The sequence below is a fragment of the Pollicipes pollicipes genome, unplaced genomic scaffold (genome assembly GCF_011947565.3).
Source record: "Pollicipes pollicipes isolate AB1234 unplaced genomic scaffold, Ppol_2.1 Scaffold_4740;HRSCAF=5597_pilon_pilon_pilon, whole genome shotgun sequence".
NCBI lineage: Eukaryota > Metazoa > Arthropoda > Thecostraca > Pollicipedomorpha > Pollicipedidae > Pollicipes > Pollicipes pollicipes.
Window position 1 is genome coordinate 13872045 of NW_023596545.1, and position 117840 is coordinate 13989884.

Consider the following 117840-nt stretch of genomic DNA (forward strand, 5'->3'; position numbering starts at 1 on the left):
GTCCCCGCTTCTTGGCCTCCTGCTGGTGATCGCCGATCGGCCCCGCTGCTGGACGCCCTGGCTGGTGGCGCCGAGCGGCCCGCTGCTGGGACGCCTGGCTGGTGAGCGTCCGGGCCGCGCTCCACTGGCTCCGGGACCCCACTGGCGTGTGACCATCTGCTCCGGCTCGCTGAGGTGCGGGCCGTCCTGGTGGTCCCGGCAGGTAAGCACATGCTGGACGCCAACGCCGAGATGGAGGAGATGGACCGGCTGCCGGAGAACGAGTTCGAGCTGGACCTGGACGAGCAGACGCGCCTGACAGAGGCCAGCCAGGCCAGGTCAGGCCAGCTGGGCCAGTCGGTTCGTTAGCTGATGCTGTGTAAAGGATTCGTACCGATTTCAGCTATTGTAGCACAGCAATGCCGTGTGGCCGGTGTAGTGGCATGCTCATTAGGTCTGGTTCTATTGCGTGATGAATGGGTCTCAGGTCTTCGTGGTACTTCATGTGGTACATCCGGGAGAATGTAAAGGTTCTCTTTGGCATGCTTGTAACGAAGTTGCTGACGACTTTTCAGGGTGGAGGAGGCCCGATCTTCGATAATAGACCAGATGCTCGCAACATGTACGTCAGGGACCAGATCAAGAAGCAGTGCTGGGACGCCATGGACGTCAAGGGCAATCCGTGCAGGTGGGTGTAATCACCATGAACTATATGTGGTTGTTACATTTGTTAGTTTTCGTCGTTTCAGCTCACGAAACGTGAGCCTCCTATGACACAGCGAATGCATTGCACACATGCGAAAAGTGTGGTGCGAACAGCGTGCTAATGTGTAGAATAAAATTGTTGGAACTAAAACGGAAAACTCAGCATTACCACGCAACATGCACTACTTTATCGAAAGTAGCCATACTAATTGACCTTTGTCATTATCCTACTATATGCATGCCAGCAGCAGACCGTTGAGCTGGTAAGCGTAGTCAGACGGCAGATTGATGGACGAGTGCGCGCTACGGTAGCCTGTTCGTGTTGACATGCTCTGCGCTCAGGGCCTGATGCTGAACCTGGATGTGTCAAACTACCCGCTGCTGGCGCGCTCGGACCAGCTGCGCGCCGTGCTGGACGCGCTGCAGGAGCGCCGCCAGCTGGAGGTGGCTGAGCGGCAGCTGCAGCAGGAGCTGCTGGAGCCGGCGCCGCCGCCGCCGCCGCCGCCGGCCGCGCCCGTCTCGGCGCCGTCCTCCCTGCACAGGTCAGCACGGCGGTCGGGCCGCGGCCGCCGGCCGCCGCCGTCAGCAGGTGGCGGACCGGTGCGGCCGCATCGGTCACGCCCAGGCTGATTGCTGTGTGGGCCAGACGAGGAGGCCTGACCGATGGCGGTATCTGCCACGGACGCGGCCGCACCCCGGCTGGCTCTGTTCGCCGGAGTAGTCGGCACCGCTTGCCTCCATTGGTCAGCTCGTTAGGGGCCTCAGTCTTGGCCGCGTGCGCCGCGGTCGTAGATGCGATTGACGCGGCGTCGTTCCAGCCCCCGCGCGTGCTTCTTCCGGGTTGGAATGGAGATGGCGTCGTTACGTGTCCGCAGGGATGATCGCGAGGCCTGGAGACAATCTTGACTGCCGCATCCCAGCTACGTAGAGCTTAATCTACGTCTGTTCGAGTGGCGTGAGCTGATCGTCTGACATGGGAACAAACATGTGTTGTGCATTTCTTTGCGAGACTGAAGAATGCGCTTCATTTGGACAGTAGATATGTCCAGACCTGGACTTTTTGTTTTATCGCAAAGTGATCTTCCAAGTCGAACTGTATCTTCTTCGCTGACATTTGTTGGCTCCACAAGTCAAGTCTGCGTGTGCACACGGTTTCTGACGTCTTGAGATGCGTGGTCGAAGCGAGAGGCGATTATTCGTTATGCCTCGCGACTCCACTGGTCTCTGTTGGTGCGGTATCTACCACGAGAGGGCAAACATGCGCATTTCTCCCATTCGGAGTTAAAGTACAGATTGCATGTCACGCTTGGCCTCAAATGTAATGATCGAGAACGGATTTTCGACTCCTTGCGATAGCCAGCAACATAGACTCGAGATTGATACGCATTTATGTCTCGAGAATCTACTGAGCCTAGCACACGGAATGCCACCATTTCCGACAAAAACAGAACGTTCAGTTTTTTTTTCTAATTCAAGGAATTTTATTGACAAGCTGGAACTAGCCTCCTCTTATTGAGCTGCGGGCAAATGCGTCATCGCGTCAGTCATAGCCAAACACGTTCAGGTTTTCAACCCAGGACTTTCCTCAGCCGAGAGTCTCCAGCTGAAAGATTTGTGTTAATGGTAAATGACATGGTTATTTCACCAGCAAAATGTTCAAGTTTAAGTGCTCTCACGTTACAAAATGCAGTTTGTTATTAGTTCATGAGAATCGATGCGTTCTGTGGAAATATTAGTGCCAGACGGATGCTTTTTGCCTCGCAAAGCTATTGTAACTAGAGACGCAACTTCCTAACGGTCATCCTGCCACATGTGACACGGCAATAAGCCACAGAACCTTGCAGGCCAGACTTGGCGGGCCTTGGCGTGTAAAATGTCCAGAACTGGAACAGTGCATTTTGGGCTTGTGTTCAAATTTTGAAACCTTGCAATAGTCAAAGATGAAATCTATGCACAATGAAATGCTCTAAGTGATTTTTGTCGTGCCACGTCTAACGATGTTTGTAATCGGGGCTCTATGTCACGGAAAACCCATGTCATACGCCGCGCCAGACAAACAGATAGAAAATGCAACTTTCGTGCAAACATCTGGCGGAAAGGTTAGCACACATAATTACCAAAACGATCACATTTTAAAAGTCAGAGCTCTTATGCTGAGGTATCGACCTTCCATATCATGGGTACCGGTTAAACGACGTTATAGAGCTGACATTTGCAATATTTGTATTATCAATACTCAGTCGAGTGTTCTGAGTCTGTTTCATACGGGCTGAAATGTGATGGAGGTAGTTGGGTGTGTCGCAGGCGCGATGATTGTTAAAACTTACTGGTGACATCAAAAAGTTACATTGGAGTTTAAATGAGAATCGCATTGACTCGCATTACAAGTAAGTTAGTGTATTTGTTAGACTCCAATCTCGAAAATGGTTCCTTTGATCAAAATGGCCTCGTTGCAGTGAGACGTGCCCCTGATTGCCAAACTCCGGTGTGCTGTGCTCTGGTTTGTGACCATTTTAAAACAGGTACATCGTGCTCCGTCAGTTTACGGAATTCTGCATTCTAATGTAGATCTCATTTCGTGGCGTGGCAGGCTTCCAGTTGCATTGCAGCGTGACAAATCGTGTTTTACTGTATCGCGCCAAGGTCATTTCCTCGCCATCCTCAAGACCCGATGCGCTTAGCAGAATTTTCCTACAGGTAATGGTTCCTTGCACGACTGTCTTGCTACTCATTCTGCCTAATGCAAAGGACATGACGGAAATGAGCCTTACTTTGTCGGTGAATCGTGATCTTCGCGAGTAATGATCAAAGTCGCGCAGACACTAATGGCGTTTTCTAATTCAAGGTTTAAGCTCAGACGCGACTGGATTTCAATGTTGACGATTTCACACAGACTGAAATCACGCGACTGGACTTCAATGTTACCTGGCCGCTGGTGACCATGGCCGCTGGCGATGTTACTACTGACAGCGTGCCGGCTGCGTGGTCCAGTGGCTGCTGGCGGAGCCGCGACTTGCCACACGGTGATGCGATCGCTTGACAGCCGACCACACCTGCAAAAGATCTACATCACCTTATAACACTTCGGAAATCGCTGGATCACGCTATGACTGTTTCATAACGTCCTCAAGTCGAAAGATGACGTCAGTCTGCATTCGGCAATTCGGGACTTGCCGCATCGCGATGTGACGGTTTGAAACGACCGGTGACTGCTTCGGGATTGAAGCCCAGCATGTCTGTGTCTGCATTTTGTCGTGCCTACAATGCAGTGCATTATACACTCGATAACAGAAACTCCGAAGTCGTATTTTTGTTACCGTTACTGTTACTTCTGTCACCAATTTTCAACGCGCAGGGAACAAATTAATGTAAACTGATGATATAAATGAACATTGCTCGAAAATTGTCGCAGTTTGATTTATAATTGTTGGAGAGCGATGGAAAATTAATTAGGATTAATCGAAGCACAATACGGACCCAAGTCCGAAGAATGCTCCGTGGTTGTTTTTTCCATCACATTTAAGAACGTGCTACTGACAAAAGCAAAATGTGCGGGACTTTTAACGCCTTACTAGAAACTTATTATGTTAAATTGAATACTTTACGTTTAACTAACCTTAAAGCCTTAACTCGTACCCTTCTCGGACATGAGACTCCTTGGGGACAATACTAGGGTGTCCGTTACTTTCCTCGGTTGCGGTTATTTCAAGTTATTCACTGACAACCTATCGCTCGTTGTCGGAGATGGTCTCTTTGGAGTATTTATCGCGAGCCTACGCGTCGCTAACGAACTTGATGATCTGGAAGGACTCTACGTGCGACGTCTGAGCCATTTCCGTCCACTTGCTGTTGTAATCGACCATCATATGGCGAAACGTGCCTTTGCCACTTTTGCCACTTTTCAGTCGTGAAACGCCACAAAACGCCACTTTTCAGTCGTAGTCACCACCACAGGTGGAGCTTTGTTTACCTGGAGAGGTCCTGGCCGTCTTAATGTTTGTCACCTCCCCTCCCCCATGTTTGACCCAAATAAACGGAAGTAATACCGAAGGATGTCCTCATGAACTGGTGCTTCTCGTTATCACGTGGCCGGGTATTGCTGTGAGCTTTCACGCTTCCGCGAACGGCGGTTATCAGAGCGTACACTTGACCGGTGCAGGTGGCCGCCGTTTCGTTAGCATGAGCCGCGTGTACGTACGGTGAGCGTACCATCTGAAGGAACGCGCCGGTGCCTTCCAGCTGGGTGGCCCGGCACGCAGCGGTCGCCGCCGAGCGGGCCGCTCACGCTCAGGTCTGGCTGGAGCTGGACAGGCCGGTGCACCGAGAGATTCGCCGCCGCCTCTGAAGGAGCCGGCTGATCACATCAGGCCGTGCGTTGTCGCCGACGTCTTCTGCGCTGACGAATTGCTCTGTGCTCACAGTGCGCCACTGGAGGAATTAGCTAATGTCTCGGCCAGTGTATCTCCCTCGTCGACTCTTGCCGCATCGAATGTCCTCTGTCAGTGGGGGCTGTTTATCTCTGTCCGTTGTCCCAACCGCAGCGGACCGTTCGGCCGGCGCCCAGCACGGCGGTTGGATGAGCAGCGCTAGTCGCTGTGCGCGCGCGGGATGAGCGCGCCCCCGTGCCGGTCGTGTTCGCTGACGGCGGGCGAGTAAGAGTGACCTGTTCCTGAAGTCAGTGCCCCCCGCCCATCTGGCAGGCAGTCGACCGCGTCGGTGGATGTCGACCAGGTGACGCCGGTCGCCGAGGACGAGCCGGAGAACGAGGACGAGGACGAGAACGAGGGACGAAGATGAGGAGCAGCAGGAGACGACCCACCACGGGTTAGCCTCAGTCACCAGCTGGGCCGTCAACAACCCCTGGCTCGCTCTCGCAGTTCGACATCACCACTCGCAGCAACGCGTGGAGCAGATCTACATGCTGCGGGTGACACTGGCGTTCCGTCGGTTCTCATAACGGCTGGTGGGCCTCTTAACAGCATGAGTTTCAATCTGTCACTCTCAGTCAGCGAGGAGGAATATGTGCCTCACCACAATCTCACGCAGACCATGTTTGGTGTTTACGGTTTGTCTGATACTTAAGTCATGGCCTAGCCACATTAGTAATTTCTGTTGGTGTCCTGGGCGTGTCCAAGAGTTTCATTGTTCTTCTGACGCGATTTGATTGCTATTCGGTTGTAGGCCTTATCCATCGCCCCGCACTTTCGTTGTCACGTTCGCTATGCCTTCTGTGACCATAAGTACCGAACTTTCTCCGGACCAGGAGGTTATTACCAACAGCAAGAGAAGTTCAACGAAGCCGGTTCGAGGCACGTACAAGTCCTATAGTGTGTGGCGCGAATGGTACACCGCATCACCGGCGTGGGCCGCAGCGGCTGCAGCACATCTACTCGGAGCTGGACATGAGCGAGCAGCCCTGGCTGCCGCAGTGGTCGGACGCCGAACAGCCCGAGAGACCCTGCTCACGTGCGGGATGACGAGGTCAGACATGTGGCGTGCTGCAGACGTGGCGTGCGGCCGCCGCGGCAGTCGTGCGCGCGTCAGACGTGGCGTGTGGCAGACGTGGTGTCAGACGCGTGGCCTGTGGCGGACTTGGAGCGTGTGGCACAGAGGCTGGGCGGACAGCCACCAGTGTGTTAAACGTCAGCTGACGAGCCGGGAGGTGCGCGCCACCTGCCAGCTGACTACCGATGCCAGCTGCCGCCGCGCATAGCAGGTCTAGCCCTGCGTGGCATGATCACGTGCAGAACGACGACGGAGTCGTGCCTTACCGCGTGTGTTTGTGTGACTGTTTGCCGTGTGGTGCTTGGTGTGACTGTTGCCGTGTGTGTTTGTGTGACTGTTGCCGTGTGTGCGCGTCAGGTGACGGTGGTAGGCGGTACCTGACGCCGGCCCGAGCGGAAGCGGCTCGAGGCCCAGGCTTGCCGAGGAGGAACGACGACGGAGTCGTACCTGTCGCGTATATGCGTGACTGTTGCCGTGTGTGCGTCAGGTGGACGGTGGAGCGGTACCTGACGCCGGCCCGAGCGGGCGCGGGCTCGAGGCCCAGGCCGCCGAGGAGGAGCGACGACGGAGTCGTACCTGTCGCGTGTTTGTGTGGCTGTTGCTGTGTGTGCGTCAGGTGACGGTGGAGCGGTACCTGACGCCGGCCGAGCGGGCGCGGCTCGAGCCCAGGCCCGCCGAGGAGGAGCGACGACGGAGTCGTACCTGTCGCGTGTTTGTGTGACTGTTGCCGTGTGTTGCGCATCAGGTGACGGTGGAGCGGTACCTGACGCCGGCCCGAGCGGGCGCGGCTCGAGGCCCAGGCCGCCGAGGAGGAGCGACGACGGAGTCGTACCTGTCGCGTATATGCGTGACTGTTGGCGTGGTGTGCGTCAGGTGACGGTGGAGCGGTACCTGACGCTGGCCGAGCGGGCGCGGCTAGAGGCCCCAGGCCGCCGAGGAGGAGCGGACGACGGGAGTCCGTGCCTGTCGCATGTATGCGTGACTGTCGCCGTGTGTGCGTCAGGTGACGGTGGAGCGGTTACCTGACGCCGGCCGAGCGGGAGCGGCTCGAGGCCCAGGCGGCGAGGAGGAGCGACGCCGCCGCGAGCGCGAGGGCTAACGACTTCCGGGAGCGCGCCATCATGCAGATGATGAACGGCGTGCTGGAGGTCCGCTGGGAGGACACGCTCAAGGTGGACGTGCCCCGGCCGGCGTTCATGGTGAGTCGTCGTCGAGGCGCGCGGTCACCGCACGCATCATAATCAGCGATTATCGGCCTGCTAAGTATTTGAGGAAGTGGCGATTAATTGCGAAGCATAGAACCGCTTCGGCTAGTTGAGGTTTTCGACGGCGCCGGCGACGGTTGTGCTCCTCTTCGCCACCGGAACGTATTGTGACACAAGTCCCAGAAAGGTGTGTTTTGCTTGTGAAAGTTTGTCATGCCTTTTGATGGGTGCACCTCAAGGAGAGTGACATCGGCTGGTGGCTTTGGTTTATGCACGAACCCAGGTAAGTTCAGTGCAGACAGATAAGGCTTTATGGCAAGGTATGATACAGGAATTTGATTAACCGATGATGACCAACTAACGCCTCTGCATGGCTTATCACGCTTAGCGAGCACCTATTCAGCACGTTTACTGAGCCAATGTGGTGGGGCCCACGCATTTCCACAGCGTCCATCTGTGCGTTCAGATGGCGCCGCGTCTGTCGAATGGGTTGGGGTGGGCCCACACAGCGTCCATCTGTGTGTCCAGATGGCGCCGCGTCTCTTGAGTATGGTTGGGCCCACACAGTGTCCATCAGTGTGTTCAGAGGGCGCCGCGTCTGTCGAGTGAGATGGGGGACCGTGCCAGCGGCGAGCCTGGTCCCCGTGTGCTGGCGGCGCGGAGCCCGGCTGTGACCCGGCGGCGTCGCGGCCGCCGCAGGACGAAAAGGAGCCGGACGACTGGACCGAAGACGAGGTCAAGGAGGCCGCCGAGTACGAGCGCAGGGCGGCCGAGTTGGAGGTGGAGCGCGACAAGTACCGCAAACTGCTGGAGCAGGAGCTCAAAAAGATGCTGGTCACCCTGCAGGTAGGCCGCTGGGGCATGGCTCACGGTCAGGGGGCGACAGATGCGAGTCCCAGCTGGCATCGGCCCGGGATGTCACGCAGAGTAGCAGCCTCTCGGCACTACTGGGCTGTGTGTCAGCTGCGAAGCTGATACACGGCTCGCAGTGCTCCTTCGAAGCAGAAGGAGAGCCTTTTTTGTTTAATAAGTATCCTTGTCCTATCATTTACCCCCCGCCCGCCCTCCCCCCTCCCCTTCAGGGAGTTTGCATTCACAAGTGTTTTACTAGAACTACGGCGTCACAGCGTAGACATTTACTCCGGCCGTCTATTAAGCATTGCGTAACCGTGAAAAAAGTCGAGCCTTGTGTGTTTTGCCAGAAGTATCGGTGTCATGACGTTCAAAAGTAGTGGAACTGGGATTTTAAGCATATCGTGCGCGCGGAAATTTTATGAGCAGTAAGTACGCAGCACACTAGATGTTTTAGAAGCTGAGCTGAGGGTTTCGCCACCGCCGGTAGACGACTTCATTTATATCTATTGCATGTTGATAACGTGGAAATGGGTGAATATTTTCACGCCACCCCGCGCCATATCGTCATCTTGCTGGTTTCCCTGTCTTGTCCGTGATATTTATACGTCATTATTTCCCGGGGGCCCTTCCGCCGTGTGTGATGTATGTCACGCTGGGTGCTGCGCTGGGCCGGTCGTCGGCCAGGCGCGGCCCAGTGCGTCGGCCGACGGCCGCAGCGGCGGGGCCAACGCCGCCGCCTGACGAGGCGGTCGCCGGGTGGCGTCATTAGCCGACCGCCGTGTCCGGGGGGCGGGTCCCGGCGGCCCGGCATCCGGCCTCGGCGCTGGCAACGGCCCTGCTCACGGCCGCAGCTCACCGACGCGGCACGGCCGGGCCGGGCCGCGCTGCCGAGAACACGGGCAGACGTGGGCCGGCTGGGGAGCTGAGACAGGCATCACACAGTGCTGTTGGCTGGAGGTGGGATCGACGTGGTATATCGGGGTGGAGGTGGGACTGACTCGGATATGGGGGAGGACGTTGAGGTCAGACCGGCCTAGTTCGTCAGCGTAGGGACTGGGATTGATCCAGCTGTCGGGCGCTCAGGAGTCGGTGGACCAGTAGGGACTGGGACTGATCTAGCTGTCGGGCGCTCAGGAGACGGTGGACCAGTAGGGACTGGGACTGATCTAGCTGTCAGGTGCTCAGGGAAACGGTGGGACCAGTAGGGACCGGGACTGATCTAGCTGTCGGTCGCACAGGAGACTGTGGACCAGTAGGGACTGGGACTGATCTAGCTGTCAGGTGCTCAGGAAACGGTGGACCAGTAGGGGACCGGGACTGATCTAGCTGTCGGTCGCACAGGAGACTGTGGACCAGTAGGGACTGGGACTGATCTAGCTGTCAGGTGCTCAGGAAACGGTGGACCAGAAGGGACTGGGACTGATCTAGCTGTCAGGTGCTCAGGAAACGGTGGAACCAGTAGGGACCGGGACTGATCTAGCTGTCGGTCGCACAGGAGACTGTGGACCAGTAGGGGACCTGGACTGATCTAGCTGTCAGGTGCTCAGGAAACGGTGGACCAGAAGGACTGGGACTGATCTAGCTGTCAGGTGCTCAGGAAACGGTGGACCAGTAGGGACCGGGACTGATCTAGCTGTCGGTCGCACGGGAGACTGTGGACCAGTAGGGACTGGGGACTGATCTAGCTGTCAGGTGCTCAGGAAACGGTGGGACCAGTAGGGACCGGGACTGATCTAGCTGTCGGTCGCACAGGAGACTGTGGACCAGTAGGGACTGGGACTGATCTAGCTGTCAGGTGCTCAGGAAACGGTGGACCAGTAGGGACCGGGACTGATCTAGCTGTCGGTCGCACAGGAGACTGTGGACAAGTAGGGACTGTGGACTGATCTAGCTGTCAGGTGCTCAGGAAACGGTGGACCAGTAGGGACCGGGACTGATCTAGCTGTCGGTCGCACCGGAGACGGTGGACCAGTAGGGACTGGGACTGATCTAGTTGTCGGTCGCACAGGAGACTGTGGACCAGTAGGGACTGGGACTGATCTAGCTGTCGGTCGTACCGGAGACGGTGGACCAGTAGGGACTGGGACTGATCTAGTTGTCGGTCGCACAGGAAACTGTGGACCAATAGGGACTGGGACTGATCTAGCTGTCCGTCGCACAGGAGACTGTGGACCAGTAGGGACTGGGACTGATCTAGCTGTCGGTTGCACCGGAGACGGTGGACCAGTAGGTGGACTGGGACTGATCTAGCTGTCAGGTGCTCAGGAGACGGTGGACCAGTAGGGACTGGGACTGATCTAGCTGTCGGTCGCACCGGAGACGGTGGACCAGCAGGGACTGGGACTGATCTAGCTGTCGGTCGCACAGGAGACTGTGGACCAGTAGGGACTGGGACTGATCTAGCTGTCGGTTGCACCGGAGACGGTGGACCAGTAGGGACTGGGACTGATCTAGCTGTCAGGTGCTCAGGAGACGGTGGACCAGTAGGGACTGGGACTGATCTAGCTGTCGGTCGCACCGGAGCCGGTGGACCAGAAGGGGACTGGGACTGATCTAGTTGTCGGTCGCACAGGAAACTGTGGACCAATAGGGACTGGGACTGATCCAGCTGTCGGTCGCATAGGAGACGGTGGACCAGTAGGGACTGGGACTGATCCAGCTGTCGGTCGCACAGGAGACGGTGGACCAGTAGGGACTGGGACTGATCTAGCTGTCGGTCGCCAGAGACGGTGGACCAGTAGGGACTGGGACTGATCTAGCTGTCGGTCGCACAGGAGACTGTGGACCAGTAGGGACCGGGACTGATCTAGCTGTCGGTCGCTCAGGAGACGGTGGACCAGTAGGGACTGGGACTGATCCAGCTGTCGGTCGCACAGGAGACGGTGGACCAGTAGGGACTGGGACTGATCCAGCTGTCGGTCGCACAGGAGACGGTGGACCAGTAGGGACTGGGACTGATCTAGCTGTCGGTCGCCAGGAACGGTGGACCAGTAGGGACTGGGACTGATCTAGCTGTCGGTCGCACAGGAGACGGTGGACCAGTAGGGACTGGGGACTGATCTAGCTGTCGGTCGCACAGGAACGGTGGACCAGTAGGGACTGGGACTGATCTAGCTGTCGGTCGCACAGGACGGTGGACCAGTAGGGACTGGGACTGATCTAGCTGTCGGTCGCACAGGAGACGGTGGACCAGAAGGACTGGGACTAATCTAGCTTTCGGGCGCCTCAGGAAGACGGTGGACCCAGAAGGGACTGGGACTGATCTAGCTGTCGGTCGCACAGGAGACGGTGGACCGGTTTGACGACAGTCTGAATCAGCTGTTCACGCTTAAGGTACAGACGGAACACGCTATCTACCAGGAGGAGCTGAAGGTCAGCAGACTGATCCGGGATGTGGCCAGCGAAGATGACCGCCAGAAAACGGGAGAGAGACCGAGCTCTGGTGAGCGCCGGCAGCGACAGTCATGCAGCACCTGGTTGGATGCTGGCTGTGTGCGTGGGCGACTTGATTGAACGAGATGCCTGTATGGGATGGCTTTCTACAGCTCGTTCAATAGGATTTTGTATTTTCTTTGGTGAAATATGTTTTATCCGGTCGCCAACTTGATTTTAGAGCCATGGTATTGGGATATGAATACGGAGCGTATGAAAAGTACAATGCTCAGCAGGACCTAAGCGTTCAAATGTACTGCATTGGCGCAAGCAGGGGGAGGGGCACAGGGAACGTCCCCTCTTAGGTTCCGAAGGGTCCTTCGGTCCCTTGGGGACCTACGATTAAGGGCTCGAAAGGCGCATGTCAGAATTAGTTTTCACTTCCGTAAGGCACGGTCTAAGGGCTTGGTCATGTTAATGCGAATTGTTTACCCATTTCGAGCTACAATCTTCTGTAAAATGAAGATCGTCGGCCATTTTGTCATGCAGTCGCTTAACACATGATTTCTTCGGTTCAAATTGCTTAGAATTCTGGCAGAACTTATTTTGCGGTAGCGTCTGGCGTCTATTCCAGTCATGAACAGATAAAAAGGAATGATACGAAATGCCCTCACTAAACATGGACCCATATCTGTCGATCTTATTTCGTTTTGGGGATCTTTCATTATCAGGGAGCCCTTTATCAACCCTGTGCCCCTCCCCCCCCCAAGGCTCTGGCCGCGCGCCTGCTGTACTCCACGGAGTCTCGTGGGGGCAGTGCTCTTTGGCGGTTCGGACGAGTTAGCGTGCAGTGGACGTTCCGGCTCCCACTCTGTCCTTACTGACTGTCTTTAGCTTAGTCGCGTGGCAACCAGTGATGTGGTGTGACACGGAAGCAGAGATCAGTGAGCAGGATGGACAATTGTGTTACACTTTGAGCCAAGTAACAGGATATATTTTTCCGCTTCTTGTCTCAGGTTAATGGCTGCCAAGTTACTTGACACCGCACGGCGCGCCAATTAGCGTTATTTACTGTATGACGCCTGTCTCGCCGTCATTCAAACATTCGGTTTGACTATAAGAGATACGCTGGCTCATCGTGACCCGTCGGCTGCCTACCGAGTAACGTCTAAACTACAGCTTGTGTCGGCAGCCGCCAGATGGATATGACGCAGCAGCGCAAGATCGGCCTGCAGGCGGCCAACGCCGACCTGCGCCGGGCGCTGGAGGCGGCGCGCGCCGCCCAGGAGCCGCTGATGCAGCAGGACCGGCTGATGGAGCGCGGCTTCCGGCGCGAGTTTGCCGACGTGCCGTCCAACGTGGTGGACGCCCTGTTCCGTTACTTCAGGTGACGTGCGCCCGGCGCGGCGCGGGGCACTGGTGGTGGGGGTTAGGTGGCCGGCCCCGCCGCGGGCGGGGTGGTGCGCAGGCTGTGTTTCGACTCCAGCTCCAGTATCACTGGCTGACCTCAGCTTAGCCGCGTGGTAGCCAGTGGCGTATCGTGGCACGGAAGCGGAAATTGGTGCAAGCGGAATGGAGAAACTGTGACGACTAAGTCGACTATGCCCGTCAAACACACCGGCTGCATTTTCACGTAGCGGGCGCGATCCGGGCCTTAAGGAGGGATGTGTCGCACACATATCTGGCCGTGTGTCTGACTAGCCCCCCCCCCCCCCTCCCCCACCGCCCCTCGGCGGCGCTGGCCGTAAGCCCGGCCGCACCGAAGCTGCCTGCTCGCCGAAGCACGTGTGCATGTGTGTGTGTGTGGGCCCGGCAGACGGCGTCCGCCGTGTCTGCGCCGCCACATGGGGCCGGGCGGCCGCCGCTTCACGCTGGCGGAGGACGGCGTGATCGAGGTGGACAAGCGGCACCACGGCCGGCGCCGCTCCCGCAGCCGCAACCGCAGCCGTCACGGAAGCCGCTCGCCCGTACGTGCAGAGTGCTCCCGTCCTCCGGTCAGCCAGCGGGGCGGGCGACGTCACTCGTTATCTGGAATGACTTGGTGTCACTCGGCGTGGGCAGCTGGCATGTGATACAAACTTGTTTGTTTTGTTTTATGTGACGGCCAGTTCGTGTCTCCCGGTGTGTGACACAAACTGGCCGTCACGTATATCATTCTGCAATGTTCTGTGGGTTCGTCCCCACTCCTTCACTGCTGTTCCTCCGTTGCTGTTTTCTTGCATGAGGTGCTCCGTCTGTCCGCGCGTCCGGCATCCGCCCTGTCTGCGCGCCGGGCTTGCAGTCAGCGTGCACGCGTGCGTCAGGCGGCGGGCTCCAACCGGGAGAGCGTGTCGCGCGAGCCGACCGATCCAGAGCATGCCCGCCGCACCACCCTGGCCGTGCCTGGCGCCTACCGCGGCTACGTCTCCTCCATGCACGGCGGTGCACCCTACCAGGCCAACGTGAAAACCGTGCCCGGCAAGGTAACCCGTCCTCGTCCTTTGCCACCCGCCCCGCTTCCGCCTCTGCGACCGGCTGGCCACGAGTCAGACCTGATACTCTCAGAACTCTGTGCGGCTGAGCCAACTGGCCGTGATGGCGTTTACGGTCGCGCCTCAGCCAGGCAAGGCTGAGCGGCCACCGAGCGCTCGTCCGTACTTATTTAGCGTGTGGATGTTGCGCGCGATGACGCCGCCGTTCCCTGTTGAAACGTTTGCAGCCGAGGACTGTAGCGCCTAAACCCGTGTGTCTGTTGGCCTCTGCCATATCAGAGGTGTCAGTGTACTGTTTGTCATGACTAACGCCGCATCTGCTTCATGATACGCGTTGCAACAGCGGGCGATTCTGGAGGCGATGAAGGAGCTGGACGACGACGCGCAGCGCTCGGAGGATATCGAAGTGCCGCTCTGGCTCAAGATGTGCCAGCTGCGGCTGGCTAAAGTGCTGATGGAGTTCAAGGTACGGCCGTCGGCGGCGGGCTGGGGGGAACACGTGTGCGGCCGCGGCCGGGCGCCCGGTGGATGACCCTGCGGTGTGGGAGCCCAAGAGATCCGTGGGAAGGGAGGGGGGTGCGGGTGAGCCCCTTCGGCCGTCCGGCGCACGCGTCCGCTGTCACCTGGCTGTGTAGGCTAGAGAGCAGGGCTGGCGCCAACCACACACCCCGCGCAGGTGCTGCGCTGCAATGCCGAGGTGGCCGCCCTGGTGGACTCGATCGAGAAGCGGTGTCATCTCGAGGAAGCGCTCACCATCCGCTCGCAGGCGCTCATCTCGGAGCTGGCCGAACTGCGCGAACGGCGGCTGCGGCAGCTGCACGACCACGAGGTACCTGCCCCTTTGTCTGTCTCGTGTCATGTCGTGTTTTGTCGTAGAGCAGTAATGGCACGTGTAAGTCTGCAGTAGGAGGGATGCGTGTAAGTGATGACAATAGGTTTGTGCAACAGAAGTGAATATGACGTGTAAGGGTTTTGTAGCATAAGTTTTGTCACGTAGCAGGTATGCTGTGGGAGTATTTACAGTAAAAGCAATGTCGTAGCTTATCCGTAGGGATGAATTTTTGTTGTAGCACTGATGTTGAACCTTGAAAAATCATACTTTGGAATTCTCAACAAGATGTAAGATTGGTCGTTTGGTTGATCCTTGCCAGGCTTCAGATCAGACCGATGGCGACCTGGGACGTTTGTGGTCTAGGCCGTGCCAGGCTTGGTGGCTTTTACGGTATGTGCCGTGCCTCAGAGTCAGTGGATAATCTGATGGGGCCGACGCGGCGTGATGACTTGGTGACGTCCGTTGTCGGTGCCGTGCCTCAGCGTCAGCTGATAATCTGTAGCCGACGCGGCGTGGTGACTTGGTGACTTCCGTGGTCGGTGTCGTGCCTCAGAGTCAGTTGATAATCTGTAGCCGACGCGGCGTGGTAACTTGGTGACTTCCGTGGTCGTCGCCGCGCTTCAGATCCAGCTGGTGGTGAAGCAGGGCCAGGTGGAGATAGACCTGGGCGACTTCTGTCCCGACTTCACGGGCTCGGCGCTGATCCACCGCTCGCGGGTGGAGCTGCTCAACAAACAGATCCTGGTACGGCTCGCTGACCGCCGCCGGGTGTAAATGACTGGTGCCGCGTCACGGCTAACACGGGCACCGTTGGTCCCCACTGGAGACGTGGTGAGGGAGCCAACGTCTCTTGAAATGCGTGGAACGCTGAATGGCTCTCGCACTTTCTGGGACTCGACCTGTCCAGTCTCGTATTATGTAATCATTACGCTTCACATGTTTTGCGAACTTGGACAGGATTCTAGATGTGTTCATTCTGCATAACAATTCAGCATTCTTGGAGTTGAAATGAATTGTCGAACGGCCGTATGACTATCGGTCCATTCGAGAGTGCATCAGATGTGTCGACTGGCGTGGCGTGCTGCGGCAGGGCATCGGCGGCAAGAAGCTGGAGGTGATGCGGGACGCGCTGCGGTTCCGGCGCGGCATCGTCATGCAGCGCTGGGAGTACGAGCGCTGCCGCATGACGCTGGAGGACCTGGTGCAGACACTGCGCGACATCGACTTCATGAAGGTGCGCTGTTGGGGCCGCCGCCGGGGGCGTCCGGCTGCCCCGCAGAGTGTCAGGACGTTGGCCGGGGATAGTCATGGCCGCCGGGGGCGTCCGGCTGCCCCGCAGGGTGTCAGAGTGCTGGCCAGGGATAGCCATGGCCGCCGGGGCGCTGTGGTGGCGTTCGGCTGCCCCGCAGGGTGTCGGAGTGCTGGCCAGGGATAGTCATGGCCGCCGGGGGCGCTGTGGTGGCGTTCGGCTGCCCCGCAGGGTGTCAGCGTGTTGGCCAGGGATGGCCATGGTCGCCGGGGCGCTGTGATGGTGTCCGGCTGCCCCGCAGGGTGTCGGAGTGCTGGCCAGGGATAGCCATGGCCGCCGGGGCGCTGTGGTGGCGTTCGGCTGCACCACAGGATGTCAGAGTGTTGGCTAGGGATGGCCGTGGCCGCCGGGGCCGCTGTGTTGGCGTCCGGCTGCCCTGCAAGTGTCAGAGTGCTGGCCAGGGATAGCCATGGCCGGCGGTGGGGCTGCAGGCACCGAGCAGCGTCGGCTGGTGGTGAAACACTGGCGACACTCTGGTTTTTAACGCAGGCCCCGCGCAAGCCCTGGGTCAAGCGGACTTACCATCATTTGTTGGTGATCGCTACTGTAGTGCCCACTCAGTGTTGCCCAATAGTAACTATTCACTTAAGCTGTTGGTTTGGTGCATTAAGAACCGATTTCGTTGTCATCTGTGACCACTGGCTGTTATTGAACCTCTCTTTCCTTTTCTTCTCTGCTCTGCTGGCTGTATTTGAACCATTGGACTCCATCGCGACAGTGTTGTGTCGGGGTCGTCAGTTGATTTCACACCTGATGACTGTTGGCTGTGCAAATCTTCATGGGAGTGGAGAGGTCGGCTGTGAGGTGCGCGGTTGTAACGGGAGTGGATAGGTTGGCTGTGAGGTGCGTGGCTGTAACGGGAGTGGAGAGGTTGGCTGGGAGGGGTGTGGTTGTAACGGGAGTGGATAGGTTGGCTGTGAGGTGTGTGGCTGTAACGGGAGCGAGGGGTCGGCTGTGAGGTGCGAGGCTGTAACGGGAGTGGAGAGGTCGACTGTGAGGTGCGTGGCTGTAACGGGAGTGGAGGGGTCGGCTGTGAGGTGCGTGAATGTAACGGGAGTGAGGAGGTCGGCTGGGAGGTGCGTGGCTGTAACGGGAGTGGAGAGATCGGCTGGGAGGTGCGTGGCTGTAACGGGAGTGGAGAGGTCGTCTGTGAGGTGCGTGGCTGTAACGGGAGTGGAGAGATCGGCTGTGAGGTGCGTGGCTGTAACGGGAGTGGAGAGGTCGACTGTGAGGTGGCGAGGCTGTAACGGGAGTGGAGAGGTCGACTGTGAGGTGCGTGGCTGTAACGGGAGTGAAGAGATCGGCTAGGAGGTGCGAGGCTGTAACGGGAGTGGAGAGGTCGTCTGTGAGGTGCGTGGCTGTAACGGGAGTGGAGGGGTCGGCTGTGAGGTGCGTGGCTGTAACGGGAGTGAAGAGATCGGCTAGGAGGTGCGAGGCTGTAACGGGAGTGGAGAGGTCGACTGTGAGGTGCGTGGCTGTAACGGGAGTGAAGAGATCGGCTAGGAGGTGCGAGGCTGTAACGGGAGTGGAGAGGGTCGGCTGTGAGGTGCGTGGCTGTAACGGGAGTGGAGAAGATCGGCTGGGAGGTGCGTGGCTGTAACGGGAGTGGAGAGGTCGACTGTGAGGTGCGTGGCTGTAACGGGAGTAGAGAGATCGGCTGTGTGAGGTGCGTGGCTGTAACGGAATTGGAGGGGGTCGGCTGTGAGGGTGCGTGGATGTAGCGGGGCGCAGTAGCCCTCAGTCCCTAATCTGCACTGTCTGCCGGACGCTGCCTCACGCCTGGCGGGGTGTCTGCCGGCCAACAGGTGACCAGGGCCATCCAGCAGTATCTGTCGGAGGGCGGCGACACCACGGAGAAAAAGATCGCCCGTCTAGAGCGACGGCTGGACATCCTGTACCAGGTCCGGGTCCCGCTGCCGCTGGTCCCGTCCGCGGCCTTCACGCGCTCTTGACACCTCATGACGCGACACTTTCAATGTGTCATCGCAGGGGGCGTTTTTATATGAATTTAAATATGACTGGAGCGTAGAAACGCTTCTGTAAGGCGCGAGTTCGAGTGTGGTTGCTACATCGCTGACATTATCCGCTACACCGGTTACCGCCACATCCACAACGGTCAGTTTTGCCCGCAACACTACCACCACGATCGCGGTGGTCGGCATCGCCCGGTACACTAATTACCACCACGGCCACGGAGATCAGTATTACCCGCTACACCAGTTGCCAACACACCCAGCGCGTGCGTACTGTGCACAGTGACTGTGCCAGATGGGGTACGGCCGGTGAGCCTGAGCACGCTGCCGTGACTGTTCTGTGACGCGCCGGCTGGCGGCGTGGCAGGAGGCGGCGCGCCAGCGGGAGGAGGACGCCGACGTCACAGAGTACCTGGAGCGGCTGCTGCGCATCAAGCGGGCCGACAACCAGCGGCTGGCGCTCGAGGCGCGCGAGCTCAACGTCGACGTGTCCGAGCGCGAGCTGCTCTATGACATCCGCTGCAACCATCAGCGGGCGTGGCAGGCGCGCCAGAGGTGGGTCCGGCTGCGGCCGCGGTGGTGTGGTCCGCCCGGGAAGTCGTCCCGCCCCGGCCCGGCCACCCGGCCCGCCATGGGCAGTCGTCCACCGGCGGCAGACAGCTGTCGCCGGGCGGCATTGGAAGCCGTCCGCCGGCTGAAACGCGCTGTGCTGACGGGCTTTCTGGACTCGGTGCATACGAACTCAACAGTGGGAGATCGAACTTGAAAGCGTGATATCACGAGTCCACGACGCTGTAACTGCAGCTGCCCCGGTGCGTGCTGGGAGCCTGCGTGCAGTGGTGTGATTGTGTGCTGCGATATGCGCCTGGTCGACAGTACGATTGTGACGGTGTCTGGTCTGTGCCGTACGTACGGTAAAGGGGCGACTCGTCCGCAGGCTGGACAACCTGCGCAAGATCCGGGACCTGTGCGACATCGCCGGCTTCCAGCAGCGCTACATGACCATGCTGCACAGTGAACTGCAGAGGATGTACAGCAAGACGTTCCCCATGCTGCACGCCATCAACTGAACTGGATCATCCTTCGTCTTGCAGACGTGTGTCACGTGTGCAGAACATTTAAAGTTGCATTATCTTTCTGTCTTTGTTTGCATTCTGCTTGATGTTATGTGGGCGTTTTTAATCATGATTCAATCAGTAACAGGCGTTGTACTTCCCGTGGCTTGTCGACAGGTCAGTGGCATGTGTGTTTGTAAGTGTCCAAATTGTATAGCCTTAAAGGATGATATAGAGACAAAGATATCGACAGTCTGATATTGTTCGTAGATCATTCATGTAGCGAATGTGTAAGCATGTTTTTATTTGGGTGTGTTAGATAATGATGCAACGCGCATGCTGCTCCAAAATTACCGTCTTTAGTGGGGTGCATGTGCTGATCAAATAAATTACTGGAGATTTCCTGAGCGTTGACACGCAGCCGTGTGCGTCTGCGGGTACCCTGCGTCAGCTGGTGGATGAGTGGAAACAGATGGGATTGGACCCAGGACCGGGACACCGGGAAAATGGACCCAGGACCGGAACACCCGGGCCGCCGATTCTCAAAGCTTGTGGTGTGCTGGTCTCATCCACTGACCCAGCAGTGCAGTGCTTGTGACAGGGCTGCCCTGCCTGCCAGTCTCAGCGGGATCTGATAGAGGTGGTCGGTAGCAGGGGACGCTCAAATCTCCGGCAACTGTTGGAGCTGGAGGGTGGGAACCGAGTGTTCACGAGGAGTGGTTGTTGAGTGTGAACCATTAATCACAGAGACTGGAGGTGGTCAGGCGCTGGTAGTCAGTGGGACAGACATTGTCAGTGGCCGCTCTCGCCTGGCGTTGTGTGAAAGCGCACGCTGATAGGTGGATTCATCATATTTCAGTTACAGGGTGCGCGGCTCATGGCCACCACCCATCGGTTAGAACCGAAATTGCTGGGAAGAGACGACGGTATAAACACGATGCTCCCGTTGGAAACCGGCGGGCGGACGAATGCCACCGCTCTGCTTCACCGCACGCACCTATAGAGGGCAGCACAGGATCAGTGAAGGATTGGAGCACTGGTGGACTGTGTCCACAACCCCGATCAGGATGGCTAGACCACTTACAATATCGTTAGCCTAACTGCAGAGGGCTCTCATACCGGTGTTACAGGCTATCATGCATCATTTTACGATTGCTCACGCCTGCTTTCTGTAACTAATGCTCGCAGCCCGGGCGTCCAGTTGGTCGTCACTGTCGACTATAAGGTTTGCACTGCTCTGCATGACCCAGTCAGTGCTGGATCACTGTCATCAGCTGTTTACACCGCGTACTTAATGGCCGTGAGGTGAGGGGACAGTTAGGATGCGTGTGGTGTCAGTGGAAAGTCCTTGGCCGCTCAGTAAGCTCCTGTGCTCTGCAGTCGGTCAGGTCAGGTTGGCTGATGGTGGGCATGCCTTGACGTCCGTGTCTGTCCCATCTGTCGCTGCACACTGCCTTAACGTATGTGCCCGTCCCATCTGCCGCTGCGCACTGCCCTGACGTTTGCATATCTTCCATCTACCGCTGCACGCTGCCCTAACGTCTGTGCCGTCCGATCTGCCGCTGCACACTGACATTACGTCTGTGTCCGTCACATCTGCCGATGCACACTGCCCTTACGTCCGTATCCGTCCCCTCTGCCGCTGCACACTGCCCTGACGTCTGCATACCTTTCATCTGCCGCTGCACACCGCATTAACGTCTGTGTCTGTCCCATCTGCCGCTGCACACTGGTCTGACGTCCGTGTTTGTCCCATCAGCCGCTGCACACTGCCCTTACGTCTGTGCCCGTCACATCTGTCGCTGCACACTGCCCTAACTTCTGTGGCCGTCCCATCTGCCTCTGCACACTGCCCTGACGTCTGCATATCTTCCATCTGCCGCTGCACACTGCCCTAACGTCTGCATGTCTTCCATCTGCCGCTGCACACTGCATTAACGTATGTGCCCATCCGATCTGCCGCTGCACACTGCCCTAACGCCTGTTCCCGTCCCATCTGCCGCTACACAATGCCGTGGGTTACCGCAGCTCGTACACGGTTTTGTTCAGCATCTGTTTTTATTGTTGGCCGACTTTCGCAGCGTGGAATATCATTAAAAGTAAGTTATGTCTTTGTTTACTTCTGTATTGGTTGAGCAAATAACGAGTGCCGAAGGTCAAACAACCGCGCGAGGAACAATCACGCCGAGATACCTGCGCTGAGCCACAGTACACAATTGATAACTCTGAAATGCTACACCAGTAAATCCTCTCTAAAGCGACATTAAGACCAGAAGGGAGACGGGCTCTGGCAGCACCACGTCTCTGGTACGATTGCTATTCGACTAATCGACATACATATGACCTGAGAATCGCACTCGCACGCCACGTTTGTGACGCCTAGCTTTACCAGCGGCGGCCTTGCCCCCCTCAATGTCCGCAGCCCGCACGTCACGCCTCAAACTAAGCAGCCCAGGGTCTGCGAGTGGCTGAGACCCATCGGCGACGGCCGCTCTGCGCCTCTTGCGCCTCTCTCTCTCTCTCTCTCTCCTCTCTCTCCTCTCTCTCTCTCTTCTCCTCCTCTGCGAGTGGCTGAGACCCATCGGCGACGGCCGCTCTGCGCCTCTTGCGCCTCTCTCTCTCTCTCTCTCTCTCTCTCTCTCTCTCTCTCTCTCTCTCTCTCTCCTCTCTCTCTCTCTCTCTCTCTCTCTCTCTCTCTCTCTCTCTCTCTCTCCTCTATCTCTCTCTCTCTCTCTCTCTCTCTCTCTCTCTCTCTCTCTCTCTCTCTCTCTCTCTCTCTCTCTCTCTCTCTCTCTCTCTCTCTCCTCTCTCTCTCTCCCTCTCTCTCTCTCTCTCTCTCTCTCTCTCTCTCTCTCTCTCTACCTCTCTCTCACACACACCCTCTCTCCCGATGTTGGTCGCTGTGCGTTGCCGCCCGGTCAGCAGGCGACCGGCGTGACGGCGCTAGCGCGAACAGCGTGGGTAGGCCCGACAGTCGCCAGCCATTGCGCCCTCCGCCACCGCCTTCAGCTTCGCCATTAGGTCCCCCTCGTCCTCCGAGCTGTCCGAGAACCAGGCCACGCCCGCGCTGGGGGCACAAGATTGGGTCAGATTCAGACCAGGGCTGACCCAGGCCACGTCCACGCTGGGGGTACGAGATGGGGCCAGACACAGACCAGGGCTGACCCAGATCAGCGTCACGTTGGGCACTACGCGGTGGCCATGCACACTAAAACCAGAGTAGTCCATGCCGACATACTATTTCAACATTATGCCGGAACGGACCGCCATTTTATACACCATTCATTCTTCACTGAGACAGCTAGCCAGCACTCAAGTAGCGTCGGCCTTCAGCGTGTCGTCGCGGAAGATGCGGTGGCGTGCGCGCTGCCGGGGCCTTGTGTCCCTGCTCACCCCAACATTGACTGGAGCGGCTGCCAGCTGGACGACTGCCCCATACGACAGAGTTGCCAGCGGAGGCAGCCATCCTGCTGAGGATACAGGGCGGCCTCCACCGTCCGGACGATGTCCAGGATGCCACCGTCAGCCGGGTCTGCCGGATGGCCGGCCAGGCTGCGCCCAAGCAGCTCCTGCCAGCCGACACCGTCCTGGTGCACGGTAGGGGCACAGGTCAGGTCAACACCTTCTGTTACTGGCTCAGGACGGGCCCGTCACCCTCGGCCGTGGGAGCATAACGGGTCAGCCATCCTCTGCCAAGAGGCAGGACAAGGAGGCACTACGAAAGGGCCATACAGCAAGGTCATCTATGGCTACGTGGACGTGATCTATGGAAGACATGCATGTTTGTTAAATGCAGCGTCTGAAGCGGCTATAATGCCCGTCGATCCACACCCAGCCAGATTATTGCATGCCATCATAGAACGGCCCACTTGCAGAACTGCAAAGTACATATGATGTTAAGTTTTAGTAGTAAGTTTAGTGCAAGTACATAAGTTTTAGTTGGAAATAGCGCGGAGTTTGTTAGTAGCTATTAGATATTTCCATGCACGCTCATCAGTCAAGTAAGTGTCAATGTCATCCAACAATGACCGCGACAAAGGTCAGTCAAAGGAAAGGGACTCTCATCTCCGCATGGCGCGCATGCTACTTACGCTTGATACGGCATTGAGGGTCGAAATGGCGATATAGCCAAAGAGGAGAGCCACGCCAATAAGGATGCCAATGAACTGTAGCACCGTGTCGAGGGACAGAAAGCGAGGGTAGTGAGGGCTGGGGGCGGGGGCGTCTTCTAACGCCGCTTGTACTGGCCCGCCGCTGAGTTCCCTGGAACAATCTGCAGATGAGCCAGAGCCTGTTAGACATTCCCTGCATGGACGTATGAGGAGAAGGCAGACAGTAGCCACCTCACGAACTGGACACGGGGGGGGGAGGGGAGGGGGGGGGGCAGGGAGAAGGAGGGCGTAGGCTCGCTTCGAAAAGATCGTAGGTCACTTTTTAAAAGTATGACAGGACAAAATAAATCAATTTAACTTGAATGAGCTTCCTTGGAATGTGAGTGGCCATGGTCTCTTTCCGCTTCCCTCCGGGTTGGAGCTCAGATATTTTCATGGAGGGAAACCATAAACGTTACCCACCTTATTTTCCAGACACCCTTCCGTGAATTTCAGCCACTAGCCCGCTGACATATCCTAAATCACGTGATCATACCTGCGTTTGCATTTCGTCTGGATGCGTCTCACACAAGACACGCCCACCTTTGACTCTGGGCGGTGTTACTCGGAGTGCCCTTGAACTGTGTGCAATAGTTCGGAGGTGCGACAGCTTGCAAAACAGCGGATGGGCGTTTGTTTCTTAGTGACGTTTCTTTAGGGACGCATCGCAGCTTCCAAAATATGGTCCATAACGATTTTGTCCTCTAGTTTTGGGTCAAAAACGTTTCATTTTTGGAGAAAAAGATGCTACTATTTGACCCGCAGCACCTCAATGTCCTGGGCACTGCATGTGCCTACAAAAAGCCGCCCCAGGAAGCTGCGGAAGGGCAGCTACTTTGAGAAGCTGTTGGGTTCATCCTAGAAGTGCCAGCCACTGGGGGCTGAAGAAAACACTTCACTGAGTGGTGTGAGGGAAATGCTCTAAGACTTCGAAATTTGGAATGGCTCGTCCTGCTTGATATCAAACAACGCTGGGCAGACAGGGGTGGATCCGGAGATAGGGACTGGTTGCGATGCATCTCTCCCTCCCTCCCCGCCTGGGCCACTCATGGGGTTTAGGTAAAATGTCATGGTGAAGAGACACCATTAATGCATTCATTCCGGAACCATATAGCTTCTATTTTTGATAGACACAAAATTAAAGGAGCGCCACAAAGGGTGCCAAATCTTTATTTTTGAGGCAATGAATTTCAGGGGCACCACAATATTCGCGCCGTGCCGATTTGGCGAAGTCCTGGAACGTCCCATTTAGCAAAGAAGCATGCAACCATCATTTCGGGACACCACGGCCTTTATTTTCAGGAGGTACTCAACTCCAGAGATCCTCACAGATAGGCCCAAACCATCAGTTTCAGGGGACATCAAACTCCAGGGTCACAGCAATGCTGCGCCTCCCATTCTAAAGAGGTTTTGAATCAGCTCGTCCTTCACCGCTCGGCGAGTCATCAAAACCTTCGTTTTTCGGCACCATAACATCTGTTTTCCACCTCGTAATTCCAGACAACCAGTTCCAGTAGACGTCACAGAGGGTCCCAAACCTTCATTTTCAAGAGGCAGTATATTACAGGAGAACGTGCAATGTTGGAACCGCTCCACTGACAAATTCCCAGATCAAAGCGCTCGCCATAGAGGCACCAAAACCCTCATTTGGAGGCGATATGACGTTTATTTTCTAGGGACACCAAGAACGCGGGCCACTAAAACCTCCCTGAAACCTTCACTTTCAAGGTCACCACAACCGTGTGTTGTACCCTGATGAAATTATGTATTGCCACTTCAGTGAAGAAATACAAAAGCCATCAATTCAGAGCGTCGTAGCATTTGTTTTCAAGAATTACCCAATTCCAGAATGCACCATCAAGGGTTACAAAATGCTCATTACCAAAAGACAACAAATTCCAAGGGACGGGCACCGCAACACAGCCATTTTAAAGGAAATCACTTACGGAGAGAAAATCTGGACCAGCTGAATTCCACGCGACTTGGAACCAGTATCTACGTATTTCGGCGACCTTGTCTTTGTGCCGACAGTTTCTCGCATCTTTTCTTCTCCAGTGTCGTGTGTGCTTTTCTTTTTTAGCAGCAAATGACCTTTGTTATAGCCACGTTTAGACCCTGGACTGCGGAGCGAAGTAGTCACAATATGAGGGGAACAGCACCTCTATCCCAGCTCCTTGTCAAAACGAGACTCTTATATAACTTACCTTCCGCGAATATATACGTTTGCTGATGCGTCTGTCTGTCTGTCGAATTTGCTTGTAGAACCGTACGCGGGTTAAACAAAGGGCATTATGGGCCTGTAATTTGCACTGTATGCGCGTGCGAGCGTGAGGACTGCACCTGCGTGCTGACAGCTCAGTACGGAGATTGATGAGCGTCTTTTGCTGGCGGGAAGGTCCGTGTATTTACTACACAAAGTTACCATCAATTAGATACGTGGTGAATCAGGTTGAGAGGTATTTAACCCGTCGGACAGGCATTCATCCTGTTGCGCAAGCAACGATGAATCTTGGGATCCCTCAGTAGGACGCCGAATGTTGTGAACGGCACCACTGCACGAAATGTTGGATCGTAGATCGAGGACGATTGTGGAGGTTATTTGTATAGATAAGCTATCAAACGCTATCTGACACTATCGAAGGTGTCGGATCAGTGAGTATGCGACAAACAATTGTAAATAAGACTGGAGCTTTGGCGGCAACGAAGCATTGCGGCAGTGGCGAGATCGTCAGAAATACAATGACATAGAGGTAAAATGACTGACTTTAAATGTCCGACATGCAAAAGACGGCGCGGTTGGATAAGCAATCGAGAACCAATCACAACCTGCTGTATGGGCTTTGCGCGGACCCAGTTGCACACCGTAGTACAAAAAGGTGAGCTCGTTTTATGATCTATGTATTCCAGTTTTGCCATTCCGCGCTACGTGTCTCTGAGTATTCCAAATATTTTGTAAATACATCCTTCATTTGCTCTGGCCGTTCTGCAATTCAGCAATCACAACTGAATCTGCAGCTGAATTGAGATGCGCCTTGCGATTGCATGACGTACATTTGGAGCCATCCGCAAACAATCGGAGTGACACGACTACGCTGGCCTATATCACCGATGGGAAAATGTGCAAGGGACGTCTACAGCGTCATGTGGGCAAATATGCGTGCCCAACAAGATCCAAACACCGACAAGTTGTCCGTGCTTAACGTAGGTAGATAAATAAAGCCCGGCATGGGTGATGCATCGCATGGACCTGATGGACTGCACCAAAAACGACTGTCCGACATCGTATCACACGACTGTCAAAGGGAATCAGCACAGGCGGTGAAGGTGAAGGAGGGGAGACATGGGGGCTACCCCATTGTTTACTCCGCCCTCCCTCTTCTCCACCCTATCCACAAAAATCGCAGCAGCAAGTGTTGAGTGAGTACCGTAAGAGTCCTCGGCTACATCTCAGATCCACACAATCTACAAATATTGGCGGGGGGGGGGGGGGCGGAGCTTAACATTGGGGAATGAACGACCCCAAAAGAGATGCAAAGTTCCATCTCTGCCCCACGTCCCTGTTGCTCCTACTCTTTTGTAGGGCCGTTGCCTGCAGTTGTGAGTGGTGGAGAAGAGAGTTGACCAATCTTTAAGGAAGGGCTTTTGGCTGGGGACGGCCAGTCGGCCGGTGTGAGGACGGCTGCCAGTTTGGGCGACTTTGGCTAGGGACGGCCAGCCGGCCGGTGTGAGTACGATCGCCAGTTGGAGCCACTCGCGCCCCAGCCCTGACCGGCAGATCAGCTCCACGACTTAAGAGTGGCGCTGATGGTGAAAAACCTCATCAGCTCATTGGGAGGATGCGTGGTGACGTGTGTTGGCGACGGAAGCCAGCACGGGGCACGCTCTGCAGGGCGTGCTCTGCAGTAGAGTCGGCCCGCGGCTGCTGCCGTCCGCCTGCCAGCGGCGGCGCCAGGCGACCAGCCGTCGGAGCGGGCCGCGCGGTGGCGCTGTCCGCTAGGCACGCTCTGCAGGGCACGCTCTGCAGTAGAGTCGGCCCGCGGCTGCTGCCGGCTGCCTGCCAGCGGCGGCGCCAGGCGGCCAGCCGCCGGAGCGAGCCGCGCAGTGGCGCCGTCCGCTCGGCGCCCGCGGCCTGCTCGCGGCGGCCAGCCGGGCGGCAACAGCGCAGGACAGTCGGTCGTAACGGTGTCGAGCACCGGCACGCGAGCAAACGGCGAGGTCAACGACCGCCACGCGACGGAAGCAAGTCGTTACGTCATCGTTGGCCGTTCAAACGGTGGGAATCCGAGACACCGATTGGAAATATTGGAAATACCGGTCGGATCGATTTGAAGACGGAGGACATGTGGACGGGCTGACCATCACCAATGATAACGCGAGCAAAAGAAAAGCGTACTCGCTTGAGGTTGACTTGCACCAGACGACATGCAGCATTCGACTGTGTGGCTGTCGTGCACATGCACCGATCACATAAACACACCCAGATGTACACACGCGTGTTGGTACACTTAAACAATGCATCCTGTCACCGCGCCATAGCACAGCCCCGCGTAGCCGAAGGTTCGCCGTGGGGTAGGACACACACGGTCAGCGGTCATTTTTCTCCTGGTCATCTGGCGATGAAGCCGTACCAGTTTGTGGCGAAGATTTTGTGGTGTGGTGGATTCGAAGTTCAAAATGACAAGCTCTGTGTGGAATGGAGAATGTTGTCTACAAAAACAACATAGACGGCACATCAGAGATACAGCTAGAGTTCTGCATATCAGGTAGCTGCGTGTTCAAGGATTCCCACATTAAACTCATTAGAAGAAATAATTATGATAAATACTGAGCTTGGATTATAGAAAACATAGCCGTGGCTCCAGTAATGGTATCATTGTCTGCCTGTAGCCGGCACAGATGATTGTTTACCTACACGGATGGAAAGCTTCATGGCGCTTCAAAAACTAAGAGCCCAACTGAATCACAGTTCTTCACCGAACCGAATCACATAATGTTTTCATGGGAAAGTTCGTTTTTAACCCAAGCTGTCAAGAGTGTAACCTAGAAACGATGAGAACGTGAGAACGAGCGGTTTCCGGTGAGAGCTGGTGCATTGGTTACTCGTGCCGCTGCTGTATTTGGTGACCGGGGCGATCGCAGCCGGCGTCGTCTGACCAGGTCAGATCGCTAGTGGCACACGCCCCGACCCAGCCAGCCGGCGTCGCCTGGCCAGGTCAGATCACTAGTGGCACACGCCCCGACCCAGCCAGCCGGCGTCGCCTGACCAGGTCAGATCGCTAGTGGCACACGCCCCGACCCAGCCAGCCGGCGTCGCCCGACCGTCGCCCGACCCAGCCAGCCGGCGTCGCCTGACCAGGTCAGATCGCTAGTGGCACACGCCCCGACCCAGCCAGCCGAGTCGACGTCTCGACGAGCCGGTTCGGATCGGCTCACTCACAGAGGAGACGGTTCAGATCGGCTCACTCACAGAGGAGACGGCTCAGATCGGCTCACTCACAGAGGAGACGGCTCAAATCAGGTCAAACACAGAGGAGACGGTTCAGATCGGCTCACTCACAGAGGAGACGGCTCAAATCAGGTCAAACACAGAGGAGATGGTTGGTTCAGATCGGCTTAGCCACAGAGGAGACGGTTCAGATCGGCTCACTCACAGAGGAGGGAACTCAGATCGGGTCACTCACGGAGGAGACGGCTCAGATCGCGCCACTCACAGAGGAGACGGATCAAATCACGCCACTCACAGAGGAAACGGATCAAATCACGCCACTCACAGAGGAGACGGCTCTAATCGGGTCACTCACGGCGGAGACGGCCCAGATCGGGTTGCTAACAAAGGAGGCGGCTGAGATCGGGTAGCTCACAGACGAGACGGCTCAAATTAGGCCACTCACAGAGGAGACCGCCGCTGTGGCCACCAACGCCGCCGTGACGAAGAGGACGGCCCCGGCCAGCGCGGCAGCCACGCCGTCCGAGCCGCCCTGCACGCGCTCCCAGAGCGGCGCGTCCGCGCCGACGCCGCTGCAACACGCGGCGGCCTGGGTCAGCTGGAGCTCTTGCAGCGCCAGCCACCGCCGCGGCGCCACCACTCTGTCGTCGGTCACACCGCTGGCAGGGGCAGGTCACGTGACCGTCCGACACTGGCAGGTCTGTGGAGTCTGTCCGTTGCTTTGTCTGCTGTTTGGTCCGTTTCAGCGTTGTGTTGTAATGGCCTCGGAACATCCCTGTTTTCTCCGCCCTTTCCATTGGCAAGCGTCCGGGCATTCAGTCGTAACCCGGGACCTGACTTATTGTTTGATAACCATGTTTCGGCGTCCATCGTCCATGTCTGTCCATGTCATCTTCAGTCTGTTAGTGTTGACTTGTGCGCTGCATGCACCGTCTTTCGTCCACGTAGCTATGCACACTTCATTTGATCGATGTCTCCTTTGACATTGGGATCACTAGCTGGTCTGCCGGTCTTGTCGATTATTGTGCTAGATGAGTTTGTAGATGCCGCTGGTCATGAAGCGTAGGATGGTATGGTATTTGTCGGTTTGTTGTTTGTTTTGTCTACTGTCTGTTCACGTTGTCAATGTTGCCAGTGGTCAGTTAGTGGTCAATAATAATCCTCAGTGAAGTCAACATTACTCTGAATAATGCGTCACGTTCGTACATGCGTTAACAACAGGCGGTAACTTTCGGAGCACGAATTACAAAAGCTCAGAATGCTGGATCGTTACTGAGTTGATCATTCATTGTGGTTACACCAGAAATACTCGACTTTTGGACTGGCCAGAGAGCTGTGCTCCAAATGCCTCCAATTACTATTTGGTGCATGCAAGTTCGATACGGCGGAACAAGGAGCAGTCAAAAGAACCACATCTTAACGGTTAAACCTCGAGTTTAAAGATCCTGGTTTACATAGCAGTGTCAGCAGTTTGATAGACCTGATCCGCTGTAGGGATTGATTGATCGCGCACTGGCAGCTCTGTTTCGCTGGCTGTGTTCAGCGGCTAACACCGTCTCGTGTACATTGGCGCGGCGTCACCTGCCGCCGTGTCTTGACTGAGTGGAGGCAGCACACTCTGGGATCACGGCGACGTGTCCCATTTAGTCTGGATACCATTACTTACCCTAGCAGACCCCGGTGCTCCAGCCAGTCTTCAAGGATTCTGGCACTCACCGCTGCATGGTGTTCAAAACTCACTCTAGTAGATCACGGTGTTCCAGCCAGTCGCCAGCAGATCTCGGCACTCACCGCTGCATGGTGTCCAATACCCACACCGGGGCTTATGGAAACCTCACTAGTGCATTCCACCACCCACGCAAGCCGGCCGCGATGGTCTTCATGCCCAGGAGATACTCACGCTGATGCAGTCAGCAGTTCCCCATGTTCAGCCAGTGTGCCAATGGCCACGCCAGAGGGCCCTTATTTTGATCAGGTCCTAGCACTCACATGGCTTTTAATGTTATGCTGTTGGGATTGGGCCTCGGTGCTTACGGCAGCGGGCCACGGTATTTACGGCAGTGGGTCTCGGTACTCACAGCGGCGGTTCTCGGCACTCACAGCACCGGGTCTCCTACTACAGCAGGGGGTCTCGGTACTCACGACAGCGGGTCTCGGTACCCAGTGCAGCGGGTGCCCGTACTCACAGCAGCGGGTCTCGGTACTCACGACAGCGGGTCTCGGTACCCAGTGCAGCGGATGTTCGTATTCACAGCAGTGGGTCTCGGTACTCGCAACACCGGGTCTCCGTACTCACAGCAGGGGGTCTTGGTACTCACGACAGCGGGTCTCGGTACCCAGTGCAGCGGGCGTTCGTACTCACAGCAGTGGGTCTCGGTACTCGCGGCACCGGGTCTCCGTACTCACAGCAGGGGTCTCGGTACTCACGACAGCGGGTCTCGGTACCCAGTGCAGCGGGTGTCCGTACTCACAGCAGGGGGTCTCGGTACTCGCAGCACCGGGTCGCGGTATACATCAGCGGGTCTCGGTACTCACGGCAGCGGGTCTCGGTAGGCGCAGCGGGTGTCCGTACTCACAGCAGCGGGTCTCGGTACTCACGTCAGCGGGTCCCCGTATGAGCCGGGGCGCCGATCCAGCTCTGACAGCGGGCCCGGCTGCATCTGCACGCCATTGACATCGGGCGGCGGCAGGTTAACCAGGCCAGAATGCACCACGCGGATGTCGTACGGGAAGTCGTCGCGCAGGTGCGGCGGCACGAAGGGCTCCGGCTCGGCAGGGGCCTGCGGCGGCTCGGCGGCGGCGCTGTGTCCGACCGCCGATGGCTCCCCGCGCCGTCGCTCCAGCCGGCTCGGCGGCTCCATGTAGTCGGACCAGAAGGTCCAGTTCAGGTGGCGTGCCGCTCTCCCGGCCGGTGATCCATCCACCCTCGTCAACTCTGCCGTCGGCCACCCCTGAGCGGGAGGCATGGGGCCGTCCGCGTCCACGGCGGAGTCAGAAACAGAGTCCTCAGTCTCCTCTGCTGTCGCGCCCGCAACTGGATCTTCACCTTCCTCCACAACCGAGTCAGCGGCGGAGCTCTCGACCTGCCCCGAGGGGACACTGGCGGCCCTCGAGTGTTCGGCCAGGGCCGCCGCCTGCTGCCGGAGCTGCTGTACGTAGGTCTTGGCCGAGGCGGCTGCGCAGCGGTGCAGCGTGGCCACGCTGTTGTCACCGCGCCACATGTTCGCGCATCCGAGCATTCTGTACCTGGGGGTAGCAGCCATAGAGTGATGCGTGCACAGCGTGGGGTGAGCGAGGCGAGCGAGTGCGAGCGAGCTGTGACGGTGGTGCGGTCTGAGACAGCAGCGGCCGAGGGCGGCGCCGGTCGACCTGCTCAGGCGGGCCTGGAAGGACGGCCGACGCCGCGCTCCGTTGACTGATGACGTCACGGCGCTGCGCCGACTCCCGGGCACGTGACTGATGTGACGGGTGCCCCGCCGGCGTGGGAGGCGGCCGTCGGCACCGTTGGGGCCCACCTGGCTGGGCGCTCCTCACGTCAGAGGCTGCCTCGTCAGGTGAAGCGGTCGCCTGTAACGGCAGCGGTCTCGACGCTCACCGCGCCGCGCTGGTCGGCCGGCACCCAGACCAGGCAGTGGAGGGGGCGGGGGTCGTGATGCACCCGTGCTGACGGGGGTGACGTGCGGCGGTGCAGAGCTTGCCCCGTGCTGACATGCCCATCCCTTGGAAATGTCACGCCATGCGCACGATGAAAGGGTCTCGGTTTTGGCATGACGCACAAGGGGACGGGGTTTGAAGGTACACTAAGAGGTTGTCCTATGCAGACGGCCAACTTAATGGATGCGTCAGTTTCATGCGCTCAAGCACAAAGTCAAGCCGTGCTGCAAGTTCTCTCCTCCATCACGAAATCGAAAATGTATGGTGTTAGCTTTCGTAGACCATGAAATATGTGAATTACTGCACAAGTTCCGCAACGTGTGGGCGCAGATTTGCGTTGTAGCCTTAGAATAAGCACACTCCGGATACCTCACAAAGGTATGCTGAGTTACAAACTAACAATGAAATACCGACACATAACTATCGGTTACCCAGACAAAAAAGCCTTCAATACCAATGGATGGAGCTATTGGTGTCACGTTGTAACAGCATCTAAGCGGCTATAAAGCACCAATAAAACAGGTGAATGTTTTCCATACACAAGATCATTGTCAATAACGACGGCGGATTTCCAACAATGACACCATTCATCTGACAATGGTGGCGATACGGTGTTTGTACTGGAACAATACAGAATTTAGTCTGTCTTCGCCTCGTTGGGTCAAACTATAAATGTGCTTCGACACACCTACGAAGGACCAAGCCTTACACAGAATGCATCTGCGCCAGTCATTCCCTCCTAGCAGTCGTAAAGACAGCCCGTACACTTACTGTTTATGTTAAAGGCGGCCGCTTGCAGGAATCGGCTGCATGAGATACACTATCTGGTATCAAGCCTGAACAGCTGATAGACAGAATACAATATAATACAACCTCCAGACATTACAATCAGCATGCCAGGACGAAACGGATGATCGACAGATCTGCCAGACAATGAGTTTAATGTTACCGAGCGAGGCGAGCATGTGAATCATTCGATGTTGTTGGGTAGTCGTGGATGTTATTCCCCAACCGCTTCGGCTCTCCGTACGGTGTGCTTTCTTGCACCCCAAATGAGAGTTACAATAGGCATGCTATGTGGTGAGGAAAGGTTTGCTGTGGGCACCCATGGCAACAACGTCCAGTTATTTCAAGGTTTTCACACATGACGACAATATATCCACGCCGTGAGTGACATGCACTTTGTCGTAATGCCACTTATAGATGTACTTGAGTCCCGAAAAAAATTGGTAGATCTTAAATGATGCTAATCCAAAGTTTCAAAAGGGCCTTGAACGGCTGAATTCATACTTATATATATATATATATATATATATATATATATATATATATATATATATATATATATATATAAGTATGAATTCAGCCGTTCCCATATATATATATATATATATATATATATATATATATATGGGCTTCATGGTTCACAGCCCGAGATCCAAACTCCAAGATTAAGCTCCTATCTGGGGTCTGCCTGCAGTTCCATTTTATTTGATAAGGAAGCTGTGGCCAACATTAAATTAGACAGCCTTCCGAACACAATAAAGCTGGGCAGAGGGTAACCAGATGCTGATAGTCCAGTCGCAGGAGGTTGCGCAGTAATTTCTCAAGTTCGGTATAGATACCAGACACCAGGTAATCCAGCAAACAGTTCGCGCTGACCTGACGTCTCGTTTCAGACATTACCCTCGTATCCCTCCTCCCCGAGTCCACTACAGTAATTGGAGTAAAATGACTGGGACTTACCGCTTGATGACCGCTTCGGCGAAATCCAGCACCGGGTACTGTGGCGTCTGCTTCTCAGTGGTCCCCTGGCGTTGGCGCCTGCGCGGCGGCCGACGGGGCCGCACTGGCGCCGTCACTTCCTCCAGCTGCTCCTCCCCGCCCTCCGCGTGCTCGGCGTGCTCGGCGTGCTCGGCGTGCTCGCCGTGGCGTCGCAGCACGCCGCCGCCGCCGACTGAGTATCGACGCACATCCCGTTCGTTTGGCGCGCTGTACGCGCTGACCAGGGTCGAACCCGTGCTCTCCAAGTCCTGCGGCAGGCCAGCCGCGTACCGGTAGACGAGATGTGCCGGCGGCTGGGGCGCGTGCCTCGCCCCCCACGGTCCACTCGAGGCGGCCGCCAGGCCAGCCAGCAGCGCGAGCAGGATGGCAGGCCTCATTCTGGGGACGTGGCCGAACCGCTGCGTTGTCGAAGGGCGACTGCCGGACTGGGCAGCGCCGACCGCGGCCGAGGCGCGCCGCGACACGCTCCGCTGGCCGGCGCCCGGGGCCCGGTCCTGTCAGCGCGCCGCTGACCGCCGCTGACCGCCGCTCCCCGTTGCTGTGTCGCCGTGTGGCGGCGGCGTTCAGCGGCGCCGCTGCCACCGTCGCCGACGCTGTCGGAGAGGCGGGTGCGCGAGCTGCGTAGGGACGCCGGAGAGGCACTGCGTGGATCATCTGACGTCGGGGATGGATGCTGGGTGGGATGGCGGAATGGTGGGGTCGCTCGAAGTCGGAGAAGAGCACTCTGGATGTGGAGGATCGGGCGGTAGGGTCAGCCCATCTCAAGGGAGGGGCTTTAGAGAGGACAGGTAATGTCATGAGGTCACCCGAGGTCAGGGTGTGGTCAACCGGATGAAGGAGTGGTGCGATCATTTGAAGTCGGAAAGGGCAATGAAACGGGAAAAGCGATGAAATGTTAGCTGAAATCCGGCAAGGCTCATCAGGTGTCAAATTAGACAGGCGTGTATATCGCAGCTCAGCAGAGCTATATGGCGCTTTGATAATCTCAAATCATGGTTGTGTCACATCCTCCAAATGCGGAGCACGCAGCTAAGATCATCACAGCTTAGTCAGAGATCGCAAGTCTTTTGTGACGTCATGACGCGTTGCTGGAGGACACCCAAAACCGACAAAGCGTCATGCATTGTCTTTGTAAAATATAGACTGCAGCTATGACTAGTCAGCACATACGTGCCAGCTCATACCTATACCTCCCCCTCAGGAACATGGATACCAATGTCTAAAATCGGTTGGTGGGTTCGAGCCGATGAAGTTGATCTAACCTACAACTAACATTTCTCCCTGAATCGCTGTTACTTCAGTGTGGGTTACTGACGTTAAAAAACTTGTTTAATATTCGGTCGATTCCAAAACCTTTCATGCTGGGGAATGACTCCGTTTGAAGCCGACGAAGCCGTGACCTGGCATGTAGGGATGAAAGGCTATACATACTTTGTGTACACTGTTAGGATGTCCCTTTATAAAAATCAGGCTAAAATACACCACATTCTGAACGGACATGGAGCTGCCTGAAAGGGCATGGAAGGCTGGCTGGTGACTGCACAGACACCGGAGAGATCGTTAGAAAACGTAGCGCTACCAACGCTTTGCACGTGTTGGGAGCTGCACAGGCACGAAAGGCTTTGATCTCTTGGGGTTTTGGCGCTACGGGTCGGGGTCTGCATGCTAACAATAACTGACCTTCAGCATACCAAGAGATTGTGGTTCAGAACTTGATCACTAAAGCATTCAGCTGCCTCCCATTGGCCTGGTCACCAGTGGTCTGCTGCTCGTTAACCTGACCTTCAGTGACCGGCTGCTCACTGACCTGGTCACCATTGAGATGTTGCTTATTTACCTGGTCTTTAGTGGCTTGCTGCTCATTGATCTGGTCTCAGCGACCTGCCGCTAACTGACCGGTCACCAGTGGCCTGCCGTCTCACCGGTCCTGGTCACCAGTAGCCTGCCGCTCACCGGCCCTGGTCGTCAGAGACCTGCTGCTCACCGGGCCCGGTGACGTGAGACCTGCCGCTCACCGGGCCTGGTCACTAGTGGCCCGCCGGTAACTGGGCCGGTCACCAGTAGCCTGCCGCTTATCGGCCTGGTCACCAGTACCTGCCGCTCACCGGCCCCTGGTCATCAGTGACCTGCCGCTCACCGGGTCCGGTCACCAGTGACCTGCGGCTCACCGAGCCTGGTCACCATTGATCTGTCGCGCATTGACCTGGTCGCCAGTGACCTGCTGCCCATTGACCGTGGTCGCCAGTGACCTGCTGCTCACCGGGCCCGGTCACCAGTGACCTGCGGCTCACCGAGTCTGGTCACCATTGATCTGTTGTTCATTGACCGTGGTCGCCAGTGACCTGCTTCCCACTGACCGTGGTCGCCAGTAACCTGCTGCTCACCGGGCCTGGTTCCCGCCGCCAGTAGCCGCGGGGCCCATCGCGCCGCCACTGACCGCCGTTAGCTGCCGCAATGGCGTGCTCCATCTCGCCGGCGAGCCGTGCTGCTCGGGCTGGGAGCGGCCGCACCTGGCCCGCTTTGTGCCCGGCGCCTGCCGGCCGGCCGCGTCGCAGGCGAGATGACGCTAATGTGTTTGTGCTCGCGCCCGGCCGCCGCGCGCCGCCGCGTCAGCAGCCGATGAGACTCCGCATACAGGCCGCCGGTCGGCCGACGAGGGGGGAGAGGAGCGGGGGGGGGGGGCATGACGGGAACCAATCGCATCAAATGGCTGGATGGCGAGGGGTGGCGGTGAGCGAAATGTTAGATCACTGCTTATAGAAGGGACAATGAGCATAAGTCTTATGGTATGTCAAAATGGAGCAAATCTTAGTGAAAGAGTGGGATTTTGTAAAATGTAGCCCACAAGGCGCATCATGCCAGATGAATCCAGCATATTTTCGAAATTTTCTAGAACGCATGCTCAATGTGCAACAATGCGAAGGCTTTTAGATCAAACAAATGACACTTATTGCCGGATTAAAATATTTCAAGCAGTGATTTCCCGTAATACTTTGAACGCACAAAATGTCAATGCTCGATGTCCTAAAATTACACTGTAACTGAATCTGCACTGACGTTTTTCTTGTCCACTCTCATCTGCAGTCATCAGTCACATCTAGGGATAATCACCTCACAGGTGAGCATATGCGCAACAGCCGACGACTACAGTTTCAGGACCCTGACGTCAATCTCTGGCATTTCATGAGACCAGTGCTCCGTCGGAATTTATTCGGAAGCGCTAGCCCTATGTTACATGAACCGGTGCCTTTCGACTCCGATGACATGGGGAGGGCCAGTGTTGACAGAGGCTGCCGGTAGCGTAGTGGTTAACGCGTCCGCGTTTATCACTGCATGTCTGGGAAACCAGAGGCACGGGGCTCGACTCACCGCGGTGCCCGCCCTTCCTGCCAAGGTGAGAGGCCGGTGACGCCGTACATCCTCAGCAGCTGAATGCTTCGTAGAGCCTCAGTGACAACAACATGCCGCCAATGTATATATATATATATATATATATATATATATATATATATATATATATATACAACAATGGTATAAAGGCTTGGAGAAGCGTCTCTCCTACCACCACCACCCACTGATTTTGAATTTTTGCCACTACATTGTAAGTCCTTGCTGATATCTGTAACTTCCCTGCGCCAAGTCCGTGTCATTTCACGGGGCGGGCAAGTGGAAAGCGACCGGTGCATGCACGCACAACTGGGCGCCGTAACGACCCACACGCTGGCCTCGAATAGCCGGGCGGTGGTCAAAGAAACCAGGGCGCACGCCGGAGAAACGCACCGAAGCGGTGTCCCCGGAACTCATGCACCAGCGGGCGACGGCGATCAGGCCGGGGTTTTTGTCGTCGGGGCGAGGGCGGGGATTGCCGGACTGGGGCACGGCCCGGCACTGGATCAAAAGGCGGCTGGGCGTTTGATGGCTGCGGGCCCCGGCCGACCGGAAGGCCGTCTGGGGGCCGTCCTCAGCCGCCGGGGAGGGCCCTGACGGCTGCCACACCCGAGGTCCGCCGGATAGGGCCCTGGCGGCTGCCACACCCTAGGTTAGCCGGGGAGGGCCCTGACGGCTGCCACACCCGAGGTCTACCAGAGAGGGCCCTGACGGCTGCCACACCGGGTCCGCCGGAGAGGGCCCTTGACGGCCGCCACCCCGAGGTCTGCCAGAGAGGGTCCTGACGGCTGCCACACCCGAGGTCTGCCAGAGAGGGCCCTGACGGCTGCCACACCCGAGGTCTGCCGGAGAGGGCCCTGACGGCCGCCACCCCCGAGGTCTGCCGGAGAGGGCCTGACGGCTGCCACACCCGAGGTCCGCCGGAGAGGGCCCTGACGGCTGCCACGCCCGAGGTCCGCCGGAGAGGGCCCTGACGGCTGCCACGCCCGAGGTGCGCCGGAGAGGGTCCTGACGGCGGCCACACCCCGAGGTCCGCCGGAGGAGGGTCCTGACGGCTGCCACACCCGAGGTCCGCCGGAAAGGGCCCCTGGCGGCTGCCACACCCGAGGTCCGAGGCCGCTGTCGGCGCTGACGCTGTTGGTGAGGACTGGCGGCTGTCCACTCTGAAGATGAAGGCTGCTCCTCGACGTTCGGATTCTGTATTTCGGCCGTGCTGAGAGCTGGACGAACAGCAACACGCTAAACAGACGAGCAGCAGCACACTAGACGCATCGTGTTTACATCACTACAACGTGAGCTGATCATATGACGATACGGCTGCATAGAAAAGTAGAGCAGTTCATTCTCAAAAGGCGGGTCTGACTGTTGCATACAAAGCATTCAACTGTTGACATGGGGGCAAATATTCAGCCAATTTCTTTCGTGGAATGCGCTATGGTGCTGCTATCACACTGAAAAATCTGGCGAGGATTACATGCCGCATTCAGTTCATGCTAAACAAATCACAAACATGAATGCATTCAGAGTCAAATGACCTTATCAAGAATTGTGCCACAATGAAACGTAATCTACATTTTGGTGCGAGCAAGCCAACAGTAAAACACATACAAGTGAACGCACGCATATTAAATATATAAGTCCGATACAATCTATCCAAGTTTGAAGCCCTTTCATGACATCTCCGTTGGCAGCATGCACTGCAATGGCTGTCCGGTGACGGCGCTAGGGCAGGCCGGACTTGTCCGGTCACGGCGCTAGGGCAGACCGGACGTATGCGGTGATGGTGTTAGGGCAGACCGCCGCGAGACAGACAAGGGAGCATGAGCAGACGGCGCTAGGGCGGGCCGGACCCATGAGGTCATTGCGCCAGGGCGGGCCGGGCCCATCAGGTCACTGCGCTAGGGCAGGCCGGACCCATCAGGTCATTGCGCTATGGCGGGTCGGAGACATCAGGTCATTGCGCTAGGGCGGGCAGGACCCATCAGGTCATTGCGCTGTGGCGGACCGAACCCATCAGGTCATTGCGCTAGGGCGGGCCGGATCTGTTGCTGACGCCGTTAGAGGTTTTATGTCCCTAACCATCACAGACTGAGACAGAGGCCGGTTCTCATGTGGCGCGAGTTTACGCAGACATAGGCCGGTTCCCATGTGGTGCGAGTTGACGCAGACATAGGCCGGTTCCCATGTGGTGCGAGTTGACGCAGACAGAGGCCGGTTCTCATGTGGTGCGAGTTGACGCAGACAGAGGCCGGTTCTCATGTGGTGCGAGCTGACTCGGGGATGCTTTAGTCCCAACGGTCATTGTTGCACATGAACCAGGTTTGTGTAGGTATAGTCTTAGAGCAAGAACATGCTTTCTTGATGGAATTAGCTGTTACAACTTTCCCTTAACGTACGCAAATCGCGGCGCATTTCACAGCTCAACGTAATTCTTTCAAACTCTAGCAGCATTGCTCTTATGTTATGCCAGTTCTGCACCCCAACTGGCCGTTTTGATCACTAATGTAAGTATTACAAGGTCCCTGCGGCATGTCGGATTAGATGATACCAAAGAAACACGTTTTCGCAAACCATGGGTATCTGGATGCTATTGGATTAAGGGAAACATAACATTTCGGCTACGTAATTGCACGCAGGGGTGTCATTTGTTTGGAATCATTGGGGAGCCAATTCGTGGGCCCGACGACCCCCCCCCCCCCCCTATTTTATATCAATGGATTTTGTGCACTTTTTGGTGAAAAGCAATTTGTATCGTTTCTTCATTAATTTAAGTTTCACAGCACTCTTGCAGGAACGGATCCAGAGTGTGAGGGGGAGGGGGCACTGGAGGCACGGGCCATTTCTGACCTCAACGTACAGGCGGCCCTGTAGAGGCCGCCTTAGGGCGACAAAGGCCACTTTTATGGCGAATATGTGTGGCGGGGCACGTAGTTTTGCTTGTGCAGGATAGTGACAGGGCTAGTCATGAGGGACTTTGGCCATTCTCGTACCTCGGAGTTTTTCAGTTCAACCCCTCAGACGTTTACGTGTTTTATGGCGCTAGCTTTTGTAAAATGTATCACACCGTTTATCCGCTCAGCTGTTCGTTGTGACAGCGGTGTGGAAAATGTGCGGGCTATGTTAACAAAACTACCATATGCATGCTTGCTGTTAAATTGTTGTTTCGTTTCCTGAGGTGCGTGTCTTCGGTTGAATAGATGCATGCCAAATCATGTAAGCCATTTTAAATGTATGCAGGCTAGCTATTAATCAGCATAAGAAATAAAAAAAACTGGAAACTCACCAGCCTACCAAATAAGTTTGATTTAGTCATGTCAGTTGAGCACTTCACTATTTAACATTGCATCAAATTGCGCGTTATTAAATGGCATCATTGCCTGCTCGCACAGCAATGCACCTGAGACCTGAAAACCTGGCAACTTGTAAGTTAACACGCGCACGGGTAGCCGGCTGGATACCCTTCGCTCGGGTGGGGGTCAATTTGGCCCCCCTGAGATCTCGGAAAGTAAGAAAGCTAGAGACACTAAATTTTCAGGGTGTATTGCCCTTATGTCAAAGTTTGAGCTTCCTAGGCGATAACCTTCAGGTCAAATGAGGTCAAACAAGGTCAAATTCCAGGTTGGTCTCCAAAGCGCCCCCAGAACCTATGTAACTGTTTTACGCAAAAGGTCACAAGCTCATTTGAGGTCAGTGACCTTGTTTGACCTTTTCAAGGCCATGATGACCAAAATCATACAATATTGCTCTGAGTTTGGCATTTGAATAAGCGACAAAGATTACGCTAGGCAGAATGCTCCTAAAACAAAAGGTAGGCCTAGGTCATTTTAGGTCAATGACCTGTTCTGACCTCTAAGAAAGTCAACGGAAGATGCATAATGTGGTTCCTGCTGTCGATTTATTCGAAATGAGCACCAGAAGCTATCTCATACAGCAAGCTCTGGTGGAATAAATCAGGTTGGTTTTGACCTTGGTGTGACCTTCATACTTGACCTTACGTCAACGTAAGTTGTCATTCAATATCTGTGATGCCTAAGAAAGCATCTCAGAGATGTATTGCTTCTTAAACACGGCGATGCTGTATCAGATTGAACGATTCCCTAGAAATTGCCTTATCTGAAACTATTTCCTGACTTTGACCTACCACTGGCCAGGGACCTAACAAGGCTCATCTAAATTTTGTCAAACGATCGGCTATTCAATTGTCTACAGCTATGCAAGATTTGGCGCGGGTACACCTCGCCGTTTGGAAACCATTCTGGAAAAGCCTTAGGGGGGGGGCAATTTGACCCCCCTCACCCGAGTGCGTGTTGATCACGACTCGTTGAGTCGTCTAACATGATAGAAGAACGTAGTTACATATTCAATTTAAAACAAATACAATAGTGTGTGTGCCCTGGTGATCGCAAACAGCGTTTTGGCTAAAGCAAGACTAGTCAAAGCGATGCCGGCCTAAAATGTGGATGGGCCGCCCATCAGATGACTGTACGAAACACGAAGGATTTCTTTCTTTTGTCGCAAATATACTTTGCACTTTGTACGCATACCATCAGCTTGACTATGCAAGCAATCAACCAACACACTTGCGGAGTAGTTAAACAGAGCTTACATTGCGTACGAATGTCTTTATTCATAACCTCCAGTTTTGGTGGGCAAGACTTCTCTGGCCTGGTTTGCCCAGCCGGAACTCGAACCCGAATATATGGAACACCGGCCAATTATCTCGGCCATTAAACCACGCGGCCCCGGTGGATCGATCGCGCTGTTGATTACTTTTACAACTGCACTATCGTTAACTGGTAGATACGTGAGGTTTTTCAGTATTTCAGAAATCCGCCTTCGAGCCGCAGAGCGCGCATACGAAGTTTACGTACTATTTGGCGAATAATGTCGTCAGATTGCAGAGTGGTTATACAGTTGTGGCCCACCAAATCTGAATTGTCTGAGTATAAATCTCTCTGCACAAATCTCAATATAAGCAGCTAAAATCTTAAGAAAGTCCATGGCGCACAAATGACCATTATAATGCTGCTTTGCACATTATTTAACTGTGAATGAAAACCTACTTTCATCAATCTATACCCTACCATCAAAACCAAGCCAAGTCTTATTAAACCTTGCCCCTGTTGGTGCAAGCTATGGCTTAAAAAAAAATTATGTGCGCGATATTTTCAAGACAATTTGTGTTTTTTACTCGTGGTTATATGGAAAGCGTCCTATGTAGTCAGAAACACCAGTTTTTACCAAATATTTCTGAATATTCCGGAATTTCGTTTTGAAGTGGCCAATCCGACGGGAGAAATGCTATTGGACTTCCCGCTCACCACTATAAAAGTAATGGGCACTTCTCATTTGTGTTGTTTTCCCAACATGTATCATGCTAGTAATATTTGCAATACACTAATTGGTCAAAATGTGTGCGCACCATTTATGGCCAGCATCATTTTGAAACACCATTTGGCGATGGAATATGCAAACACGAGGCCATTACAAAGGCGAATTCAACGACCTGTCATGCTATGACTTTGATTTATCCCCATGCCGTTTAGCGAAGTGACTATTTTTAAAGGGCATTTGAGCCGGCTTTAGAAAACCTCGTTTACATGATGCTCATTCCATTGCATTTCATAGCTTTTTTAAATAAAGCAATGTGACCCCGTCGTCGCGCACTCTTACGGAGCGCCAGCGGCTGCAGAGGTCATATTAGCGTCCAGAGACTATGCCTCTACCAGATGCGAAGCCACGTCCCCGCGTGGGACCAGGAAGTGCTAACCATCCGGCCATCACGCGCCCTCACCCTTCCCCGTTACAAGGTCATGTTTAGCGACACATCGCGAGGTCTAGTGATGTTTAAAGATGTTTAAATGTTTAATGATGTTTAAAGATTTTTAAATGTTTAATGATGTTTAAAAATGTTTAAATGTTTAATGATGTTTAAAGATGTTTAAAGATGTAAAACCCCATCCGGTTCAAAACCCCATACAAATGAGGAGCACTCCCTTTGCTCGCCTCTGTTGTTCAATCATAAGTGTTTATTTCTACTGACGCCACACATGTCCATGAATGGCAGAGAACATTCTGATCCCCTCACTTCAGATATACAAAGGGTTATAGTTGCTGTGGATGTTTGTGGTGGTCTACATGTAGCTTTTCTCTTTATCATGCCAAATTGCATGCCAATATTCCAGTAGACCGACGTAAAAATCCACACACACAGTCGCGGAGCTCGCTTCTGGTATCCTACTTCAATAACTTGGGTGTGGTAAAATTGCCCGTTCCCTGACATAACTCTCTCCACCACAATGCATGCCAAACTTCTGGCCCTTGGGGCCCTCAAATTAGGGCCTTAACAGTTGATCTCGAGAAGCACAAATGGCTATTCAGAGCCTCACGGGAGGGGGCTAAGTGCCCCCTCTGCCTCCCTCCCCTCCCCTGGCTGCACCGCTGCGCACATTATTCAGCAAGCGCCGGCAGAGTCCGACCCGACTAAGCCTCGTATGAATGCTGGGCGTGGATACACCTATGGGTACATGTCAAATGAGGAAAGCTGGCTCTGGCTCCAAAAACGTTGACCTCGGGACAGGCTCATTAAGTGTTGAGCCGGCGTAAGCACCAACGTAAATGCCTTCTGATAGCCAATAGTCCATTTTCCGATGCACTGCTATCAGACTTCTTGAAGACCTTCAGACCTCAAGAAGCCGAGGAAATAAACACAATATGCTTCGATTGGCTGAATAACGACTGGTTTTGTTACGCTCTCTAGTATGTCCCCACCGATTGTCTGAAAAACTGGGCCGCGACGATATCCTTCGCTGCATCTAATGATTACGCCTGGCATTGTGTCATCAAGGAACGCACCACCCATAAATGAGCCCACAACAGCTGTGCCGTCATAATGCGGACAGGTCGCATGAAGTGTTGTTTTCCAAAGTAGCTGTTAACGTCTCTTTTGGTCTACGCTTGGCTCTCATAGCCGCATTGACCGCGTTTGCCATTCATTATACGTCAGCGCCCCCCCCCCCCCCTCCTCCCACCCCAGGTTTTTTGTGAGGGGTTTAGACCGCCGCCAATCCCCTCTGCCGGCTCTAGTAGAGGCTCTATTCCCCTGCGTGCTCCATTAGTGCGTGCGCCGCTTTTCCGGTCTTGTAGTTGCCTAGCAGCCTTGCATATCGCACAAGGTCCATCCGGCAGTGATATAAACATCTAAAAAAGAAATTAGTGGGATATGGTGGGTTCCACGCAAATCTCGACTAAGCACCAGACTGCAGAGCCTGGGCGGTCCAGGGCGCCCCGTGCTCAATGCTACACGCGAGCCTTACGTGTTGGCGCAGCTGACGGTTCGAGGGTGCGTCCCCTCGCCTCTCTCTCTCTCTCTCTCTCTCTCTCTCTCTCTCTCTCTCTCTCTCTCTCTCTCCTCTCTCTCTCTCTTCTCTCTCTCTCTCTCTCTCTCTCTCTCTCTCTCTCTATCGCTTTCCGCCGTTTTCACCTGAGCGCCGTTGTTACCTGTAATGTTCGCGCTCCTCTCCGCCGCTAAACACGCGGCAATTTCCGTGCCACCATACGTCATCGGCGGCTGAAAACTCGCGCCGCGGCCGTCACCTTCCCATCTGCAACGAGCGGTCTGCAATTAGAGCCGACCAATGGCAGCTCTCCGCCGCGGCCCCGCCCAGTCAGCCGACCAATCGGCGGGCCCATTACGCGGTAAATATGAAATGAGCAATCACGCGCACCTGGAGGATCTCACCGAAATCATGGAAAATAGAAATAAAGATAAACGACGGCGGCGTCGGCAGAGATTGCCGTCGGCAGCCGGAGAGGGGCCGGAGGGCGAGATGAGAGGCACGCCGGGGCCGGCCGACGGCACAGGGACACCGTCTGCGGCGAGCACGCGCCGGCCTGCCCCTTGACAGACGCCGCCCTGCCAGACGCCATCGCGCCGGCATGGCCGAGATGGCGCCGGGCAGCCAGCCGCCGCCGGCCGCCGCCTGCACCGAGGTGACCGAGCTGGAGCCTGTGCCGGTCGAGGCGCCGGCGGTCGTCGCGGAGCCGACCCCGCCTTCGGCACCGGTCCGTAGACCGCATGGGTTCAGCATCGCCCACCTGCTGCATGAGGAGGACGGCGCCGATGACGCTGACCAGGTGAGCTCGACCTCTGGGCCGACCGAGGACGCACCGAGGCCGCCGCCGCCGCCGCCGCTGCCGCCGCCGCCGCCGCCGCTGGTGACGCCCCCGCTGGGCCCGATGACGCCCGTCCGCGGCCTGATGACGCCCGGACGCGGTCCGATGAGTCTACCCGGCGAGACTTCCCTGATGACGCTGCAGTGTCCGACGCTAGCGCCGCTTTTCTACAACCAGCTAATCGGCAAGAACCCGTTGTTCGGTCTGCAAGGTGGGTGAAATGTTAGGGTACGCAGCGCCCACCCGGCAAAGTTAAATCGTGGTAAGTGATCATCATTAGCCGCAATGTAGTACAGTGTTGTCGCCTGATGCGATGCCACTCGTAATACAGGACACAAGTGAAGTCCATGCTTGGTTTTACATTATTGCTTTAAAGCTTTACGGATGACTTGGCGCTCTTATGGATAATATACGGTATTGTGAAACCCCAATTACACCACCGATGGCAACCGGACTTCCACATTTTCTTCCAACAAAGCGGTCCTTGTAGTTAGTATTCTTCTTAACCAAGTGTTTGAAGTCAGGGAAGCGTAAACCGTCTATAAAATGCATTTTGTTGTAAGACAGTTTGAAAAGTCTTATATTTCTGATGCAGTCATTTGATGTTATCCAGTCTGGCAATATTTGTGGCCGAGATGGAGGAAACAAAGTAGCTAAAACCAGTGCTCACATAAAGATTTTGCCTGTCTTGTATTACTGGTTTTTCACCTAATCATTGCAGTCTGCTTTTGAACCGTTTGCAAGAAGCGTGCGCATGCTCATTTGACCTATATCGGTGAACCTCAGGATGCAAGTAAATGCTCGATCTACGCAGAGACGTGGCCAGATGGGGGAAGGGACACAAGGATCATGCGCCCCCTCCCCCAAGAGCTTAGATTCTTTCACTAGGTTATGGGCGTTTCACAAGAACTTTGTTCAAACTGGCACAGGTTTGGAGAATATCTGACATATAGTCTCTGCTGAGAACAATTTTAGCTTCGTGCTTTGGTGCCATGTGAATTGATGAAATTTGAATCAAATGAGACTTACCAGAGATAAAGCATGCATACAAGACATACTGGTGAGGAACGATATTTGAAAACAATGCAGGCAGCATATGTTGCAAGGACGTGTCTTGCAATATTGCTAATAGCGATTTTATTATATATATATGTTTATATATATATATATATATATATATATGTATATACAAGAAAAAGGCAAGCATTAAAAGGCAACAAAGTGAACCCCCAGCATACCATCATCATCAAACGTCTTTCTGCGCGGAGATGATCCTTTCACTTTTAAAGCAGGGGGGGGGGGGCTCCAGCTCTTCTTCCCCAGCTAAATGCCTCGCAATTAAAAAAGAAAGAGAAAGTAACGATGCATATTTGCTAACGAGTCGTAATATCATACACGTTGGCAAGATTAGGTCAGTCTTGAAAAAAACACATCTGCTAGACTGCAATGCCTCAGCAACTACGACATGAGCCAGCTGTCTTCAGCACATTTATCGGTATAATTCAGGCATGTGTTAAGATTGCCCGGGGAGTGACAATAATTAGGAGCAGCTCAGTAATAATACATTTTGGGGAGAAGGAAATGTGAGTGCCAAGTCATCTGCGACAATTGCATGTCTTGACCTGTACGTGTGGTACTCTTTTAGTTGCGGAAACACATGGAGCGGGAAGGTCAACATGAATGTTCTTGTCTTTGCTAATGATGCGGTTTGCTAGGAGTGGCTGCGCTACTCACATTTACCCAATTGACAAGTTGCGAGTCGCCATCAATCATGTGATGATTTATTTGGAATCGCTCAGAGAGTTGACTGTGACACGGGCATTAATGATAAAAATTGTTCCATACTTTATGCTTGCCTTGCTAAGAGGATTGAAAGATCCAGACGTGATGTTTTTGTACGCTATGTGAGGGCATATGAGAATGTCAAATGCAAAGGAATCTTGCATTAACAAACTCAAACGGCTTATTCCATAATAGCATTGATGTAGTTGACGCATACCTCGCAGGCCCAAGGATAATGACTTCGACTAATGTGAGGTGCGATTTAAAGTGTGATGCTTATAAACGGCAGCTCAGGGTTTTGGATCGTTTTATCACACTGATACGATATCCACGTAGTCTCTAATAAAGCCACGAACTAGCAACGAAAGGCCTACACTGCCTCATCAGAGGCCGGAGAGAGCACCGAGGTCGAGGCGTCGAGGCGGACTGGTTAGGTGACCTCATCTGACCCTTGGTGACCTGACCCAGCGCTGAGGCCAGCGGTGTGTCATGCCAGTCCAGCATAATGACCCTGTGTGACTGCTGATACAGTAGCCCAGCGCTGATGTCAGAAAAGCGCCATATCCGACCGCTGTGGTGACCGTTTGTGACCCCATGACTGCAGCCCCGAGGCCGGTGGGACGGCGGGTGCGGAAGACGGGTGTGGACCGCAAACCCCGTCAGGCTTACAGCACCCGCCAGCTGGAGCGACTCGAGGACGAGTTCAAGGTACGGTCTGGGCTCTCACAAACTGGTTTTTTGTAGAGTGTTACGAAGTGTTTTATCAGATGTTATAGGAAAATGTAAAACAACAGAGGTATAACATGGGGAGGCTCTCATCCAGTTCAGGCGTGAAGTCTTTAGACCAGTACTTCAATGAAAGCATTTGAGGTTGTCGATACGGCACCAAATAATATAATAAGCCAATTAAGTTCGATTTTTGGCCAAAATGTTCGTTAACGCTCAGGCAAAACATTACAATTTATTCTTTGTGTTCTAAAATTCCACTTTGGTGAATGGGTGATCTCGGTGCATACAATGTATGTAAGTGAGATATTCATCGCAACTGTGCATGGGAATACCGCGCCGATCTTTCAAAATTGGCTTATTCGTTCGTTTATTCGTATATCAAAATCGTTGAAAAGTCGTTCAAAAAAGAGAAATAGCACGGTAAAGACAAAAAGCTGCGTGCGAACACCAACAATCAAGCCTTTGGTGGACCGGAAGTGTGGTGGTCAGAATACATACCGTCACTTACGGGCATAAATGACGTCAGTGGACATGAACGTTTGTGATTGGCACAACGGGTGGAGTAAGCCATTGATTCAGAAGTGCAGTGGTGGAAGTCTCAACATTGGCGTCACTGAACCACGCGATATGTTGCTGGCACATAACTTTTCTGTAAGCGCAGCCTTGCAACGAACTGAGCGTGCAAGTAAACGATGTTCCTCAAAGCCGAAGTGCGTCTCGAAAAGAGCCTTTGTCATTAGCTCTATAGGGGAGAGATTTAAGCAATAACATGAGGTCTCGTGAAATTCATGTGCTGAAGGCCTAATGTTTGCGTACCTTTTCCCTAAACATATTCTCCTTTAACCGCACCACGCCGTCCGACTGCCTCGTTGCTTGACCAGCGGCCTAGTCAGTGATGTCACGAGCCTCTCCGAGGTGCAGCATTACGGTCCGCTACCCGATGCAGGTACTCCCGGAAGCGGACGGGTCGGGTGCTGAGCAACCGAGGCCTTGCACGACGCTGGCGTCGGCTTTGGTCTATAGTCACGGTGTTGTTCTGCTTGATATGACATTAGATCCGTTGCAACTCAAAGGGCATGCCAGATGGGATCAGTTTTTTGGGAAGAAAAGCTTCATTCCATCGGTATTAATGGACATAACCTGTCGTGGTGGTCCCCACTACAGAGCCCGGGAACCAAGTCTCGTATGAACATGCTGAGAAGCATTACAGTTACCTCTCGATTTGGGGTGGCTTTCACTGACTTGCTATGTTTAATGTCGTTCTTGTCGGGAGTCATGCGTCACAAGGCGGTGCAACTGTGCGATATCCACAATGTCAGGGGATCTGCAGCCACATATTTTCGGTTCATAAACACGTTTTACGACATGTTGAATTGCTTTGCTGGGAGCGGTTGATTGCTTGCCTAATTTTGCCAATGGAGAGTTTGTAGGATGCTGCACGGTGAAGGTAATGCGACTGCGATCGTTTCAAAAGAAGACAAGCATCACATCTAATTCAATGTTGTCGATCACCCCATTTCAAACATAAATCGCACACGTGCGCATTGTGAATTGAAATGCATGAAGAGTTTTGGTAACTGAGTGCGTAAGTCATGACGTGATGGCACAGCAAACTGCTCATCCACGACACCCTTGCCGATTTTTTCGATGTCACCGCTAGGAACAAAATATTCTGCTGAGGGCGTGGTTGTTCCGTGTTCATGTTGAGATACCAATTGGCATTATTGCATGCATCAGTCTGATCTGCTCTTTTTAGCGCTGTCACATACACCTGACAGTCATCTTCTGCTGAGGCTGAGAAAAGGTGTGTCAAGATCTCTAAATACGTTATACATAATTATTTCCCCACCATGCACAAATGTCGCGGGATTTTCTTACAACACTCCATACGGGCTATTGGATATATGTACACCAATTATACAACCTATCTTATATTGACTGATAAAAGATTGACAGTGAATGAAGTATTTGACCTTTGTATATCGCCTTTTGATAATATTTGGATGATTACATAGCTTGTGTTCAATTGTTTTCATCTAAATATCGTGAACGTCTTTTGAGCTGTGTTACAACATACACGCTGAGCGATCGGCCTATTCCAGATAGACAAGTACCTGAGTGTCAGCAAGCGAATGGAGCTGTCGAAGGAGCTGCAGCTGACCGAGGTGCAGATCAAGACCTGGTTCCAGAACCGGCGCACCAAGTGGAAGAAGCAGGTGGCGTCCCGTCTGCGGCTGGTGCAGCGGCATGGTCTCCTTCCACCGCCGTTCTTCTCGCACGTGGCCGCGCCCTTCCTGTGTCTGCCGGCGCCGCTCATGTCGGCCGCGCTCCGCGAGGTCACGCCCATGACCTCGCCGAGTGACGGCTTGCCACCGGACGGCGCGAGTCTGCCCTGAGATGGGGTCCGGTCGGATCAGGTCGAGTCAGGGTGAGCCAGGTTCGGTCAGGTCGAGTCAGGGTGAGTCAGGGTGGGTCAGGATGGATCAGGTCGAGTCAGGTCAAGTCAGGGTGGATCAGGGTGGATCAGGATGGGTTAGGTCGAGTCAGATCGAGTCGGAGCGGGTCAGGGCGGGTCAGGGTGGGTCAGGGTGGGTCAGGGTAAGTCAGGGTGGGTCAGGGTGGGTCAGGTTGGGTCAGGGTGGGTCAGGGTGTGGGTGACGGCCCCACTCCCAGTGAACGGAGCACTTCTACGCCTATAGATGCTTCTATTGAGGACAAGTCGTCAGAGTCGGCCGTCACAGTCGTGGTGATTGATTGTGGCACCATTAGTCCGGCCCGTTATACAAGCCGATAGACCACCCGTGAACGCTTTCCAGTAACGCCGCCAGGTGGAAATGGTTAGAGGTTGCACGTTAATGTCATTCATACATATGCTATCACGTCCAGTAGGCATGCAAAACGCGGCTTATGTGTAACACTCCCAATCCACACAGCCATGCAATGTGAATATGGCTCATTTCAACACTCGGGTCTGCCTCCGGACTTCTTTTCAAAAAATGATTCCGCAGTGGCATGCAGCTGTGACTGCAAACTGTCAAAGCAAAACGGAACGTGCATGCCAAGCAGGGCTCACGGGATCAGGCTTCAGGAAGCCGAGGTGGGTGGGGTGATGAAGCCAAACAGTCTGTGCTAGATAACACGTTGGCAATAGACCAATTAGGTTAGCGGTCTGGCATCCAAAGCCTTTTCAACTCGTGTAGGACTCCACATTTTTCTCCCCTGTAGAACGGTTGAGTCTTGATTTTGTTTATGCCAAGCACAGGTAAGATGAAATAATCATTGAAATGGATGTGGATATCTGACTTTTCCACCAGGATTATTTTCCAGCTGTTTGTAATAGGTAGCATTAGATACCGCTATACGACAGGTTATACCACGGTCATATTTCCTGCTGCTCATTCATAACTTAGAATGCATTCATTGTACCAAAGCAGCCGTGGAATGCGGTTTTTATTAACTGTCACTGGCAGTATGTATCGTCGCGAATGCACATGTAGACAAATGTAAGCGTCCACGCCATTTGGCATTGTACCACGCGATCCACCGTAACTTGATCTCTTTGCGCCCCTGTCATCCTGTTGTGCGTGCGCTGGAACACGTGAGAAAAAAAAGATGCCTGAATAGATGCATCGACTAAAACATTACAGCAGTGTAAATATGGCGGTCTGTAAAAAGACAACTACTATGTTTTCGGATTATATGGTGACTATTACGTAGCTTCTCGGCAAGCTGCCATATATGCATAGTGGATATGGGGGAGCCATGCGATTCTTAACTAATGCGGCATATTTGAGCGTACGGATCAAGTTCCTAATTACTGTTGCCAAACGATACCCACAAGGGTCCAGCCCATCTAAACGAGTGGATTCAGATGTGCCAAATGCCCCGAGCTCTAAGCCGGCAGTGTGTCGCCGGGAGGCGCTGTTCAGTTAGCAGTGTATTGTGCTGCACCGTCAACAGTGTGTCGCCGTGAGGTGCTGCTCCGTCAGCAGTGTCTCGCTGGGAGGTGCTGCTCCGTCAGCAGTGTATCGCGCTGCTCGGTCAGCAGAATGTCACCGGGACGTGCTGCTCCGTCAGCAGCGTGTCACCGGGCGGTGCTGCTCCGTCAGCAGTATATCGCGCTGCTCGGTCAGCAGCGTGTCACCGGGAGGTGCTGCTCCGTCAGCTGTGTATCGCGCTGCTCCGTCAGCAGTGTGTCACCGGGAGGTGCTGCTCCGTCAGCTGTGTATCGCGCTGCTCCGTCAGCAGCGTGTCACCGGGCGGTGCTGCTCCGTCAGCAGTATATCGCGCTGCTCCGTCAGCAGTGCGTCGCCGGGAGGTGCTGCTCCGTCAGCAGTGTGTCACCGGGAGGTGCTGCTCCGTCAGCAGTGTGTCGCCGGGAGGTGCTGCTCCGTCAGCAGTGTGTCGCCGGGCGGTGTTGCTCCGTCAGCAGTGTGTCGCCGGGCGGTGCTGCTCCGTCAGCAGCGTGTCACCGGGAGGTGCTGCTCCGTCAGCAGCGTGTCGCCGGGAGGTGCTGCTCCGTCAGCAGTGTGTCGCCGGGAGGTGCTGCTCCGTCAGCAGCGTGTCGCCGGGCGGTGCTGCTCCGTCAGCAGTGCGTCGCCGGGAGGTGCTGCTCCGTCAGCAGTGTGTCACCGGGAGGTGCTGCTCCGTCAGCTGTGTATCGCGCTGCTCCGTCAGCAGTGCGTCGCCGGGAGGTGCTGCTCCGTCAGCAGTGTGTCACCGGGAGGTGCTGCTCCGTCAGCAGTGTGTCGCCGGGAGGTGCTGCTCCGTCAGCAGCGTGTCACCGGGAGGTGCTGCTCCGTCAGCAGTGTGTCGCCGGGAGGCGCTGCTCCGTCAGCAGGGATCGCTGAGCCGCCGGTGCTACCGTGGTGTGCGCGTACTGCCCAGCAGTGTCGGCCTGCCGGGCGCTGATCGCGGTCGGTGTCGACACCGTTCCAGCTGCGGGCTCGGTGGCCATGTGGGTCAGTCGAGTGGAGGTATGACTGCTGCGTCGATCGATGTCGGTGCGATGCGGTTGACTATTCGGTCAACCGCCGTGTGGTGCCGTAAAGCGCACCACTGTGGGCGTTCGCCCTCGTTTGTGTCGACGCTTGCGCGTCCCCTCTCGCGCTCCTAATGTCCGTTTGTGATCGTTCAGTGGAGGAAATACAACTGCAGAAAAACAGAACGCCTCAGGACTATGCTTCTCTGTGTTGTGAGTTGGGATCGTCCGTTTGTGATACTTGTGGTATTACAATTGAGTCGCTGTTGTGTTGGATCGGAACTATTCTTTTTAGAACATTCGCCTTTTTGCGCATGCATGGGGTGGATGGAGCCTAGAATCGCTCTGCCACGTTATCGAGAGACTTTGCACCCCAGCACGCCTGGCCACACCGTGCGACCCTCCACGACGGAGGGAGGCCTTCCGTCTGCAGTGGGAGGCCTCCCGGCTGCAGCGGGTGGCGGTCCGCCCGGGGGCCATCACGGCTCCTCCGGCTGCGCGGAACACGACTCCCTGTGGGCGTTGCCCCTAGATATGGCAGGGTGACTGAAGTATTACACTACCTTTGACTCTCTGAGTTCTCTTATCAATTCCGGAACTCCAAGCTGCTTGAAGCAGCATGCGGGCTGAGGACGCTCTTTCCTAAAACAAAAACTTCAGTGACTTTGAAGTGTACGGGGTTCAGTGTACAAGTGAACAAGCGTACACACAGCCTGCCATGGGGCGTGCTGGTGGACCAGATCGTGTCATTCATAGACTGATCTTCAGACGTGCGGTGTTGTATAACCGATGGGTATGGCATCAGTATCAGGAGTGTGGGGGACAACAGCACGACATTGGATAATCAAATAGTTTCCCGCTAACGTTCAATGCTCTCTCACACTTACTTTTTCATGGATGAGCCAAATGCTTTAATGCAGAGTGTACGATGGGTCACCCACTAGTGGCATGAGCAAAGGGTGAGTCAGAGACGTTACTAACCCTTTGAGATCTGTGTAGGTCGCCTGGGACAGTTGTTAACGCTCTTGAACTAAGGTCGGAGCGTTGGTCACCCTTTCATACGAATCTTAAGCCATCTTCGTTCCAGCCCACTTCAGGATCTACCTTACATGCGTTCAGCATGGACCTCAGCAACAAAACGGGTGAGCTTTCATCCCACATGTTGAAAATGAAAATACATGGCACATTTTGGGGAACAATTTCGCAGGTTGATTGCAGGACTGGATTCAGAGTCCTGCTCGTGGCGCCGATAGGCTGCAGCGAAGACCCCGATCGCGCGATTCCAGCAAAACGCGTCAAGTTGGAGGGACCACCTTTGTCAGATACTCTAACGTGTCAAGCAGTCCTGAGACACGAGCAGGGTACAGCTATACAAAGCTTTGTTTCTGTCTGTGTCTCTTGCAGTGGCGCAGGCAGGGAGCATTGGGGTTACTTAGGTCCCGAGGGGCGGACAATGATTAAGGACCCGGTTTGAGGGCTCGAAGTGCTGGTTCGGGGTCACATTAATAAGCCCTGGTCTTTAAGTCGGACCCTGAAATGCGAGTCAGGGGGGCTCTTTACCTACATTGGGGTCCCATGAGTCGACGAGGGCCTGTATATCGGTCGGGTACCACCAGTACCGAACATCTGGCTCCGTGACGGTTTGGGTCCGAGAGCCGATTTCCCAAACGGGGACAAGGCTGAGGCCCGCGAATTTCATTCGTCGGGGCACCTAAGCCAGTGAGGGTTGGGCACGGGGGGCCCTTGTGTCGGTCAGAGGCTCACAGTACCTAACAGGAGGTGTCGTGTTGGCAAGGGACATAAGGTGATACCCGGGACCGATCATCAAGAGCCCGACTGAAAGGTTGAAGAGCTCGAAGGCGTGTCTGCGACATTTAGGATCCCGTCCCGTAGGGTCAAAAGGCCTTATCTACTGATCGGGAGCCCCCTGAGACAATGACAGTCTCTCTTTTTCGGCGAGAGATCACCAACATCAAACAGCCCCGTGCCGCTTTGAGCCTTGGGGTTCAATATCCAAAACAGGAATAAGGCCGGGGTCCGCGACCTGTACTGGTCGGGGCCCCTGAAACAGTGAGGGGCTTCTCTGACGGTCAGGGGCCGCAGTGCCTAACGGGGGCGCTGTGTCGGTAAGTGGCCCCGAGTCGGCCAGGGGCCTTTTCAGGGGGCTCAGTGACCAGAAGGACCCTCGGAACCAAATATCAATTGCCCGACTGGAGGGCTGAAGGTCCCAAAGGACTGGCTTGAGATCTCAGTAAGGTAGGGGGCCGCAAATTTCAGAGGACCTCTTACGTTGGCCGGGGTTCTCTGATAATGAAATGATATATGATTTATGATGGAAAAAGTTCACAGTGAGGTAGCGGAAGGGTCTGGTGCCAGTCAGAGCACAGGACTGGATAGGGGGAGGGGGGCTCCACCCCATTTCAGTCAAGTATCTGTTAATCTGAACCGGAGTCTCTGTGTCAATGTTTGAGCCACCTGCGGCGCTTAGAGATCTTGTTGCTTCAATGAGGGCTCCGGCGTCGATCTGGGGCCAAATGCCCGGTTCAGAGGGCCTCCTGCACCAGGGAGGGGACCAATGTATGATGCTTATGTCCGAGGGCCTCTGGATCGACCAGGAGACCCCGCCACCGTGTCGCCATAATGACGACCGGTTGGCACCCTGCGCTGGGATGGAATGGCCTTTCAGCTCTTGGCTGGCAACGATAGTGCGCTCCCTAGTGCACTGCTAATAGGGGCCTCTGGGCCGAAATGGGTAAGGGGTCTCATGAATGTCCAAGAGGGAATGGAAATGAGGCTAAAAATGAAATAGATCAACCCATGTCTAGCTGAGAACGTCCATCCTTCTGTAAAATCGAATTTTGAAACGAATTATACAAAAATGTTTCGCCTGCGTGTTCGTAATCTTAGGAGCAAGAACAATGCGTGAGGACAAACGCGAGGGCGCGTTGTCACCTTACCCTTACCACCATGACCACAGCACGATGTTATCTTACCGTTTCCATCATGATCACATCAGGGCATTACCTTACCCTTACCACCGTGATAATACCTTACCCTTGGGAACATAATCGCATCATGGTATTACCTTACCCTCACCATCATGATCACATCGTGGTGTTACCTTACGCTCACCATCGGAGTCACATCATGGTGTTATCTTGGAACAACACAAACAAGCACGAAGATGTATCTTGATATCCTGTGAACTTTCCTGAGACTCCTAATGATAGATTGACGACATACGAGCAGAGTCAAGCCTGTGACCAGTGACATCATGACAAAACTTTATTGTTGAGCTGAAACAATGTGGCGCAAATATGCGAGTCGATATGCGAGATGACTCTGGATACGTCATGAAGTAAGCTAACTGCGCATAGGCCCGTGCCTCAGAATCCGCATCCGACATAGTGCACCCAGGTCCACTTGCCCCTCGTGCAAACCAAGCGAAATATCCCATCACGCGCGCATGGAGAAGTTTTGCTACAGCCGGGCACATTGCACATTTACAGTCGCAGATAATACAAGCCGACGCACCGCTAAGTCTTAATATCACATCGCAGCACTAGCCGACACCCATATCGCCTTTATCCGGGTCCATTTGTCCTCGTAGCGCGTATGCGTCATTCACTCTAGGTGGCAGCACCATCACGGGAACAGGAGACTGCTGCTGGCGAATGTCGGCCACATATCCGAGCATGACATCCACTGACCCGTGCGAGGCGCCCGACGCACGTTACGCGTGCATGGGCGAGAGCCCACCACTGCGGCGGCCCTGGGTGTGACCCTGCCGTCCGAGTCTGGCTGCGGCGTGGTGGCGAGATCAGCTCGACCCCGAGGTCAGCCCGAGCCCGAGGTCAGCTCAAGCTCAAGGTCATCTGAAGCTTGAGGTCAGCTCGATCCCTAGGTCAGCTCGACCCCGAGGTCAGCTCGAGCCCGAGGTCAGCTCAAGCCCAAGGTCAGCTGAAGCTCGAGGTCAGCTCGATCCCGAGGTCAGCTCGACCCCGAGGTCAGCTCGATCCCGAGGTCAGCTCGATCCCGAGGTCAGCTCGACCCCGGGGTCAGCTCGAGTTCAAGGTCAGCTCGACCTCGAGGTCAGATCGAGCTAACCGCCGCGCATCTCACACCAGCAGACGGTACATGGCGGCGAGCGCGACACCGATGACCAGCGACGGCGCCGCCATTCGCCCGCGCGACGATCCGAAGAAGTCGGGGAGTTTGAATGCGTTACCCTGCAGGTCTGCAACAGCACAGAACAGCGCATGAGCGCATATTTGCGCTTGATAACTCTCTCTGGGCGTTCTAAATTCCAGCATATCATAGGCACAGAATGACACTTTTTTCTGCCACCATGCCGCCAACTACAGGCAGCATACAGACACGAACCGTCCAAAACTGCATTCATGAGACCAGTAGTGTCTCCCCCTCCCCCCCCCCTTTGCTCCCCCGATCCCGTAGCATACTGATGCATCGCGTTAACACAGAGACATGGCTTCAGGACGCATCAGTACAGCCTCTGTCGCTCGTACCTTGGTATCGCTCGGTGTCTTCGGGGTCGAGCGCTCCGCAGAGGTCGTAGGGCACCGTGTTCTTCCTGGCCGAGTTGAAGTAGCCCGGGATGAAGATGGTCGGCCCGTCCACACGGCCAAACGAAAACAGGCGGTTGAAGTCGTACTGCAGTTTCTGCGCTTGAGGACCTGATTGTAGACGGCAAAATACAGTTCAACTTTAATAAGTGTGCGCAATAGTTAAGCCAGGAAGCCATAAATGTCGCACCCAGTGACTGTAAAATTGTAAAAAGCGCGGGTAGAGCAGCATTTGTGTTTTCTTACGGTCAACTTTTATTTGAAAACACATTCAATTTCGTTTTGGATTTTTTTGGAGTCGTTCAGCTCACAAAGGCTTGCTCATTTCTAAATAACTGATGAATCACTATCTCCCACTATCCCCGCACTGTCTCGCATTGTTTAAGCAGCATACTCCTCTGTGAAGCTGAGTCAGTGATTAGTTAAACTGCCTATGAAAACATCATCAGATCGTAAAATAAAGAAATGTATCCTTACCTACTCACCGCTCTGCCGCCGTATTACCTGAATCGCTGATCCATTTAGTACAGCGGTAATACGGCCGAAACGCCCTGGCAAGTGGCTTTGCCTGCAGGGGTAGCGAATGGAACATCGAGCGCCTCGTTTGTATGGGGTGTTACCAATGATAATGGAGTACCAAACGGTGTGTTCATATTGGGTGTTACCGATGATAATGGAGCACAGAGCGCTTTCTTTGGATGGGATGTTACCGATGATAATTGAGCACCGAGCACTTTTTGGTATGGGGTATTACCAACGGTACTGGAACATCGAGCGCTTTTTGGTATGGGGTATTACCAACGGTACTGGAACATCTAGCGCTTCGTTTGCATGAGGCGTTAAAAAAGATAGTGGAGTGTGATTAGTGCAGCCATGGGTTTGTAGGTAGCGTTCTGCTGTATATTTGCCCTAACTTTGCACGGTTAAAAGGGTGTCTGGACAGGCAATCGCTCCAATAGTGTCTGACGCCACTCATTGGTGAGGCTGAGAGCTGGGTTGAGGGAATTCACATCATCAGTGGAGGCGTCTAAGGCTGAAGGTCCTTGCGTCCACACACCTGCAATGTCATCTACGTACCTCGCATAAAAGCGTTGATTGTCGAGCCTTTTTGAGTGACGCGAGGAACAGTGATTCAATGGCATTCATAAAAAGATGATGGCTAGTGACTGGGCTACCCTACCGTGCACGGTTACTCTACTGCCGTCATTTGTTTACAGAATTCAGGCCCAAATCTGACGTTTGCAAATATTTGTTAGTTCTGTTTCCGTAAAAATGTCCGCCGTATACGTTGAAAACAATCGCTTGTGATGTGAACCCACATGGAAAAGCACCATCCATTTTTTTCAGCTTGTTAATATATTCGGATGTGTTGCTGAGGTGTGCTGGTACGTGAGCTAACATCTGCGTTATCATTCGCTCAAAAAGCAACGTAAGTTTATCAAGGGGGACTCCAACATGCCCAGACTATGGGACAAATGAAATAAACCTGAGTAATTGACTACTAGCGGCTCTGTAGTCGGAGTAAAAATCAGGCTACTGTACTGAGTGTACCGTGACTCCAAATCACATGATTTCTCAAAGGGTGTGCGTTAAAAAAATGGTAAACGCGACGCCTGAAACTTAAGAGAGATCGAAATATGTGTGCTTAGCCTTCATGAACCATATCAACACCAATGCAAGACAAAACGGCACACCTGTTTTTATCTCAGAAGCCCAAGATGCAAGCACATTGTTTCGCTTTCTATATTTGTGCAGCGTTACCTTACCTCTAAAGTGAATGGTGAACTGTACGCATCTCCCCAAGTTGATCTCCAGGGTTTCTTGTTCGTCGATGAAAATGAACCATTCTGGAGCCTGCAGCACCTGTCTCACTGCGTGGATGAACTGTGACCTGATGAAGGCGAAACACATGTGCGTCTCGAGAGAGCGAGAGCGAGAGTGCGCGCGAGAGAGCGCAAGAGAGAGAGTGAGAGAGAGAGAGAGGGAGAGAGAGCGAGAGAGAGGAAGAGAGGGAGAGAGAGGGAGAGAGAGTGAGAGAGAGAGGGAGTGAGAGAGAGTGGAGAGAGAGAGAAGGAGAAGGGAGAAAGTGAGGAAGAGAGAGAGAGAGAGAGAGAGAGAGAGAGAGAGAGAGAGAGAGAGAGAGAGGAGAGAGAGAGAGAGAGAGAGAGAGAGAGAGAGAGAGAGAGAGAGAGAGAGTCGTTCTGGCGTATCCTGCGCCGCTCGGAAAGTTCGAACACAGCGGCCGTGATCCCGCTGATCCCGCCACTTGGTGTGGCTCTGGACCGGCCGGCCAGTGGGTACCCGAGTGAAGAAGGCAGACTAGCGCAAGGCATTGGTTCCGGTTTGTTGCGGTGCACACTTGGTTGCCATGAGACTGGCCATTTTCGGCTGATTTATCGAATGGCAATGATGAGCCTCTGCCAAATGGAGCGTCTTGATTTGTCAACAGAACTCATAAAGATGTTCAGTAGTGCCTGTGATTACATTAATAATAACTCACGCCACGAATTTGGGCAGCTTCCGGATGGAGACGCGTTTGATGATGTCGAAGTCGGGCTCGATGTTGGCGCAGGCGTAGCGGTTTGAGCCCCGGTTGGCCTCGAATATGATGACCGACTTGCCAATAGCACTGTGCCAGAAATCGCCATCTGGAAGGGTGAATGGCAGCACATGGGTCACAATCTAAATAAGATCACGGAAACCAGTGTCACACTCTTACTTCGCAAAGGTAATGCCGCTGTCCTGTCAGTCTCCGAAATATGTTCCAATGTGCCAGGCATGCACACCACATGACAGAAGGGTTGCGAGTCCTCTTACCCTTTAAAATACCACGCGCAATCCCGCGACGGGAAGGTGCTGTAGCCCAGCGTAATCCCCGCAAACTATAAGGTGCAATTGCCTCACTATCAGACATCATTAAGGGCAGACCTTTAAACGTGGGAAATTAATAAAAAAAAGACACCGCTAGAATAGAAAGAACGAGCATAGAGACTCCGAAATCTGTCGAGGAAGAGCCCAATCTTGTGCCACAAGACGGTCTCGGGACGCTTCCGGAGGTCTCACCGAGCGGCAGGTTGGGGTCAGACATGACCACCCGCTTCTGTCCGAGGTTGATGGTGCCCAGCCGACCGCCGAGGTCACCGATCTCGCAGCGCAGAGGCGTCTCTGGACTGCACTCCTCGTTGTAGAAGTCATGCTGCCAACACGTGCAGTGGTCTGGCGTTGGGTGCAATTCGGATTGCTCAATGGCATCACCAAAGCTAAGCTAGCTATGCACGTGTGTGGCCAGTCAGTTTTTAGCCATCAGTTTTTTTTCGCGTTGACGCGCAAGTGCTATGCTAATAAACCCTCTACTGAATTTTCAAAAAAGGTAGAGTGTCTCCAACACTGAACATACTGTTGAGAGGTTTTAATATAGCTGGCTGTGGAGGTGTCTGGCTGCTTTAGCTCAGGCTTTGTAATCATCTACATGATAATAACTGACAATTCTAAGGGCGCCATTGCTCCGCTCCTCTTACGCCGCACCGGGCGGCGTGCGGTTTTTTAAAGGAGCGGGTTCTTTCATTCTCCCGTCCTGACAAACAGTAGTGGCAGCAACCGCCAATGAGCAATGATGAATAAACGATGGCTGACTACTGATGCACCTGGGCATGCATCCCGTGCCGTGGTGCCAGTTGCACTGCGCCTTACACACCGCCAGTGCGCCAGAATTAAGAGGCACTATGACCTCCTAAGCCTGGAACTACGCACTGCGAGAACATTGGCCAAGAGCCGTGCGAGGGCCGTCCACAGACTTGCTGCGCCGCACGTCGACACGAGCCAGTGGGAGCCAGTGCTGTGCTACGTACGGCGTTGGGGTTGGCCAGGTGGATGAAGTCGGGGTTCCAGCGGTAGCCGCCAGCAGTACAGCGAGACGTGAAGAACTGCACTGCCGCGTCGTGGCCCACCGGGTTGACAAAGATGGCCCAGTTGTGGTTGCTGGTGACGTTTCGGTCATTGGCGCCCGGATGACGCAGGTTCAGCTCGATCACCGTCTCACTGCGCCCTCCGGTGTGGTATACCAGCTGGCTCTGACGGCCGCGGCACAACGGCAAGGTCACGACCGTAACCGCAAGGTCACTCCCATAACGGCAAGGTCACGGCCACAGCCGCAGGGTCACGCCCATAGCAGCAAGGTCACGACCATAGCTGCAAGGGCATGGCCACAGCGGCAAGGTCACAGCCACAGCGGCAAGGTCACGACCGCAGCCGCAAGGTCACGCCCACAGCGGCAAGGTCACGGCCACAGCCGCAAGGTCACGCCCATAGCAGCAAGGTCACGACCATAGCTGCAAGGGCATGGCCACAGCGGCAAGGTCACAGCCACAGCGGCAAGGTCACGACCGCAGCCGCAAGGTCACACCCATAGCGGCAAGGTCACGGCCACAGCCGCAAGGTCACGACCATAGCTGCAAGGTCACGACCATAGCTACAAGGGCATGGCCACAGCGCCAAGGTCACAGCCACAGCGGCAGTCATGGCCACACCCACATACGGGAGACCATTGACGCTCGCTATAGCACGACAGCTCTAGTCTGGTCCTCCACAGCAGCCATCAAGTGCTAGTTTTAACAAGATGTATTTGAAAACGAGTTGCAATTTCTTCAATAAAAAACGGCGAAATGCATCCCCCAAAACGGTCTATGGCGTCGTCTCATTAGACAAAATTTGCTACGATGTACACAGTCAATAAAAATGTCACAGCGAGGTAAGCGACTGGTAATCACTCCATGAGCATACTCAGACATGGATTAGCTGAATGCACATAGTGAGCAGCTGTGGTTTGTTCTAGTTAAAACTAGCCCTTGCTGCTTTACATGCAAGGTAGTGAACCTGCGGATCGTGTGTCAGCCACATCCGCCTGGTCAAGCTGACTGTAAACGTAAGCACCTTACAAAATCGGCCAAATGAGAGGAGACACGAGTCAGGAGGATGCTCGTGTCACATCACAACTCGTCACTTACGAAGCGTATGTATCCCCAGGCGTAGCCCTTGGGGTGGTGAAAGGAGGCGATGGCGGTGACCTGGCGCGCCTCTGATGACGAGTAGCCCCACAGGATGTTGCCACACGCCCACCTGAGTGCAACAGGCAAAGGCACTGTCAACGATGACGGAAATAGTGGCGTTCCCCTCGAAGAACACTTGATCAGCTGTTCCAATTCCGCAATGGGAACAGCAATATGTGGGGGGAAATTTTCTTCTTCGAACAAACCACGTGAACTATCAGCATCACTCAACAAATATTTTCCGTGTGCAGCCTCGTCTCCTTTATCATCCCTCATTGTCTACTAAAACGATCCGAGATTGAAACAGGGTAAATATAACTGTGAGGTCTGAGTGTAACACCGTAGAACAACTTAACAATACATTGGGTGGATTTGAAAGGGTTAATGAAGTCATTTTTGTCAATGTAGTTGCACTGTTGCTGCAAGGAGGGCACGATTGGTGTATTGCTTATGGATATTTTTGTAAGCGTACTGTCCCTTACTTTGTGTATTGTTAGCAATGTGCTGCATTGTTAAACATGCCTTTAATATAACTTTACACGCAGAGTATTTTGTGCAATTTCGATGTGTTCGCATCCATCACCAGGGCCCACATCAGTGTTTGAGGTGTAACAAACAATACTGAACACCGAAAAACGCATTGGGTGAGAGCAATCTCCCGCCCAGGTCAAATCTCAGGACCTTCATCCCGTCAACTCTGTCTTATTGACAGTTTATCAAACGGCTTTGTTTGCATCCGATGCTGGATTCGGCAGCAAACAAAGAGGGCAAACTTCCCATCTACCGAATATTGATCTTGCCCAACACGATGAATTCGTCCCTCTTTCACCTGGCAGGTCTGAAACGTCGCTTAACACAAACAGGCTGTGGAGAGGCAGGCCTGCGCGCCCGCCTTTCAGACAGAATGAACGAACTGTCTATTAACGCCAAGCCGTGATTGAAAGGCCGGGCAATGAACTCGGACGTGTGGTAAGTGAAAGGGAAACGCACCTGAAATACGCATCATTTCACTAAATAGAGTTGGAGGACGCGATTTGAGACTGCCCAGAGTGGCCGTCACTCGTCACACGGGGCCAGCGAATGTCACGAAGCTGGCGCCGATCTAGAAAATCCCATCCAATCGGTGCGTTTCTGCCCGGCCCGCGGGCACGCTCGCCGCCGCCTGGCATTGCCAGCTCGCTGTTGACAGACATGCTGTTGGTTGCGGCAAGCGATGCTGGATACGGAGAAGGGCACACTGGAGCTCCGGTAGGAGTCGCACTGTGAGCTGTAATGAATACAGTGCCGAGAATAATGATGAATAACGTGCTGATGCGTGCGATTATTGATGTGAGTTTAACGAGCTGTAATAAACAGCGCGTACCGAATTGTGGTGAACAGCATGCCGTTAACTGTGTTGAGTGACGACTGACGTGCCGAAAATTGCGATCAATCACCCACATGACTTGCGATGAATGCTGCTGTGAGTTATGTTGCGTGCCATTTATGTTGCATGTCATACATTGAGTTGTGATGAATAGCACACGTCTAAACTAATGGTACGCTATGTGAGGAATGTTGCAAGTAATCCAATACCCTAATTTATTGTTGATACAATATTTTCGTCGTGCTGAAGTTATTACGTATTGATTATGAACATTCTAAGTTGCTATGATTCAAATATCATGAGATGCATGAATGACAAACGGCGCAGCATGACAAATGGCTCGTGAGTTAATGACAGGCCACATCACTGCGGACTGCGATGAGTGCCAGTCGCCAGACCGAGTTAAGCCGAATGACACACCGTGAGTTGTCGCCGGCGCGGTGGATGACCACACTCCGACCGAGCACCGTCTGCGGCCCGAAGAGCTGCAGGTTCGTGTCGTTGTTGAATCTCTCCACCGCCGACTGGTTGGTGAGCATGCCGTACTTTCCGCTCATGTCGCCCATCTGTGAAACGCAGGACAGTCAGCGCTTCCGCTGGTCGCTGACTACTGAGCGTTGACCGCTGATCACTCACCACTGACTGCTGACTACTGATGCTTGACTGTTGACCGCTGACCGCTGACCACCCACCGCTGACTGTTGTCCGCTGAGCAATGACCGCTGACCGTTGACTACGCATGTAGTTACGCCAGAACATCGACCCTAAATGCTTTAAGCGAAATGAATAGAACCAGCCAAGAGCGCCGTCACCTGTCCCGAATGTCGCATCATCCAACGGCGTCCAGTCAGCGGGTCAGACGAGGTCCAGCCTAGTACTCACCACGTACCTCGTACCTCGCACTCACCTCGTACTGGTCACTGGAACCGTACCCCGCCGGCGGGGAAGTAGCCGGGTTCAGCTTGTATGGGTTGTAATGACCGCCCAGAGCAATATTGTGACACGGGAACTCGTTGTCCCAGTGAACTGGAACCTGAGGATGGCGGCAGGCACAACGTCAGGTCAGTGACTGGAGATTCATGTCTCACAAAACGTGCGCTTGTGGTGGTATGTGGTCGTACTGCTTATATTATAGCAGAGGTATCCACAGACATAAATGAGAGCTCGAGAACCATATCACGACGCAAACACCTGTACAACGTCACGGGTTACCGACAGCGCCGTGGTTAAGCTGCGCGTCTGGGAGACCAGACGAACGGTATTCGATTCCATGCGATCCCCATCCTCCTGCCAGGGTGAGAGGCAGGCGGCGCCATATAGCCTCAGCAGCTGAGTGCGTCGTTATGTGCCAACGGCACACATGCCACGTGTCTAACTGTACTCAGGCTGTGCTGGGCCGCGGAGAAGCACTGGTCTGTGAATGAGCGGCGACCATCTCACCAGGTGTATGTGATAGCCTCCGGCGATGCCTTCCAGACCCATCAGGTCCGTCTCCGTGTTGGTGATGCTGTACGGAGACTCCTGGATGAACTCAACCTTGCCGGAGATGGCACCTTTCTTATCTCCGTTGTAGGCCCATTCCTTAACCACTCCTTTATACCGGAATAGTCGTATGATCCTGAAAAGAAAATCAAGCTCAGTGCTTTTTGATAGCCCTCTGTCATCACGTGGCACGGAGACAACAGTCGGTGAGCGCGGTGGGAATGAGAGCTGAAAGGAAAGTCGGGTACCAAAGGCATTTATACCTGATATCTTAGCATATCCACTTATTCAGCAGCAATGCTTGTGACCATAAGTGCGTGAGTGGTTCAGCTCAGCATGTTAATGCTTGATCGCACCATTATTTGCGTAAAACTTAAATCGAGGGATTTCAGCGATGCCATAACCATGATGCCTACCCACATCTCGGGCGGGGCGCATTGTCGGCATGGGGGGGGGGGGGGGGCAGCCACACCGCGGGCGAGCGCACCGTTGGCACGGCAGTGCACGGTACGACACGCCGTAGGGGGGGGGGGGGGGAGGGGCAGCCACGCCGTGGACGGGCGTACAGCCGGCGCGGGGCCGGACCAGCCACTTACTCGACGCAAGCCAGGCGGTCCCCGCGGGCCCGCGGGCCGTTGTCGTCATGGATGACGAGGCTGTGACCGATGATGGAGCTGGCCCGGAGAGCGGCAGGTTTGTGTCCGTCCACATCCGCCGAGTTCTGCCGACCGCACAAACTCGGCACGTTACGGGTAATGCTGAGACGGGCGTGAGTTGTTGGTCGTGTGCTATGGTGTCGCAGGTCCAAAATGCAAGAGCGGTTTTGAGATGTCAGGCGTGCATTTTAACAAATGGTGCACAAGACATAAAATGACGTCACGCTTCCCAACAGCATGACTTCTAAATGTCACCAGACGATGCTGCTTCCAGACCATCAAGCCTAGAACCACAACTTCGAGGGATTAAACAGCCCAGACTTTGAATGGGGCAAGACCATGATCTGGGTCAAAAACGCTGTAAAGAGATCCAAATTCACAGAAGGCACTAGTGCGAACAACAGAGCTCCTCAGACGGGGAAGGGGGCTGAACACTCGTCCCTACTCGTTGAGTTTGCGTCGGAGCGCCGCCAGCTTGAGCGTGCCGTGCTTGCCGACCATGTCTGCCACCTCGCAGTTGCCCATGTCCTCCGGACCGCACGAGCGGTCGTACAGTCGCGACTTCACGTTCACCTGCCGGACAGGCCGAGCATGTTGTGACGAACCACACGTTCCAGTCAAACAGGACAGTGGAGACTGGCATGCTCTACAGATTAGACGGGGGCCTGGCGTATGCGCGGTAACGGGATATGTTTCCTAGCGGGTCCGGGGGCCTGTCTGTCAGCAATTAGCTTGGTCCGTTGTCAAACGTCAACTCAGGGCAGAGAAGGGTATGATGTAGTGAATACCAATTTCCTTGTCGCAGATGTGATGCGTTTTCAAAGGAATACATGATTAAGTCAAAACACGATTCTGCACACAGCCACACCGCTTGGCGCAGCGAGTGCCGCTCTCGTCCTCACCGAGTAGGGGTTGAAGTGGTCGCCGGCGCTGAGACAGCGGCCGCTCCAGTTGCGGAAGTCGGCGCCGGGCACCAGCTCGTTGACGTACCAGCGGTGCCAGTCCGAGCCGTTCATCGAGCCGTCGTTGAAGAGCAGACCCTCCACCAGCACGGTGGTGTCCTCCTCGGGCTCCTCCTCGGGCTGGTAGAAGAGAACCCGACCGCCCAGCGGAAAGCGGAACACGGCCGCCGCCGTCACCATTTTGCGCGTGTCCTGCAGGTTGGCACAGATCCACGGCTTGTTCGGTGCCCCCTGCTCCTTTTCCTCCTCCTCGGCGGTGGTGAACACGAGCGAGCGGCCCACCACGGAGCGCGGCCCCCACAGCGGCAGCCGGAAGTCCGTCACGGCCGACTCGAAGCTGTCCAGGCCGGTGAGACGGCCGTGCTTGCCACTGATGTCTCCCAGCGGGTACTGGTCGTGCGTGGCGGCGCCGGCCGGCTCCGTCAGCGCCGCAGTCCACCTCGGTCGGGTTGTAGATGTTCGCGACGCGAGCGCACGGCGACGCGTCTCGACCGTCGCGCGGCGGCACGGGCAGCGTGTGGATGCCGAAGGTGGCGGCGCGGCCGGCCAGCCCGCTGATAGTTCAGCAGCAGCTGGGTGGGCTCGAAGCGTGACCGTTGGCTCAGGCCGACCACGCCGCGCACGCCGTCGTAGGAGAGGAAGGCGCGGGCCGTGCGCGGCCGCACCTAGCCGCAGCTTGGCACAGGCCAGGATCGAGTCCGGGTACGCCTCCTCGTACAGCACCAGGTACGCGCTGCGGTAGCCGTTGAGCGGCGGGAGCTCCAGCGTGTCCGAAGACCAGAACTGCTTGGAGAAGCGCGACCTTCGACCGGTGACCTTGACCTTGCCGAGTCGGTGCAGCAGGTCACCGGCCTTGCAGAACTGTGGCGTGTCGTCGCTGCAGCGGGCAGCGTCAGCGCTGGTCGGGTCGTACACCAAGCTGAAGGAAGTTGCACGAGCCTCGCATCTCATCTGGCAGCGGCAGAGGACCGGGCTCAACGCAGAACAAACAAGTGAGCAGAACAAACAAACAAGCGATCTCATGTGACAAAAAGGCTCCGGCATTATATCCAGACATTACTCAACACATAATGCGTTCGAGATTGTTAATTGAACTAGCATATACATATATTTGGAACTGACGAAGGGCAGCGTTGTCTGGGGCATACAGACGTGTCGCACAAAGTTCGGGCAATTTAAACGTATCACAAACTTCCCATGCAATATTGGAAAGTCACGCAGGCGGCGTCCCAAAGCTCCAACCGTCTGACGGGCAGTACAGTGGGCGATTCACACGCGCCCGGCTGGGGAGTTGACATCCGCTACGGTTTTTCGAGCATAGGTAAAAAGCGAACGATCTCAGCAACACGGCATTTCCAGTAACTCTATATGCATCAATTTGGCATCGTTGTTTCAAATTAAAAGTTTTGATCTACGAAAATAAATGATCTAGATCAGGTCAAAGAGGTCAACCTCTAAAAACTTTGAACACTCGTAACTTTTTGTGGGTCATTTTCCATCGTTCAACCTTGTCATAGTAATAAAGTATGATATTGCCTACAGCTTGTGTGTTTCATATTTTTCAGAAAAGGCGACGTCAGGCACCTAAAGGCAGGCCAACCTTTTCTACCTCAGGTCATGACCTACAGCTGTAGGTGCCTTCTGCAAAACACATAGTGAGATCAAAGCACGCAGTTTAGTTACGAAATTTGCCATGCATAATTCAAATACTCCACTAACAACATGTTGTGAAAGCATTCTAAGCATAATGAGGCCATGTGAAGACATGTAAAGTAATATCAGGTCATCCAAGGTCATGACTTCGGCAAGCCAGTAGCTGAGAGGCTCGATGAACAAGTACAATGCGCGTAAGCACCTAATTGTCCGTGTTTGTGAAGCGGATGAACGCATAATTGCAGTCCCGACGTACCTGTTCTCAGTTTATCAAAACTTATTTCCAAGCACCGTAGACATTATATGCATATATATATATATATATATATATATATATATATATATATATATATATATATATATTTGTGTGTATATAATTCATACAATAACTATGCGATCTTGAGTATCTGCAGATGTACAGTACACCATTTTGGGGTCGTACAGAAAAAAACGGTGGCACTGGTCACATACGCCCGACTAGCACTTCGTTTCTCGTTCTAGTTTTTGTAAGCTGCTGGTGGACCAACCTTGAACGATGGCCTGATCTGATCTGCATTCTAAATTCTGATATGATCTGATCTGATCTGACCCATGTGGTGGAACAAAATGATCGCAGTGGGCTCCTAGCAGTCCAGCCGCTGATTTCCCGTGTCCTCGATATCCGTCTTGGCGTGTTAACACACGCCCGGGGGCCGAATGACCCTTCGCTCAGGTCGATGGTTAATATAGCTCACTGATATCGCAAAAACTAAGATAGCTAAACACACCAAATTCGCAGATTTGATTGGCCTACCTGTGAACTCACTTATATCGAAAACTGGGGCTCTTCGGTCGTGACCTCGGGCCAATTAAGTCAAGCAAGGTTAAACGTTAGACTGGTGTCTCAAGTGCCCCCAGACCTTCTCACGATACCACCGTGAAGCCATCTAAGCAAGGGGTCAAGGGTGATCAACTAAGGCAAGTGAGGCTGTTTGACCTTTATATGGTCAAGGTGACATCATGCCTGCGACACTGCTACTATTTTGCGATTAAAATAGGCGTCAGGGTACGCGGTATGTTCCTAAAAAAAATGCTGACCTGGGCCATTGTAGGTCAGTGACCTACCCTAACTTAAGAAAGCCCGTGGAACATGTCTGTTGCGGTAACTATCATTATCAAATTCGAAATGAACATCAGAAATTATTTCATAAACCTAACTGTCCAGTAAAAAAAACAGGCTACTTTTGACCTTATTCGGACCTGCATACCTGACTGAAGGTCAATCACATTGGTTTTTGTTCTAAGGCCACATAGCTAATAGCCAAAGAAACTATCTCAAATGTGTATAGCTTCATCTAACCCTCCGATGTTTCATCACATTAGACGATTCCCTAGAAATGCCCTTCGCTGACAGCCATGGTCTGGCCTGGCCTGTCATAGGTCAGTGACCATACCAAGTGCATCCAAATGATTCACATAAAAAGTTTGTCAATCCATTCTCTATAGCCATGCAGCAGTTTGGCACGGCTACCCTTTGCCGTTCGGAAATTCTTCCGGGGAAAAAAACGTCGGGGTCAAATTGATGCCCACCCTAGCGCGTGTTAACACAGCTTTTAGCTGCAGCTATCAGAACGACCGCTTTTGACCTTTTGTAACCTTTGGTGAGCTTATATTTGACCTAAGGTTAAACATTTTGGGAACACTCTTCATTATTGGATGAGACCTTCAAAACGGTGTCTTTGTTTTTCCCATACGACGTCTGGAAGCTAGAGATTCCACGAGAAGTCAACTTTCCCTCCTCCCCTCCCCCAGGCGGGCGCGATTTTTTCAGATTCCGTATAGAGCGCAGGCCAAGTGGGTGGCAAGCTGCTATTTTTTAAAGATTTGATCCGAACCATTTGAATGGTTGGACTTCTGGGATCAGAGCTCACGCTAAGCAGTGCTTGTGTGAGCCCTGACCCTTACCACCCAATCGCGCAATTCCATGTCAACAGCAGAATTTGTTGGTGAGAGCTTAACGTGCCACAATGCTCGACACGGTCCGTTCTGCCCTCAAACGTCAACTGACATCCAGCTCGACCGCTGCCGCTGCCCGCAGGCCACAGCTGTGAAGGGCAAACAGCGAGGGCCCTAAAGCAACTCGAAGCCACGGGCGGGTGGATCCGAAGACAGGCGCTCTAACCAACTGAGCCACCGGGACTTCGCATATCAATGCAACTAATCTGACCGTCTGTAGATCACAAGGTATACCGGACGGCATCGATACCATGTCGACGCAACAGGACAGGATTGACCGTACCGCTAACAGTGTCAAGGGACGTCCGTGACCCGTACCGCTAACAGTGTCAAGGACGTCCGTGACCCGTACCGCTAGCAGTGTCAAGGACGTCCGTGACCATGATGCTCCAGCTGTGCTCCGACGAGGTGGGCTTGGTGCTGCCCGAGTGGGCGATGTCTGTCAGCACGCCGGTGTGCTGCGTGCCGTTGATGCGGTACTGACGGAAGAACGCGGTGCCCGCCACGGGCGTCTGGAAGCGAGCCTCCGCCACCAGGTACTCCAGGGAGGGCGCCTGCCAGAGCAGCGGACGGACATTGAGCTGCGTGGGCCATGGCTGCCTTATGCTTTTACGGGGCCTGCTAAGGTAGGCAGCAGAGACAAGGCGGCACCTTCGCGGAGATAACTGAGGCTTTGACCTTGCAGGCCTTGTTTTGACCTTGTTCTGACTTGCAGGACCATACTATGACCTGACGCGGTCCTGAGAGATGAGTTGTGCTGCGAACCCCAGAACAAACACAGTAACAATGCAATGGGCGGAGTTCCTCGCGTCCGCACACTCCCCACCGTATGCAGGTAGCGCGTCGCCGCACCTGTATCGTGGAGCAGACAGTTCTGGGCCCGTCTAGCGAGATGCTGCGGCCCAACGGAGTGTCGGCGCCAAACAGGCTGATCTCATCTGTTTCCATGGTAACCACGTCCGTCCGAAGGAAGCTCAATGTCATCCAGGCCTGCTAGCTTATTGAACCTGGAAGCTACACCGGATGTCAGTACGCGGCCTGGAGGGAACCTCCAGAGTGGCAAGGCATGGACAGCGGATGGAGGGAGGATCCCTCAACCATTACCATCCTCCCCGTTATTGTTAACGCCACACAACGATCTGAGAATGCTGTCTGGGTGTTGATGTTTCACATACCAGCCTATGCCAGCCCTAGGCTAAGCAGCTTGCAGTCAGACGTGAGCAGCACCACGAAAGGCATGTCGGTCAGCAGCCACAAATGGAAAAGAAATGTTCGATACCAGAGACATCAGCACCATTACGAGGGCATCTGGATATGTTTATGGCGTAGCTGCTGGCGACTGGGGTCACACACGGCTGCATTTAAACCATGGCCATCGGCAGATCAAGTGGAGGGCAAACTGGGTATATCGATAACGCTACTTTCCTGACACAGCTGCTTCTGATGGATGATGAGGTTTGTCACAGGTTCACGAACACATGTGAAGTCACATACAGACGCATGTCATGTTCCTTCGTGGTGTTGCGCCAGCCTTCGGCGATGGGTAACTACCTGCCATTGCGGGTTGGAAGGTCGATCTAAGCGAGGAATGCGCTCAGTCATGAACCTTTTCTAGATCGGTATCAGGGGACATGGTTCCATTAGCACATGCCTCTGTTCAAGGTGGGCTCGCCGCACCGCGAGGACCCTTTCGTCGGTGAGGTCGGCCAGCGATTGCGGTCAACGGCCACTCCGACGTTGTCAGGCTGTAACTGAACAGTTACTAACAGGTTCGGTTGAGTTCTAGTTTTAGCAACGCCTTGTTGTTTGAAGATTCACCAAAAACTTGTTTCTGAAAGCTTCTGGCTGTCAGGAACTTAACGACAACGGGCTGGTGGGGCAGATTTATTCCCACTCCAGTGCCCTCATTTCATGCTAAAAATAAATGAATGCCCACTGCTAAAAAGCTCCAAACACAAACCAAATAACAACATGACTTGACATGTGTAATTCGTGGATAGCCTGCTGTATGAAGGGCATCTTGATTACTTGAGTCACAAGTGACGCTCATTGCCTATAATGGTCAAGGCAAGTGCCTGCCATGGTCAAGTACATAATGAACCAACATGTTACAGAGACACGTAAAGTGCGACAGTTATTTGCGATGGACAGCGAGATCCTGAACTTCAATCTGCCATTGTCAGCTTGCTTGCTCAAGTGGCAGATTGCCATGTGGTCTCCTAGCGCTGTCTCCTCCACTTCGTGGTGCCATTCAGGTAGATGCTCATTGAATCTTTGTCTGACGCCGCCACGTCTAGTTTCTCCCATGTACGACGCGGTCGTTCTCGTGGTCACAAGGGCGACGGGTGATGTACTGCAACTGGTAATGTAATTTAACATAATGTGATGGAATTGGCCATAGCTATCGCTAACTCTTACTGGTCTAATGTTGGTCTGAGGTCACTTTGACCAGCTAAGATCTTACGAACTAAGAGAGCTAGAGACACCAAATCCAGCGAGTGTATTAGCCTGTACGTGAACGCACTTAGCTCGAAGTTTGAGGTTCCTAGGTCATGCCCTTTGTGTCGAATAAGGTCAAACAAAGTCAAACTCCAGGCTGGTCTCTTACGTGCCCTCAGAACCTAGAACACTGCTCTAAGCAAAAGGTCACGGCCTCATTTAAGGTCATTGGCCTCGTTTGACCTTTTAAAGATCATGGTGACCAAAATCAGGCAAGGCTGCCTTTGAGTTTTACATTTGAATAAGTGGTGAATATTACACCGGGCAGCATCTTCCTAAAACAAAATGTTGACCAGAGTAAATTCACATCAGCGATCTATTCTGACCTTAAGGAAGTACATGGAAGGTGTACAATGCGGTTCCTGTTATCAATAAACTTGAAATGAACACCAGAAACTATCCGCACAGCAAGCCCTAGAGTAATAAAACAGGCTTATGTTGACCTTGGTCTGACCTTCATACCTGACCCTAGGTCAAATAAATTTGTTCCTTGACGTGTTGTGCTGCCTAAAAAGTATTTCAGAGATATGTGACTTCGTCCAATACTCCGTTGTGCATCAGATTGAACTATTGACCTAGAAATTGACATCGCTGAATCCATAGCCTGAATTTAGCCTGCCGTAAGTCAGTGACCTTACAAGGTTCACCCAAATTGTTGCGACCAAACGATCCGCTATTTAATTTTCTACAACTACGCAAAATTTTGTGCGGCCACGCCGCGATGTTCGGACACCATTCCAGAAAACCCTTTGGGGGTCAATTTGACCCCCACCCGAGCGCCGGTTAAAAAGGACAGGATTGTGAACAGCATAGAAAGGTCTTCAATATGGCTATTTCAGTTCAAAACCCCATATAAATTTGGAACACTCCCTTAAAGCTCAAAACTTCGCGTAAGCTGTTCAGTGCAGGTAAGAGGAGCACATCATATGCATAAGAGCAATGTCATTTACCTTATTCCTCGTTGATCGAAAAGACAAGGCTAAACATAAAGAAACACTGATAGTTCGGACACCAATCTTTTTCGAACTCTTTTCCGGATGTGCGGTGAATTCCAACCAGCCATGGCAGTCTGGAACTCACAGCTCATTCATGTACTGCATCGACAAAAGTTTGTGGCCGAAATGACAATGAATCTTTATTTTTACAGAGATGTTTTCATCCAGCAACGAGCAACACCGCCAATATTACTGCTCAAACAGCCTGTATTTGTTTCAAACCACGGTATGTGCTAGCTTCTCCAAGTCATCACCACTTGCTCTGAGACGTCACTCGCCGCTAGGCGATGTGAGCTGAGACGGCACTCACCGCTTGCCGAGGTGAGATAAGGCGGCGCTCACCGATTGCCAAGGTGAGCTGATACGTCACTCACCGCTTTCCCCGGTGAGCCGAGACGGTACTTACCGCTTGCCCAGGTGAGCTGAGGCGCAGTAGTCGTCTCGGCTGTAGTCCACCGGGAACTGGTTGACCTGCAGCCGGTACGTGCCATTGGCCTCCTCCTCCATGACGGTGACATCGACGGTGATGGTAACGTTGTGGTCGGGGCTCTCCTGCTCCAGTGACACAGAGCCGCGCAGCCCCTTCCAGGAGAACGGCGCTTCCACCGTTAACGCGTGACTCGAATCTGCGAGGCGGTACGACTGAGTGTCAGCGGCGCGAGTCGGATTGAATCCGCGTTCAGTCCTTTTCGAATCGATGTTCGCGGACTATTCCGAAGTGCCGAAAATTGACACAAATATTCTGAGTTTACGGTTTGGTCTGACAAAGTTCTGAGGAGGTCGCTTCACCAAATGAAGGAGGCTGCAGAGGGAAAAATAGGTCACAGCACAAACAAATTATATCGATTGGTCCACCTGTAACGTCAGTACACTGATAGAACCGGCATTCTGATCACACTGGTGCAACTTATCAGTAAAAGCTTCAGAATCAAAGCTTTTACTAAGGTAAGATAAAAGAAACGAGCTGGATGTAGCTCAAAACCTGTACACTGCCATAGCTAGACATTTTCCCAGCTTTTAAGATGCTAAGCTGTATGTCTTAATCCCCTTTTGGGATCGGGATCGGGATCGTAACATCTTGGCAATGAATTTGAAACAAGTATGCCAGAATGTATCATACGGTGCCCGGAAATAGATATTCCATATGAAAAGCCGAAATGGACAAGTAGTGTTGGCTGCTGTACAACAGCTTAATGAGCAAATTCAATATTAAGTCTGATTCATTGACAAAAATAAATCAAATCTATTTATTCTATTGTACTGGTAGCCAATTTTCCGAGTGAGTGGCATCATTTGCTATAACCTCCAGCCATCAGCTTGATTTATTCATTTTCTTTAGACCTTCGCCCCATAGTTTTTGCGGTAGAGTTGGAACCAAAACTAAACTACTTCTTTCTGCTCTAGGGCCATCCAGTGCTGAAAAAAATTCAGGTCTAGGCTACAACGGCACTATACTTGTCATTAGCACTTTCATACTTTCCTCCCGGCCGTTCAGTTCGAGGCCCTACCCTTCGGCCGAACTTGGTGTTGCTTGCGTGCAGAGACGTTGCAGTCTCCACAGACTGTACGCACGCACATGAGGCTACCGCTGACGACGCGTGCCGTTCAAGCCGTTCAGAACCATCCGGCGTCGGCGGCAGTCACCGAAGACGTGACCGACAATGGAGGATGTTGAGAAACGATGGTGCGGCAGAGCCTCCAGAGCGGCTTTTTCCAAGGGGAAATAAAGCAATTGTGATTATAGCATTGAAAGTTGGCGTGCATGCTGCTGGGCCAGCCATGCCACATGCTGCTGGGCCAGCCATGCCACATGCTGCTGGGCCAGCCATGCCACATGCGTCACGTATTGGCGTGACATGCGGGCCCATCAATTAGGAAAGCAGACTGGAAAGGCGTCGCATGCGTTAGCTACATTGTGCAACCACGTGACTGTTAGTTTTACCATAAGCATAATGTATCAAACGGAAAGAGTGATTCATGGCGCTGACTAACGCCTTCACGACGACACCGCAGATGCATGGTGGTCCGAGCCGCCGTTTAGGGTTTCGGAGCTCTAAGTCTAGCGGCTCCGAGACCAGTGGCTCTGAGGTCAGCGGCTCTGAGGCCAGCGGGTTTGTCCGTCCACCACGCCCGATTTCCGCATCCTTGTCATGATACGCTCTCGGACAGCACCAAGGTCAACCTCGGAGATCGTGACAGAGAGGTGGAGCGGGGTATCATTAGGGATGACGCACGATACACACCTTGGCATTGCTTCGAGATATGGAGAGCAAAGAAAGAAAACAATCAGTGAACAGCTACCGAAATATTCCATGTGGGTCAAAAGTTGTGTGAGATACATATGTTGGAGCACAATGTACTCTTTCAATCGCAGTGGCACCAACAAGCCACTACAAAGTCTGGTGCCGACGCAAGCACACGCCGGACCAAAAAAATTATAAACATAACAAATCCGTGAGAAAACCATGCTAGATACCCCTGAATATCGTTGCAAGCTCTTCTTCACAAGGAGTCCAAAGACAATCCATCTGCCTCAGCGAGGCTAGAATACTCACGCGTTAGGCTGAAGACGAGGAGCACTGCCACAATCCATGAGTAGTTAATCAGCAAAGCCATTCTTGACCGGCGCTTCATTCAGAGCTTCTAGGTCGGCATGTTACCGCTGTCCGCACAACTTGCAGCTGGCTATGCCGTCGACTGTTCACTTTCTCTTTGCCGTGACGCCTGGCCTGGGCGTGTCCTGCCACCTATGTGCAAGAAATACTACTATAGGTACCGGGCTTTTCCACAAGGTTTTCAGTACCAGTCCAGGCGGTATGTTAATCCGGCCACGAAAGGGCACATCACTTCACAGAACGGGCACGACGAGACCACGTGTAACGCAGCCACAGTGCCTGTCTCAAGCGCAAAGTACTCCTTACATACTGAAATTTTAATGTCTGCACATGGCACAAAAAATCACCGCTATGAAGCTGTAAGGTACTTATTTATGGCCTCGTATCAATACTAAGCAGATAACTAAATCAAACTTTTGAATAAGCTCTTTAGAGAAATCACAGACAAGTAACATGGAATCAACGTAACCACGCGGGGATTGGGTCAGTGATATGCAATGGTATGATTTGTTGTGCTGAATGTGTACGTCGATGTGAGCGATGTTGATGTCTTCTGCGTGATTATACAGTGAGTTTTGCTTGCCAAGCCAAGAGAACAGTCTTAGCCAATGACAGGTCGATGGATGTTTGTATGTTCGTGTTCTATGCTCCAATTTTAAGTGCGCCGCTTTTTTGTTATGAACTGAGGATACCGATATTGTTTTTGAGAATCGGTAGACCCATGGATGAAGGATGTATACAAAACATTACGTGGCGACTATGCATCTAAGACGATACATTTCTATTTGTGAACTACTTTTTAATCTGACAGAGGTCGCCAAAACAGATGTTGAAAAGATGGAAAAATACTAAGGAAGCTGTCCAAGCAGAAAATGTATCAATTTATGTGCAATGTGAGAGCATATCTATATATATATATATATATATATATATATATATATATATATATATATATATATATACATGCAAGCCATTGAAGGCACAGCCATTTTGTGCTTTAGTCGGCCGTCGGAAAAGTTTCTTTCAATCTTTCGAACGTCGCTTTTGATATCACGTGTTACATTAAAAAGTAGCTCACCTGGAGAATCTGTCATCTTCTCATATATTCGCGGTTTAGCGTTTTGGATACATCATCTTCTCATTCTCAAATGCAATATCTGGTTCTACATTTCGTGTCGGGAAATGACACATAAAGCAAGCAGCACAAAACACGAGCATGCAAACAACAATGCACTTCTCATGGGATAGCACTCGCTGCTGTTTTGGCCTGGCAGAACAGATCGCCCTCCAGCCAAGCAGAAAACATCGTTAACATTACACACTGTGACCTACGCTATCGACATACGTGTCGATCGTGTATGTCATAGTGTGTGACGTTAGGTCGGTGTTTGTGTACGTTACAATGTGTGTATATGTTGACAGTGTGGGTGCATGTTGATTGGGTAGATGTAACGACATAGGTGACACCCAAGTGACTCCTTTACTTAACAGAAAAAAATCTGCTTACAAGAAAATGATGAGCGTTAGTCAGGTGGCAGCATAAGACAACATCCAGACAAGCGTCCGTGTTACCAACCTTGCCCGCCATGCCAAGTTCTCCCAAGCTAGTACGTGATGCACATCTGATGTGTCTACTTAACAAATCCCTCTCATGACGGTCCTAAACGATTCCACACAGTCAGCTGGGGTCGTCGGGTATCAGCAAACGCACAAATGGATCCGTGCGTTCCGGGGTGTTCAGTCACGAATGATTTATAATATCGTGAACTCGTCAAGTCCCTTGTACATATCAGCACGTGGGCAATTACTCACTCCAATTAATCAAGCAAAAATGGGCTTAGAATGGCCACCAGTATGCGGGCTGTGTTACCATGGCGGCCAGTGCCAACAGCAGCGGCTGTGTGCAGCACGAGCTCAACAAACGCGATCAGGTGTCCGCGTGACTGGCGGCCCACGGGCGCCAAAACACACCAGCCGGCCATCGACACCCGGTGGCCGCTGCCGACCGAGGCGTGCTACCAGCGGCGTCACCGTACTCCCAGCCCAGATTCGCCGAGGCGTGCAACCGGCGGCGTCACCGTACTCCCAGCCCAGGCGGCTGCAGCCGCGGTTAGGCGCAATACGAAGCGAGCTGTTTGCATCGCGTCACTCAGCCTATGCAGCCCTGCGCCAATCACACAGACGCCTGCTCCGGCATCGAGATCAGGCTGTGTCCGCTTTGACACCCAGCTCAGGCTGTGTCTGCTTCGAAGCCGATCTCAGGCTGCGTCTGCCCACACACCGATCTCAGGCTGCGTGCGCTTCATCTGCCACTCTTCCTATCTTACTTCCCTCTCTTTGCTCCTTTCTCTACTTCTCTGATCTTTTACTTCCTTCTTCTATTGTTCTCTTGCTCCCCCCCCCCCTTTCTCGCTTCGTCGCGCTTTTCCTCCCTCCCCTCCCCTCTCTCTCTCTGTATATGTGCCTCTTCCTTGCTTTCTTTCCAATCTTCATACTTGTATTCATGCATGTTTACCACATGTTTTGCAATACGGCAGCGTGTTTGCGGAATGCAATGAATGCACTTGCGCCCTAGCCTGGGTTTTGATAGAATAAATATCCGTGGTGTGTTCCGCGAACGTAAAAGCACGAGTTATGAAGACCATCTGCTGCATCAAATAAATAATAACAGCGTCTCCAAAACGTAAACCGTGTTTGTCTCTCGTAGCTTATGCCTTGAACGGAACGCAATACGATGACGCAAACCGCGATGCACCACGCATTGCACAACATGTTGTTCTCAGCAGCGTCGCAGTGTCAGAAAACATCAACTGAGCTGTACCCAGTCCAGCAGCCTCCGGACGCCTCTATCCGCACAACCGCCCGCCATGGCAGCCTCTAGTCAGCCGTTGACCTCACCTCTCCCCCTCCCCTCCGGACGGGGTCAATGCGGTGTGACCTTGATCTCCGCGGCACGCGCCGGGGGGACGTCCTCGGCGAATCGACGCCGTGCGCCGGCCGGCACCGTTTACGTTCGCGTCCGCCCCGAGCGGGCGGCGGCAGCGGAAGCGGCGGCGGCGACCGTGCCGGGCCGTGCCGGCTGCGCCGTGGCGGCGGACGTGGCCGACCGGACACCCGATACGGCCCGAGGCCACGGGCGGCGGAGGCCGACGTCGTCACGTGGCGGGCCGCTGCCGAACGCGGCGTGCCCGCCAGACCGGACACGGACGGAGGGACGGACGGCGGCACGACACGGGAAGACGTGAGCGACAGGGGCGCGGCTAGGGGACCCGGCCATTGGCAGGAGCGAGAACCCAGAGGCATAGGCGCCACGCGATCGTCCAGAAATGTGCCAACGAGGGAGCGACGTTCCACACGTGATAGACAGACAACGGGACACGGATACACGGAAGTCCATCATTCAGAAGTTTGCTTGCTGGGTGTGTAAGATACGTTTGCTCATGCCGTCAGTTTAGTTCACAGCCAGATTCAAACGTTGACACAATTTAAAGCACGCAGTGGCCATGAGCCTACGTGACCTTCCTGCTAGAAACACGTGGAACCTAAAGTAAAGGTATTGCGTGCTGGGTGTTAAGGGCGGACAAGCCGCGCATTGGTCCGCTGAGACCGGTTGTCTCTGAGACCGGTGTCAGCAGATTAGCACCACCCGGCACGCTGAGGAAAGCATTAAAGGTCGCCGGGCGCCGGGGAGCAGCATCACTCAAGGTCACGAGGTTTGCGGCCGCCCGGATATGCTAAGTGATGAAACCCTTGGGGGCGGGTGGGACACTGCCGGGACGGAACCGAGGGACGATAAGCATCTAGGCAGTCGTGGGTCCCATCCGTCAAGCGCCGCGGCTCGCCCGTGGCAGACTGCGCATGCGCCGCCTTTCCAGACGCTGTTCAACGCCATTTTGGTGGCGGGAACGGTTTAGCAAGGCCATCTATGCGCCGTTTTTCGGCCGCGCCACCACGATCGGTCGACTGCACGCAGCGCACCGTCGACCACGATCGGCCGACTGCACGCAGCGTACCGTCCACCACGATCAGTTGACTGCACGCAGCGCACCGTCCACCGCGATCGGTCGACTGCACGCAGCGCACCGTCCACCACGATCGGTCGACTGCACGCAGCGCACGGTCCACCGCGATCGGTCGACGACTGCACGCAGCGCACCTTCCACCGCAATCAGTTGACTGCACGCAGCGCACCGTCCACCGCAATCGGTCGACTGCAGGCAGCTCACCAGTCACCGCGATCGGTCGACTGTGCACGCAGCACTCCGTCCACCACGATCGGTCGACTGCAGGCAGCTCACCAGTCACCGCGATCGGTAGGCTGCAGGCAGCGCACCGTCCACCGCGATCGGTCGACTGCAGGCAGCGCACCAGTCACCGCGATCGGTAGGCTGCAGGCAGCGCACCATCCACCGCGATCTGTCGACTGCAGGCAGCGCACCACCGTCCACCACGATCGGTCGGCTGCAGGCAGCGCACCATCCACCGCGATCGGTCGACTGCACGCAGCGCACCGTCCACCGCGATCAGTCGACTGCAGGCAGCGCACCGTTCGTCTCGGTCGTTCACGCGGCTTTGTTCCCGTTGTAGTTGACACCACGGCGTCCTCTCGATGTGCTAGCATTAGGCAAAGCGCGTTTCGCGGCTCCGGTGGTCTGTCTCTTCATGCGGCGGGATAAGGGAAACGGCGCGGATGGTGTCGTCGCCAGCCGAGCACATTCGATCGAGCATTTGTAAGTCAGTGGTGCCGCAGCCGGGCACCGGATCTTGCCCGGACATCCGGCCAGACAGACACCCAGATGTTCATCTCAGGCTAGTTCCCAGCTTTCATCGACAGCACACGTATAACACCCTCAAATATTTTTTGAAGACTTCTTAGCAGCCTTGCATTTGCAGGTACCGGTCCGTAGGCGGCAGGTGCGTGAGTTCAGGTTGTGTTGCGGTGTTAATGTTCCAGGTCCGTGGTAGTGCAGGGAACAGCTGACAAAGAGCAGAACTGAACTGACTCACCTGGCTCGACCTTACCCGGATAAAAAATGCACGCGCCGGTGAACGGGTTTGAGCAACTCACCTGGTACGCTCAGGAGCGTTTCCAAGCGCATGGCGCGATGGTCGTCCACGTTCGGTTCGGGCCCTTCAGCACACAATTCACCACGGCCACCCCACACTGGCCGAGCCTCCCCCTCGTCCGCTGAGCCCTCCCGCCGCGTCACCTGCAGCGGCGGCGGCGGAGCGCGCGCGCCGCGCCGCCGCCGGCCGGTCCAGCCTGCCTGGCGGCGCCCCTGGTGGCGAGCGGAGCGGCAAGCGGCCGGCCGCCAGCAGTCAGTCGCACGCCCCGCCTGCTGGTGTCAGGTGGTGGACCGCACCGCAGCTGCTCGCCCCAAGCGCCGAGACGCCCGCCCGCTCTAGGTAAGGAAGTGACCGGCCCGATGCGGGACGGGCGGCCAGTATGGTACAAGCCAGGTGGACTTGGGGGACGAAACCGGAATGCTGTAGCGGTGGGGGCCCTGCCTCGGTAGCGTGCGCGGGCGGCGTCTGCGCGGTGTCTGCTCTGTATGTTGACGGCCGGCAGCCTGAGCTGTTGATGCGCTGTCTGTCGTACCACCGGCGGTGGCTGGGGCTGGAGCGTGGCTACGACCACAGGGACAAGATTTCCCTGGCGCGAGAGGTGGGACCCAGGACCCAGTGACATGAACGCGCCGTCCCAAGCCTTTCCCAGTATTGTGTCTGGTTCTTCATCAACTCGGCGCTGGCGCCAGTCGTCGGAACCTGACTCACTATCCCCTTCCGTGAGAGGCGTGCCGCCCGGCAGTCACAACAGAGGTGTCGCCACCGCTGCGTGGCCGCGCCACCCGCGCCGAGCGCCGTGACGCAAGCAGGCCGACTCGCAAGCCGCCAGGCACGGCCGCTCACATTCCCAGCGCTCGGGCGCTCCCGGCCCTGTCTCCCGAGCTGCCGGTCCGTCTGTGGCGCCCCGACCGCTCGCGCAGGGTCGGTGGCCACTGGCGCCGAGTGGTCCGGCACACAGCGATGAAGCGCTGAAGTGTGGCTGCTGCTGCCCGCTAGCCCACCCCGCCGGGCTGGTGGAAATTCTCCATAGATACGAGTCACCGACCTCCTTTTCCGCTTCGATCTCCGGGACAGCGTGGCACCTGCGAGAAGGGCAGGGCCCCCACGCCCGACGCGCGCCTGTGACGTCAGCGGTCAGGTCAGGTCACGCCACAAGGCGGCGCCCGTCAATTGGCTGCCGGTCGCCAGAGGTCACGCGACCGCCGCGGCCCGTCCGCCGCGCGGTTTGAGGACCGCTGGCGGGTGGTTTGGAAGCCGCCGGGGCCGGCGGACCGGTTCGCCGGCGGCCGCGACGCCGTGTTGTGGCGGCGCCGAGCTGCCCCGGTCGGCTGGCAGCGGCTGCCGCGCCGGGCGGCCGCGCTGCACGGCACGCGCCCGGCACATCGGCACTGGGCTCAAACGCTGTGGCAGCTGGCTCGACACGGCTCGGGGCTCGGCTCAGACGAAGGGGTCTTCTCAGATGACGCTCCACACGGTCCGGCTCGGGCCGATGGGCGCCGGACGATCAAGCGAGGAGGTGGAGAAGAATGGCGTGGCATGGTATTTTTGCCATTCTGACATTTTAATGATTTTCCCGAGAAGTGGAATCGTCGATGTCGTCGTTAGGCTGCAGAACACGGCGAAGGGTTAGTCGAGATGAAAAGTATGGCAGCAGGCCTTCACAACTTTTTGTGTGACTTTTTGAACCAGCACTTCAGAGGGATAATGGTTGGTTGAAACATTCTGAGAGAGTAAGGTGTAGTGAAGGTCTCTCCGTTGGAGAAGAAACATGTCTTTTGTGAGCCCGTGGTAAAGGTTTAAGTCGTTTCCCCGTGCACAGCCCGAACTCATCTTTCCAAACCGCATTCTTGTCTCCAGACCATGCTAAATGCCCTGGGTATAGCGTACGAGCCTCCTCTTATTCTGGGGGGGGGGGGGAGGATCGTTGTTAACCTCTCAACTGAAATGATCTTGTCCTAGAGCGAATTGTACACCATATTGTTCGCTCAGTTTAAAATCACTCTCTATCAAAAGGAACTTTCAGAATGCACACAAAGATAAAATTGAAGTTGAGGACGATTTTCTACCGTGTATTTTTGTACAATTAGCTCGTGGTGAACCAAGGCGACATCCGTGTAAGCGGTATGGCGTCAGCGACGATATCTGATTTTGTGATAGCAGCCTCTAAGTGTGAAGGCGGAGCTGTTTCACTATGAAAGGAGCAGGAGGGTGACGGGCGGGAGGTCTGAGACGTCGTGGATGGCGGCTGGCCGGGCTGCATAGCCACCGGCCGAGGATTGCGAACGATTAAGCGGAAGTTCCTCCATGATGTAACTTAAGGCATAAGACAAAAGGCGTGGCAAGCGATTTCACGCATGAGAGAGAAAACCTCTCCATTGTAATGAAACCAGTTCTTGATTACCCACGATAAGCACGAGGCTTCACCACGTGAATGACAAAGTGAAGAAAAAGCGCATGCTTCTTTTCTCAATGCGAAAGGTTTCCCTTGCTTGTCGTCGTGTAAGCGGCGGAACGCTTCCGTGAGAGCGATATTATGCGGGACGCGGATGGGACAAATTGCGTGCGAATAGCTCGTGCTGTGCCTCGGTGACAAGGCTGCGCATGATGTTAGGGACTGGGCCCAAAACGAGCTTGACGGAGCCCCGTGGAGTCTTAACCGTACCGTCACCGCGGTTAGTATGACATATTTTTAAGGCGGGCGCTGTATAAAGGGGCCGCCAGTTCACCCAGTGTCGCTGGGTTATTGTCCAGCTGCGGCGTTCAGGTCACCCGTGGGCGGGTCTGCACACGGCGACTCTGGACGGGACGACCTCGATCACTTGGCTGCCCCAACCTCGGTCCCAGGTCTGGTCTGGGCAAGGTCTGGTCCCCGGCGCGACCAGACCGAGCAGCCGGGTACAGCCGGCAATAGGTGCTCCGTTGGCAGGTCCTTGTTGGAATGGGCTTCTTTTGGCGCAGCGATCCGCCTGAAGCGTTGCTCTGATAGCGGTCGGCTGCGCTTCCCTCGGTGTGGCCGCCGCCATTTAACTCGGCCGGCGCAACGCCATGAAACCAAACTAATCGCCATGAAGAAAGAGCCCACCAATTGACACGTCATGAGACGAGGTGGGGTAACAATATTTGTGTTCTCACCCAATTATCTTGCTACTTGGCAGTGTCAACGTCTTCATCGTAAGTTTTCCCTCATTACCTTCTTAGTGGCCACTCAGGCTTCTGATAACCCAACTCATTCGTTTTACAAAATGTTGGAATCTCTGGAATGAGCTACAATACCACTAATTGCCGCCTCCTTTCACTGAATCACACTGGTCGCTTTCGCTGCAGACTGCCGCGTCTAAATGTCATTGTCACTCTTGTCACTCTCTCCAGGCCATGTAGGAGCCCTCTCGCTGAACCAGTGGCACACCACCGCCTGTAAGTGTTCTGCCAGGGGCAGGGACACTGCAGGAACCGCTGGCTCCCCTAGAATTTGTTTTTTCGGAAATGAAGATTTGGTGTCATTTGCGGTGCCTCTGGAACTCCGGAGCCTCTTGCAAGTCAAAGGCATGTGGTTTTGAAATGCAGGTTTGGTGCCTCTTCACAGTGAGATCTTGGTGTCCTTTCGGGGCACCGAGATTTCATGGAGGCCCAAGGAGTGCCATGGCCTCATGCCCCTCCCTCTCTGGATTCGCCCCTGCTCTCCGTCAACCTTTCCCAGTGGTTACACCCATGGGATCAAGCATACTTTGTTGCGGAACCTTGGGCACTTCCTTAAAGCCGGACAGACGGTCACGTCGTATCACGGTCTCGATGAATACAGCTACTCTCTTTGCCTGGTCTTGCGGGCCCATAATATCCCAATTTAAAAGCACTGGTGTGGAACTCTCATTGGTTTAGCATGGGAACTAATGATCCTAATCGGTATCAATCAAATTGGTGCCTGGGAAGCTTTCTGGACCGTTTTTTCTTGGCCAGTTTGAATGTGTGAAGGGTAGTTAACAACTTCCTGGGTGGGCCATGCAGCAGAAACTGATGTTCATTGTGAAAGTGAAACCGACTTTTTAGACGAACACTTCAGAAATTTATCAGAAGGCACGAACAACTCTTGAAAGCGGCCACTTGACTGTGACGCACTATTTCCAGTTTACCGTACAGTTTCCTTGAAATATGTGGGTCGTTATTTGGACATATTGAAAACGTCCCTTTCCTTTGCAGCGTAAGTTCTGCAAACGGTGCAAAAATTGTCTGAAGCCTTCCTATGTGGGAGATTACGCCTTCGATACGGCGGGTTAGATAATCACCGAAGACTTAATCATTGCTGAAGTTGTTTGGAAGAAGTTCGCTACGAATGTTTGTGTATGAAAACATGTCATTATCATCTCACATCTGATTGCACTTATTATGATCATAAACGTACCACTCTTCCTGAAACCTCCGCCAAGATTCCTAAGCATCTGTTGAAGAGATTAAAAATAACTGGAAGGAAGTTGGAGATGTCCCGGTCGGGTGACGTCACAGGGTGCAACTGATCGTGCCGAGCACTGTGGCACGTTAAGCTTTCGCCGCAAAATGTTGCCGTTGACCCGGAATTTCACCATGGGATGGCGAGGCCAGCGCTCACGCAACAAACGCCTGAAAGTGGGCCATTGGTCCGCATTTGACGTCCCCATCACGACAGTCATTACCAACATTCTGGCTTTTTGCTTCCGTCCTGCGCCCTTCTTGCCCTTTTTACCGTCGCCCTTTGCCTCATCCGACATTCTCCACAATAAAATGTTGCTAGGCTACTGACCCGTCTACCGAGGACAGGGACAAAGCGACAGGGGAACGAGGACTAAACCAACACTGTCTGTGACTGTGGAGGGCAGCGCTGCACAGCTCAGCGTGGATCCAGCCATTCGTTTTCTTTTTTGGAGGGCGAGGAGGGGGTAAAGACCGGCTTCCATGCATCGATGCCTCATCTACTGAAAACAACATTGTCCTGCAATTGCAATGCACCCGGGGTTTATCGTCTCAAATAGAAATGGTCTGACATTGGCACCGTGAAGCGCTGCTACGGGCGACAGTCAATAGACCTTAGGTGCTAATTGCAAGCTTTTATTTCATCATTTTCGCGCTGGGGAAAACCTATCGGCTGCAGAGACGTTAACGGAAACAACAAAAATGTACTCTGACTCGGCCCGGAGGCGGCTGCTGCTTGGGCCAGAAGTGGCCGGCCCGGAGGCGGCTGCTGCTCGGGTCAGGAGCGGCCGGCCCGGAGGTGGCTCCTGCTCGGGTCAGGAACGGTCGGCCCGGAGGTGGCTCCTGCTCGGGTCAGGAGCAGTCGCCCCGGAGACGGCTGCTGCCCGGGTCAGGAACGGCCGGCCCGGAGGCGGCTGCTGCTCGGGTCAGGAGCAACCGGCCCGGAGGCGGCTGCTGCTCGGGTCAGGAGCGGCCGACCCCGGAGCCCGGCGACGCTGCACAGGCGGGCGACACCGGGTCAGGAGCGGGCCAGGGTCAGGGCAGCCGTGAGCGCAGCCGCTGCCCGCGCGCAGCCGACGCGGGGTGTGACCGCCGGATGGCGCGGCACGGCGTCGCCGAGTGTGACGCGACCCGCGCCGCCGGACGGCCGTAACGGTCCCGCGCCGTCGTAATGGGCCGCGTGGGACCGGACCGGCTGCCCGGCCGGCGGACAGGCGGGACTGTCCCCGGCAGGTGGGACCGGGCTGGGACAGCTAGAGGGCAGGTGGGACTAGGAGCGGTGGGACCGCAACTGAGACGGTCGCTGGGCGGTCACTGGATCTGGAGCCGTGTGTTTGCTGGGTCTGGAGCCGTGTGTTCACTGGGTCTGGAGCTGTGGTTCGCTGGGACTGGAGTTAGTACTGCTATGGCGTTGTGGTTCACACTGAGATCAAGGGCTGCGGATAAGTGAAATCAGTATTGGAACGGTTTGGGCAGACATCTGATGACTCATTGTTGTTTTGAGTCACTGTCCGTCAGTCCGTTCTTCATGTCGTCGTGGATTTATTCTGCATATGCAAAATATTCTATATATCCAAAATGATGCATCACGAGCATTCCGGTTTATACGGAGGAAACGCCAGTGAATGTAATTAAGCAGCGATGACGAAAAGCACTAACCATCAACGTAATAAACCGTAATTGGAATGACGTTGCGCTTGCCTTCAAAACAGCCCAAAACGGCCAGCTACAAAAGACATGTGATCTGTCCCATGTGATTTCGTGGGCAGGGCAACCCGAAGTCTTCTACGATTCGCGTGTTCTTCTTACGAGAACGACAACAAACCTAAGAAGTGTGTGGGCTGGGGGAGGGGGGGGGGGGGCGGAGGTGGCAGCGCCTCGATCTAGGTGCAGCGGCAACGGTAACGTTTTGCATGACGGTAGACGAAGGGAACAGGTGGCGTAATCTGGTCTCGGCTGGGGCGGCTCAGGCGGCCCCGTCTCTGGCCCACCGGTCCTGGTGACGGAGAGGAGCGGTACTGTTTGGACCCGACGCACTGCCGTCTCAGGGTCTTGGTCCTGCTGGCTTGTTCGCTCTGCATGACTTCCGTGGACGTGCTGGACTGTCGGCTGACGCTGGATTGCACTCGTTTATGTCCGGCAAGACATTCACCACTTTCATGCGTTGCTGATATTATCAATGAGGTTCTTTTGTTTTGTTTTCCTGCTGCTTTGTTCACTTATTTTTCTTTTTCCTCTCAATCGTCTAGTAAGCACCCAATCAAGCATGCTCACTCGTTCGCACATGTACACCCCCTTACGCATTCGCTTGTACACCCACGCATCCATTCACTCACTTAATAATTTACTTACATCTTACTCGCTCCCACACTCACACCCACTGACTCACCTCACACCTAAATACGCACTCACATACCTGTTCACTCACTCACTCACTCTCTAAACCTCATCTCACCACACCACGCACTTCTGTTGTGAGCGAGTGCATTCACACACACACACAATCGCACGCTGCTTCGGACTAGTCTGTAATTGTCCCGTTGCAGGCGGGAATACTAAGCGATAGCAGTTTCATACAGGGCGATATACGCGCGGAATGCTATTCCATTAACACTTCGTACGCCGCTTAGAGTTCTCAAGTCGTTCCCGAGCAGCGACCAGAGTGAAGACACAAAGCCAGTTGTTTGCTCGCAATTCTGACAATATGATCTATCCTGCGCCTGTTAGCACGGATGACCGGTAAACACGGACCGGTGACACACTTCTACACGGACCGGTGACACACTTCTATAACGAGATCGACTTAAAAACGCGCGCACCGACGTGGAAGGCCGTCTGTGAGAAGTTTACGTTTGCAGATGCACACACATACACACAAACACATGCATACGCGCACACATCTTTCAAAACTTGCATGCGCATTCATATTTGCTTACACGTTTTCATATACGCATACATCCACACGCGTGCATGGATACATATATTCGGTAGTTCGGTTTGCGAGCACTTTGAATGCAGCGGTCGTTTTGCGGCCAATACGAAAAGACACTCATTCATGCCTACTGACATGCTTGCCCCCGTTGTTCTGAACGGACATGTTACGTCATTTTGTTTATTATGAACCGTTGTGAAATCTTGATCAGCTCCTCCCTCGATGGAGTATGTCTAGAGGGTTCCATCACTGCTCATTCCTTTCTTCGTCCTTCCGCTGACTCACGTTCGGTTACCATCATTGTGTGTCTGTTTTCCCTGCATGCACGCATTAAACAAGTTCTCTCGGTCCGCCGCTCGTTTTTCGGCGTCTTTTCTCATCTTTTTGCTAGTCAGGTGAGTACCCGGGCTTCCCCAGTCGCCGGTCGGCATGCGCCGAGCAGCGGCCTGACCGGTCGGACTGCGACGCGGAGATGGGCGCGCCATTTCCCCGAACGTCTTGGCCGCGTCCGGCGGGGGCGGCGAGCGGACAGGTTCCTGTGGGCGCGCTGCTGAGCCGCCTCAGCAGCCCCGGCGCCGAGCCGGACCTCCTCTGCTGAAACGCCGTCGGAAGCCGCGGCCTGTCCAGAGCCAGCTCACAGCCTTCGATACTCCGCCGGTTTTCAGCATTCCCGCCAGCGGCGATCCAAGCCTTACGGCCTCTGCAGCTGGACGGCCCAGTCCGCCGCTGGCTGGCTGCTGTCCTCGGCTAGCCGCCGAGCCTGGCGTCTCGCTGGCTGACTGCTGTCCTCGGCTAGCCGCCGAGCCTCGGCGCCGGCCGGGTTACGCTGGCGTCTCGCTGGCTGGCTGCTGTCCCCAGCTAGCCGCCGAGCCTCGGCGCCGGCCGGGTCACGCTGGCGTCTCGCTGGCTGGCTAGCTTGCTGCGACCGACCGCTGCACGGCCGGCAGCGCGCCGCCGCTGGACCACTTCTGGAACGCGCCCTATATCGGCCTGGCCGGCGCACGGGCGGCGGCGGCGGCGGCGGCGGTGGCTCGGTTGCCGAGCGCTTTTGTGCGCCGAACCCGCGGCGGCCGCGCGAAGCTGCGCCGAACCCGCGGCGGCCCACGCGAGCTGCGCCGAACCCGCGGCGGCCGGGCCGAGGCCGGCAGGCCCGACAGCTCTGTAGACAATGACATAGCGTCTTATCCACATAGTCATTTCTACCAGGGTCAGTAGATGAATCCTTAGACAGCCTGCTAAGTTTTTGCCTATTTTTTATCTTCAGCGTCTAATGCTGCGAGCCGAGCTGTTGCAGTGACGTCACTGAAGCCTAGCCCTGGCCGAGGAGCGTGACACGCAGTCGTCGGCGCGGCGGCCATTGTTATGTTCCGGCCAGGTTTGACCTTGGCGTCACCTGGTGAGGCGCCGGCTCGCTCCGGCGGGGATGCCGCCCGCCCGCAGTGGCGCAGCGCTGCCTGGAGCGGATAAAAACCGCCTACCGCAGTCTGCAGAGCGCGGGCCGGCGGTTTTTACGTTCACAAATCCCACAGAACATTGACCCGCTAACATCGGGTGTGTTTCTCCCTTCCTGACCTAGGTTCCCCTGTTCGTCCGGCCCGCAGCCTAGTGCAGAGGTGGCAATGGGATCATGCCTCCCGCGGACACATTTTGTTGACTGACCTCTCGACTAGTCGTGACGGGAACGCTGGCATATCGAGGCCAAGTTACTGCAATGTCTGAAATGCCATATTTAGATACTTCCTCGCTATTATAGACATTCTATGGAAGCTTGCTTCGGTTTCATTTCAATTGATTAGCCCATCGCATACTGTTGGGTGAGTAATGCGCGCAATATATCATACATCAGGTTGACTCCGGTCGTGCTACCACTCGAGCAACGAACGGAATGCCGCTCGAGGAAAGGACATAGATACGACATAGCAACGAGGAATGTAACATCAAGGCTCTGAAGTGACTTGTATACACATGCCCCGCGTACTAATGAATCTTTTAAGGAAGTTTTTCACTTCTAAGATCCCATGTGGCACTCCTCACATTCTTGCCAGGCGATTTACTGCGCGTCCAAGAGGCTCTTACCAGAGATGCTTTGGAGTCGACTTTTGAATATGTCAAGCCTGGTGTGAAATGTCTGAAGCAGGTTTTACAATATTTTACTGTGTTTTGAACATAACTGTGGCATTTCCCTTCTGTTTTCCGTTGTATGTCAAGAGAGAAGAATCGTTCGCGGCTTATTTTGCTGTCTGTCTACAGGTTGGGGGTATCATTCTACTGAAAGCACCACGATATATATATATATATATATATATATATATATATATATATTCATGTATTCATATGTCCAGTGCATCACAAACTCCAATGCAAGTCTTTCGGCTCAATCATCACTCGTAGGTTCGCATGTCATTCCATGTCGTTGAGTGTTGTCAGCCAAATAAATTCGTTCTCTTTATGTTCGCCACCAAAAGAGCTGCGGTCAGTCGGACTATTAAGAACGACACGGGTGTATGAGCTTAGACATGAATCGCCTCCTCCTCTCACACCCCATCTCAAAACACCGCCAACAAACGTGAACAGGAGACGCAGCTGGGCCAGATTTTAGCCCCGCTGTGCACTGGTGACATCGCGTAGCGGCGCGGGGGCGGGGGGGGGGGGGGGGCAGTGACCCGGGCGGCCGCCTCTGTTGAGGAGGGGAGGGGGCACCAGATGACACCACGCTGGTGCCGGCCGGCGCTTGGTACTGTTTACACACAGTCACGGCGCGGATGTTCCCAAGCGTCTCTGTTTGACCTTGTGGAAGGAGCATACAGATGAGACCGTTACAAAGGTCAGGCCTGACTTACGTGATCTTCTTGAAAACGCCACCGCTCATCAGTGGGAGTATGAAGCGGATGTTGAACCGAAGTCTCCGTGTTGAATATTCTAGTACCCTCAAGCCTAATTTCCAACAAGTTCCTCACGGCTTGGCCTGTCTTGGCAGCCCATCCTGCTAGGGTGGTTGGTGGGTCGTCGGTTCTTACGTATTGCTGTCCATAAAAGCTCAACGCAGTTATGTTGCATGGGCCAGCAGCATTTTTATACAAGCTTTATGCACGACGTTGTATACTTTGGCGGCCTTGCCGACGCCGCTGACGAGCACCCGAACACCGGTGTGTTTGACGGCATCCCGTCTGCTCATTCCAGGTGGCCACGTCAGAGAATGTGAAGCGGTGTTCGCCGCCGCCAGCTCACCACCGTCTCAGCCGTGACCTGAAGAGAAAAGAGAGACAGAGAGTGAGGGAGAGAGAGAGGGGAAGAGAGTGGGTTAGAGCGCCTCCGGCCACCACCAACCGCCACCATGAGGAACTCGGCCATCTTGCGATGGACGCAAAACAACAAACTGCTACAGCGCAACAACCAGAGTGAGTGTCGCCCGGAGCGTTCTCCGGTCGCCCGGAGCGTTCTCCGGGGCCCGGCCCATCCCGTGTCCGATGCCACCCCGCCCTAGTCACGAGTCAGCAAGGACAGCTGGGCTCCCGGTCCCGGCGCCACCGCCCCAGTCACTGGCTGACGAGGACAGCTGGGCTCCCGGTCCCAGCCCATCCCGTGTCCGATGCCACCCCGCCCTAGTCACGAACTAGCGAGGACAGCTGGGCTCCCGGGCCCGGGTCCGGGCCGCGTCGCGTCGCGTGTGCAGCCTTGAGCAACTTCCCCTGACCCAAAACAAAGGCGCCAAGGTTGCGGACGGCCCGCACTGAAGGACGCATGCCCTTGTAACACTGGAGGGCCAACTGCACTGCGGGATAGAGAGCCGTTGTGGGCTGCCGCAGGATTTGGTGCGGGTAGTTTGTGGCGAAGGGGTACGTGACCATTCAGGAAGGTCATCGCACATCGTTCCTCGCTAGACTCTAGTAAGGTTGACAGTCGGCTTGCGGGGTAAGCATGCAACCATTTAGGGACGCCACCTATCACCCGAGCTTACCTCGACTAGGATTACAGCCTTCAAACTGCGAGAGCGTATCCATTGCAGGAATATCGTTTCCCCACTTCAGATGTCTGTTAATTGTTCAGTCGCTGCGTTCTGGAATGCTTGCAATCCGTGTAAAATCGCCTTTGTCTTTGAGCATCTGCCCTCCCGTCTCCAGCCTTATATGTCTGGTTTGGCTATGTCTGTGGTTGCCCTGTGTCTATCCCCGGATGCCGTGATGCTCGTCTCTCCGGCTCCCATGTTGTGTGCCAAGGTCACGCAGGTCTCGTCTGACTCATCCAGTGCCCGTATAACTGGTCCACTTTCTGTATAGAACTACCCCCTGTTCTAGTGGCGGCACTTGGTTACATCGCAGCGACCACTTAACACGTCTTTGGGATTTTCTAAGCCACCGTGACGCAGCTGGAGCCAGACGCCCCACACATTCCACGATCCCGCTCAGATAGTGTCCCCGCTGAACTGGAGGGAGGCCAGCTCCGGCCGCTGCGCAGGGCTTCAGAGACCGCTCCGTCTCAGCAGCTGCTTTTGGTGTGGCGTTCTCGTCAGGGAGCAGAGCCGTCTAAATCCACAGCATCCCAACGCCGCCCGCCGAAGCCAGTTGTTCTCAGTCCTTGTCTGCACTCCAACCTTTGACCAGTCACTCCGCCACTGCCCCTCGTGGCGAGCAGGTGTCCATTGTCACCGCGGACTGTTGACAATGTGTCGCCGTCCGTTAGGCTGGCGTGTAAAATGTGTCCCAGCCTAAAATGTTCACTCTCCACGCATTGAGTTGTTTTTGTGTTGCCCCCATTGGACGCGCTCCAGGTGGGTGGGGCTCGATCCATGCTGTGGCCCATGAGGCTCACTATGGGCGTGGGGCTCGATTCGTGCCCGGGCCCATGAGGCTCGCTTCGCGTGCCCGCCGTGGCCGTGGGCGGGCCTTGCTCGGTGCTGGCAGCCGGCCACAGGGCGATCCTCTGGCGCCAGCTCGCCGGAGCGGTGCCGGCCGGTGGTCACGTTCACCTGGCCAATCCTGCGCCGCTGGCCGGGCGGCCGCCGCGGCACGGCTGACGCCACTGGCGGATCGCGACTGGTGCATCTCGGGCCGTGTGCCGTGGCGCGGGGATGGCTGCTTCCTAGAGCTACCGTCATGCTCGGCACCGTTTTGCACTCCGCTTTACCGGTCTCGTTTTAACACCGTGCTGCGGCCTGAGAGCATGGCACAGAGAAAGGGAGAGAGGGAGAGGGAGAGAGAGAAAGACGAGAGAGGTTCCTAGACAGCCTTGACTCGCGGTGAAAGAACAGCGTCCCTGTTCTGGAGAATGTTAGTCCAGACGAACGTGGTGCTTTTTCATGGTCATGTCTATCGTCAACAAAGCCACTCATTATGCTGTTGGTTCTGGTATCATCACTCATGCGTCTCACAGTTTTTAGCTTAATTTTAGCGTTCTTTCAAGGGACATGCGCTCACTCACTCAGCATCGTGTTAATTATGGCCGTTTTCCTTTTACGAGGGGTCACCAGCTTGAGGTGGGTACCTTCGCTGCGCTTCCGCGACGAGATTAACGGCTGATACCAGTAGAAGGGAATTCGTTGTGCCTCGGGCGATGGTGTGAAGACCAGGGTCGTTGTGTGCCAGACGGGTGTAAAGGCCAGGGTAGTTGGGCGCCAGACGGTATAAAGGACAGAGTAGTTGTGCACCGCCGGGTGTATATACCAGAGTCAGAGCCACCTCTTCGTCTCGTCAGTGCCGGCCGAAGGTAGCTTCGAAGACATCATCAGGCCTGCCGCTGACGGTCGTGGGCGGTGGACATCCGATCATCATTCCGCCGTCGGTCAGTATGCTCGGGACTCCTCTCGACGGTCGCTCACGCTCGTCCCCCTCGACGGAGGACGAGCGCGGGCTGACGCTCCGAGCGGTGTCTCTCGGCAGGCGTCGGCTCAGGCGAGCGCCTCTACTGGTGGCTCCCTCGAGCGCGCGACAGCTGCGGAACGGGGCCGGCCGCGTAACGCCGGGGCCGAGCGTCACGGCCGCCGCGCGCGCACATGTGTACCGGTCGCCGCGGCCGGCTCGTCACCTGATTATGGCCGGGGGCGACAGGCGCCGGCTGAGCGCGCCGCGCCGCCCGAGGCCCGTCTGTCCGGCACCGCTCTGTACCGGCCGACAACGGGCCGTGGTGGTTAGTTGCCGACCGACAGCGGACCACGATTGTCAGCTACCTGTAGACAACGGGTCGGTCTGAACCTGCCGACAATGGGCCATGGCGGTCAGTCACCGACCGACAGTGGGCTGGTTTGGAGGGGCATACTGCCGGCCGGGGTGGTCAGTTACCGACACAAGAGTCCGTACGGAGTGGTCGGGCTGGGAGCACACTCTATTGTGGGACATGTGACATGTGGACATGTGTGTGAACATGTGGACATATTGTGAGGTCGCTGCGGTGTACTACGCTGCCACCAGGCCACTGAAAGCCACCGAACGCTAACGAACGCTAACGAAAGCCACCGAACGCTGCCGAACGCCACCGAACGCTAACGAACGCTAACGAACGCTTCCGAACGCTACCGAACGCCACCGAACGCTTCCAAACGCCACCGAACGCTACCGAACGCCACCGAATGCTAACGACCGTCACCGAACGCCATCGGCGAGCTGGCGCCGTGTGTGCTGCAGGGAGCTGGGTATGTCGTCACGTTTGGAATTAAATGGATCACACTCTTTGAAGTGGAATGCATGTCAAGCGTCAAGCTCGCTCCGTTACGGATATCGCAATGTCGCGCCGTATGGAGGTGCTGTACTGCTTCCACGGTCGATCGTGTTTCAAGAATTACTCTGACGTCTTGGTTGAGCCTCCATCTTACGACTTCGTCGAGGAGAGCAGTGGACAGAGGGTGCCAAGAGCCTTTTGACGCGAGGACGCTCTGGTCGGTTGCCAGTGCACTCGTGTTTGAGGCAAGACTGCAGAAATCAAGTGAATTAATTCAACCGGTTGATTGCACTGCGTCCGTGACGTCTTTGCAACCGATAGATCTAGGCGTACACCACTTGCTCGCAAACACTTCCTGTGTTTAGTCCGGCGGTAGCCAAGCAACAATGCCCAGTGATCAGTATCCGTTGCCGAAAAGCTACGTCGCTGCGCTAGCGGTACCACACAGTGACAAAGGTATCGGCTTAGCTGGTACCTTGTCCCAACTTATCTATGACCATGTCCAAACGGCGACTGTGGACTATCGTGAGACAATCTCTGCCGAAGGCCAGTCGGCGGTAGCCACGCACAGGGTGCGGCGCCAGGGCCGTCCGCCGGCGCCCGGCCAGAGACCCGGCTGACGCTGGAGTCCCGGCTGACGCTGGAGTCCCGACTGATGCTGGAGTCCCGACTGATGCTGGAGTCCCGACTGATGCTTGAGTCCCGACTGATGCTGGAGTCCCGACTGATGCTGGAATCCTGACTGACTCTGGAATCCCGGCTGATACTGGGAATCCCGGCTGATACTGGAGATCCACCAGACGCTGGAGTCCCGGCTGATGCTGGGGTCCCGGCTGACGTTGGAGTCCCGGCTGATGCTGGAGTATCCGGTTGATACTGAAGTCCGGAGCCCCGGCTGAAGCTGGAGTCCAGGATGTCCCGGCCGTCCGCCGGCTCCTGCAAGCCTCGCGTCCCCATCCACGCCCAGCCCTGACTCGCTTCCTTGTCCTGATCCTGGTCCTGGTCCTAGTCCTGGTCCCTGCACCTGGCACTGTCTTCATCTGCTACCGTTGCTCAAGGCATGAGACGGGAGAGATTTGACGAGGCTGGTAAAATGCAAGCTATGCTGGGTTTTGAAACATCCCCAGCACACAAATGAAGGTAAATATCGGTGGTCATCAGAGGGACGCCTTTCAAGTGTTTGGCCACGATTCTTTCTCTAGCGCACATCCTCCCGTGCGAAGGCCACTGCTGAAAACAGGAACAGCTCCTCACTTAAATATGCAGGGGCCAGGAGTACATCATAGCCAGGGTACCTTTTTGTTCCACTGCGGTAGTTTTGTGTGTACGCGCGCGTTTGTGCGTAAAAGTAAAACATTGCCTTAAACAAGTGGGTCGCGCCAACACTGAGCGCGTATTCGGGGCTGCCCAGTGGTCTAAATATGCTGCCCGCCGTGACTGATCAGGAGGCCCAAAACAGGAGGTCATGAACCCGGTGCGAAGCCGTTGTTCAGAGACCTCCTTCTTCGGACGGCCAGAACGTAAATGTACCGTCAATGTACCTCCAACTATAGGTCAGAGAAATACGATCCTGTATCCGGAGCACGACGGTTGTAGTGGATACATGTGGTCTTGCATGTGTCATGACCCCAAGTGCCCAACTTTCATGGAGCTGTGATGACGTCACGGCCGGCGAGACGTTCCAGAGCGTGGGTTGATCCCCGCCACGTTAGAGAGCGTGGGTTTCCCTTGGACGGGAAGTAGTCTGGCGACCGGGCGGGTCCCGACCTCTGACTTCATGCGGCGTCAGCGTCGCCAGAGCGGCCGCGCCGTCACGCCGCGCCGGCCTGTCACGCCTCACGCGCCCGCCAGGCGTCACACCCGGCAGCGCCGCGCCCGGCACGGCGTGACCCGCGGCCGCACGGAGCCAACGGCGGCTCCAGAGGTCAGCCAGGACATCTTCTCAGCTGATTCCAAACGCCAAAAACAGCTTCGCTGACCGGGAAAGAACAGTCTATGTTTCGGAATGTGGATTTGTTTTCAGAACTTCTCACCAGGGCCTTCAGGGTCTTCTGGGTTTTCAGGGTCGCTGACGTTGAAAAATCTTAGCAGGAACGGATTGCGCACACGCACACCTTGCATCATACGCATGCTGTCATAGTACACTGGCTACTGGCCTTTCTATTCTTGCATTATCGTAAAGCGAGCCACCGATGGCCGTGTAGACAAAAGGATATTTATAAAGCTTTTGAAGATAGCTTACTAAACCCGCTCCATGAACCCGATTTTCGCAGCGCCGATAGGTGGGATGGACCTACTGGCTGTCGAGCTAGGTGCGAACCGGACCGCAGGCCAGGCTGGTGCTCGCCAACTGGGGAGGTCTGGCATAACCGGGAACGCTTAGGATGGATTAGTAATACTAATCCAATACCTTTCGATTCAATGGTTGCAGCTTCATGCATTTTCAGAGACAGAGACACAATTTTTGCACAGTTATCCTTGCAAATTATTTGATGAGGCGGGTTTCCATGCAGCACCGTAGTCCCGGACCGGACCTAAATCGTTGCATGACCTGTGCCCCACACCCTCCATCCCCCTACATCCCCCTGCATCCCCCCGCATCCCCCTACCACGCGCCCGCGGCCGGTGCCTGGTGCCCCGCATACACCGCCGCTGAGCCCGGATGGAGCCATCTCCGGCAGTCTCCCGCCATCTCCGGCCATCTCCGGCCATCTCCGGCAGTCTCCCGCCATCTCCAACCATCTCCGGCCGTCTCCCGCCGCCGGTGTCAGCCCCTCTAACACCGGCCATTCTCTCTTGCAGACGGCAACACCAAACCGCCATGGATTCACCCGGCAGACGCCATGAAAACGGGTCATATCGCCTACCTGGTCAAGGTGAGCCACGGGGTAATGTGATGGTTTGGGTGTCTGAGAGCTCCAAGTGCTGATGACGTAACGCCCGATGTGTTGTGAACCATAGATATAAAAGAACCGTAGCGTGTGTCGTAAACAACCTGGTAAAAGGCGATGCATACGAAAACGCCTACAAAAGCAAGGGGAACACGCAGCTCTACCCGAACATTTACATAAGCCGCTATAAGTGTATAGGGATTGAGCTCTGCAAGCGCGAGTCCTGCGCCAACAGGCCGCTGGAGGCCGGACACGCTGGGCCACAGTCCTGCGCCAACAGGCCGCTGGAGGCCGGACGCGCTGGGCCACAGTCCTGCGCCAACAGGCCGCTGGAGGCCGGACACGCTGGACCACAGCCACCGTCTCTGGCTAGTGTGCGGCAGACTACATAATGTAACTTGCGGCTTGAGAAAATGTCGCCGGAGACGGCGGGATGGTCACTCAGAGCGCTATCCAGCCAAGTGCTGGCGGACGATGGCGGACGATGGCGGACGATGCGGCGGCGTCGTGTCGCCGCTGCGCAGCTGACCCCAGAGGCAAACGGCGGCCACGTCACGCGCACCGTCCGCAGCCCTGCCACCCCTGTATTACTGGGGACGGATATATTTTTTTATGGCGCTCGCTCCATGCAACACCATGGTGTTATGTTGAATTTTGGTGCTGTTGGCCGGGCATTCGTGCTGTTGGCACCGGCCAATCGTCTTCCGCATCGCGCTCCTGTTTTGGCTGTTGGGCGAGCTCATGCCGATTTGCTCCTTGCGGTTGACTCTGTGTGGTATGGTATGACAATCAATAATAGCCATGAGTTATGCGTTGGCTAGTCCTCACAGTTTCAGGCTTGTTTTGCGAGTTTAGGCAAATAACGTACTTCCTCGTGGGAAAGGGCGTTCATATTTATTCGTAAAGGAGTACAGGACCTGTCAGATGAGTTTCCTAATTACATTTGTCCTGGAATGAGTGGAAAGTAACTGTTTCTATAGGCAGTTTTTAAACACCAGAAAGCTCGAACAACAGCTGAGATGTTGCCACTCTGTAATCTACCTTACAAAGCGTTACAAAGAAGTAGTGGTGTCAACGGCGGGACTGTCATTGAAGCATAAACAGAGGACTCGTGTCAGAACGAAATACGTGAAACTGTGAATCAGATATGGATGCGGCGACTTTGGACATATTTGGTTCAGAACAAATCTTCTGTGTGCGCAGTCACTCAACCAAGAGCAAACTATCACACGTACACTCCTGTATATTTATATTTAGCTCATAGAGTAGCTCTGGCTACACGCGGTCTTATTGGGATATATAAGGATACCCTGATATCAATATTGTATTCATTTGCTGTTACTCCAATACATTTGACATAAAATGAACAATTTGGTGTCGGTCCCTGCCAATGCTCTTATTCTTTCCTGAGATTCCTTCAACAGCGACCCCTGCGGGCTTTACTGTGATGCGTGTAAGGCTGCTCGCTGATGAGGCCGCGTATTTCATCGGTGGGATACACGCGGCCCCATCCCCCCGCTGGAGGAAAATGAGAGGCTTGATCTCTCAGGTCGTACACCATTTTACAGCGTCATTAGAAGTGTGGTGCATGGCGTGCCAGACCGCTCAGTGGGTCACAGACCTCTCAGTGGCGTCACATGCCGTACAGCGACGCAGTTAAAGAGCGGTATCAAAACTGTGACCCTGGAAGTATCGTGACGGTCTCATTCGGGTGAAATAAACGAGTGACAGTGTGCAGTAAAGGCGAATGCACCATTCAGCAAGATAAACATTTCCTAGAACGCAGCGAGGTTCACGCCCCCATTGAGTGAGATAAACGCAAAGAAATCTACAAAGACCCTTCTTTGTTGCACACATTCGTGCCTTGTCCCCTACCTGAAACAGTCTGGCATTGACACCATCCGTCTGAACAGTCTGCTATTGACACCATCCGTCTGAACGGTCTGCTATTGACACCATCCGTCTGAACAGTCTGCTGTTGACACCATCCGTCTGAACAGAGCTGTCAGTCAGCGAGGCCGGGTGTCTGCAGGCGTCGAGCGTCAGCAGTGGGGAGGGAACTTGAGACCCAGGCCTGACCGCGTGCGTGACGCGTGAGAGGACGCGCGGCCAGCGCTGCCCGCATGGCGCGCGCGCTAGTGCGTGCCGCTGCCTTTCACCGCGACCGCGTGCCGCGCGCCCGTCCAGGGCCTCCGAGCGGCGACGTAACCGGCGCAGATGTCCGGCAGGGCCTGTTGCGCCACCGGCGCGCGCGCGTGGCGCGTTGTTTGGGTTCGTGCCTGGCGCCGTCGGCCGCGGCCGGACGGGTTGAACCCGGCGGCCCGGGGGCGTCCTGGCGGTGACGTGGCGGCGCGGTCTGTTTGGGTCGGTGGATGTCGGTGCCTCGGACTCAAGCCGTGACCCGTACTCGGAAGTCGGCGCCCGGGAGGCCCACGCTGATCCCGGATGCTGGAATGTCGGGCGATACCCGTACAGGGTCTCGTTGAGAGAGGGAGGGGGAGGGGTCCCTGCTGGTCATCAGGAGTGGCTAAAACGGACGCTCAGACATGGAGCCGACGTCGGCGAAGGTTCCGGCTGGGTGACGAGGATTGCCGAATCAATTGGCGCTGGTGCTAGCAGACTCCGCATCAGTGTGCCTTCGGTACATGCCGAAGTCTCGCAACCATCAGTCTTAAGACAAAAATGAAACGGGTTACGCAAGAGGCGAAACTGGAGGAGGGCGAGAAGCGAAACACTCCATTTGACCCTTGCACCACGGCCAACGCTTGGAGAGCCGGCACGCCTCGGGCCGTATGTTGACTGTCGCAGCACTAGGCCATGCTCGGTTCTCGCCAGCCCGTCACAGCATCGGCGTACGGGCTGATGCCCCCCCCCCCCCGCACCTGTCTATGGACTGGGGCCGACCGTCGCCCCCCCCCCCCCCAACCTCGTCCCATGCGTGCCGTGTCGGGCGACAGTTTTTCGGGTGAACTTTCACTGTCGGCCGGCCCCGTACCGTGATGCAGGAGAGCTGGGCATCACCGCGGTGACGTCATCACCACGCAGCACCTGGCCAGCCATTGGACGGAGACGGGTACCTCCGACTCTGCCCAGCGGGCTGAGGGGACGCAGATGTGTAAAGGAGTGGGTCAATATTCCTTCCGCTCCTGTTCTTCGTGATTTACTCGTTTTTCCATCGTTGAGGCACTCTGTATGGCAGATAACGTTCACAATGTTTCACGCTATCAAATGTTATCGGCTTTATCACCCGTGGCTTCTGCGGCGACGCGTAACGCTGGTTCTCCGCAATTGCTCCGTCTCGTCATGGTCATGTTCACGCGCCTGTTTCAGTTTCTTGGGAGGACGGAAGTGGACCAGCCGAAGGGCATAGAGGTGGTCAAGGAAGGGATCCGCAAGCTGCAGTTTGGGCAGGAGATCAAGAAGTCAGAGTGTTCGAAGCTTCCCAAGCGAGAGCTCACGATATCCATCAATGGTGTTGCAATACAGGAGCCCAAGTCGAAGGTGAGTGGCGACAAATTTAGCTGCGCGTTTTAGGGCTTTGCATGGGAAAATCATGTCATCACATTCAAAGTTTCCAACACCACCAACTGTGTGATGGTGTGACACTCAAAACTACCCGTTTCATTCTTATCTTACGTTACGATTTCAACGTTTGGAAAGCATTCGCTTTACGCGTTGGACTCGGGTCGGGCTTTGATGGTAGAACCCCAGACATCACAATCATGTCACGTTGCAGGAGATCCTGTATCAGTATCCACTGCACAGGATATCATATTGCGCTGATGACAAGGGTGAGAAGAAATTCTTCAGCTTCATCGCCAAGGAAGCCGATAAGGAAGTGCACTCCTGCTTCGTCTTTGTCAGCGATAAATTGGTGAGACTGTGTGGAATATTTTGTGCGGTTCGTGGGTTCTAGACTACAGCGGATATCGTGAGCATTTGCAGCTGATCCTGGGAATGTGACAACTAGCATGCATCGGATTTGAGCCTGGACTCTGCCAACTGGCAAGAGGTTATGATTAGGCCGAGTGCATTTTCTTCCAGGTGGTCCATATTTGCATGAACTTATGGTCCTGCCACTGGTCGTCTTTTGAACACTTCGTCCTTGTACCACAGCGATCCGCAGGGACATCGGCATCGCGTTTGCGGGCTGCTGGATTTTGGCCCGCGGCGTTTTCCACTTGTCGGTTGTTAGCGCGTAACGACATATCGAGTCGATACCACGTGGTGTGCGGATTATGATGTCTTGGACTGGTTTTAGTGCCCCGCTGAATGGTCTACGCGCCTCCGGAAAAGGCGAGATTCGCGAGACCTCACAGTGTCCACTTTCCGCTGAAGAATGCATGTAACCAGCGGCGCCCAAACACAGCTCAGATTCGATTCGGTGCGATCGGAAGGGCCGACGTCGGGCCGGGCCGGCAGTGTGAGCAGCCAAGGCGAGGCGGCAGTCGGCCACGTCCGGTCCACGTGTCCTCCCTCCTGCCGGCCTACGCAGCGGCGCCCTGTCCTCCAAGGTCAGCTGGCGCCGCAGGAATTCCGCGGCACGCGCGCGCCCACCGGCAGCTCCGCCGCGCGGCTGTGAAAGTGCGTCGTAATGGTGTCTGTTGCGTGCAGCGGTGGGCGCTGTAATATTAGCCGCGCTCTCGGAGCAGCGCCGGCAGCGCGACGCCAACGGCGCAGCCAGCAAAACAACAGGGTCAAAAGGGGAACCAGAAGACACAAGTTGGGTACCAACGCCAGTACCAGTAGATCATCACAAGCACCAGCTGTCCAACACCAACACCGGCGGGCCAGCACCAGCGAGCCAGCATAAGCGGGACTTAGACTGGTGATGACGAACCTGGAGAGGTTAGGAAGCGGTTGAAAAGAGGTCACGGGGTGATGCAAGGAGGGAAAGTCAGATTACCTGGACAACACTCTAGAGAGCAGCGCAAGAGGCGGTACACAGAAGTTCCAAATGTTTCCGAGAAAGGTGGTTTTTTACGCATCAAGTCTCCGGAGGATGATGCGGTCGTTGTGCAGCCAGGGCTGACTGCAGAGTTACCTCAGGCGCCGATCGCCGGAGGAAGAGTGGCAGCAGCGGTCTGTGTTCAGAGGTCGGACGGACAGCAGCGGGCTGTTCTCAGAGGTCGACCGGACAGCAGCGGTCTGTGTTCAGAGCTCGGCCGAACATCAGCGGTCCGTGTTCAGAGCTCGGCCGAACAGCGGCGTCCGTGTTCAGAGCTCGGCCGGACAGCAGCGGTCTGTGTTCAGAACTCAGCCGAACAGCGGCGGTCCGTGTTCAGAGCTCGGCCGAACGTCAGCGGTCCGTGTTCAGAGCTCGGCCGGACAGCGGCGGTCCGTGTTCAGAGCTCGGCCGAACAGCGGCGGTTCGTGTTCAGAGCTCGGCCGAACAGCGGCGGTCCGTGTTCAGAACTCGGCCGGACAGCAGTGGTCCGTGCTCAGAGCTCGGCCGAACATCAGCGGTCCATGTTCAGAACTCAGCCGAACAGCGGCGGTCCGTGTTCAGAACTCGGCCGAACAGCGGCGGTCCGTGTTCAGAGCTCGGCTGGACAACATGCCGCTGGACACGGTCGCCAACGGCCAGCGCCAGGTTTTCCGGCCGTGGTGAAAGGCTGCCGCCCCAGCCTCGCGACACGCCCAGCCAGGCCGGCCGCGGCGCCCCACAGCGAGCGACGCCCGGCCGGCCGGTGCCGCCTTTGTGGGACTGCTGTGGCTCTGCAGCGCACCGGACCTACTCTGGGAGCGGCCTGGGGCCGGACGAACTGTGGGCAGTCCCCGACCGAGTGTCACCACCGAGCTGCAGTTAGGCCGAGCAGCAGCTGCGGGGCCGGCAACGGGAAAATGTGGGTGGGGTTCGGCTGGCCTCGGCAGCCATGGCGCGTGACTGACTGTTCACGACGTCACCGGAAGATGGCCATCGGACTCGGAGACCGGGACACCCGGCCTTGACTGGAACTGAGCGCCAGTCTCCCGACGGGCCGATCGCTCTGGCCCGACTCGGGCGACTCTGACCTGCCTCACGCGGTGGACGATCACGGTCAATGGTTGACACGTGCCGATGGCCGCCACGTGTCCGAGCGTCCGGTCGTTCATGTTGGTATCGCCTGCTCCAGTGACAGACACGCGTGTTGACCTGTCCGTCCAGCGGTCTGTCGGCATGTGGCCAGAGGTCAAGACTCGCGTCGTCCACAGACGCGGAGACTGTACCCAATGGTCAAATGTTGAACGCTGCCGTTTCGGGCGGTGCGTCACGTAACGCGCCTGGATTTACGCATCGTAAAGGGGAGCAACGACAGACCTTTGACGCTGCATTGTTCTCGGCCTGTTGGGCAGAGAACAACAGATAGTTGCTACTTCTCGGCCAGTTAGCTATGGGCTTCATATGGGGTCCTGTATGGGGTCATGGAGTCATATGTTTTATGGGGTCGTACGATGGCTCATTTGTTCGCAAACATCCATCTGCACACCTTCGGTTGACGCATTCACACCATGACTGGGCGCCAAGGTCACGCGGTTCTCGGTCGGCTGTTCCTCGGCAGGTCGTGCAAAAATTCCCCGCGATCACATATCTGTCTTCGTCAGATACGCCAGTGTATCTGCCTTTTTGCGTTCGGCGGCTTTTGAGCGGCGTACCTGGCAAAAACCTACGGCTGATTTCGTGACCAGTGAATATGCCCGCCTGGAGAGGTTGGTATTTGCATACGGCTAATAGGTGCGCGCCGACTCTCCGGCGCCGCGCACTGCGCATGGGCCGGCGCGCAGATCAGGATCTGAAAGTCGGCAGTGTCGGCGTGCGGTACCGCGGCGAAATCGGCGTCAAAAACGGTCCAGCGTTTTGAGTTGTTTCAGTTTTGTCACAGGCCTGCCACACACGGACCGAGAGTTGTTTCAGTTCTGTCACAGGCCCGCCACGCACGGACCGGAGAGTTGTTTCAGTTCTGTCACAGGCCCGCCACACACGGACCGGAGAGTTGTCTTAGTCCTGCCACGGGCTACAGCCGAGCAGTCGGCTGAGTCGTGTTTCATCGCCGTTTAGTTTACACTGCAGTAGCCTCGCATCTCTGTGTATGTGGTCCCACTGCTGGCTGACACTGAAACGGCCGTCACACGCATGCGGACGTCCTCTGGTTGAATTCAGTCCCCTTCATTGTTCGGCTGGGTGCCCCCTCCCCACCCCCTCTCCATTCCACGGTCACGTGGGAGGGCGAATGGTGAAGTGGACAAATGAGCGTTGCGGTGGTACACCACATCTCTTTAGATATGGTGATGTTATCGCCCTGCGGACAGAACACAAGTATTGTTTGTCACGCGGGCGTCGAATGGGGTGTACATCGGCCCCACAACGTCCGCGTTTGTTACGTTTGTTTTTCCGGCCGGCTGTTTCACAATGCGCGCTGTCGGCCGGGTAGCCATATTGCAACTGGCTGACTTGTAGATTTCCTTGCTGACCGGACGTTGCGGGGGCAGCCAGCCTGAGCTGCGGCAGACGCGCGGCAAGTCAGCCTCGCTGGCCTCGTGCACGAAACGGCCACGAGCATGGATGTGATGGTTAGCATATGTGCCCCGTCGTTTGCTTGTTAATTATGTCATACGCAACGCGATCTGACCTGACTCCCAGCCGATGGACGCGGTTTGAAGCCGTATCTCGAGAATCCGATGGTACGCGGACCCCGGGGCGTGGCCGCCGGCCGCCGGTCTGACCTCTGTGATGCCCGCGTGCCCTCAGGCGGAGGAGATCACGTTGACCATCGGGCAGGCGTTCGACCTGGCCTACCGCCAGTTCCTGGACACATCCGGCCGCGACCTGGAGAACAAGAAGCAGATGATGATCCTGCAGAAGCGGCTGGCGCTGGTGCAGTCCGAGGCTGACGAGCTGCGACGGCGACTGAAGGCCGTGGCCGAGCTGGCCGGACCCGCCGCCGTCCAGGAGTACTGCAGAAAGAACTTGGTCAGTGGTGGCCACGGAACTGCGGAGAGACCGGCCGCGGCTCTGTGGGGAGGGGGGGGGGACGATAGACGGGCCAGTAGGGCTACAAGCTGCTTGCACCTGTTGAAGGACAACCCTGCGGGCTTCCTTGGACTGCAGTTTCTCTTTTGGAAAAGATAAAAATTGGAAACAATCATGGCCAGAATATCTTTGTTTCTTGATGATTGCGGGAGCCGCTCATGCTAAGGTGGTATTTTGTCCTGGGGGGAGGGGGAGGGGGAATGGGAGAGGAGGGCAGTCCATGCTACCAGGCGTACATGCATCAACAAAGGAAAATCCAGCAGTGATTGCAATAATCAGTGTTGTTTCCTGTAAGAAAAGTGTTGAGAAAAAAGAAAAGAGTTGGAAACCTGCTTTGCGGGTCAAGTAATTGAGGAAACTTTACCGCCTAATACTTCGAATCCAACCTGAAATGAAATGCTAGCACCAGAAACAGGCGTGCTTCCACCACGCCAAGCGTTTTAGATGAAGATGCGGGTGAAATGTTTGGGCAAAGGAAAAGTTGTGATGTAGATACGATGTAGAACGCCACGTAGATCGTGGACGGCGAGAGGAAAGGGCTGAACCGGCTGGTGGGACCTGCGGGAGGGATGTGCCGACTCAGGAATGGTGGAACCGGCGGGAGGACGGGCCGACGCAGGGCTGGTTGGACCGGCGAGAAAGATGGGCCGACGCAGGGCTGGAGGGGCCTGCGGGAAGGATGGGCCGACGCAGGGCTGATGGGACTGGCGGGAGGATGGACCGACTCGGGGCTGGAGGAACCGGCGGGAAGAATGGGTCTACTTAGGACTGGAGGGACCGGCGGGAGGGTGGGCCGACTCGGGGCTGGTGGGACCGGCGGCAGGGACAGGCCGACGCAGGGCTGGAGCGACCGGCGGAAGGATGGGCCGACGCAGGGCTGGTGGGACCGGCGGGAGGATGGGCCAACGCAGGGCTGGAGGTATGGAGGAATGCCAGCGGAACGTATGCCAGCTGTCCGAGCCTGACGCTGTCGCTGTCCGAGGGCTGGGTTGGACGCCTGTAGAGTGGAATCTTGATAGATGTGTTGGTGCTGGAACATTAGTTTTCTATGGGCTCAGTTCTCGCCACTAGTCTTTTTGTCACCTCAGTGTCTATGGAAGGTCACGTCCCCGACCGTTGGTTTCTGCCCCTTCAGTGCATTCCGTCCTGCCGTTCCGTTTCTTGAACGCCCTTCGCCACAACCAGTGCCCGTGGTGGTCTCCTCCTCAGACCCGTCTACCGCTAATCCCCTATAGCCTTCCTAGCGCCTGCCAGCGGCCACCAATCTCCTCCTGACGTCACGCGCGCAGCCGCAGAGCGGCTCACGATGCCCGCACGTGATCGCCGCCGTCACGTCACAGCTGCCAGCGGCAGGCGGCGCTGGGCGCGATGTAAACAGACCTTGGCCGCGGCAAGACGCGGCTGGGGCGGGAGGTGGCGGTGGAACCGGTTGGATTAAGAGAGTGGCAGGAGGCGGCCGCCGGTGTCTGTGCCGAGATCAGCGCACTGGCTGCTGACTGCGCCGCCCGGCAGGGGTCTCACGGCCGGACCGACCTGCAGCTGAGGGAGGGGCAGAGGAAAACTGGCCGCTTGCGGGCAGGAAAAATGGTATGGCTCTGCAAATGCAGGTCTGGCGTCCGGTCTTTGAGAGTTAAGATGTCAAAAACTGTAGAAAACTTGGGCCGGCTTGGTGAGGTGAAGCAGTAGTGAAGACAAATGAGGTGCAGCCCAGAGGGGATGACCACTAACCCTTCGTCCAGTCCATCTGTCCCCGCATCGCTTGATGCCAATCCCTGCACGAGCGTGACATCTTCCTGGTGCAATGTTTCGTCAGGTTTCAGCCTTGCACCGAACTTCCCACAACTCTGCGCAGAGAGGGCATTAACTTGACATATTAAGACAAGGGGATCGGGTGCTCCCGGACTCTAGCGCTGGTCTTGGCATCGGAGGAAGAGCGCCCCGAATCAGCCATGGCGAAGAGTTGTGACTTGCAATATGCAGCTCGCCCAGTCTTGATCTGCAGTAGTTAAGCTCTCAGTCCATGCATCCTCGGTGCACCATAATGTCCATATGTCGTCGGGAACGTACGGACAGCCAAATGAAATGCGGATGTGTATTGAGAAGCATTAACAAAAACAGTTAAACACAACGCCATGCGTTCTCGAACACACACGTGTGATGCAACGTGCACCCACATTGTTGAATACAAGAATCACCTGCTGCTATCGTTCTTAGAAGATGCATTCTACCGACACCCACGCATGAACAGCTCTGGAAGTTTGGTATAGTGCTGTTGTTTTGCGGTGGTCTTGGTCAGTCGGCCCAGCTGCGGTCCGCCCCGTGTTTTGTTCTAGGTCTCGGCACGCCAGGCATGGTTGGGCCTGAGGAAAATTGACAATCCTCGGCCTTCCCAGATCCTGAGCCTGCTGGACGTCTCGCCGCCTACCGCGACGCAGAACGGCGACCACAAGTCGCTGACCAACGGCACAGACAGCAGCAGCAGCAGCAGCAGCGGCAACAGCAGCGGCAGCGGCTCCCCAGCCCCGCCGCCAGTGCCGCCCAGGAACACCGAGACCACCGACCTGATCGGGTGAGATCCGGCAGCCGACCATGTGGGCTCAGCTGGGAAAAGACGATCCCGGCGCGTGACGTGGTATGGTCAGTAACAGTACCAGGGTTCCGAGCCTCCCAGTGACATCAAACCTTCCAGTGACCTTTCGAGCCTGCCTGTGACCTTCCCAGTCTTCCGGGTCTTTCAGCGACCTTCCGAGCCTTCCGAGCCTTTCAGCAACCTTCCAAACCTACCCGGGGCCCCCTTGTCTTCCGAGCTTTTCACTGACCTTCTGGGTCTTCCAAGCCTTTTTCTGACCTTTCGAGCCTTCCAGTGACCTTCCCGGCATTTCAGTTGCCTTCCGAGTTTTTTACGACTTTTGAGCCTTTCGAGCCTTGCAGTGACCTTCCGAGCCTGACCCCAGGCTTCGTTTCCTTTCAGGGACTTTGACGACAATGACAACGCCCCAGCGGTGGGTACCAAGCTGGAGGGTCTACTATTTGAGGACCTGGTGGAGCCGACCAACGGAGGACAAAACGGCCACTCGCCGCCGCCGCCTGCTATCTGTGAGTTCCAGAATACCCGGCACCTACCACGCGGCACGCCAGTGGTAACGGAGACACATCGCGACTACGGTGCTCTTGATGCCAACGCCTCGGTTAACGTTCGTCACTGAGTTAGTACGGTTTAGAGCTTGTGATTTACTAGTTACCTGTGTGCTTGTGCGATGGTATGCGCCGCGCATTGTTGTTTTATCCGAACCGTCGTTTTGCGATTTAGCCAGTTGATGTTTCGTGACAGCGTACCCAGAGCTTGAAACTGAAGCCATGCCAGTGGAGTGAGCTCAGCAGTGGTAGCTGGGCTGAGCCGCATGGGAGCCCAGCCAGACCGAATGCTCGCTGCCACGGTACTGTTACGTTTCAGCGCCGCCGCCGCGGCCCACGCCGGCGTCGGAGACCAAGGACTTGTTCGGGGCGGAGCCGTTCTCGCCGCCGGCTCCGACCGGTCCGCCGCCGCCGCTGCCGCCGCCCGTCCGGGACGACCCGTTCGGCATGGGCAGCTTCCAGGGCTCGCCGGGTGAAATCGAGAACGCCATCGGCATCCTGGACAAGCGGATCAGCGAGATGGAGGTGAGGGAGCAGCTAGGCACCGGGGAGGCATGACCATGGCTGGCGTGGGGGAGAGCTTGGCTCGGGTGAGGGACGAAAGTGACTCAGGGGAGGGCTGCGCGGGGTGCAAGTGAGGGACGAGCTGGGCCTGGGTGTTTAGCAGCATTAACTTGAAGGGAGTAACGTCAGTTAGTTCGCATATCATTGTACGAAACGGAAGGGTGAAACGCATAAATCATTTGCATGTTTAGAAGGTGTCGTGGTTCATATGGCACCGCGACAGGCCATATGTTTTTTATATATTTTTATATATTTATATATTTTATATTTTTTCGTTTTCAGGCTGGCTTCAGCCGGGGGCTGGCCATCGGCAACGACGACTTCTCACTGGACGACCTGGACCCGCTGAAGAACTGACCGCACCCTGCACGGCGTCCGGCGACCCGAAGCGATACCTGGCGACCGGGCGTGACACCTGGCGCCGGGGCCGGCGCGTGCCGAGCTGGACCGCGGCAGCGGGCTTCACTGGAGGTCGGCCTGCTCCGGTCCGTGCCGGTAGTGGAGTGCAGTGACGAACGCTGCCACTGGCGGTGAACGCGCCTGCGGCGCGGCTGAGCAGTCGGCTGCCAGGCGGTGGCTGCGCCGTGAGATGCGGCCGCCGGGCTCCGGATAGCCGCCCGCCGCTGAGACGCTCCCGCACTGCGAGCTGGGGAGGAGACGCAGCGGATGCGGGCCAACTGGGATGCATGCGGCACGAGCGCGACTCTCGCGATCTGGGAGCCCAGATAGCAGCACTGAGCGGTTCTGCGGTAGACAGAGAACCTTGCCTCGTCTGCGCTCCTCACCGGAAGAAGGACGCTGTCCGTTCCCGACCGCGTGTGTCGGCCGGTCCTCCAGCACGGGAGTGTCGGCGGCTCCTGCTGTCGCGTGCAGGCTCACTGAATGAAACACTGTAGTTTTAAACTGCATATCGTTGTGGATGGGCCCGGCACTTGGGGCGTGGCGAGAGTGGGCGGTTACGAGAAATGTACATACGGGGGTGCGGCGTGATATGCTTTATGTCGGTCGCTCGTGGTCGTAATGGGCGAAACGAGAGCGTGAGTTGAGTTAAAATACTGTGAACCGCACCTGCGAACAATATAACACTATCAGCGCGTGGGGGGGGGGGGGGGGGGAGCGCGAACGAAAGATTGCGTCTTTTTACGCAAGGTGATACAGAGCGAGTGTTGGGCACATGTACGTACGAAATACATGATAACTTCGCTGTCGTCTTGAAGAAGTTCGCCTGAATCGAGAGCGTCCATTGATAAGTCAGTGCCGTCAGGTTGCAGTTGGGCACGCCGTTGCCGTGCAGAGATCGGCCGTTGACGAAGCGGAAGCGTTTGTTTAAGGAGTTAATTTTCCGCCCGGGTCATCCGTCTCTGCAGTGGTTAGCAAACCTGGGGGAGTTCCACATGGATTTGAGCACCATCCTGGTTGCCTTCATGCGGTCACTGACACACGCGGTGGACGACCGGACCCCAAGTAGGCAGTGTCCACGCTGACGGGTCCTGTCCTGTCCGCTCGGACACAACTGCGACCCGGCGCGGGCAGAGCTCACGTGTGGGGGATATGTCGTGCACCGAGTACGAAGTCTCACCCGGCGATGGCGGACAGGGTTTGTCCTGCCCGTGCGCAGCTGCCACGAGGCCGCAGCTCTACACCGGCACGACCTGATGTTTTCACCCAGCAGAATACTGAAGCGTGTAGCGGAAGTACACATGTTTCCGTTGAACTCGTCGAACATGGACAGCGGCAGCGGCCATTGGACGCTCCAGATATCGGCAATGAGTGAATGTGGCGTGTTGTGTTGGGTTTTGGTGCGCTTTCAAGAATTACGATATTTATCAGCGCATGCACCAGCGTCTGTCTAAAAAGGCCTGACCTCAACTAAGGCTCGAATCACAGAAAACTCCTATATCACCAAAACGTTACCGGTCGATTGCAACTTTTAGCATCATCAGAAAATTACCGACCGATAACAGCTTAAAAGCATTAAAATACGGAAAACGTAATAATTAAAATTCGTCGAAAAATGCTGACTTCTTAAGGTCACCTACAGGGTCAAATTTGGGTCTAAAGGGCAAGAGGCTCTAAATATAAAAAAACCACCAGCGGATTTTAAACTTACAAGCACCATAATTTTCGCCGCAGAAAAAAACTAGCATCCTTCAAAAAGTCATGACCTCTCCAACTTAACCTTATAGGTAGAACAAAAGCCCAAATGACCAGGACTCCCTATCGGCTTAAAAAAATTATCGGTAGATTTCAACTTTTCAAGTACCAAATATTCACCAGCCCATGAAGTAGCGCCCGCCAATATGCCCTGAGCCATCAGGGTCAGGACGCTAGTTCATGCGTCGGTGAATGTTCTCATGTTTGAAAAGGTTAAATCGACTTGAATTTTTGATAATTTGCGTCCTTTAGGTATGAATTTGATCTTGAAAAGTTACCTCGAGAGATCACAAGTTTTTTCTCGGACGTTTGATCCTTTTGTGGTGAATATTATGACGCCTCAAAATTTGAAATCAGCGGGTTACTGTTGTGTTGATATGACATTTTCCGTCGTTTGACCTGTATTTGTACCTTGGAGGTCACATGAAACTGCAAAATAAACGTCATTTTTGATTTCATGGGGTTACAATCGACCATATGATGTTCTTTTAGGGAAATCGGCACTCGCCGCTGAATAAATCAGAGTAAAGAGCCAACTTCAAGACGTGACTTCGAACACATTGTCTCTGCAGAGATTTCATGGATTATCACTCCTGAGATGGCGAAAGACATATGTGTGGTGCTACATCGGCGAATGTGGCTGGCGAAGGATCGATGTGATAGGTACTTAGCGCTAACTATACCTAAGTAATTGATGCTTGCGGCGACGGGCGACCTCAGGATGCTTGTTTAAGCGATAAGACCTTGTATAGGGAGGTTACGTAGGGCCCGTGGTGATCCTGAGGTCATTTTTCTGGATAATCTCGAGGGTGGGTGCTTTTTTGGAGAGACGTCATAAAAGCGCATTATGTTCCAAGACTGGGCGGATCAGGGTATTGCATAGGCGAAGCAGAGGTCACCAGTATGCACCCCACCCAGTGATTATGTTTGACTGAGACGAATGCGTCAATGGCGAATGTCGTTAAAGGGAGGATTAAATTTGAGGCGGCGGCCAGGAGGCACGCCGAGGCATATACATTCTGGGACTACGGATCTCAGGGATTATTTCGCCACTATCATTTAAAGAAGCTACAGCCTACAAGATCTGAGTGGCGCCGATGGTGGAAAAATATTACTGCAGCTGATTGGTGGGGAATGTCGTCATACTCCGCTGACCGCAACACGCTTTGATGCGCTTGATGCACGTTTTAATCACGGCCGCACAATCGGCGCCAGGGTGCGAGTACCACATCACCAGATCATCGGCGTGCAACAAACTTTTGATACTGAAAGCTAGTTTACGAATATGTTCAAATGCATCATTGATCGCTGCAAGACAAAATGTTGGTATTATCACGCTGCCCTGTGGCATACCGTGGTGTAAGGCGTCCCACTATGAATAGCCTTTACCGTAAGGCACTATGTGTGATTCGTAAGCATTTCCTATGAGATTGGCAAAATGACCTCGAATACCGATTTGATGCAGCTTAATTAAGATACGCGATTTTTGTGCCATGCCAAAGACCGTTTCCAAGCCTAGAAAAAACAAAATTTGATGGCAAGTATCTTTTAAAAAAACTGCATTCCGTCTATAAGTTGAACGGGGCTATTCGCGGTGCATCGTATGGACCAGAAACCGTTCTGGTGAGGTGAAAGGTGGTAAGATTCAGCCCCCAGACCATCTTGCCAGCGATCGTGTTGAAGTTGGACCGCTATTATTGTGACGTCATCGGAGGTCCCTATTTGGAGTCAAATTATCGGAGCTGAGCTCAAGGACATCCAAAATCTAGTCACGCTTCGCCGGTTCTGGGCGTCAAATGCTGGATTAACCAGGCAACATAGCCAGAACCACTATTTCACGGCGTCGCACGTGCCTCGAATAAATGTTGCATCTACAGCGGTGCAGTGAAAGAGAAGGAAGTTGAAAACGTTAAGGACAGGGTTCGAATAATACCCTGTCTACAACTGGCACCAAATGGCGCAGGCGGGCTAAGAGCGCCTCCCCCTTCCCATTCAAGGCTCTCACTCGCCGATATATGATCACACGGATATCTTTCAATATCTCAGGCGCGATCCCCTGCGAAAGGTCCGCGGATCTCAAGACCGACGATGAAGTACCCGATTTGAGGTTCCAAAGGGCTTGAAGAACTCGCTGTTCCAATAGGCAAGGCCCTCACATGCCAGTCACAGCGCCCTTTCCGCCGATTGGAGTCGATGAGGTTACTTCGGCACCACCAGTACTGACGAGTGAGCTCTGTGTCGGTCTGGGTCTTGTGGCCCATTTCCTAAGCAGGGGCAAGGCTGGGGCCTGTGATTTACAGTAGTTGGGGATATGGGTCGATGGAAGGAAGGCCTTTGTGTCGACCAAGGACTCGCGTTGCCTAACGGGGTCCTGTGTTGGCATGGGGCTCCGAGTCGGCCAGGAACAGTATTGGATGGGCTTGAAGAGCGGCCCGATGGACCCTTCGGGATCAATGAACAAGGACCCCATTAAGCACGCGCTAAAGGGCTTGAAGGGTCACATCAAGGATCTTCAGCTCAGCGGGGCCGTGACCTCAAATGTCAATATGAACGTTGCTTACATTTATTGAGAAACCCCTGGGACAACGCGAGTCCCCATTCCGGCCAGAGACTACCAACACCGGGCAGTTTGGTCCATATCGGTCTAAATCCCTTCGCGCCCATTTCCCGAGCAGGAATAGGGCCGGACCCGCGAGTTCCCTTCGTCGAGGTCCCTGAAACAAGGAGGGGTCTCTTGTCAATCGGGGACCCACATTGACTAACATGGCGCCTTGTGTCGGCAGGTGGCCCTGAGCCGGTCAGGGATCGTGTTCGAGGCTGCCTGAACAGGGGGGAGGGGGAGGGGGAGGCCAAAGAGAGATTCGAAGGCCCCTCGAGGCCAAAGATCAGTGGTCTGATTCTGAATACATGGCTGCGGATCATAGTAAGGACTCCCTTCCGTACGGTCGTAACCTGAAAGGTCAATCAGAGGACCCTATATTTCTCGCCATCTACTTGGACCAGAGGCCACCAAAGCGCAACATTCGGCTCCCGGTCGGTCTGAGCCCTGGAGGTCATTTCCGAAACAAGGACGAGGCCGGAGCCCGCGTTTCTCGTTGATCGGTGCCCTTTCACCAATAGGGGGCCCTGTGTTCAGACCATGTTTTCCTCATATTTTCTTATATTTTTTTTAGATTACCAGACGGACTGAACGGGCTAAACATGATCAGATAGAATTGGATGGTACCGGACGTGGCCGAAAAAAGTTGTTCGCTACAGAACGAGATCAGGCGGGACAGGATGGACCTGGCATGGACCTGAATGGAATGCACCCGGTCATAGAGACCAGGCGTAACCGGATGGATCAGGTGTAACTAAACATTGGCTTCGTCTGTTTTAGATGGAGCGCCGCCACGACTGTCGCAATTGCAGAAAGCCTTTTTGCGGAGCCAGTGTCCCCCAGCAACATCGAACATGCTTGTTCGTCGCGCCCATGTGTCGTCACGTGACGCCCGCTGTGGCCGGGATGCTGCGGCTCCCACGGCGTTCACTAGTCAAAGTCAGCGAGAGTTTGCATGCGAAGCCGCATCACCTTGGAATGCCAGGTCTGTGGAACCGGCCCCTGGGGACCGTGGCGCGTGATGTTGCGCTGCGCTTGGGGTTTTGTTGTGGCATGTGGGTTCATGGGGAGCGTTTAACGTGGCACCTTTGTTTTGCGTTTGCTTTTGCTGCTTTATTTTATGGTGCTTTATCTTCTGCTTTGCAGCGTTGTGTTAGCACTTGGGCTGAAGTCGTGATAACCACCGCGTGAAAAAATTTTCATTGGTGACTATGATTATGACCGGGACTAGACGGAACTGGACGGCACTGAGGGGACATGGACGAGACCTGATGGAATCGGATGGAGCCGGATGAGACCTGGGACCAGGCTAGACTGGACGGAGCCCGATGGAGTCAGACGGGACTTGGAGTGATGGGACGGGATCAAACGGAAAGGGACGTGACCAATAAGAACGAGACGGGACAGCACGGGGTCAGACGCAGCCAGACGGGGCTAGACGGGACTAGACGGGGCCAGGCGGGACCAGAGCACGACCTGCCGGGACCAGAGCGGGGCCACATCGGGACTGTCTGGCTCCTCTCTCGCCCGTATGTTCTCAGATCGTTCCATCTGGTTTCGTCTGGTTCAATCCGGTCCCGTCCAGTATCGTCGGGTCCTGCCCGAGCCCGTCTGGTTTGATTTGGTACTATAAGGTTCCGTCCAGTCCTGTTCAGTCCATTGTATTCCCCTTCACGTTCCGTCCAGTTCCGTCCGGTCCTGCCCCATCGCGTCGAGTTCCATGTGGCATCCCCCACCCCCCAGCGCGTGCCGCCCCGTCCTGTCCGGACCGGTCCGCTCCCGGAGCCGTCTGGGCTCAAGATGCTTTATCCTGCGCCGTCCAGTCCCGTTTAGTCTTGTCCGGTTTCTAGCCGTCACGGGGTGTCCGATGTGGTATGATCCCACTCGGCTTGGTCTGATCATTTCCAGGCCCGTTTAGTTCCATTCAGTCCGTCCGGTTCGTGCGGAGCCATCCGGTCTCGTCTGGTCTCATTACGTTCCATCCGGCTCTATTTGGTCCCGATCGATCGCGTCCAAATTCGTTCGGCCCTGTTCAGCTCCATCTGGTCCCGTCTGGCTCCGTCCCGTAGCGTGTGGTCTTAGTGGACCCTAACCAGCTTGACTGTGATTTTTTTAGTGTTTCCCATCCTAATCAGCTGAAACTGTTGGTGATGTTTATCATTGTATAACAAACTGTCCAACGCAATGCATTTTT

The 117840-nt window shown here is 54.9% G+C and overlaps 5 protein-coding genes and 1 pseudogene across 7 annotated transcripts; 4 read left to right on the forward strand and 2 right to left on the reverse strand.

The window, feature by feature from the left end:
- The first annotated feature begins 7305 nt into the window (after window positions 1–7305).
- LOC119097957 (cilia- and flagella-associated protein 43-like) lies at window positions 7306–12520 on the forward strand. The gene is made up of 4 exons (XM_037220896.1): window positions 7306–7388; window positions 8094–8240; window positions 11532–11691; window positions 12516–12520. Exons 1-4 carry the CDS (start codon window positions 7311–7313, stop codon window positions 12518–12520), a joined length of 390 nt encoding a protein of 129 aa, XP_037076791.1. The 5' UTR covers window positions 7306–7310.
- Window positions 12521–13524: 1004 nt separating this feature from the next.
- On the forward strand, window positions 13525–19432 carry LOC119099478 (cilia- and flagella-associated protein 43). The gene is made up of 9 exons (XM_037222637.1): window positions 13525–13588; window positions 13925–14083; window positions 14436–14558; window positions 14769–14921; window positions 15549–15668; window positions 16015–16158; window positions 18039–18134; window positions 18574–18761; window positions 19144–19432. Exons 2-9 carry the CDS (start codon window positions 14033–14035, stop codon window positions 19274–19276), a joined length of 1008 nt encoding a protein of 335 aa, XP_037078532.1. The 5' UTR covers window positions 13525–13588; window positions 13925–14032; the 3' UTR covers window positions 19277–19432.
- Window positions 19433–22098: 2666 nt separating this feature from the next.
- On the reverse strand, window positions 22099–34398 carry LOC119099375 (uncharacterized). The gene is made up of 5 exons (XM_037222511.1): window positions 34259–34398; window positions 31457–32104; window positions 29304–29430; window positions 22655–22848; window positions 22099–22328 (listed from the first exon to the last, which is right to left on the reverse strand). The coding sequence occupies exons 2-5, from the start codon at window positions 32095–32097 to the stop codon at window positions 22205–22207; spliced, it is 1086 nt and encodes a 361-aa protein (XP_037078406.1). The 5' UTR covers window positions 32098–32104; window positions 34259–34398; the 3' UTR covers window positions 22099–22204.
- Window positions 34399–45911: 11513 nt separating this feature from the next.
- Window positions 45912–50927, forward strand: LOC119099410 (homeobox protein ceh-19). The gene is made up of 3 exons (XM_037222554.1): window positions 45912–46070; window positions 48246–48349; window positions 50473–50927. Exons 1-3 carry the CDS (start codon window positions 45923–45925, stop codon window positions 50764–50766), a joined length of 546 nt encoding a protein of 181 aa, XP_037078449.1. The 5' UTR covers window positions 45912–45922; the 3' UTR covers window positions 50767–50927.
- Window positions 50928–56622: 5695 nt separating this feature from the next.
- On the reverse strand, window positions 56623–80198 carry LOC119097958 (uncharacterized; annotated as a pseudogene).
- Window positions 80199–82522: 2324 nt separating this feature from the next.
- On the forward strand, window positions 82523–112097 carry LOC119098572 (PTB domain-containing engulfment adapter protein 1). 3 transcript variants are annotated; one of them, XM_037221537.1, is made up of 10 exons: window positions 82523–82608; window positions 92822–93039; window positions 99095–99168; window positions 102514–102684; window positions 102920–103057; window positions 106913–107134; window positions 109588–109763; window positions 110166–110290; window positions 110649–110854; window positions 111176–112097. In XM_037221537.1, exons 2-10 carry the CDS (start codon window positions 92976–92978, stop codon window positions 111248–111250), a joined length of 1251 nt encoding a protein of 416 aa, XP_037077432.1. In that variant the 5' UTR covers window positions 82523–82608; window positions 92822–92975; the 3' UTR covers window positions 111251–112097. The 3 variants fall into 3 exon arrangements, with proteins under 3 accessions (XP_037077432.1, XP_037077434.1, XP_037077433.1); XM_037221539.1 differs by lacking the exon at window positions 82523–82608 and adding an exon at window positions 83775–83894; XM_037221538.1 differs by lacking the exon at window positions 82523–82608 and adding an exon at window positions 85647–85683.
- Window positions 112098–117840: the final 5743 nt, after the last annotated feature.

What these genes read in the sequence shown, in the direction of transcription:
- LOC119097957 (XM_037220896.1), top strand. Translation starts at nt 7,311, where the DNA reads ATGCAGATGATGAACGGCGTGCTGGAGGTCCGCTGGGAGGACACGCTC. An exon ending in TGCCCCGGCCGGCGTTCATG is followed by an intron (nt 7,389 to 8,093) that starts GTGAGTCGTCGT and finishes CGGCCGCCGCAG; the next exon opens with GACGAAAAGGAGCCGGACGA. An exon ending in AGATGCTGGTCACCCTGCAG is followed by an intron (nt 8,241 to 11,531) that starts GTAGGCCGCTGG and finishes TCGGTCGCACAG; the next exon opens with GAGACGGTGGACCGGTTTGA.
- LOC119099478 (XM_037222637.1), top strand. Translation starts at nt 14,033, where the DNA reads ATGCACGGCGGTGCACCCTACCAGGCCAACGTGAAAACCGTGCCCGGC. An exon ending in GGCAGCTGCACGACCACGAG is followed by an intron (nt 14,922 to 15,548) that starts GTACCTGCCCCT and finishes GCCGCGCTTCAG; the next exon opens with ATCCAGCTGGTGGTGAAGCA. An exon ending in GCGACATCGACTTCATGAAG is followed by an intron (nt 16,159 to 18,038) that starts GTGCGCTGTTGG and finishes GCCGGCCAACAG; the next exon opens with GTGACCAGGGCCATCCAGCA.
- LOC119099375 (XM_037222511.1), bottom strand. Translation starts at nt 32,097, where the DNA reads ATGCTCGGATGCGCGAACATGTGGCGCGGTGACAACAGCGTGGCCACG. An exon ending in CCACAGCGGCGGTCTCCTCT is followed by an intron (nt 22,849 to 29,303) that starts GTGAGTGGCCTA and finishes ACCGTGCACCAG; the next exon opens with GACGGTGTCGGCTGGCAGGA. An exon ending in CCGCTCCAGTCAATGTTGGG is followed by an intron (nt 22,329 to 22,654) that starts GTGAGCAGGGAC and finishes TTGTGCCCCCAG; the next exon opens with CGCGGGCGTGGCCTGGTTCT.
- LOC119099410 (XM_037222554.1), top strand. Translation starts at nt 45,923, where the DNA reads ATGACGCCCGTCCGCGGCCTGATGACGCCCGGACGCGGTCCGATGAGT. An exon ending in CCCGTTGTTCGGTCTGCAAG is followed by an intron (nt 46,071 to 48,245) that starts GTGGGTGAAATG and finishes CCATGACTGCAG; the next exon opens with CCCCGAGGCCGGTGGGACGG. An exon ending in GACTCGAGGACGAGTTCAAG is followed by an intron (nt 48,350 to 50,472) that starts GTACGGTCTGGG and finishes GGCCTATTCCAG; the next exon opens with ATAGACAAGTACCTGAGTGT.
- LOC119098572 (XM_037221537.1), top strand. Translation starts at nt 92,976, where the DNA reads ATGAGGAACTCGGCCATCTTGCGATGGACGCAAAACAACAAACTGCTA. An exon ending in GCTACAGCGCAACAACCAGA is followed by an intron (nt 93,040 to 99,094) that starts GTGAGTGTCGCC and finishes TCTCTCTTGCAG; the next exon opens with ACGGCAACACCAAACCGCCA. An exon ending in AGCGGATCAGCGAGATGGAG is followed by an intron (nt 110,855 to 111,175) that starts GTGAGGGAGCAG and finishes TTTCGTTTTCAG; the next exon opens with GCTGGCTTCAGCCGGGGGCT.